The sequence below is a fragment of the Centruroides vittatus genome, unplaced genomic scaffold, assembly GCF_030686945.1.
Source record: "Centruroides vittatus isolate TY-2023 unplaced genomic scaffold, ASM3068694v2 contig_329, whole genome shotgun sequence".
Lineage (NCBI taxonomy): Eukaryota > Metazoa > Arthropoda > Arachnida > Scorpiones > Buthidae > Centruroides > Centruroides vittatus.
This window is the reverse complement of record NW_027122113.1, coordinates 2,879,607-3,015,105: the sequence shown is the minus strand read 5'-3', so window position 1 is coordinate 3,015,105 and position 135,499 is coordinate 2,879,607. Positions and strand designations below refer to the sequence as shown.

Genomic DNA, 135,499 nt, shown 5'->3' with positions numbered 1-135,499 from the left:
ATTAAATGCAAAGAAGCAATTTTCATCAATGTTGTATCCTGAATTTAAATCCAAACTGTAAATCATATACCTACCTTTTTCTTGAACAAATGTTTAAAATATAAAACAGAATCATATTTATCATCGTTTAAAATTTTCCAAAGAGATAGTTCAGTCCTTCAATATTTCAATAATCAAAAAGTTTTGATAAATACTGAAAATTATCAATAGTGCTGTGCCAATATCCAATATTGTAAACAAACTAATGTTTACAATATTGATATTAATTAATTTTCTCGATAAATACGGTCAATGTTACCTATGGTAGCGAACATGGTGGCTCGTCTCTAAAACAGTGGGGACGCACGTACTAACCTCACCTATTCTAATAATTTGGTTGGCAATAATTATGGTAATAGGTTAGGTTAGTACGTGCGTCCCCACTGTTTCAGAGACGAGCCGCCATGTTCGCTACCGTAGGTAACATTAACCATAAATACCAAAACCAATAAAACACTGACTTATCAGCAATGTCTTTCTTATATTGGTATTTGTTACCAACAATAATTATCAATTCTATTTCTTTCAATTTAATATTTTCCCCAACTGTCAGAAAACTGCCCTAGTGTATTAAAAATTTTGGAGGGGGTAACTGTGATTCTCAATTAGTGCTGTGCCAATAATCAATGTATCAAACTGAAACTAATAAATGTTTACAATGATTAGTCACCGGATGTATTTTTAAAGTTTAAATGAGGATTGTTAGTGCCCCATAAAGATATTCAAAAACAAAATTAGTCTTTAATTTTTAGTTTCATTATGATTTTAATGCCCCTCACAACCAGTTTTGAAATTGTTAAATTTTCTCAACTCTTATTGTTACAAAAATCTTTGCTTCAAAATTACAATATAACAAAGTTAAAATTATTATTATTATACACTCATATCAGAAAAACAAGCAAAATCATTAATTTGACCTATACTCAGGAACAAGTGATCAGAAAAGCATGAAACTTAACATCAAACAGAACATTAAAACTTTTTAAGCAATAAAACAATTGAAAGAATACAATGTAAATTACATCAAATGAAAAACAAGAAAAGTACTAAGTACTGTTGCAAATCTTTTATGCAAATAAAATAATAAGTTTGGTTGCCTCTTGCATGCATACATGCTACTCATGCTGGTTATAACACTTATCAGCTGTCAGCAAAATTCAGTCTTGAGCAAGAGCATTTTGAAGCTCCTGCAGTGTTCTTGGTGGAGTCTGACAAGATTTAACATGTTTCCCTAGAGCAGGGGTTGTGTCTGCGGAGCTATTTGCATGCGCCTGTGGCAGTGTTGGAATAGTGAAAAAAATTTAAATCTTAAAAATAAAGAAAATAAAAAGTTACTTTAGTTTTTAAAATCTTGCGAATGTAGTGAGAAATTTGCTAAATTGGCTACACTGACTACTGTCTATTATAATCATGTCTCCAACAGCATCTCTATTGTATTAGTAGTATGATATTATTTATCACTGTGTGCTGTCGTCGTAAATTTGTACTGTTGTCGTCACATGCTATCATTGCATTGTGTGTTTTTTTTTTATATAAGCATTTTACCTCAAAATGAGTAATCCAAGTAAAAAACAACAAACCTATCATTTTAACAAAGATTGGAAAGAAGACTACTTTGTTATTGAAACTAAGGAGAAATGTATTTTTGCTTAATATGCAATAGTGTTCTGTCAGTGGCAAAAAAAAAAAGCACAATGCAAATGTCATTACAAAACCAGTTTTTTAAAGGTTACTATCAATGCAAGAGCAAACAAGGGGTAAAGATATTTATATTATCTTTAAAAATTACTCAATAGAAATTAATATGCTTTTACACAAGTTATCAGAATAATTACTGATGGTGCACCAGCAACGGTGGGCTGCAATTTCCCATTGAATCCTTTCCAAACTTTTATGTATTATCACTGCATCATACGTCAAGAATCATTACGTGTCAAAATATTATCCTTTGAACATGTTATGAATGATGACGTTAAAATAATTAAAAAAATTCGAGCAAATCCTTTATCACACATTGTTTAAAGCCCTTGTAGAAAAGGATGAATCTTCCCATGCTGACCTTATGTTACATACAGATATAAGATGGTTAAGTAATGCAAAGCACTTGGCTGATTTTTTGATCTTTTGGAAGAGATAAAAAAAAGTCAAACATTTGAACAATTAGGTAATAAACAATGGTTGATAGACTCGGCTTTTTTAACTGACATATGTGAAAAATTGAACAGTTTAAACCTGGATCTCCAGGGAAAAAATAAATATTTAACTGAAATAATTCTCTATAAAAGCATTCAGAGCCAAAATACAGTGGATATATAATATGTTGAAAAATTCTCTTGTACACTGATGAAAAAAGTGACCGCTGAAAATAATTTTGACCTAACATTATTTATTACCCATCTTAAAAAACTTTTGGAACAGTTTGAAAGTAGATTCCAGCAATTTACCATTATTGAACCTGTGACTAAATTTTTTGTAAATCCTTTTACTGCACAAGTAGACATTACTGAAACTGCTAAATCTATAGCAGAACTTCTTCAAGAAGAAACATCGGAACACTGAAGGGATTTTATATTTTCAAAATGACATCAAATTAAAATCTCACAGTACAGATGAAAACATTTGGAATTTCGTTGATCATAAAACGTATAAGCTTTTGAAAAAAGGAACCTTCAAAATAAAATCCTGTTTTGATTTCACATATTTGTGCGAATCTTTATTTTCCACCATGAATATTATAAAATCAAAAATCACATCTCAACTTACTAATCTTGAAGATTGTATACAATTCAAATTATCATCTTATACTCCCACTGTAGAAATTAGCAAATGAAATGCAGTGTCAAAGCTTGCACTAATTCAACTTTTATAATAAATATATGTTACCAAATGCATGTTATAATAAAAAACAATATTTAATTTTTTTTTTTGAAATCTGATTTGTGCTCGTCACTGTTTTTTGCAATCTGGAATACACCCGCGACACAAAAAGGTTGGAAAGCCCTGCCCTAGAGCATCCCATACATTCTATGGGATTTAGGTCTGGAAGTTTTGCTGGCCATTCCATGCAACAAATACCTTCACTGTCAAGAAAGGGCCTCACTTGTCAATGATTATGTATATGGACAGTATCATCTACAAAGTAAAACTGCACCCTCAGCAACTCAGAAAAGTCTCAAATGTTATTCCAAAACCTTCCACCACCAATTTCCAGCTAGTCTCTTTCCACAATATTTGCAAGCGTATTGAGTTTGCCACTCCAAATTCTACAGAATGATTCTCATTGATTCAATTGATGTGCTGACACCATCTTAAGCAGGCTTTTCTGTGCACAGGATTCAATGTGTCAATGTATGAACATCAGACAAAAAGACTACTCATCTGAAGCCTTCCATAGACAGTTTGTTATGAAACTTTAGCAATGGTAGCTGATTATCTCTCTTGGAATGTCCACTTCCTGGTTGACATCCAACATATCTTGTTCTTTGAAATCTGGCCCAAAGACTGGATGTGGCAAGTTCAGAGTCCTAGATATGTCTGCAACTGGCCTGCTTTTTCAGCCTTCAAATATTTATTCCTTTCGTAAAATTAACTTTGTGATGTCTTTGTGGATTATCACTGTCAGTATCATACAGTAAAACAAAAATAGCCATTGATGATTAAACCATAACAAATAATTCCATGCTACTGCTGTATTTATGGAACATGCACAATTTGCACAAATTTGTGCTTTTTAACAGAACGTTCAATTACTGTACATCCTGGTTACCTTCATCATCATCTGAAAACATAAAAGTAAATAGAGCAAGAAATAGACATAAATTTTATTTATGGATTAGACAATTATGCTTGTTTCTTGGGCACGAATGCACAATGTATATTCATTGTTGTGGTTATCGTCTTCCTCCTAACATCTTATTTCCCATAGAACTTTTGTTTTACCAAATCACACTTTTTTTTGTAATAGAGGCAATTTTTATCAACTATAAGGGTTGTGTATAGTTATAATGAAGATATTAAAAGTAAAATACAATAATTATAGTTTAAATTTACTTTGTATAAAAAAAATTTGAACACAAAATTTCATAAAAATTATGAGTGAATTGAAAGATTAATGCTGTTTGTAATTAAAATGTATTTCTTTATAATTTCATCAATAAAACAACAACTTTACTGACAATTACACACTTTATTTTAAATTTTAGTATATAAAAAGCACAAGAATTTTTGGCACAATATTTAGAAAATGTTTAAATATTACATATTGATACAAATCAAGTTTTGAAATATTAATGGAGATATACATTTATATAAAATTGATCAAAAACCATTTTAATGATTTCTTTATAAAAGATGCAAGACGACAAACATGAATGAGAATCATAAACCGGTTCAAAACATTAATACAGAATTATTTATTTTTTTTCATAATAAGATCCTCTTATGATCAACAGTTTTACAATTCTTAACAATCCAGACATTAATGAGTTTATTTTATATTTTTTTTTGTGTTTAGATCTGCAATTTCAAAATCCAAACACAAAAATGTTACTAATAATTACTAAATATCTCTAAATACTTTTTCATTTTGTTCGTATATCATAAATTATTAGAAAAAAAATCTACATAAATGTGATTTTATAAGTTTCTGTTTGCTTTTACAACAGGCCCTCATTTTAACAGACCAATTTAACAAAAAAATTTCTATTCTAAAGTCAGTGAATATAAAATACTAAATGTACATTGTAAAAATATCTTGTTCATACTTCTATATCCTACACACTGTAAGTTTGTCATTAATATACAGTAGAGAGTCGTTAATCTGAATCAATTGGGGACTGGGGTTGTTCGGATTAGTGATTTGTTCGGATAACCAACTATCTACGAAAAAATATATTAACCTGTCCGATGTTCAAATTTTTCTCCGTTGCGTGTTGAATTTTCGTCGATTTTAAGCCTAACAAAAATTTTTATAATAATAATTGAGGCTATTGTATCATTAAAAATTATTTCTTTATTTTGTACAAACAAAATAAATATATTGAAGAATATAAAAGCATGAAAATTATACTTTAGAAGTAAATCTAGTATCAAAAATGTTTGATTCAGTATGACACAGTCCGACTGAAAATTGTTCAGATAACCGGCGATTCGGATTACCGAGGTTTGGATTAACAACTCTACTGTATATGTATATATATATATATATAACATCCCCTTCCCCAAATTAGTCTGTTAAATTGAGGACATGTATACATTTTTTTTTGGGTGAATTTTATTCAAAAAATATACTAATTGATAAAATCAATACACCAACAGAACTCTATTGCCAATTCTGTGAATGGCAGATAATAAATTTATCTGTTATTAATGATAATCTTTACATTCATACATTAGTTTCTGGTAACTTTATCATGAACATAAAAATCTATAAATTAAAATGCGTAGATTATTTTAATCTCAGTATCTAAAATAAATCATCTATTATACTCATTAACGTCTGAAGTTTTGAAAATTGAGAAATCAATTATGATTATGCTAGAACTTTTATTACAACACGACGCATATTAAATTTTATATGCATAAGCACCAGTGATTACAGAATAACGTCTGATTCAATAAATTACATTAATACATAGGTAAGATTCAACAAATTTCAAGTTACAGCAACTGACGATGCTGTCTAATGCAATTTTTGTATTATATTAAATAAGATAATTTATAGATATATAATTTTCAATTTAGAAGTGATACTTAAAGGAAAAATTGTATTCTAATACATGATGATAATACAGGGATGATAATTTGTGACTTTAAATTTATTAATTAGATAAAGTGATTATTGCATTTCAATTTAACAACATAATATATTAACATAATACATTTCATTTTAAACAATAAATTACTGAATAATCTTTAGTTACTTATGCTTAAAATGCAATAATCATTTTCATCTTTATGTGTGAAGTGTTTAAGATGTTAGAGAAAAGATTCTCGTAAAATTGCTTACAAAAATTTATACAGAATTTACATCTTACTGGTATAAGCATAGATGTGACAATTTTATTTAGCATAAAATTGCCATAGCTATGCTATGACTATCTTGAAGCGGTCATCATGCCAGCTTATATAGGGTGTCTCAGTTAAACGTTTCAGAACTTCTAAGAGGTGTCGGGTGCATCCCCTTTGACTCGGGATGCACCCTACCCCTCCTATAAACCCTTTACTTTATAGCACAGTGTTTATATTTAAGTTAGTATGATGACTGCTTCAAGATACCTTTTAATTTTGTAAAACATCTAATGAAAACTATTTGTAAAAATTTGCATTGTATGTTATATTATTTTATGTTATGTGACATAATCAATTTTAATGTTTTTAATAAACATATTTATGTAACACTAAATTAAGTTTTCTATATGATATAACAAATGCAAATTCAAACTTATAAGCAAAATTTTATAGTCTCAAATTAAATAATATTCTCTTTATGAAGAATTGATGAAGTAGACTCAGGAATTTTTGGTGTTTAATAAATAATTAAAATATTAATACAGAACATTTTCCATTATTTAAAAATTTGGAGAATTAGTCTAAGAAAAGGTAAGAAAAAAATTAAATTAAAAATCAATATCAATGTAAGCTATTTGACTACATTTCAGGTAATCTCTAAATAGAAACTGAAGAAAACTTTCTAAGCAAATTTAAATTTTGACAAAGTTGTTCTATTTTCTAGTGCATATCTCAGAAGTTTTGTATTTATATAAATTAATAATCTTATTGTAAATTTTTGTTAACAATTAATACTTATCAAGAAACAGGAAATTATCATCAAGTTAACAACAATCAAAGATAAATTGAAATTCATTAAGTTACCATAAAAATTTATAGTATGATATTAATTAAGAATAGAGTTATAAAATATAACAACCGAGATTCATAAATACATTAAATTTAAGTAATATCCAAAAACAAACTGGCAAAACTGAAAAATATTCTTAGAAAGAATGACATAAGTTACTGATGATTTTACTGAAACACTAAACATTTTAGTGCTATAAGTGTTGAACACTTATTTAAAAAAAAAATCATAACTCATCATCGTCATCCAATTAATTAACTTTCATTCAAAATAGAAAAAAATTATTGAAATTTCAATTGACTTCATATTAATTATTGTAGATATCAGTGGTAACAAAATTTTAATGTAAATACGTTAATAAATTTTTGGAGATTCAAAGATCTCTGACATTTTAATATATGCCAAGTTTTAGTCTTTTTATAAATTATTTGCAAACTACATTATTATAAATACACTATTACACATTAACAGTAACAACATTATAGAATAGATATAAAAATTCTTTGGTAATATTTCCAAGTTTTTTTTTTTAACAAATAATAAAATGAGTATTGTTAAAAATGTAACTTTTTACTAGCAAATGTAATACTTTGGAAGTCAATGCAAAATAAATATTAAAAAAAAACCTGTTGCAACATCCTATTAATTTATATTAAATGGCTCCCACAATATATAATATCTTTACTGAGAGAGATTCTTCATTTATAGTATATAGAAGATATCCTGGAAAAGGAGGTATCTTTTAGCAGTGGTTAAACAATTACCATTCATTTACTTCAATACTTGTGATAATTATCACAGTAAACACCTATAAATTGGCTTTAAAAAGTATTCAATAATTAATAATACAATATCTTAATTTACTTTAAATGGACATATAAAATAATCATATAAAATCATTGTATTCAAATAGCGCAAAGTCATTCTTGTATATCTGTTTTAATTTTTCTATTGTTTCTTGAGATATGTTGCGGTAATATGTGGACATCAGATCGGAAGATCGCTGGAAACGATAACTGGCATCCCTCTGGGGAAAAACCATTTCTGTCAGTCCCGCTTGCCACAGGGTGTAATCTGCGTCGTCTTCCAAAGTCCGATATTTACCTATTATATCATACTTGATGCTGCAAGGGAAGCATAGATCAAACATTGGTCTCCAATGTTCATTAAATGCTATTCTGTTGTTTGTCCGATCTAAATCGCCCACATAATTTAGAAACTCTTGGAAAGTTACATCGTGTCCTTTATCTAAGGATGTTTTCTCTGGATTCTGTCGGTATCGTTTAATAATTTTTCGGCCAAATCTGTTCCAAAAATAAGTGCTATAAATTTTTTCAAATTTATTTCTGTAGGCCGACAGTAGGCGTTCATAAGGATGTCTTACAAAAACAAATTTTAAGTATTCATTTAGTCTTTTTAAGATTTCTTCTTTGGAAAACATTTGTAGAGTAAGAAATTCATAAGAATGTGTTTCATTTCCACTTATGGTTAGGAGATTTTTCTTATTACCGTTTTGTAAAGCTAAGAGAATTCTCTTCCAGTTTGTACAGGCAACCTACATAAATAACATATAATACACTTTTACAAGCTTTAAACAATATTTATAAATATGTTTTGCAAATGTAAAATTATTTTTTAAGAAAATTATAAAATACATCAATCATCATAAAATCAACAATGCAAAAGTGCAAAACAAGTTTATTTTTCTGTAAAATCACACTTATTTAAAAGTTCTTAAATAATTCATCACTCATTCATATCATTCAGATATGTATGTTTACAATACTTTTATTTTATTTCTTAGGTAAACTAGCTTGCTCCCTGATCAAACTGAAATAACTGAATTTCATCTGTTTCTATTGTAGTGTTTTGCAACTAATGTATGTATTATGTTATCCTGCCATTGTAATGTAAGTGTAAGTTTTGGTTAATCCACATCATGTCTGAATTGTGTTTGTAAAAAAAAAAAAAAAAATAATTCCGAATTCCGTTTGTCACGTACCATCTGGATGGTAGCGTTACATGACTCGTGATTGGGCAACTGGTGTCACGTGTTCGTCATAAGTGTCCCAGTTGGCAGGAAGTTATAAAGGTAAGCTCGCACCATGTGTGTACACCTTTTTGCTCTGAACGACTGGGGAGAATTAGGATTACCGGAGCAGTAAGGAAGGAGAGGTAAGGGTCAGACATGCAAGGTGAAGGAAACAAAGAACCGACGGTACGGAGTTTGAAATCCACTTGATCCACTTGCATCAACATCAGAACATTAAGAAATTGAGTGACTCAATTGATACTAAGGAAGGACATAACCAGATTAATCTACATACTAGATTATTGTCTTGAGAATCAACGGGTGGACTCCGAACAGGAAAGTCGCACACAGAGCTTCTACAATAATTGTTAGGGCTGTTATTAACTCATGTCTCTCAGTGGATCAGCATCGATCACTCATCCTTGTACATATTTGTAAATAATTTATCATCATCCTGATATTAGCTTGTACTCATGTATTAGATATCCTTAAGATTAAGCGTCAGTAACCTCTGAATTGTCACGTAACAGTAACGGTTAAGTTTAATTCACACGAGTTTGTATGTGTATATGATCATTAGTGTTATAAAGTTTGTTGATAACCATTCAGTAAAGTGTGTTCTAATTGTAAGGTCCCTCGTATACCCTTACCCAACCCTAAGTCTGTATACTTTGGTAGACAGACAGTACACTATTTATATAATGTGTTCCTTAGATTTGTTGAAATGATTCTGTATTTCTTGCCATCCATGGATCTTCCTCAACATTATTCGTTCTAATTTATGATCCTTTATTACAGGAGAATAAACATTTTCTAAGAAATCTCGAGTTTAGAATACAATATACAAATGTGTTTAATATAAACTAGAAAGCTACGTTTTTCATTTTCGAAAACAGGACAAAAGTGAAAATTTTACTAAAACAGCAGGACAGTCAAGACAGGAAAAAATGATAATGTCCTGTTCAAAACAGTACATATGGTCAACCTATAACTGTAACAATCATAGATGATTTCGGGAAAATATGATAGCAATCAAGACAAAAGCCATCAAATTTTCTTATCGATGTTTGCTATTTAGGTTTGGATTCTGACTTAATGAATGGTATCCAGAACATTGTAGAAAAGTAAATCGTAAAACAAATGAACATCCATTTGTCTGTTTTTCATTATCTTATGTTTTATATTAATGTGATTTATTAAATAGAATATCTTTCAGAAAAGAATGTAAATTATTTCCTATGCAGCCCATCTATGGTAGTTATGCAAATCTAAGATTCTGTAGAATTCTATCATCTGATATCAGTAGTTATACATAAAAATAACCCAAAGAAGAAGAAGAAAACCAATCCAAATTGTACTAATAATGAAGGTGAAGAGGTACTTATTTGTTCCATATTCTGTATGCTTGTTCAGAATTGAAATGTATTATCTAGAGTTTATTTTAAAATAATCATTTCAAATACTGACTATGTTCTGTAATATCATTTTTATTTCTTGTGTTAATGTGTTCAATCTCTTCTCAATAAATATTCTGTAAATGTATTTTTGAAATGAAAAAGATCAAATATTCTAATATATGATTGAACAGTATCTAAAAGAAAGTTTGAAAATGTTTTAAACATCTTCAATATTCTAAAAAACTGTAAAGTAAACTGTTAATCATCCATCAGAATGTATTTACAAATATAAAATTGACCCATTAATTAATAGTTATTCCTTTGATGAATTATTTTTAACTCCTGAAAAATCAAACTTCAAAAAAACATTATAGCATTTTCCAATTTTCTTCTGAATACTTTGATTTCTACCTTCAATTTTAATACTCGCTCAAAAGAAAATAAATATAAATAAATATCATAAATAAATTTTAAAATAAAAGTTACCTTTGGTACATAGCAATATATGAGTTTGTGTTCGTCGTCAACAATTAAATGATCCAAGAGAGTAGAAGTTATGTTACTTATGCTGATATTATAACCAAATTCATTACATAATTTATTAATATGATTTTTTCTTCTAATCTGTTCTTGTTCAGTTAATTGCAACTTTTTCTAAATGGAAATAATAATAAATATATATTAAAATGTCATAAAAAACTTAGTAGTTCATTAATTCAAAAGTACTTACTAATCTGTCTGGGATTTTAACTTTGGTTGAATTATTTCCTGAAATATGATAAATTCTATAAATATAATTTTACGTAATTCTAATAAAATTTAAAAATTATAATACAAGGTAAATAATTTTTCACTGTATATTAATATTTTTATGCTGCATTACAAAATATATATTTGGTTCAATAAAATATTTTCTTCATAAGAAAGATGTCTTCACATGATATAAGAAAAGTTACTTCTCAAGATTCTATTTGCACATTTCTGATCAGTGGATAAAATGATTTTCTGTAGAAAGAAAATTATGCATTCAGCCAGACCCACAATGACAGAGGCCAGACAAGAGACAGGGTATGATTGGTCTACTCTGACATATCCAGAGTAGACCATTCATGAAAAATTCCAGAGATTCAAAGTGATGATTTCTCCCCGGTGTTTGGATAATGGTGAGCTTTAAGTGTTTGTGATAAACTGTATTTCCAGAGATTCTTAACACTAAAGTCTGATTTGGGAAATCTTCATTTAGAAAAACGGAACTGATCCTGAATTAAAGATAAAAAATCCAACAACGAGTTGCTTAACTTTCCCAGCAACATTTGGTGGAGCCATCTGTTATCATATTTTATTTTAAAAAATTTTATATTTTTAACTACTTCAACTGCTGTATATCATCAGGATATACCATACTTACTCACGTATAAGACGATCTCGCATATAGGACGAGGTGCGACTTTAAAGATCAAAATAAAGAAAATTAGATTTATTAATATAATTCTCATTTTATTTCATTGAATCACAAATGAAATACCAAATGCACATAAATGCACACATTGTCCCACAAAAATTACTGGAATTTTAAACTTTTAGGAAAAATCTTGTAAAATCGACAACATAATTTGTTTGTAAAAAGCTGGAGAATCAGGAACCTTTTCTGCCAATTCTTAACAGACGAATCCACTCTCCGTCGATTACACTTACGAGTTTCTCCAAATTCTGATTTCCGAATTATCATTGTTTTTAATGGGAATGGATTGAAACTTATATCCGGCTCCTGTGTGATTTTGGAATTTCAATCTGCAATTCAATTCAAAAACTTTGTTTTTCTTATTGTTATTCATCTTTACTCCTGACAATACACAAGAACAATTCAAACGACCCAGATAAAATACCTTTGTTTTTAAACCCAAGAGGATAAGCATCTGGTAAAAAAATGCAAATACACGGTTCAGAATAATTATTCCAAAATGCAAAGAATCTTTTGCTCGTGCTTATAGGATGACCTAGGTTTTTGAAGCAATGAAAAATGACTAAAACCTCATCTTATATGCAAGTAAATACGGTAATTTAGTGATAATAATTATGCATTACTAATAAATTTGACCCTAGAGGAAGATGTTAGGCATCAGCTCGTATTAAATTTAATAATCATAATTTAATTTTAAATATTTTTAACTATTATAAAATGGCAAAAAGCTTAATTTTGAGGTTAGGGATGGTTTTATAAAAAATTGTAAATGCTAGTAACAAGTAAAATTGTAAATTTCTTTGTCTGATGGAGATTATTATTAATAAAATCAAAGACAAAGTCTGCCCAAAGGCAGACTGTCTTCGATTTTATTAAGTAAAATAGTCATAAAGTCCAACTCTACTGGAAATACATACAACTTCCTTTATCTCCTCACCCCTAGACCTTTAATCATCAAAATTTAATAGAATCAAACCCCCTCATAAGCAAACCTCCCTGCAAAATTTCAGAAATTTTCAACAAAAAGGACAGGAGTTATTAAGCTTCAAACAAGGTGAACAAAATCATTTCTCCCCACATACCCATACATACAGAAAAAACACCCATATTTTTTTTGCATTTTTTGATGTTTCAAGGTGTCCTGAGTCCAAAAACATAAAAATCTTGCAGGGCCATTTTTCTGACCGATTGCCATACTTTCCCTCTTATATATAACAGCAGGAAAGTAATTAGAAAAGTAGGATATTTTCTACTTTCCTATTAAAAAGTAGGAAAAGCAAGTGAATCTAGTACAATTATCCTTTGATTATATAATATTTACATTGATATGTGATCCAAAATGCAACATTAAAATGATCTGATTATGCTGAAAAATTACCACCAATATTTACAGTAGACTTCTTCAAAATATGTCCAGTAACAAATACTATCATCTCATTAAAATATAATTTTGTTTTATCATTTAATTAATAAAATGATAAACTTTATTAAGACCAGATATACACAAAAACATTGGCACTGTTTTAATCTTTTTCACATTATTTCATTACCATAATTATTAAAATTAATTTTTAATAGTAAAGATACAAAAGTGAATTAATTTAGAAGCGAATTAAATTATTAGAAAATGGGTTCAAGACAAAAACCAACAAATTAAAGCATTGAACTGATTTAAGTCATAAAACAATGTTTAAATACTTGAAAACATTTGTATTTGAAATACATGAAAAAATAATCAAAGACAATGCTTAAATGAGGGAAATTAATTCATTTATTTGAGTGCATTTTTTATTCAATTCTCCGAAAATGGAAGAAAAATCTAATAATATTTGCTCATATGATTAAGCATTATTGTTTTTAATGAAAATGCTGAAAGTAAATACTGTATAAAGATAACATATCATAAAGATAAAAAATAATTTCTTTTTTATCTTAATAATATTTTAAACATTTTGCTAATAAGACAATTAGATTTGTCATTTCAACAAATGTGACATAAATTACCAATCAAAAATAAAAGGAAAACTATTCAATGATGGATTTTAACTGTCAATGTTGGAGTTTAGCCAAAATATTAGAGATTAAACTAATCGAATCTAGTAGCTGCTGATTTTCATATATTTAAATGATAGTAAACTTATTTAAATATATCAATATCTATACACGCTATCTCTATTTACTGTCAGGATAGCTGAATTTTACAAATTCCTCCAAAATGATAATTAGTTCTCTAGTTGATGATTTTTCCATGTATTACAATTGATAAATCAATTTATGTAATTAATAAATCTTTCCTAGTATTTGAATATATATGTATTTTATAAATAAATATCATAAAATATTAGATACAATTTCAACCAGAAATCTCAAATATCTTGGATGACTTGTAGACTATCCTCATCAAAAATCTCAAGAAACTTAAGTCTAGAGAACCTTTCACAAGATATTCTGTTCCAAAGCTTTTTCTACATCCTTCTAGAATCTAGATAGATGAGACAATTCTATATAAATAATGGTTACCCTCAATTTATGAGAATAACTTACCTTGAAAACATTATACAATACATATACTATGTATGAATGTGTATAACCAGGGATATTTTTAGCCAGAACATGCTGGTATGCTTTACTGGCAGTTGCTCAGAAAAAATAATATAAAAGTTCTATATATGCATACTGGCAGTGATCTCTTTAGAAAACTGTATATAGCTAATATATAGACATGACTGAAAGTTTGAAAACATGGAATGAAATAGTTATTGCTATTATTGTAATATGCATACAGATGTTATTGGTTGAAATATGTCATGGGCATGAAATGACATGTACAGCAATATTTAAACTGGAATAGTGGTATATTTCTTGTAAAATCATTAAGTTTGACGTTGTGTTTGAAAATGGGAATAAATCCACAATTAAGTAGTGAAGTAAGTCTAAGCTGCTATTCTTCATAACCTACAGAAAAATTGCTAAAAAACTTAAAATGTCCTTATCTGCTGTTTACAAAACTGTAAAAGATGATGATAAACTTGAAAATTTTGCATTTCATTGTCAATCAGGAAGACCACAGATCACATCTTTAAGAGAAGACAGAATATACTGAGGATTGTCAAGATGTCATCTACAGCCTTATACTGATAAACTCAATATCAGTTAAAATTAAACTTCCCAAAAGATGACATGGTATCAGTACATGAATGGTAAGATGTTGACTATTTGATTCTGGCTTAAAACTATACCAACCGGCAAGGAAACATTCTCTATCGCCCAAAAATATTTGTGATAGGTTAGCCTTTTGTAATGTGTAAAAAGACTGGGTTGCAAAAAATTAAGAAAAAATGGTATTCAGTGGTGAAACAATGACCCAATTTTATTTCTCCTGTCAACACATCAGAAGACCATCAAATAAGTAATATGATCCAAATTACACTGTCAACTGTTAAGAAGGTTAAAAAAGAAATGCTTTGAGTATAGCAAAGCATTACTTTTTTAACGTTTTTTTTAGCATTCAAATTTTGATCATGGTGGATTATGAATGATGCTTCAAAATGAGACCATAAATGGAATAAAACATCTTTTAATACTAAAAGAGAAACTCCCAAATTTTTGGCAATAACTCTCTGGAGAGTGAAATATTGTTTCAAAGTATTGTATGTACAGTACATGCTCTAAGCATATACAGTACTTTGAAACAATATTTCAAATGGTGTTTAGGATACTAATATATTTTCATCTTTAATTTTTTATATGTTTAAATTATATTTATTAATTTTTGTGAGTAATTCATTATTATAAAGGCCAAGTTTCAATGAATAAAAAAAATCTAGCAAAAAGTTATTCATGGGATCTTTTGATATTTTTGCAATTCTTGTAGAATTAAATTTTGCCTAATGAATACAGTTTACAGAATACAAACTTTTTTGTCCCAAAAGAGTTATATTTATCATGTTCTCAAACAGTTAAGCATTATTATGATAGTTTTATTAAGCTGTTATTGGCTATGAACAAATAATTAATAATTTAATATTAACAGAAATTGTTAATATTTTATAATTAAAGTGATTTATATTACCCCTCTAGAAATGAAGATTTTACTATTTTTTTATAATAAATTATTGTAATTATTTTAAATTATATAGCTGACATATTCTCTGTTGAGAACTTTAAGAAAAATATTTATGTAAATTTAATTGTAATTATTAACAATGAAATAATTATCTTATTTACTAATAATTATATCTAATTACAATTCTCATTAAATAATTAGTCTGTCTTACTAAATAATTTATAGTCTCTATCTGCTTAATATTCTTTCAAATGTAATATGAGTTTTTATGACATGATTTTTGTTTTTAAATAAGTACTGTATTGTACTGTACATTTTTGCATAGTTAATTATCATACTATCATATTGATAATTTTATTTTTCAAGAATATTTAAATTAACATTTTTATCACAATTATTTGAAGTTTATATTTTTTATCATTAAATTTTCAGTAACTTTTACGACTTCAATTTTCTTTCCTTTTTTCTTTTTAAAAATCAATAATATAATTTAAAAAATACAAAAAATAAAATAATTCAATTTCTGAAAGAAAGAAATAGAAAGGAGCAGAAGTAAGTTGTACCAACAGTTCATATAATTAAGTCATCAATAAACACAATTTAAACTTAATGTAAAAACCATTTAAATTTCTTTTTCTTTGCATATGAAAAAAATCCATCTAACAATGTCTTTCTTACTCAAATATAAAAAATTTAGTAAATATTAATATCAGCATTGTCAATAAAAAAAAATTAACATTGTTATTTGAAGGTTTTCTGTAGGAGTTCAGTTCAATGACAAGTTCTCGTGTTAGAGCTACTTGTTATATTTTTATTTTGAAAAATAATTGGGACAAGCAGAATTGGCCCTTCAGACCACTGGTGAACAAATGCTCTCATTCAACTTAGTTTTGAGCGTTACCTTCTGTCTTTAATAATATTGTTATATCCAATTTCAAATATCATTAAAAAAAAAAAAAAATACATCTAATAAATTAAGGTTTTATAGATAAACAAATATAACTACAAATAAACATCAACTCACAAACCCAATTTGTAGTTAAAGCCAAACAATTGCCGAATTATTGGTCTATAATATGGCTACATAATTAATTAAATACTACATAATTGCCTACCTCTAGAAAATTATTTGGTATTTCATTAATTACATAGTCACATTATAGCCAATAATTCAGCAATCATTTGGCTTTAACAAATATAATATTTTTATTTGTATACTAATTTATGTTCTTACTAAATATTTATGTAATAAATTTATAATAAAATACTATGTAATTCTAAAAGTTATTATTGTTTTTGAATTAAAAGTTAGTTATACCTGATTTTATTAAAGGTGGCTCTAGATTTAAATAAAATTTATTTATTTCTATAGTTTATTATTATTATTTTTCAATTATATATTTGTTTTTTCTTTTTATTTGCATCATACAATAAAAATTAAACTTATAATAAAATTAAAGATCAAAATATCTTAAATGTTATTCTAAAGAATAATTAGCAAATTTTATATGAAATATGATTTTTGATCTTATAAATTATAATTATTTCCTATTTTCATACTCAGATATTTTACGTCTCCAAGAATTTCCATAGTTTTCTGGTTTCTAAAACTGTAAAACTATATTGTTTTATAGACGTATCATTTAAGATAATTAATAAATTATTATTTTTTATTATAGAATAAAATAATAATAATTATTATTATTTCAAAAAAATTATTTTATTAAAAAATGTATTATTATTTTTAATTGAGAATTCTAATAAAATTTAATATGCTAGATTAACATTAAATTTTATAAGATATTATTTATTCATATTCAGTACATATTCTATAATTCACCATAATTTTAAACTATGGTATAAATATTTTCTAATGAATCTAAACATGTACAGTACCATAATTTTAAATTATGATGCCATACATGTTTAGATTCATCAGAAAATATTTATGCATCCTTCTCCACTTTAAAGACTAATTTTTGTTTTTTACTCAAAAGAGTATTCACATCTTCTAATGTTTTAGCATTCTAACTTGCTAATATCCCCTTTCCAATCATTAAAAAGCATTTAATTTAAAAAATAAAGTTTATGACTTAATATAAGGAATACAATAATTCATTTTTTGGTTGCAATTTTCAAATTGCACACCTATAAATCCCCACTGCCATCTTTCTGTAGGCCATCCTTTGTTAATCTCAAGAATAGAGTTAGATAGACGAAAATCAAAACACGATACGAAAAGCTTAGGGGGCCAGAAGCTCCAATTAATTTTTAAATTGAAATACAATTAAAAATTGTAGCCTGGCATTGTGACAACATCACAACAAATAATTCCAATTTTTTTTATTTTAAATTTCATTTTCCTTTCAAATATAAATGATTCTACCTGCAAAGAAAGTCACGATGATTTGTATGTTTTTCTTTTTATAACTTTCATTCCTGTAATAGAACAAATTTTTGCAACGTAATGTCTTTTTTGCAAAGGCGGACTATGATGATAGAGTAAAAAATATTTAGATAAAATTTTTTGTTCTAGTTACAATGCCTTTGAGATATACATTCATTACAAATTATTATAAATAAAGCAAAAAACTTATTTTGCAAAGCAAAAAAAAATTGAGATCAATATTAAATACATTAAGATACATACAGAATTTTCATATCTGTATGCAAAACATATTTTTTTAAATATTTGAAAAAAGGTATAATATTACATTAATATTACATTTAATGTGTGTTAACACATTAAATTCTATACTCAATCTAAATCATATTTATACACCTTATCTAGACTTTCCTACCGTAAATAAATAAATATGCATTTTAAACCGCGATAAGAATATTCTAAGTGTATCTCGAGTAGCGTAAATGTATTCGAGATCAACAATATATTGTACAGAGAAAACAAGCTGTATTCAATGAAAGTGACATAAATACTGTATTAAAAACTGCTAGATTTACAATTGATTAATCCTTTATTATTTTAAGAAAAGAATAATCAATTGTTTTCAATACAGCATTTATAGAGCATTGTATGAAGAAAATAAACTGTATTCATTGGAAGTGAATACAGTTTATTAATTTATTATTTTCTTCATATAATACATTGCAAATCTCAAATACATTTACACTACTGAAGATATATATAGGCTATTTACAATATTATAATTCCAGTTTAAATTAAATATTTAATTATTTACAGCAGGAAAATCAAGGTAAGTTGTATAAATATGATTTAGATTGAGTATGGGATTTAATGTATGTTAATGTAATGTTAATATAAGTATTTTCCTTGTCAAAATAAGGTAACAACATGAAGTTTATAATTACTTTTGGCATTTAAAAGGCAAAGGTTTACCTTTATGTTGATAAAAATAAAGAGCAATGACCGATGCCAGTAAAAAGATTACGAGACGAAAACGACCGAATCTTCCGCATGATGTCATTTCTTTATCATATGGCGCTCGTCAAACGAGCCTCTCGCTTCCTACAGACATCACATTTCCGCCATCTTTGTTGACGTGAGATTTAACTGAATGAACACCAGATGTAAATCTCCCCGGGCCATTTCTAACATAAATTTAAACAAATATATAAATAAATTTTAATTATAAAATTTTAATAAATATGCTTGAAATTAAAATTAAAATAACCACTTTTTTATTTTTTTATTTTAATATTTTTTATTTCAAAATTAGGCATTACAATTAATAACATTATAAATACACTATATATATTATATTACTAATATATTATTAATATTATTATATAATATATATAAACAAAACTATAACTTCGGGCGCTTTAACGCATATTTTTACGTCAAGTTGACATCATCTTTTCAATTTTATAATTAACAATTTTAAAAATGACGTCAAATTGACGTTAGAAATATATAGATATTATCCGAACGGATAAGCAAATTTTATATTGAATTTATTAATTTTCTAATAATTATGCAGAGACTTCGAAAGTCTCTTTATTTATTAGACTTTGTCAGATTCATTTTATGACATATTTGAGATGTCAATATAAGTAGATTACCGCTGCTGTCGTCTATCGCCATCTTGTTTAAAGTTCGAACACTTGCAAAATTTTCCACATCAAAACTGCTAGCTACATGTCCAATTATTCCAATTTTACTATATAATTTATTTTAGTCCTAAAACTTCTTGGTTCAGAGGCTTAAAATTTACAGTGGTTTTCAAACTATGAAACGCATCTGCCTAGTGGGGCGCTTAAAGTCATTAATGTTATTATTTTGGAGTAAAACTGTCGCGCGTACTGAAAATCCCTGCATGTAATCTGTAGAAAATTGCTAAAGCGAAAATAAAAACGTTTCATAATCCAAACCACCTTTATCCCGCATGTTACCGCTAAAAACATGTCGTTAACCCATATGCAGTTTAGAAGGATATGGATAGCTAAGGGACAGGAGACCCCGATTAACTATATACGAACTTCCGATGCAAACCGAAAGTCACGTTATTTCAATTCAAAAATTTTTTCTTGAACGAAGTTAATTAGATCAGTATTTTTCAACCGCCGGTCCGAAGAAAAATATTTGATCTTACTGATGCTGGCATAGTTGATTACGGATGACATTTAAATAATAATCTAGAGTTATTGTACGTATAGTAACTCTAGATAAGCATATGTAAACGTAATAAATAAGCGTAATTCGTAGTCGCATTTAATTACTGGTCCATGCAAATAATCCGTGATGAGAGAAAAGTCGAAAAACAGAGAAGACCGGCATGACCCTATTGTTAACAGGAAAAGTATGATGTACAGGGGCAAAATACCACTAAAATTGAGAGAACTGTGACAAAAAATTGCAGCTCTGCATTGTAACGCACTATAAAATTGTAGCCCGGCACTATAAATAATAGCTGGTTCCCCTTAGCAATTAATTACATATGCAATTATAAAATAAATAAAATGAAAAAAATATTTGAGACGGAACCATTTGAAATGTATTAATTAAGTATCAAAAATGACAGAGAAGTAAGGGCTGCTTTGGACTGGCAAGTATCGAATCCTAGTTCTGTTTGGGAACCAAAAAGAACTAGGACGACTACCTTGTTAGAGGACTTGGAGTTTGTGACCGCTTCAATCCCACATTCACTATTGAATGGTATATTGCTCCCACTGCTGGTGAGCTGGTATGGAAAGCCGTCACTTCTAGTAGTATGAGTGACGTCATGGTACAGGGGTACATTCAGGAAGTTCTTCTCTCGTGTTGCCTTTCGTGGCAAGACTGCAAACAGCCATTTTTCAAGGCAATGATCAGAAACGCACAGTTACTTTTCCAGAAATGACTCCACTACACTGGCCTGCTCGGTCCCCAGATTTGTCGTGCATTGAGCATTCGTTAAACCAGATAAGGTACCAACTTGGAATCTAAGAGTGTGAGAGATCTAGAACATAGTTGCAACATTTGTGTCAAATCAGTCGCAGGATAGCGTGTCTCTTTGCTACAGCATACGCCTCATGTCCAACTGTATCGAACGTATTCAGGCAAAAGAAGGTTCTAAGGTAGGGTTACCAAACGTCCTACTTTGGGAGGACATGTCCTACAATTTGACCTCCAGTCCTCCGTCCTCTGTCCTTTAAACAAAAACAGCAAATGTCCTACTTTTGGAAGAATGAACGTGGGAGACTACACTCACCCATCTTTCCTACAAGTGACACATTAGTCAAGTCACAAACGTCTAGAGCCTTGGTAAATCTTAGTTCTAAATAAGGCGTTATGGCGAACAGAACCAATCGCAGGAACTGGAGTTGTCAGTTTCGGGTCGTGGTTACACGTGGGTCTTGTCTTTGTTCAGTCTTAGTTAATAATGGACTACACTATATGCCAATTAAAATATAAATTTAAGCATGAAAGAGAAGCATGAAAAGGATCATAGCAAGGATAGAAGCTGAAAAATATTTAAATGTACTTTGTGTTTAAGTGAATATCAGAAAAAAAAATATTGTCACATTTCGGCAAGGAAGATGACATTTTTATATCTAATAATATTCAGACATATAATTCATTTAGTGATTTTAACGAATAGAAACAGAAATATGAAATGGAAAATACCGTTAAGTACACTATAATGAGTGGTTCAGAAAGGAACATTAAGCCTAATAGTTCTATATATTATAACTGTCATAGATCTGGTTATTTCTAAGTATTCTTTCCAAAATAATATCCAGACAATATGATGGTTGCGTATGTCATGTAAGTAATGTTTTTAGGCTATATACTTATGCAAATTACAAAACGTTCAATTATTACTAATAATAGCATTCTCTCAGTGGAAAAAAATCAAATTTTAAGTCTTCCTATGTGTTATTTTATTCGTAGTTCCATCTGTTAATCTTACAATATTAATTTTTTAGAGAATAATTAATTTTTAAAAAGGTGTCTATTCATAAATCTATTTTCACTTTTATCTAGTAATTTTAAACAAAGCATTTATAATTTATAATTATGAATAGAAAACACCAGTGGCGTGCCGTGACGTTTGATGATAGGGAAGCTGTGTTTCTGTAAGAAGCCGACTTCCAGGGGCAATCAGTTAATTGCGCGTCAGTAATGATCTAGGGTCCATTCGTACGTGCGTGGTGGGATTGTCGAAGATTATATCAATCTCCGTTCTTTCTTTCGTCCATTTGATTGGTCACTCTCCCTCAATCACGCTTCCCGAGTGGTGGTCCCTGGTTACTAAGCGTAACGAGACTCTTACCTGGAGCCGGAGAAAAGTCAAAATAGAAGATGAATTCGATCTTCCATCGATCATAGGACGACTTCCTTCCGCGATTTATGGTTTCTGCCTGGCAGTTTGATATAAACAATGGGTGTCCGACTACAAACGTCTTTTACCTATGTTTTTTTAAACTAATAAATTCTACTCTAAATTAACCGTTTTCTCGCCTCTTTCGTAACGGGTCAGACCTGTCCGGTACATGACATTTCCATAAAAGTTTTAAACAAATACTGGAAATGACAAAAATAAACAATTTGTGTATTTTAGTTGTAAAATACAAATAATACATGCATAATACAAATTGATATGATACAAACAATGACAGAAAAACTTGTTTTTTTAAATTTTTTATAAACTAATTCTATTCGGCGATTTTTCCCGCAAAGTCGTTAATTACTTTATCATGAAAGTCGCTGGTCGCGACTCCATCAACGTATTTAAAAGCTCTTTTTCTATCGAAAGCAACGCTAGCGACGACAATTTTTCCTCCGACCCAGTGTTCCTGGCCAATGTATGAATTTTCTCCGTGGTCGAAAAACTGCGCTCAACAGACCCACTGGTAGATGGTACCGTAAATATTGATGATATTAAATTATATAATTCTTTTAGTACGTCTTTGTTCGGATCGACATTAATTATAATGTGTTTTATGTCTAAGAGTTACTTGTCGATATAGTCCGGACACGAATATAAATATTGCGATTCGCTACGTAATTTAGATAAATCAAAAAATTTCCCATAAAATTTACTTCATTTAAAGAATTAAAACACGCTTGGAAAAATTGTTAATAATTTTAATATTATGAAAAACATCTAAAAGTGATAAAAATTCTAAAGATTTTATGTCTGAAAATCTGTCAATATAATTATAATTTTCTTTTAATTATACTGTAATTAAATATAACTTTGCAAAAAAACGTACATAAAAATAACATTGAATACTCTTTACTTTTTAAATCTTAAACAATTCACTTAGATAGCTCCCTACCAGTGGCTAAGGGATAGAATCGTTGGAAGCGTTACATGTGTGTAGTTTCCACTAGCTACACTGGTTGAGGTTTGTGTTCTGTAAAGCGCACGCGCCAATTTCCTCTGGCTTCTTTACACCATTTAGTTATTCTCGCCGTGAAAGCTGTCTCGGAAGCGCTTCCATTCCGCCACTGACATTTGAATATACAATAGCGATCTTTTCGTTTTTTTTTTTTTTTTGACATATAGTATAGAATTATTTAATATGATACTTAATGCAGTTATAATAAAATATTAATTTTAATTAATTCAAAGTACTTTAAAATACGAAAATTTATATTTTAGAAAATACAAGGGAAGGTCATTGGAAGGTGGATGCGGCGCTTCCACCGCTTCCAATGACGTCACGCCACTGGAAAACACAAGTACCGGTATATTTTAAACCACACGAACTACATTCCATTTTATTTAACCTGTGACAAACAAATGATAAACATTATACTGGCATTTCATTATTAACCAAGACTGAACAAACACAAGACCCACGTGTAACCAAGACCCGAAACTGACAAATCCAGTTCCCGCGACTGGTGCTGTTCGCCGTAGAGGCATAATTTAGAACTAAGATTTACCAGGGCCCTAGACCTATGTACAACGATGATGAAGCATTTTGTCCACTTTGTAACCAAACTCTAAATATTGCTTTGAAGACATCATTAAAGCAACATTTGAAAACAGATCGTCGTAAGAAAAATATTACATCAACTGGAAGCAGTGTTCGAATTGAGAAATGTATTGGCACCACACAATTCCAAATTAGAGGAGAAGGTTTCTGCTACTGAATTAGCATTAGCTTACCACACAGCCGTACATCAAATCTAGATTGCACAAATAAATTGAATTCCAAAATTTTCAATGAGTAGATGGTAGCAACACGAATTTCTTCTGCCGGAACCAAGACAGAAGCTTCGATTAAAGGTGTTTGGCATCCTATTTATTAGAAAAGACATTACAGATGGAAGAGTTACATTATTCTGGAGAGATGTTTTTCAGTATGAGTTTATTTATGGCAAATAAATAAATTCAGGAAACTGCTGAAAAATTGTTTATGGCAAATAAACAATTTCTTGACATTGCAGAAAAACATATCTAATGATTACACTAATAGTTCTTTAGGTGACTTAAAGTATCTGGATAATTACAATAAATGTCTTCAACATGTGTAATAAAAAAAAATTTGTTAGTTACTTGGAACAATTGTTCTTGTATTAATTTCTACTCTCTTCATTTCTTAGAAAAGCTTAACCAGAAATAAATGCTAGACCTGATTTATGCCCATGGGGGATACACCAAACTTATTTCCATTGGACAAAATGACGAAATCAGTAATGTTTTCGATTTATTGAGGTGCATAAAGTGCAGGAATATGGTACTAACATATATTGCTTAACCTAAATAAATAATACCATATATAAAATAAAATGTCAGCTTAAATCTACTATTGAAAAGTCATTTGAATCTCTAAACAAGATATCTTGCTTTATCCTTCCAGTAAAAATGTTTCTGATCACATTTTTAGCTTTAATTGCTTGCTCATATTTCATTTATTATAATTTATACTTATTTTTAAATCATTTTTTATTTAATAGTATTACATTTTCTCTAAGTTGGTTGAACATAGCCATGCTATGTTAAAAGTGCACACTTGGGCAGATAGCAATGAGGACAGAGTGGACAGAACTAGTGGAATTGCATTGGTGAGCACACACTTGGTAGTATTATAGTGGTGGATCAGCAGAATTTAGAACCAGAGTAAAAGTATTCTGAAGAGATGTTTTTCAGTATGAGTTTATTTATAAAGAATTAGTGGTAGTGAGTTACCAATTATTTGAAGAGGATATGTAAATTATATTCTTCATAGTTTTGCATTACAGAAATTTAAAGTTGTATCTGTCCAGATAATGGCAGACAGGAAGTGGGCATAAATGATAATCTACCCTCACAAAATAAAAAAAAAAAGGAATTTCTGTCACTGAATAGGGACCAGCAGGTTTTGACAACTGGGAAGCTGGGTAAGTTACCTTGTTGGTTTGGGAAGGAGGGTGGAAACTGTGCATCCTTCATAATTCAAGATTGACTTTCCCTCTGTGACCTTGTCCTTTCCATCCACCTGCCTGCCTAATATGCACTTACCTTTATTGAAAAATCTTCCTCTTACTATTTATTTACTTTATAACTATTAAATTATTTAGGTCATTTTTTAAAAAGTAGAGAATGTTTTGTAATATATTCATTTAAAAATTAACTCCAAATTTTCTGATATGTTTTCTCTCTCTTATTTGTCTGGATCAATATCTTAACTATTCCAAATAGGATACGCCTCTCTGAATTCAAGTTAATGTGAATAATCCTTAACACTCCATGAAAAATCAAAGATCTTGCATTATGTGGTGCCAAATCGAGTATAGATACCCAGTTTTTGCTAAAACACATTAGAAATAAAATTGAATTCACTCAAGCCATATAAATTTGTACATCCAGTTTATATATAGAAATGCACTATTATTACAATGTTATTCAAACAATGAATTCAAATTTTGATATTCCTGTATTAGCCAAATAAACAATAAAAAAATTAGCAAACAATTTGTTCACTTGTAAACAATGCCAAATTTATAAACTAACTTTTTTTTTTTATAGATTATTAGGGTTACAAATAACATGGCTTAAAGGCTCTAATATTGTTCATATAACAAGATGACTACTAATAATAAATTTTGTTTTAATAATAATAATATTGTTCCAAATACACAGATAAACATGGATTGAGCATACATAATTAATGGATTTATTTCAGGGGCACACAACATCCTGGTCCATAGGTCACATGCACAATGTGATGTGCTAAATATTTGAATACTGTCTGCCACCTATTTTTAATAAAAATGTTTCTACTTTAATACGTGTACCTATGAATATTTGTTCATAAATGAATTCATGTGGTTTTAATTTAAAACCATAGTGTATTTAAGTTTAATAAAATTTCATATTGTTGGACTTTTGCACAAATATTTATTTAATGAATTCATTTTAGTTACAGTATTGTTGACTGTTTAAAAACAGTTTTAACAAAAACAGCCTGAAGTAATACAGAAGATGAGAATGCTCATCTTCTGTATTACTTCAGGCTGCATTAATTTATTTCTTTGTAGAAATTAGAATTGTACGCGTTGCAATAAAATTTTCATCTTTTCATAAACTATATTGAAATAGATAAACTGTAATTAATAGATATTACAATTGCTAGTTTAGCAGTATATTTGCATGGTATATAAATTTAGAGATTATTCTCTAAAGTATAAAGAAAATATATAATTTTGATTCATTGAGTTTAAGAAAGACTTAATATATTAAACCAAACAGTCTGATTACACTGGTCAACAATGAAAATGTTTCGGGCTCAAAATTAGCATATTCTTATGTATTTCCATCTGCTGAATTCAAAAATCACCATAAAAATGATCGATTAGCTCTTCCTTTGGAGATACAGTGAAATGTCATTCTTCGGGGTCTACATTTGTATTTTGGGAGAAATTTATTTTTTGGGAGTTGTCACACCTCTCAACTGACATAACGCAACATTCTCCATGTTGCGTTATGAACATAATAAATATAGCTGTGACATTGTCAAGCCTCTCGTGGACCCAAAAAATGTTGTTCTTTAGAACTCCTAGAATGTAACTGTAATTTTAAAAAGTTTCAAAAGCACTTTCAATGTTCTTAGCATATGTAATTAAAATGTATTGTTTACTCTTAAGCCATTAAAATCACATACTGCCACCTATTGTATTGTCACAGAAACTAGAGCTAATAAAAATTTTTCTTTGTCATATTCGACTTTCTCACCCCAGAATTAGTAAGATTTCACTCATGAAATAAAGGAAACATTCAAAAACATTTTTTTTGTTGACCAGTGTTATTTATTTGTTATTTTAAGCTATAGATAATCCAGATATTTGATTTAATGTATATAAATTTAAGCTATGGTTTGTATCTGATAAACTTAACCTTTCAGCAGTGGGAGAGTCAGGTATGGTTCTACCCCTTAGTAGTGGAGAATATACCCGAAAAATTTTTAAAGTATTTTTTCACGCAATTTTTCTCATTTCTGTTTTAGAAAAAGTATTTGTAAACAGTTATGTCTAGTAAAGAAAAGTCTTTTTTTATTGTTACATAATTCATTTTTTATGTGAATTTTTTTTTGCGGTAGTTTTTGGCTAGATTCTGGTGATACCCCCAAAAGAATTTAACGTATATATACGTCCCTCACCACTGCCACACGATCGCCCTCGACGTATATATACGTCCCTCACTGCTGAGTGGTTAACATAATTAAATTAATTAATTAAAATTATTACACCAAAACGTAAAAATAATTGTAGTTATCACAGTAAATAGTCCTATTTGCTATAAAAAATTTGATAACAAATTCTGTTAGCCAAAATAAATTTCTATTATGTTCATTATAATTAACATCTTATGAGTCAGTCCATATAATATGAAATTCTTGACTGAAATAAATCAAAAACTGAATTATTCACACAAAGACAATTTAAAATAAAAATTACATAAAATTTTTATATAAGAATTATTTATTTTTATATATAATAAATCAACAAAAATAATTTTACAAATAATAACATCAATTCAACTGGAACAAATACTATATCCACTCAAGAGAAATTTAAATTTTTGGAATTTTGCATTTAATAAAATGATCAACATTTTCTTTTGTCTAGCAAATACAATTATTTTTGACATTTTTTAAAGTTGTTACATTAACTATACATCATTTTGTAAAGATGTTTTATGGACCCACTGGTTGCTTTGAAGTACAAAAATCTAGATAACTGATGATATAAATACGAGCATTTTTTTAAAATCTGTACAGAACTCTGCTTTTTTGGATATAAGACTGATAAAAATAAATTTCAGATTACAGATGTGAATAATAAACAGACTTTATACATTAATTATCTATTAGGCTTAAATGATAAAAGCCAGAAGACTTTTCAATAGATCTTTTTCTTTTTTCAAAGTTGCAATATAATTGCTAAATACTCCCAAGGCCCTATCTGATTTACTTCTTTTCTTTACATACATAGCTCGGGGAAGAACCCAATCATTAACAAACTGTTGTTTGTTTGGTTATACCATACAAACTGCTCTTTTTTCACCCGTAACATTTTTTAATAATATATTTCAATTTTCCTAAAAGCATTTTTCTTGGGGAATGATTGTGCTAATGTAATTTCAAATTTTACAACTTGATAATGCTTTTATAATGAATATATTAGAGTATGATATTTCAATTTTCAAAAATATTATATATATATACATATACATATGTATATATATAAAATATACACATATATGTACGTACATATACACACATGCACAAATAAGAGCATATGTGTTTGCGTGTGTATATATATTTATGTATATGTATGTATGTATATATATGTATATACAAGACATACAGATGATTTGAAATAATTACATTCTTGTTAAAAATTCTGGAGACCTGATAGCCATTTACATTAACATAGAAAAACTTTTCATGTGAGATATATTTTATAACAGAATATAATGAATATACTAAAATATATAATAGGAGGCACTTGATGTTATGCACAAACTTCTTGAATGATTGATTTTTTTAAGAACATTTGCAACATATTTTGTCAAAATATCTAGATGTTTCATTAATGCAATTGTTACTTTTTTTAGTCTGCTTGAATTACAAATAAATGTTATATCGTTAAGAAACAAAATATCAAAAATTCTCACAATGTGAATATGTCAAAATAAAAATTCATTTCTGTGATTTTCTTTAGGAAAATTCTCACATTAAGTTCATCACATATGTGTATGGCAGTAGTTGTAAAGATGAAAGCAAAGCCACTTCATTGTGCTTGGCCAGGTCTCCATTTAGTCAGGGGTCGGTCACTTCCTAATGATCTTGTACTATTATTATTTATTCTTTTTTGCAGATGGCATAAAAATATTGTCCATCTAACAAACCTAATATTGGATTTTTTTAAATCAAGCTGAATTAAATGTTCCTCAGGTAAAATTGGATAACTACTAGCTATTGCCCTTTAGAAGTAATCTGTAAAGACTATGAAAACTGTTGTCATGCAAAGTTACTTTGATCTGCTTCACACAAATATTTTCCTGTAAAAAAAATATTAAAAAATAATTATATTTTAAGTGTAACAAACAAACAAATAAATTAAACATAAATCTATTCTTCTTGAATAAACATTGAGAAGCTTTGAAATTATTTTTTAATAATACTTAAATAAAGAAAGATAATGAAACTTTAGTTTGTCAAAAATACAAGAATTAATATATGATATCAAGAATTAAAAGAAAATAAGAGAAATGTGTAGAAAAAGGAAATTTTTATGTTTTTCCAAATAACAACTTAATGCCTTTAAGCACTTGCTGCATATTACGCTTGTAGTCAAGGTTACAGCTGCTTTTTTTCAGCAAACAGAAACCTTTTTGTAAAAATGATCTATTTGCTGGAAATTCTAAAATTATCTTTAGTTAATTTTAAGAGACTAAAAATCTTGTATTTGATCAATGTGAACTTTAAGCTAATGATATCCTAGTTTTCATCCTAAACTAAATTTCTCCTCATCAATTAAAGATTATGAATGCTTACCTTAGAAATCCAAATAAATATTTATAATAATTACAATAATTTTTGAGTTAAATTTTATTCAGAATAATAATTAACAAAATCAAAACTAAAGATGACATTAGAAAGTTTAAAAAATAAAACAAAAAGGTAATGTAAAAATTCATTTTACATTAATTAAACTAATATTTGTATAAAATTTAAAATATTAAATAACTTTCAATCTGAGTGTGCATTAGCAAAGGCAATAATTTAGTATACTTACACACACAAGTATGTGCTTGTGTACTGTCTTCACTAACATGCATTTGAAGAATATCTACTATATATATATAAGATACTGTATTTAAAAGGAAAGTAAGTGGCTACTAAGAAATCTCTCTGAAATACTAAATTCATCTGTGTATTTAACTCACTAGCTACCTCCATAATTCAATTGCAGGTGTTTAAGAACTGTTCCAATTATGTAAATTAAATAAATACAACTGATCGTTTTTATTTTATGACTTTGTCCAGTAATAATAATAAAATAAACTTGTATTTTGTTAAAATTAATAAATTCTAAGAAATTTTCTTTTAAAAAATCCTAAGAACTACAAACTTAGGGTTTTTTAAAAGAAAATTTCTTAGAATTTATTAATTTTAATATTTGAGTAACTGATCCCATTGTTTTATTATTTATTTGTATTTTGTATTAGACTAAAGAGTAAGCTACATTCTAATTATAAGTATTTATTAAAAAAATTGAATCTTAATCCATTTAAATAGGTCAGGGGTTGTAAAACAGTGGGGAGTATAGTTAAACACTTGGTGTCATTTCTCATGAATGTGTAAATATATACTGTCAGTCTGGTGGGTTGTATGGTGAATCAACTTATCAACTTTAACTCATAACTGGAATTTAAAATTAGAATATAATCCACCCCATCACATAAACTGTATTCCCTTTCAAATTATCTTTCAAACACAGATAACTTTTGTTATCTGTCCAAAATTACAGTACATAAATTTTTTTATTTATTTTATTATTATTATTTACATCTATTTGCTATGAATATACTTCATTTCTAGCACTAAGAACAGGACTGGTTTTTGAGATAACTCGGCTAATATCCAGTAACAGATTTCTGAGTATTTAATTCTTATTTAGAAGTCAACATGTTAATATAGCTAACTTAGTACATATCTCAAATCTGCTTATTTTACAATGGACCAGTATATGTTGTAGTGTAATGACAAAAATTTATGTTTTTCAGTTATTGCATGCTCTATGAATATTGAAATTGTCATTATTAGCAATTACAATCAATAATCATAAACTATAACACAATTAATCTTAGTCCTAACAAGCTTCTGATATTCTATTACAATCTTTGCTATTACAGAATGTGATTTAGAAACTAAATGAAGAATTAAATAAAGATGTAGAGTTTGGCTTGCAATTATTATGCTTAAACATATTTAATATCAAAAAAGAAAAAATATTGAAATCATTAACAAAAAAAATCTAAATTTAAAAAAAATTCATTTACCAGCAATCACTTGTTTTTTGACTAGAGATAAACGATAACCAGTTCCTATTAATTCAAATTCAGCTCCAGAGAGTGATGTTCCCTGACAAATAAATTGGGCAGCAAGAATACTTGGTATTGAAGGTCCAGATGAGAGGTCAAACCTGGCCCGCAGAGACCCCAATCCCCCTTCTTCCGAATGATTAGAAAGCTCTGGAATTTTCCAAGAAGCTCGGCTTGTTTCATTATTCCTGAAATTTTAAATTGTACTATTTAAAATTATTCTGTTAACTTTTAAACCAAATTCATAAAAAACAAATAATAATTTACCAGTTTCCTAGAGGTTTTGACTGCATATCTGTCACACCTCCATCTACAGGTACAATAATATGTATATTTGTGATAGAAGCCGGAGAGGCTAAAGCAGCTGGATGATATTTATAATCTATTCTGATATCGGTCGTTAACTGTTCACACTTCCAATATGCAACAAGATGTAAAGGAGTGCTAGTTGCACCAGGTCCTGATTTGATCTAAATAACAATGGTTATATATAAATAATTAAATAGTGTTAATTCAATGAAAAATTTTACTTACATGATATTTTAAAATGTCAATATTAAAATACGATGCTGATGGTGTTTGTTCATATTGTTTCCTGAGTAAAGATGTTAATGCAGGCATGTTAAAATCATATACATAATGATTGAATGAACTCTTTATTGGATCCCTTTAAAGATGTAAAGTTTTTAATACACAATACATACATTGCATATAATTTGTATGAGGTAATTGTAATGTTAAACTTACTGAACTATTAACTGTTTATTTGGAAGAATGTTTTCCAATCTACTAGCTTTGGTTACTTTGAAAGAAAGAATGGCTGGTGATGGGTTATTTGCTAATACTTGCACAATACCTGCTGGAAATGATACTTTCATATCTCCCATCAGTCGTAACTGGCATCTGAAATAAAATAATTACTTGGGTTTATAAATAGTTTAATTAAAAATAATTAATAGTTTATAACTAGTTTAATTAAAAATACATCTTAAATTTTCTTTATCATATTTCATTATAACTTCTATCTTTAGATAACTCAATGTTTATTAAAACAATATTTTGATTTTCTTTCATAATTTATAATACCCATTACAGTGGAGCAATGTTTATACTGTATTTTTGCAGAATGACTAGCATGCCAGTCTATCTGGGAAGACCATAAAATCTTATTTCCGTATGGTAAAAACATGCATGCCAGTTTAAATGAGGTTATACATCCCTCTCTAGAGGGCATATTGAAAAAATGAATGAGTTTTTATTCTAAAACTGTCAGCATTACATCAAAAACTATGATTATGTGTTTAATTTCTTCATTTTGTCTTCTTTCTAATGATGTAAAATACTCGTGGAAATTCCGAAAGTGCTTTTTCATGTGTATTTTATTGTTATTTGATTCAAAAATGCAAAAATAAACAGTAAATTTAAGAAACTCCCTGTAAATTATTTCAGCTTACACCAATTAACATCTCCTTGGTGTGAAATTTGAGAGGAAGGTGTTATTTTTAAGGTCAGGGTACATAATCAGTGTAGTAGCCCACACTGACTGACCTACTACTACTACTACTACTACTACTACTGTCAATAAGTGGTTAATTGTTTTATTGTCTTGTAAAGGAAAACTCTTTGTAATTTTTCTGACTTAAAATCAGAATGTTATTATTTTATTGTTCTCAGAAGAATGTTTCCTTTATCGTTTAACTAACAACTAGTTTTGTTAGATCTGATTAATTTTATATTTTAGTTGCAGTTTAACCAGCATGTTGGTCTCCTGTTTTTATGCAGCAGGACAATCATTCTACAAAAGTTCAGTATATTTCTAAAGAAACTAGATCAAAAGAATTATAACAAAAAATTTTAGTTAAGATATACAACAAGACAACATAATTAATAGATACATTTTGCAAAGATATAAAATTTTTAACTGACCTAGGTATTTTTCTCCACATTTGTACAGTACATTCCTGTCCAAATGTGATGAGAAGTCAATCTTGCTTATTAGTATCTGCATTATGAGTAACTATATAAATTCAGCTGTATTTAAATCATTAATTTAAATTTAATTTAAAATTAATTTTAAATAAAATTTAAAATTTAAAATTAATTTAATCTTACATACACCATTAATTTTATTTCAAGATTTTGACAAGTGCATTGAGTGTATGTTTGAAAATGTTACTGTTTTTATTATTACATTGAACTCTGTTCTAGTTTTTAAGTTATTTTTTTCTGAAATATTTGGCAAAACAATTAGTATTACCAGAAATGCAAAATTGCAAATCCTACATCATGGCAAAGAATTGGGAAAGAATGAAATATTTTATAGAATTTGCTGAATCATTACCAATGCAAAAACAAAAACAAAAAAGAAAATATTGTTTATATGTCTTTCAAATAGAGACCACAAAATTAAAACAGTTTGCAAATAATGTAAAAATAGTATTTGTCAATAAGATTATATCTATCATGTTATAATAAGTAATAAATGTTTAAGTGGGGTTAATAAATTACTGTTTTATAAATAATAAAAAATAATATATATATATATATATATATTTTTTTTTAAATTTAACAATAACAATATAACTTATATTTTTGTACATAATCTTGAAAAGATTATGTACAAAAATAGTAATATATTTAGGCATATATATAGTAAGAAATTGTTATTTTTTTATTTGTAAAATACTGTATATAAAAATAATAAGTTAAAAAAGTTAACATTTTAAGTATTTATAACTGAATAGCATATGAAGCTGAAAGCTGAAACTAAAGTAACAAATATACTGTCAATCTAATGATGCCAATCATACCACGTATCACTAATTGCAATAACTAAGAACAATGTAAAATACAAAGTGCTTGACACGATCACAGTTTAAATATGAAACAATAACAATAATTGTGTAAGTTATCGAAGTTTCTTATATTAAAACAAACTTACTTAGATTCATCTGCTCCTCTAAAATATGCATGAACAACTTCTTGGAAGGCAACTGCAAGAGGAATTGTATCTGATATCCCAATTGTTAACGGGGAAGGCCCTCTTGAAGAACCTACTGGCATTGATGTTGTCTTAAAATCATTTGTTAAACTTCCAATACTCTCCGTTCTTGTCATTGTATTTGGTAAAGGTGACATTCGACCTCTTGTTGGACCCTAAAAAGCAAAAGTATTTTAATAAATTAAGTCTTTACTTCACTTTATTTTTCAACATTAATATATTTCAACATTAATATAGACAAATTACTATTATTAACCTCAAATTTATTAGCTGTAAAGCATGCAGACTATTTTAAATAGATAACATTACTTTCATAATCTATTTTAAATAGATTATGAAAGTAATGTTACACAAGGGTCGATAAAAAATATCCAAGACAGAATTTATTGTAGAAAATAAAGTAATTACTAGTTATCGGAAGTGAGTTATCTCCTTCAAGTATGACCCTTCAAGGCCATGTGCAGTGATTGCAGTTATTATTCCACTTTTCCATGCATGTATGATAGCTATGGAAGATTACAATTAAAGTCTATCAAATTCAGTTATATCTCTGTGATACCTTGATATTGTTTCTTCAAGTTACTTTTAAGCCTGAGAAAGAGGAAGTTACAGGAGCCAAATCTGGTGAACAAGATGGTGAAGATCTATAATGATATACTTAACCAAAAATTCTATGACACTTAGGACTACATGGCACACTGCACTGTCATCATACAGAAGCCAGTTTCTGAAAAACTATTTATGAGGAGTTTCTGATGAACTGCATCTCAAAAGGCACTGTAGAACAGTTCTGTAGACAGACTGCCATCAACAGTCTTATTGATTTGTACCATGATGTATGATCTGTGTGCAGATAATTATCAATTGAAAACAGGAATACCATTCAAATGCCTTGAACTAACTGAATACTATTTGTCTAAATGCTTGTTGTGGTATTTCATACACACATTTGATGCAAACACATTGGTCCTTCAACTCATCCATTTCATGACACAACAGAGGGAAACACATTTTTGCATTGTAGCTCAACTCACTTCACTGACAACTGAATTGTGGCATCAGGAGATATAGTCAAATATCCTTCATTGTTACCACAACATTACTACTAGTAGTTTCAGTATAAAAAATTCTGTCCCAGATATTTTTGATCAGCCCATGTATTAATCATGAATTTATTTATTATGCTTTATACTTGTAAATATTAAATTGTAAAGCAAAATATGAGTTTATTAAACAATTCAAAATATTTTATGAGTCAAGATTTTTGATTACAATTTAATCTCATTCAAAATATAATAATTTTAATAAAATTAAGATATATCCAGATTATTTCAGGCTATATCTTGAACAATTATTAATTATATCCAAAGTAATTTGCACTAAAGTAAATGACTATGCCATCATCTTAAATTTAATTATTAATATTAATACAATTTAAAATTTAATGTAACTTTGTATTTGTAAAGTAATTTTATATAATTTAAGCATGATATTATAACAACTTTACATCAAGCATGCATGGGCATTTAAATTATAACTATATTGGCATTTCTTTTTTGTTTATATTCTATATGTGTGACTTTGCTGATATCTCTGTGTGCAAGGACATTTAAATTTAAAATTGTTCTCATGATATTTGTAATTGATTTACATTCAATTTACATAAACTTGAATGTTCATATTGCTTTTCTTTATTATTATAATTATATCGGGTGTAGTGGGTTATGCTTGGTTGACATTGGTTGCTGTGTACTGTGCCAGACCAGAGTCAAGGCATAGCAACCAAAACAAAACAAAAATTAAATAAATGTGTCAGTATGTGTCTTTATTATTATTATTATTATTATTATTGTTGTTGTATTTGTTTAAGAATCTGAAGTTGAAATAGGTTATTTCCAAAAATGCTGATTGTTGAATGAAGTATGTTCTGGATTCTTTATAACTTCAACTGATTGTATAGTTGTCTTTTACATTCACATATATTATACATTTATACTTAATTAAAAATATAATATTGAATTATTTCTACTGTTTTTGCTATATGCAGCTGAGATTAGCTAAAAGTTATTAGAAATAACAATCAAAACATACGATGGAAATACAATGGCATTGAAAATGTAAATACATTGTAATAGAAACTGTTATACTTGCATTGTTTAAAAATGTCAAACTTAAAACTGAATATTTCACAAGCATAACAAAATTAATTAAAAATTTCAATTGAATGTTCTCAAAAAGAAAAATTAATATCTTTGAAATGAAGAGAAAAATCAAAATGTAAATAAATAATAAGTAATTATTCAATGGTTATACAAATATTTGGTTAATATATATAATTGTTCTCAAAATGTTCTGAAGAAAATAATGATAATATTAAATTTATAAAAAAAATATTGATTTATGTCTGAACTTAATAACTATTTTTAAAAGTCAACAAGCCATATTCATTTCAAAAATTAATAACTGAAATAAAAATTAACCAAAAAGTCATTTTTCAAATTTGTCATTGAATGTTATTCTAAATTTTGACAAAATCTAATATATTAAAATAATGAGTAAATTAAATAATATTAAGCACACAAATATATACATTGATTATGTAAATTTAGACTTTTCCTGTATTATATAAATTTTCATTACTGAAAAATTTACCATACCTATTTTATTAGACAAAAATTATTTACTTGCTAAAATTTGCACCACACAATGAAAAATAATTATATACTATTTAACACACCTAAATTATACATGCCATCTGATTTATTATTTTACCTCTAAAGCTCTTCTAGATGGTGGTCTAGGAAGCAAAGGTGGTCCAATAATACCAGTAGGAGTCGGTGGTCCAATAGAACTGGTTGGTGTACTTCCTCTACTTCCATTTTGAGCTGTTTTAAATGCTTCAGATGTTTCTGTTTGAGTAGCTTCTGCAAAGATTTCGCTTAAAGCTGAAATAGTAATATTTTTAAAACAGTTTATATTATATAAAATAAATATAAATTAAAAAATAATATACATCCTTTATTCAAAACGTATTTATAATTTATATTTTGCTAAAATTTAATGGAAATATGATAGAATATACAAAAATATACTTGGTTATTTGTAGCTCTGTATTAAGTTTACCCAGATTTTAGTAGTTGTATTTCAAAAATATACTATTTTATTACTACAATTATGTTTAATATGTTATTTTTGCTTAAGATTACTGAATAAGTAAAACAAATTTTTTTATACTTCTAAGAAAAGTAAACTGGTGCAAAATATTAGAATGAGCCAAAAGTTGTAAAAGTTGGCATCAGGAAGTCAAATCATTGCATACTGATTTTAGTAATCTCTAAGGTTTGAATAGTCCATTTGTATGATTTACATTTCTGAATAGTGTGTTAATATGGCATGTGGATTTGCAGTATACTAGGAAGGAAACAATGGCTAACACAATTTCAAATCCATCCAAAACTGATCAACTGTGATTCAGTTTCTTATTACAAAAAGTTGCAAAGCAGCTGAAATTCATAGATGAAAATCATTATTGCATGGGCCTTTGAGCAGTCTGGTCATTTGACCAAGGAAACTCAGCATAGACATGGACTTATTATATGACAATGCACTTCTACATTGTATTTATCATCCAAGACAAACTGCAGAAGTATGGCTGGGAAATGTTGACACCCACCTTATTCTCCTGATATGTCATCCTATATGTCACCTTATGACTACCATCTTTGGACCTCTGGAGAAGACATTGTATGTAAAATGAGCAAAACTTATTCTGACATGTCACAATGCTGCACTGCAATTTTTAATTTATTTAATTTAAAATATATGCTTTTGATCTCAAATTATTAGTGTCTTGCCCTCGTATATCATACTTTTGCTGATAACAGTTATGCTGGTCATCTATTTAACTCCACTGTGAAGAAAATTTCTGAGGAGATAATTTCATAATTTTGTGGAAGACATCTTTAATGAGAGTTTGCAAAAACTTATCTGTCACTAGGATAAATGTATGAACATCAAAGATTGAAATTGTTAATTATTACTCTGATCTGAATTACTGTATAGTTAAATTAATATTAATGAAACATAATTCTGTAAGTGATTCTTCAGTGGTAAGAGAGAAGTTTAAAAACTATTGACATTTAACATTTAAATTTATTACACATAATTTCTAATTTTTTCTTACAGTAAATTATATTGTTCTTCATTACAAGCTAGAAATCAGTGTTACTAATATAGATATCAACAGATTTAACAACTGCCATCTGTAATATGATATTTTGTGTTTTTTCAGGCCACAATGAGAAAATTTGATATTTAATATTTCATTATGATATAAATAGAAGAGTCATTATATAACAGTCAGTAGAGTGAAGATAAAAAATATATATCAACAGTCGTATGACCGGCAGTCGTATGGCCTTAAACCAGAGACTATAAGACCACGGGATATTTAATATTTAATATTATTTACTTTATATGTAATAAAAGAGAATAATTAAACTAGTTTTCGATATTTTTTCCTTGTTTTAACTATTCACTATTAAAAAAAAAAACACTATCAGATGAAGTGGTTCGACCGCCGACTGCCAAACCCCTTCTTGAGCCTCATGAGATGGTACGATGGTCGGCAGTCAGAAACCAACTTCACAGATTTCCGCGAGAGGCCACCACTAGGATGTAAAACGTCTTATGAAGCCAGGATAATTTAACCTTGAGTGAAACTACAATAGTTATATGACAACAGGCCGTTGGATGGCTCTGTGCAGCTATAATCAGTACATCGGTCGGCACATCAGATGGCTCTGTATGGCCCTAATTAGTATGTTGGCTGGCATGTCGGATGGCAGTTAACATGTTAAAATTGATTTTCATGCAAATCAAAATTACAAGAATTTACTTTGTATTTAAACTAAAGTGTAAATACTGTCATAATACTATGTGTAAATACTACATGATTATTCAGCATCTGTAATGTTTAATATTATATGTTTATAAATTTTCATTTACAAATTTATATAGATAAAGAAAAATAAACTAAAATCATATCAACATAAAATTAACATAAGATAAATATTTGATTATTAAGAGTAAATGAAAATGTTGTATTGAAGAAATTGTATAAAATTATTTTAGAAAAAAATTAACCTGCATATCTATTTGTTGCTGTTGGAGTATTATCTTCACTTGGTGCTATACTCAAACTACCAGCACTTGTGGGACTCTGAATTCCACTAGGTGCACCTGTAGGAGTTGAGGCACTGGAAGCTGTGGGACTAAAGAGACTGAAAACATCACCTTCAGTTTTGCTATAAAGAAAATAAGATTTCTTAAAGTTGTAATTATAGAATATTATCTTTATGCTTTATCAATAAAAAGATAATTTTTATTCTTATTCATATGACTTGCCTTATTGGATGAGATGCAGATATCGATCTTTTAATTGGACCATCCTCTGGAGTTGAAGTTGCACTACTATAAACTCGGCGATTCTATAAATTCATGAAATAATTTTATATCATAAATAATTCCATTATTAAATTCCAAACTTAATTATTGTATTCTTTAAATAAATAACATACTGGTAGAATAAAACTCAGTGAATAAATCTGAAAAACTGTATTTATATATAAAAGGGATTACAGTCATTAAAATTTTAAGAATAATGGACTAGACTAACAACTAAAAAGTAAAATTATTTATTTATTATAATAATTTGTTATAAAATTATACTGACCATTAACAGTATTACTAAAGGAAACTTGTAATAGACAAAATTATGTTAAGTAAAAAAAAACTTCGATAAAATATTACTGCATTTTATAATTAATATTCAAAAAACTTTTCTATTTAATTATGTAGAAATAATTTAATAAATAATAAATAGAATAATTTACTTTATTAATAAATTTACTGTAGTTACTTTTATTTTAATTCTGATTTTAGAATTTAAATTTTAAAAAATTACGATATTTAAATTTATGCATTATCACTCTAGAACAGTGATTCTCAAATACATTGCAAGAGATAACTAAGTATGGTACAAATACTATAAAAATGAGAAGAAACTAATTTGTATAAAGATTTATTACACCTATGATCAAATAATAGTTACACTACATGCCTAGGGCAGGAGTCTCCAACCTTTTGCCCACAGCCAAATATTATTCAAGATCATAGCTAAAATCTATGCTATGATCTTAGAGATATGGGGGAGAATATTTTCTATTTTTGATTGTATGTATTTTCAAAAAATTTTATTTCAAAAACAAAGTATATAAAATTAAAATATTGAACACCACTGTCCAATAAATATCTAAAAGCGGTTCTAATGTCGGTGTCACAAAATTTATCCCCAATTCTGATGCTATTCTTTCAAAAAAGCAGTTGTAAATTTTGCATTGATTTCTGAATAACAACAGAAGTTGTTATTCCAAAATAAACACTTAATCTTAAACTAATAATGGTAGTGGTAATAGTGGTAGTATCAGAAATATATCACTATATTGCAATAATGATAATTTTAGAAATTTTGTAATTTTTTTTATATCAAATCAAGTATTTCTTTCTGTATTTTCATTTAGATGAAGATGGACAAATGGCACTAAACATTTATCAAAGGCCAGACATGTGAGTATAAAAAAAACTACTAACTCAACTGGAAACTGCTCATTATGAAGATGATTTCTGAGTAAGAAATTCCCAAGGTGTTAACCCAGAAAAAGAATATTCAAAGATATATACTATAATAGTAAAAGGGCAGAAAATATTTTCATTATGATAATTATGACAAAATTTGGATTATAATGTTTTAATTTGTAAAATTTAATTTAAATTGTATTAATATCATGTTCTTTTAAGATGTGTCTTGTTATTTATAGTATATTATTGTCACTTTAATCTTTTAATTAAAACATTTAAATAGAGCCAATACCTTATTTATATATCTGATAAAAAGTAGAAAATTTAAATATTTATACAGTATAATTATATTTTATAATTTTATTTCTAATTTCTAATTTTATTTTATATTTCTTATTTATTTAATAATAATAAATAAGAGTTTTTCTATTTTTCTAATAATGAAACAAAAGTATCATTTCAAAAATATTAATATTACATAGTTAACAAGTTCTTTTTAAAAAAGTTTTTTTCCTTTTGGTATTTGTATTATTTATAATTATTGTAAAATATACATGGTTATATATAATAAAATTAAGTTTTATACTATTTAATATCAAATTTTAACCTTCTGTAATTCCTTTTATCTGCATGATGAACAATACTCCTTTTTAAAAGTTTCCTTACTATAAATAACTTCAATTTTGTATTTTGAATAATTTTAAATATTCTACTGTGAATTCTAAGTTTAAAGTCACATATCTCAGATATATACGTGTGTATGTGATATATTCAGATATTACTGTGTATTATCAGATAGTTAACCAATAAAAAAAAGCTGACAAGCATTAATTTAATTCTAATTTAAAACATTCTAAGAAAATAATTTTTTTTTATCTAAAAAGATTATTTATTTAGTAATAACTAAAAGTTTTATCAACATTTTAAAGCAATACTTTAGCATTTATTAATTAATTGAACTAAAAAAGGATTGGAAAGTATTTGTTTGAAACAGAGAATAAATGTTGGGAAATAAGGTAGATTAATTAATTATTGTAGACATTCCAGTTAATTTGATTACTTATATTGAACTAAAGGTAAATAAAAAATAAAGTTTGTTTGTTTTTCACATTTAAAAATTTTTTATTTGCAATTTTATATTAATAATCTGAAATATAGTTTGCAATGATAAAAATTTATATTTCCAATTATTTTTATAATTAAAATAATCAATGTATTATTTTTACTTTCAACAATACTTATGTTTTATTTCATAATTAAAATATTAGAATCTTATGAATCATGTATTTTAAAATCAACTACTGAAAGAAAAATCAACCTAAATTAAAAGAGAGTTACATAAATATTAAATATTTCAATAGAACAACTACATATAACAGCATCTATTAATAATCAATTCAAATTAAGACAACTCAGTCATATTCTTAACAGACCATTCATTATATTCAATTTTGTATATTTATTACATAAAGATGATCATATGCAAAGTAACTTAATACCTTTAAGCGAAGATATAATGCATCCAATCGTTGCTGCCATGCACAATGAAGCATAAAATGTCAAAAGTTGAATATAAGAACAAAATTATATAATATTATAAGCTTAACAAATACAGAATAAAATTATAGGAAACATAAATATATCTTTTAAAGAAGAATTAATAAAGCAATTATAAACTTCTATTTAATAGCAAACAAAAGCTATTTGAAAATTTATGCTGCTTTAATTCTTAAATTTAAAAAAAGGTATTGTATTTATTTATTTAACATTTCTCAATCTTATAAAACAAACTTTATAAAACTTAATAATGAACTGGATTATTACATTATAACTGAAATTGCTTTTCTAATGCTTTTCAATTAATAATTAAAAATATATATGTTGAAAGATATTTAATAAAAAAATTTCATCATCACATTTATAAATGAAATAATTCATTAAAATATATAAAATTTTTTGTCAATAAAATAAACTAACACTCTTAAAATTATTTTAACTTTTGATGCAAATTATTATATCAATATATAGAAGTTTATGTTTAATTTCAAGAGTAAAGAACATATTTACTCTTGTACAAAAGTACAGAACAGCAAATCATTAATGATTTATATCTATCTACTAAAAACTATTTACAACTTAATGAATTAAAATTTAAAAAAATATCTAATTTTTCAAATTTACTGTACTCATTTCTAGACATTGAAAAGGTCTTTTACCATATATACTTGAAATTAGGATTCCAATGGAGAACAGGTTCTAGCAATTGTTTAAAAAAATATAAGAAATAGACATGTCATTTTATTTTATGAAAAACATATGACATGATAGTATTCAACTTAAATGTTTTAGACTACATTATATTGCAAAACACCAGGATGTGCACAATATTGCACTCTTAGAACCTATAACTGGTGTGATATAAAAACAAAGATGCAGATCACCAAAAACGTTTTCAAATTGCTGGGACTTCTTCTTCAGGTGTGAGACTGAATTACTGATGGAACAGAGTGAACTGTTAAAGGAAATTCGAGAAACAATTAAAAGATGTTACATGAGACACGTGTGTGTTCATCTAGTGTAAGATCATCTAACACGATCTTAAAGGTCGGAGTCCATCAATGTCTGCCATGCTGTCGACAGAACCAACTCATCATTAAAATTAATGCAGTTCTCATTGAGGGACAATTTGTAGATTTGAATAGCCTCAAGCCACTTAAGGTGTTTGTTGTGTGAAGTAGTGTGTACGCGTTTTACCTGGTGGAAGGCCGCCACAATGTCCAGGTCAGCAGTGTACGCGGCGAGGGCGGAAGTACTTCTCTGATGATGTACGTCCGCTATATGTTCCTGGACTCTGACTTCCAAGAAGTGTTTTGTGGATCCCATATAAACGAGGTCCCTCGTTACCATCCTACCATCTTTGACATCCTTCGCAACGGAAAAGACCCCCCCCAAACAGAACATACTCCCTGGAATATATAGTATTCCCATTAGGAACAACAGGTTTGATAGGGACCTCGTTTATATCAACAACCTATGAACACAAAAGAACAATCAAAGAACATCACAAAATTAAAAATGATCTCGAGATCATTTTTAATTTTGTGATGTTCTTTGATTGTGTTCATAGGTTGTTTGTGGAAGTGTTGCTTCATGTCGCCGGCTGATTTTGATGTGAATTTGATGTGAAGTGTTGCTTCACATCGCTGGCTGATTTTTGTGGTTCCTGGTTTGGAATAAAAAGATGTTAATAGGCAAAGAGACTCAAAATTTATTTTTGTATGGTCTAAACTTTCATTAATGAAATTAGTCAAGATAATCCTATGGGCTTCTATGTACAATTATGTAAATTTGACAATGGTGTTTGGAATGTCAGTGGAATCATGCTCAACATTCCAAACACCATTGTCAAACTTCTAGGCCTACAGGAAAGCAACGCTGAATGTTCAATGTACACATTTTTGCATTTAAAACTTTGGCCTCAACCTTGCTATTATTATTTTTAAAATAAAAATGAATTTTTTTTAAAGAACAATTATTATTAGTTCTCTTTTTAATCTGTATTTTAAATCAAATAAATAGCATTCTGAATAATAACAAATATTTAATATTAATTTTTCTTACATTTTATCAAAAAATATTTTTATTCTTATAAATAATATATAGTATAGTCTATAGCATCTATCAATTTTGATATAAAATAAACTTTTACATTTAGTTTAAAAATACAAAATAAATAAAATTCATAAATTAATTCACTTTCAAAAATGAATATCTTAGCAGTTGTTCATGCATTAACAATTTTCTGAAACTAACTTACAGCATGTTGAGAAATGGGTGACAAAGTGAGATTTCCTACAGTAGCTCTCAGTTCATCTACACTTGCACTCATTGGTGCACCATTACTGAGTGGTTTTATTTCTATATGGATTTTTCTCTCCTTTTCTTCATCTTCTAAAAAAATAAATTTAAGATTAATTTATTGATTCCATTTTTCAAAAGAAAGGAATAAAAAACAAAGTTCTTAATAAAATTATATATTTAAATATATAATTTTATTAAGAAGAAAGCACTTTCTGTTCATACAAGTTAAAACTTAAAAATTACAAATAATTACAAAATTTTTGTATTTTTAAATACAAAACAATTCTATTCCATTTATTCATTTAGTTGAAGCTGACATAAATCAAGGACAAAAACATTTCTATTAAATATTATTAAATATTTTTGGTAACTTCAACTTATTATTATTATTATAATGGTGGCTGTTTTGTAAACTTTCATAAATAATAAAATATAACATATTAAATCTAACTATATTATTGTTTATATTGTGATAGTTATGATCTCATTAAAATAATGGTAGTTTCAATAATTAGAAATTTCATCCAGTCAAAAATTTTTTCTCGCTTCCATTTCAAGTTATTGAGAGTCTAGTGTTGTCTAACAGTATAACATTGTCATAAATTTAACATTTAGAGAAAAATTTGATATTATGTTTAATGTTATATTAGCACATCTTTATCTGATATAATGTTATCTGACAGTAGTAAATCTAACATTAATAACTTTATTTACTGTCTCATAGTTGATTCTTTTGTTTGAAAAAATAAATTTTCATTCTTAATATTTAAGAATGTATTGTATCATAAGTTATCTATTCAAGAACACAGAATATTACACCTTGCTTATGATAATCATGAGCAAGGTGTGGTGATAATTCAGTGGTAATAACAGCATGTAATAATTGCTCAGTTTTATCATTAGTCAACATAAAATTTTACAGCTGAAATGAAAACAAAATAATTACTTCTCAGTCTAATACAACAATAAGTTATAAGTTGGCATAAATTTTCATAATAATGCAATAGCAAGTTATCAAATTAAAACAAATAAAAGCTACCATCTTTTTTTCCAAGTCTTACAGATAGTATCATAGTAAATGTTTAGAAACTGTATAGACTAGTTTAAGACAAGGACATGTTACAACTAGAATTTTTTAATTACACAATGTTTTATAAAATCTTCAGATAAAAAAATTAAAATACTTTACAAATTATGCTAAGTAAAATTAGTCAAATCTATCAGAATTTTTCTTTCATCACAGGAAATTTTAACAGACACAGTGGTACAACTAAGGACACAAGGAAGCAATTGCTCCTTGCTACTTCATTTTTTTAAACTTGAAATTTGTTTACGTGCAAATATAAAAGTAAACTAAAGCAATTGCCAAATAAGTATAAATTTAAACCATAAAACTTGTAGTTTTCAAATACAGTAGAACCTCTATTATCCAGACTAATTGGGGATGAAGATAGTTCGGATAAGGAAAAATCCGGAAAATCGAAAAAAAATAATAATTGACAGTGCATATAGTATGAATAATTTTTATTTGTCTAGATTTCATATAGCTTCAATATTAAATTATTTTTTACATATAGCTTCAATATTAAATTATTTTTTACATATAGCTTCAATATTAAATTATTTTTTATTAAGAAATTCAATTAACGATTTTTGTTTAAAGCTAGCTATTCTTTTTGAAGCTGCTAAATCGTGAATACTTTTAAGACATATAAGTTGTCCTGCATTACACTCTTCTTAGCTCTCAAACCACTTCATGGCGACATCTAAGCATTGAAAAGCTTCAGAATATGTAGGACCAATATCTCTTACTTCGCAAATCTCTTTGTCTTCTCGATCTTGTTCATCTGAGGCAGATATTTCTTTAATTATTTCCTCATCATTCAAAATTTGGAATCCAGAATCGTTTGCATCGCAATTTAACCACTCGGTTACATCTTCTTCGTCACATTCAGCACATATTGAAATTTGTGCTATTGCTTCCGCAATGTCTCCTATACCACTTTCTACTGTTACTGGAATTTACTAATGATCGTTTCAAAATTTTGTTCCATGCATTCCATCACGTACGTACATAAACAGTGTCGCAATTCGCCAAGTGCAAATCAGCAAATTTGTACAATTTTTGTTTATTTTGAAATATCCGGATAATAGAGGTCTGGATAATCGAGGTTCTACTGTATTTAATAATGTAATAAAATATTTTTTTAATATTTATATTTTCATAAATATAAATATAAAAATTTTATAAATATTTTAATTTAATGATTTATACTTTCATATTTGCATGAAACTAATGACTCAAACTTCTGTGTGTGATTTAATGTGATTATTATTTATATCAGTGATTCTCAAACTTTTTCAATCCACTGCCCCCTTTGTTCCATAAAGTTATACCCAACGCCCCTAACCCATTTTCTCTTGTGTGAGAAAGGATTGGAAATATTCTTAGAAAAACTTTTCTATGAATCTCACACTTTGTGTCCTTTGTACTTTGTACCGTACATTGTTCTCCACACCTGGAAACCATTAAACACAATGTTTCCTCTTATCCATTTAACAGAGGAAAGGGAATGGCTGTCACTGACCCCAACTTTTGCCTTTGGTCACCATTCAGTACCTTGCCTCCAGCGCCCCCTTAGATTTACTCACTGTCCACAAGGAGTGTTATCGCCCACTTTGAGAAACACTGATTTATATAATAGGTTCAACTGCTATAAACCAATTATACACAATAACATATATAACACATAATTTGTGTATTTTTGCATTGCAGATTTATTTAAATAAAATTTGATACTTCTTAGATGCACCCAATTTCTAAATATCTGGATGTGTTACTGAACAGACAATATTGTGTATTTAATTGTAAAACACAAACAAGACAGGAGGAATGGTTTTCAAAATTATAACACTTACCTTTATAAAATGTACAATGCTTATTTGTATTTTGATTGCATTAAAATTTTCAATAACTGATAAATAATTTAATTAAACTTCTAAAGTAAATACAGGCCTTCATGTTATTAACCAATGTTGCACATGCTCTATTTTATTTTCTGTACCTAAAATCATTATTTTTTGATATAAAATATTTTTTGCCTGTTCCAATATAAGAGAGGAATAAACCAATAAAGTTGTTTATATATAAATTCTTTATAAACTTAACAGTTAAGATCAATTGTAAATATGGCAATCTTTAATAAAATTAAATTATAGCAAAAATTGTATGACTTACCAGATTCTCCATCAGAACTTGAATAAAAGCTATCTTTGTCATTTAAACTAGTTAAGAAATCAGTTTAAATTAGTCATTGATAGAATTAGACAATTTAACATTGATGAAAATCAATGTTAATTTATTCACAATTTCTAAATATATATTTATTGAAAAAACCGACATTAAAGTGATATGTGATAATTAAAGTAAATGAAATATGCACTGAGATCTATATTTAATAACTAAATAACATAAATTATTATATGTTATTATTATACTAGAAATCCATTCTAGTATACATCGTAGATAGCTAATATATCTGAGCTATGACTGGAAGATACAAGAAAAGTGAATGAGTAATCAGTCCCCATGCTGAAGCAAACTTTACTTCCTAGAGATCGCCCTCCAGATATCCATTGGAAAAGAAATTAGATGGACTTCATAACTAAACAAACTGCAATACATGTAGAAACTTTACTGCCAATGAGATTTAATTTTGGCTCATCTGATCTACAGCCCAGCACTGTACTGCTATACATTCACAGGCTTATCATCATCACACTAAAATATAACAACACAAATTTTTTTAAACTTTATCAAACAATTTACACTGCTTCAGATAAAAGGATATTTTCTTGAACTCCACCTGGTGGAACAATTGTAAAACCCTCAGCATCTACACGAGGCGTTTTCTAAAAAACATAATAGTTAAAATTAGTATATCCCATCATATCTATGTTAAAATAATCAGTAAAATAATTGTATGATATTTATAATTAAATTTCTCTATCTTATTATTTTTAGTATTTTATATGATAAAAATATTTCAGAAATTTTGACATTTTTATATATTATACAGAAGAATCTTCTTATTGTAACTGTGGATACTGTTGTTATAAGTTTTCTCATGTTATCAGAGAATTAAATCTTGGTTATAATTGTTATTAACCTCAGATAAACATTTTTAGTCACAAAGCAAAAAGGAAATTGGAATATCATATACAGGTATACCTCGACTTACGTCAGTAATTGGTTCCAGGAGAGGTGACATAAGTCGAATTTACTTGTGTAGTTACGACGTAAGTCGTAGTTTCGACTTACGTCGTAACTAAATGCCAATAATGGAGGAAACGCCAATAATGAGCACTTAAAGACTGCTAAATAAGACGACAACACAGAAACACAGATGTTTTCATGGTTTGTTCCCTAGGATTTATGATGATTGTATTAACATTTACTGTAAATGTACATATTTTAATATGATTTTATGTGCTTTCAACGCTTTTCTAGTGATATTACGACTTCAATGTTTATGGCGGACGGATTTAAAGTCGAATAAACTGACTTAAACTTGATTTTTATTTTTCCATATACTTTTTTGACACACGACGTAAAATCGGGAACGACGTAACTCGAGAGAGACGTAAGTCGAGGTATACCTGGTATATGTAATTTCTAAAACTTTCAAAAACTAAAAATTTTCAAATTTTCTATTCTGCTTATGTGATCTATTTCCAATGCTGTTACTAGGATATCTCATGCCCACAAGCAGGTCCTATTTTTATGCCCTTTATAAATTAGTGCAAATATTTATACCATCAAAACTTCTTTGGATTGAGTTTGGATGGTATGAATGTCTAAGAACATTGTACATTGTTATATACTAGTCTATACAAGTTCGTTCCTCACCAGACCAAAAAAAAAAAATCACAACCATTGTACATATTTTATAGTGCAATACTGTAAATCCATATAAATACTTAATTTAAGAATTAATACTTGCACCATTGGAGCTTGCAATTTTATTTTTTCAACGTAATGCTTTATTCCATTTTTGTCATTTCATAATTCAGACAGGGCACTTAATTAAGAATGTCTTTTGTCACCCTCTTGACAGTGGCATCTACATGCAGTGCACACCCTGCACATTCACTTGCAACAGCCCTGCCTATATTACATTTATATTTGACATTTTGCTAACTATATACTACTATTCTTCTCTTAATCCAAAATACTTTTATATAAAGCTTTATATTTATTAAACTTACATAAATCATTTAGTGATGAAAAATAGACTAAATTTATTTTTAAAAATTAATCAATTATATAAAAAAGTGTTTGATATATAAATTATGCAAAATATTGGGTTGAGTCATAAATAAGTTGTTATTGGTAGGTATAAATGACTGTCAATTACTTGCAAGATGATGTGTCCCTTCAATTGAGTTTTATTAGTGACTATTAGTGCAGTCTTGCATGACAATGCAAGACTGCACACAGCAAAGATTATACAAGAAAAAATCTTTAATTTTGGCTGATCTGTTTTGCCTCATCCACCATAATCACTGGATCTGACACCAACAGATTTTCATCTTTACCGGGCACTGCAGAATGCTTTACAAGGGCAACACTTCCAAAATGACAACAGGTTCAGGAGTTCGTCCAGTTTTTTTTATTCAAAACTACCAAAATTTTACACAAGAGCAAGAAATCATCAATAATGACTGTGAATATGTATTAATGTAATACATATGTACAACAGATTTTAATCTAAAATCTATTGTTGTACATTTTATTGGCAAATAAATTTGTTTAGAAAACCAAATTTATTTATGACTCAACCAATATATGAAACAAATAACTACTCATCACACCAAATTAATGATGACAACGTACCCAGAACAAATTACAGTGTGATACAAAAAACATAGAAAAAAAACAAACGTTTTCAAACCCCTTCTTAGATTCTTAACCATTCTTAGATGGATATTCGATTATGGAATGACATTTAAATAAAAGTTTGATTATAAGTTCGAAAAAATTTACAAAAAACTTTGTTGCGCATGCACAACAAGTCAACCTGCCTGGACACAACAAGCAGCTAGAGTGACTTGTGAATCAACTCCTGCCAAGCCAACGACAAAATCATCTCCTTTTTAAAATTTATGCACACAGCTGTGATGCTGGATTTAAAAATGTGCATATCCTCTAACTATTTGAGGTGTTCAGTGGAAGGTGCAGTGGTTTTTTTGTAAATTTTTTTGAACTTATAATCAAACTCTTATTTAAACACCATTTCATAATCGAATATCCATCTAGGAATGATTAAGAACCTGATGCAGAGCCTAAAAGGGGTTTGAAAATGTTCATTTTTTTCGATGTTTTTTGTATTGTACCATAATTTGGTTTCGAGTGTGTCATTATCAATATATGAAACATTTATAAAAATAAGCATTTTTGTTGCTTATACCAAATTATTTATAAATAACATTTATATTATAAAATATTTTATATATATTAATTTTAATTCAACTTACTGGTTCTGCTTTTTCCATTTCACTTCTATTAAAAAAAAAAAAAGTTATGTTAAATATAACGATATAATTAATTCAAACAAATTATCATGTTAATATTTTATACAATTATAAAAGTGATTCTCAATAAGCAAGAATCTTATTCAGTAATAATGTTATTTGATTTTAGCTTTAATATTTTTGAATAAATTGTTCAATGTTCTTATCTTACTATTAATCACATCTTGTTTATGTATGCATAAATTTATTTCATTGTATTTTACAGAAATATTTACAAAGGTTAAAAAATCTCTCTCAAATTATGAATAAAATAATTCTTAGTAGAGCATTGTGCAACAAAACAATTTAAAATAATGTACTTCAAGAGAAAGTAGTTATATTTAAAAAAAACATTAATGAGATATTTTTAAAAACACTTCTAAAATATTCACACATCATTAGGTTTTATGTCAGAGGCAATAAACTAAATTAACAGTATTCAAGTGAAAAGTTACCAATAATGACACCATAACTGATTTTAGCCAGTTGCACATCATTATTTAGATCACGTGTTCTTAATAATTAAGTCGTTTTATTAATTTACTATTTCTAAAGTACATTAATAAAACATAAAGTTAAATGTGTCATAATTTTGATGGTGGATTGGTCTGTAGGCAGTGGCATTACAGATTCCTTTGTTAAAATAAACTTTTATGTTCATTTGAAAAAAAAATTAGTAGGCTTTTGCAAATTTTTCTATAAAATATGATTAAACAAGTTTGTAGGAGAGTATATAAATAAAAAAAAAAGATAAATTTCCTGAAAAAAGTTGAAAGAAGATTAAATTCAATGACCCTGCAAATCCAAATTGTGCCTACAAAAGACCTACACAAACACAACTGTGTCAGAAACAAACAAACTTATAAACATACAAAGATTCTCATTTTATTTATTTGTATGTACGTATGTATGTACATTCATACATACATACATGTATGACTCTACAAATTTAAATTAATAATTTTAATAAGTTAACAAATCATCTCCTTCAATTATAAATAAAACTATGAAAGTTTTTATTTATAAGTGTGAATAAAAAGATTTTATATAACCTATATCATTTATGTTATACAGTCATGAGATAAATAATCAAATATATTTTGTTGGAAAATATCCAATTATCTCTCTTATCTTCATTAATTAACTAACATTTGAATATCATTATACAGCCACTGTAGAGGTTACAATTATACTAACATATCTGAAATATTATAATAGAAGGTTTCACATATTACTTCAGAAAAGTACTGTGTTCAATTACATGACATTTTAGCAAAAAAATGCAGACAATACTTGGATGTTTATTTTTGAATCTAATCATAAGCATATCTAATTCATCATTAATATATTGCTTGAATCTTAAGTTCAGCTGATTTCCAATAATATAATTTTTTTAAAATTCATAAAAGTAATTGAAGAAACACAAAAAGTCTTCATTTTTCAACTATGTCACACCTCAAGAATAAAACAGTCATATGGTGAACTCAACCTTTTGTTGTAGTCTCTTCTCCATTTTAATATGTAAAACATAAAATAATATAAACATATGAAGTGTGACATGAGCAAAACATGAAGACTTTTTATGTTTTTTTCAATTACTTTTGGGAATTTTTAAAATATAATTGTTATCCTTACTATTTTATCAATATTAATAAAATTATTTTATTTTACAGACAATCAGATAAAAGGTCCAAGAAGCTTTGGGGAATTAAGTAATACAATAAATACTCTGATAAAAATAAAAATTACAAATACCCGAATCTGTATCACACAATTTGTTTTGATCTAAAACATTTCAATAAATTTGTCTTTTTAACATCTCAATTTTTTCCTGTTTTTAGTTCTTTCTGAACTGTGCACACTTAGTTTGTTAGTTTGATTAGTTAGTTTGAACAAAATTAATTTGATTTACAATTTTATTATAAAAACTTAACAGAAAATATCCTATTCATAGTATTCAGCTTTTGGAATTAATTTGACTGCAAGAGAAGAAATTCAAAAAGGAAGCTGAATCAAAGAGAATCTGTTGTGTCTATTGAAAGATCAAGAAATCAACCATAATGCATTACATTTGTTTGTGTCTGTAATGAAGTTAATACTATTTTTATACTGGACCATAAAAATTGTTTGTTACAGAGGGCATATACATACTGTATAAATACATATATCACTGGCAAGAACAACTTTGTTCTATCACCACTGTTATAAGTTTTAAAATACCGAATTTAAAAGAGATAATAGGAGAATACATATAGAACAAATTTTCCTTGTTCTTGCTTAGCAGCATCAATAGTAGAGATGAGTCATAATAAAACAATACAGTATTAAATTCTTGAAATATGCTAAAATGGTCACAGAATCAAGTAGTTCTCAGCCAGCAAGCTATATGAACACATATATAACATAAACTGCACAAAATGATATAACATAATAAAAGTGACCATAATCAATAAAAAAGGCAATAAAACATTGAGTTCTTTATAAAAATATTTTTTACAGGTGAGTTTATAATGTTTAAAATAATAGAAAATGTTTTTATAGGACTGATTAAGTTGACTGACACAGTGGAACCTTGCTTAATGAGCATAACTCGTTCCAGAACCTTACTCGTAATGCGAAACATTCGTTAAGCAAAATAATTTTTCCCATAAAAATTAATGTAAAATACGATAATGCATTCTATGCCAAAAAAATATTCAAATACCGTATTTACTCGCATATAAGATGAGGTTTTCATTCAGTTTTCACTGCTTCAAAAACCTAGGTTGTCTTATACACATGAGCAAAGGATCCTTTGCGTTTTTGCAATAATTTTTGTGAACTGTGTATAGTTTATTCTGCCATTATAGCAGGGTACTATTGAGATCAAGGTGAATGTCACTTTTAGAGAGATGATCCAAAAATAGCTGGTCACTTAGCAATGATTATAAATGTAGTTATTTCATATTTGTTAAATTGGTATTTTTAATGAATATTTGTACATTCTGAATCATTAAAAATAAACTTTTTCCTGTCATGTGCATTATAATCTTTTGGTTTTGCTACATGGGTATCGGGTGCAAGGAAAAGCATTCTTCAAAAGCTGATAGCAGTCATTCAGGAAATACTGCATTTTAAATTCACTTGACAGATCAGAGGACAATGCTTTGTGAAGTAAGAGTGAAAAAGAGGAGAATTGTGACGAAGCTTCAGAGAGCGAGTCCAAGTAGACAAAAGGCAATAGTGTCAAGAAAACATGGTTGTTTGCCTTAATACACGCATGTAATAATAATTTATTTGTGATTAAATGAAATAAAATTAGAACTGTATTAATAAATCTAATTTTCTTTATTTTGATTTTTAAAGTCACACCTCTTCTTATACGTGAGTAAATACAGTATTTTATGTATAACATTTATTCAAAGAAAATTATACAATATACATTGTTAAGGAGTGTGAATCATCATCATCTTTTCTTCTAGCATGGAATGAACCAATCTGGAATGCGAATTTGATTTGAAGAAAACAAAACAAAAACAAACAAAAAAAAAACAAGAAAAAATCAGAGATAATAGCATGATGGAGCATGTGGACTTCCCCACTCCTCATCACTCGTTAAGCAAGTCATTTTCAAAAACTGTGATTTGCTCGTTATGTGAGGTTCCATTGTATTTAGGTTTTTTTAAAAAATCTACAAGTAAAGAAAATTATATACATTTCAGTTAATAAAAAAAATTAATAAATATTCTTACATGTCATTTGAAGTATCTGTTGATTCAGATTTACTTAAATTTTTCTTTTTCTTCTTTTCTTTTTTCTTCTCTCTTTTGCTTTTCAGAAACCCTATCATCATTACCATAAAATGTAATTAAAAATTAAATTTAAAAAAAATTACTTCTACTACTACTACTAATGAATATATTGTAGAATAAAATGGATTCCATGTTGTTACTAGCAATAATTTTATTTTTTAAATGTAAAAAACTTTTTTCATGATAAATGAATATATACTAATCTGTTTCCAATATTCTTGCTTAAAACAATTCCTGTTATATATTTCTTATAATCCATTCAATAAGGAAATATTGAAATGTAAAATTTCTATTCAATTTGTTGTTAATATTCTCAGTAATCTAATTACTGAGCTTTACTCTCCCTGTCTACATTAAAACTAGCAAAAGTTTTAATTACGGTATTTCACGGACTATAAGACGCCCCTGAATTTTGGAGGCAATTTTTTGAAGAAAAAAGTGCGTCTTATAGTCCGTAAAATATGGTAATACTTTTTAAAAAATGCAATTTCAAAAAAAAAATATATATATATATATATATATATATATATATATTAGAATTATTTAAAAATTGAAGCTTTAATTTGAGAGCAAATTGTGGATTTATTTTATATCAATACTCAAACCATAACTAGGAAGAAATCCCTCTCTGAAATTCAAAGTTTGTTAGTTTTTGCATATTTGAACATTTCAATATAGATTTGAGATACAAGAATACTATAAACAAATTTTAGTAGTTTATAAAAAACTTACATATGTTCATTTGAAATAAAAATAAGATCTATTTCTAATATTAAATCTTCACCAGTTCAATAATGATTAGTGATTGCCAAGATAGCCCTAACCTTTATAGAAATTCTTCAATCTCTCAATACTATTTCAGGAGGTAAACTATTTAATTTCATACTATAATTAAGACATAAAGTCAACTTTCATAAATTCAAAGCTATTGAGACAATGTTTATAAATAGGCCCTATTTTAACTATAATTATTGATATTTTGAAGTGAACAATAAACAAACTTACAAGTCCCCTATTTTTATTTTATTAAATTCAGATTGTTTAATATAGTCACTCAACAATCAATTCTAGACACAAAGTTTTAACATTTTCTCCAAACTGAATATCTTCTTTGTTTGATTATAAAAATACTTAAATTGTAAAAAAAAGTAAAACAGAATTTAAATAATCCATAGATAATCATTATGTAAGGTGTTTTCATAATGAAAAAGATTTTAAGACTTTTCTGTATTCAGTAGGATATGAAATATCAGTAACACACAAGAAATACCAAGGTCTTAACATGTGCTTTAACAGTTTTATCTTTTTACACTGCAATTATACAACTCTTACAAAAAAATAAAACAAATTCTCTAATGAGAATTGAAACTATACTGTGTAATAAGAAAATGCATATATAACAACATAATAAAAGATAACATATATATATGTTATGAGACAGATGAATACCACCTGTAAATACTGAAATCCTCAAATATAGAAAATATTCAATATCTCAAATTTTGAATAGAATAACAGTTAAGAAATTTGAATACTCCAAATACTTAATTAAGTATTTGGAGTATTCAAATATTTGAAATCTAGTAGATATTCAAATTTGTGAAAAGTGTCATTTGCTGATTTTTAATATCATCATCAATCTTTATTTGATATAACAGGTGTTATTACAAAGGGGGTTAAAGAACATTGTTATTTTCAGTTTGATACATGAACAAAGAAATTATATAATTTATACAAAGTTAGCATGGCAAAATTATCACCAAATAAAATTTGGTAACAAAAATCAGATGGCAGTGTAGCAACTCGAACATTCAAAAGAATATGGCAAGAATCAAGAAGGTGTTTTCTCATATCCATCTCTGTTGTTCCACAAAAAGAACATTCAGAGTCACATAAAACATTAATAATTTTACCATTTAGGTTTATCAAAATCCTATTTAGTCTAAATTGTGCAGCAAATGACTTTATTTTATAACACAAATCAAACAATAAATAAGGTGCTGGACTCCACATAAATTGTGTGTATTTGCTGTTATAAGTTTATCAAATTAAGTATTGTTGAGGGTCTGGAAATGGATTAATTCAATTTCCATTATTTCTAGAGGAAAAATTGCTTCAAACAGCAATTTTTGCTATGATTCAGAGTTCAAACAGCTTCCTGAATAAATTGAATTCAAAGTATTAGGCAACACTATATTTGCAATTGCCAAGTTGCTTGCTAAAGCTGAATCCGATGCCATTTCACTCTCTCTGTTCCTAAATCTATTCTATGAAGGGTCTCATGAATTTTATAAAACATGTACCAGTATATATATATAATATATATACATTTTTTAAAAGAAGCTGTGAACTGATTACTTTTGGCTTTGACTGTTATTTAATTTTCACAGAAGTTAACATTAGAAATTCATTAATGTAACTACTATGCCGCTAACAGATATAATTTACAAAAAACATGTAAATTAACATGTTTTTAATAATGCCAATTTAAATCATCATTTAAATCATTTAAAAAATATATTGTATATATAATTAAAAACTTTCTAAAATCTGTGCTGAATAAACATATCTATAAAGATGAAATTAAGAAAAAGACCTTTTAAAACATTAAAATCAACTAAATTCAATAAGAATATTTCTTCTAATATTAAAATATATAAGTTAACTATTGATAGTAGAATTAAGAATTAAGTTTTACATTTCACAATATATAATAATTCAAACTATCAAATTTCTACAACACTATACTAAAAATAACTAATTACTGAATTCATATAAAGAAATGCTAAATTTTCTCTAAATGAAATAGAACCCATAAATTTTTTAAAATATAAGCAGCTATTAACAACAGGTTTCCATAATATTCCAAAATATGAATAATATTTAAAACTGAAAAGTAATAATAAGTTCTATTTTTAATAACTAAAATATTTGAAATTATGAATAAAAAACAATTTTTTAATTAGAAAATATTTTTTACCTTAAAAATTAACATTGAGAAAACAATTATACTAAAATGTAAATAATTTGTCTCTGATTCAGAACTTTTCAAGTTATTTATTATATTATGATTTAAATAGATTTGTTTAAATCATTTGATTTATTTTGTTTATTGTCGTTTCCAGCTTAAGAATACTGATTGTTAACAACAGATTGTAGTTTACAAGTTATATTAATACATAAATGTTTTTATTTTTTAGATTCATAAATTATAAAACAAGCTTTCTTAAAAATGTGATTAAAAAAAACTTCTGTTTATTATCAAAAAGATGAAAAATTACATCTTTCATGAAAATACCACTAAGCAGATACAGCATTCTCCCATTTGTTGCTTAGGCAACAAGATGAGAAGCTCAGTGATGATATCAACACTTGTGTGTATGCTTGCAAATGAAGTAAAGATTCTGCAATAATCAGTTATTTTTATTCATATACATAAGCTGTTTTTTTTCAAGCTCTGATAGTCCATAAAAAAAAAGACAAGTGTAAATAACAAAATGAATTTATTACCAAATGTTAGGTACAAACATGGTTACTTTTCGACGTAATCACCATGAGGATTGAGGCATTTGTCATATCTGTGGACAAGCTTTTCTATCCCCTTGTCATAGAATGTTACTGCCAGTGAATTGAGTGAAACAATGTTGTTTTGAAGATCGTCATTAATCTCAAACCTCTGCCCTGCTAGCCACGTTTTCAGTTCAGGAAAGAGGGAAAGTCTGAAATTCACCCCCTTTAAACACCCAGCATACAGCCCCGATTTAGCACCAAGCGACTTCCACCTCTTTCATGAACAGAAAAAGTGGCTAGGAGGGCAGAAGTTTGAGACTAATGACAATCTTCAAAACAACATTAGGGTCCATCTCAAGTCATTGGCAGCAACATTCTAAGACAAGGGGATGGAAAAGCTCATCTACAGATATGACAAATGCCTCAATCTTCATGGTGATTATGTCGAAAAGTAACCATACTTGTATCTAACATTTGGTAATAAATTCATTTTGTTATTTACACTTGTCTTTGTTTTATGGACCATCAAAGCTTGAAAAAAACCTGCCTTCATATGACATTATTTGTTATATATCAGGGATGGCAAACCTTTTTGAACCTGTGTGCAATATAGTAAGCATACTTAGCTTTAAAGATGTTTATGCATGCCAAAGTTATAGACTTCAAATAATATTTAAAGAAATTAAATGAATATGCTTTCATTAGAATAAAAGTAAAAAAGCTGATTGAAGAAAAGATGATCGGGTGATAAACCGAAAGGTTGATTGAAAAAGACAGGTGATAAATCAAAATTGTAAGATTTGTTATGTGACAGATAATTTCTCCTTACTTGACACTTTGGGCACATGTGCCATAGGTTCGCCACCTGTTATATATGAATAAAAAACTGAATTTCTGATCATATTCTTAAAGTTACCATGGTATACATCAGCGTTTCTCAAAGTGGGTGATAACGCCCCCTTGTGGGCGGTGAGTAAATCTAGGGGGGTGCTGGAGGCAGGGTACTGAATGGTGACCAAAGGCAAAAGTTGAGGTCACTGACAGCTGTTCCCTTTCCTCTGTTAAACTGATAAGAGGAAATATTGCGTTTAATGGTTTCCAGATGTTGAGAACAATGTATGGTAAGGGCACAAAGTGTGAAATTCATAGAAAAGTTTTCCTAAGAATATTTCCAATCCTTTCTCACACAAGAGAAAATGGCTTAGGGGCGATGGGTATAACTTTATGGAACTAAGGGGGTGGTGAATTGAAAAAGTTTGAGAATCATTGGTATACATCAATACTATACTACAAACTTTTTAAAAAATTACATTTCTAACATAATTTAAAATAATTGACCTTAAATAAAAGGAATATTTTTATATATAAATTTGTTAAATTTTAGCATTTAAAATTTTTAATCTGTTTAAATATATAATTCTGCTGCAATGATCAAACTGTTAAATTATGATCGTCTACAAGAAATTATTTAATGAAGCAAAAATATAAAACTGATTTGGAAAATACAAAACTGAAATAAAATTATACGAGAAAAATGAAATATAAGAATGAACTAAATGAAAACATAACAGTAGAAATAAGTAGATTCATATGCTAATATATTTGCAAATAGTATATGGGTGGATAAAAATATATAATCTGCTATAGAACTTACAATAATATTAAAAGAAAAACTGCATCTTTCTTGAAAATACCACCAAGCAGATTCTGCCATCTGTTGCTTAGTCAACAAGGATGAGCTGTGATATCATCAACACGTGTTTATGCTTGTGAATGAAGTAAAGGTTGTACAATAATCATAAAATTATTTTTTTACATATATAACAACATTAGTTATTAATTGAATCTTAACTTTTTTTTAAAATGAGATTTTATTTCAAAAAATTTTATGATTTGGCATTTCATTTACACAAAAAGTATAAGACATCTTTGTATTTTGGGCCATACTACTTAAATATATCACTTCAAGTAAGCTTTGCTGGTAACAAATAATTAATTTAAACTTCTTTTGTAGTGTGAAAAATGTTCAAGACAGCATTATGATGTAGCATTAATACAATTATTATACATGCAGAAGAGCATAAAAATAGAGGAGTGGGATAGCACCTGCTTCATGACATTTTTCCTTTTTTGCAAATTGTTACTTATCAAAACTTAATAAGTTTAATCTAAATTAATTAATTAAATATTATGATTATTAATTTTAATAAGAGATGGCACCTAATGCCTAACTCTAGTGCTAAATTTATTTCTGATCTATAATCATATATCCAAAATTTAGCCCGATCATTTACGGCAGTTGTTTGTGTATTTATTTAATAAAATGTATTACAGTAAGACGCCGCTTAACACGGGGGATGTGTTCCTAGATGACAGAGCGCTAAATGAAACAGCGTTAAACAGGGTCATCTTAACATGTAAATAAGGGGGATATGTGAAACAGAACAGAGAATAAGAAAATTTATCAGTTTTTTTTTGTTTTATTTCGTAACATTTATTGTTAAATACTTTTTTATTACATTAATTATAGACTTATTTGTTGCTAATATCGAAATTTATTCATAAAACATTCATGAAAATAAAAAAAAAGTTTGAGTAAAGAAGTTATGTTTGTGATGAGGAAGGTTCTTCCTCATTTGATATTTTTTGTTTCTTTGTAAGAAGTCATCTAACATTTGCCTTTTCCTGTTTCATTCAGCTAGTAGTTGTCGATAGCAAGACATTGCATCCATGACACTTCGTCTTGCCTTTCAACTTCTATCAAAATTGAAATCATTTTGTATAAACTGATCCATAATTTCCGTTATAGCGGCTAAACTTTTTTTAGAAAATCCGTTGAAAGTTCCTTTTGTTCCTCATCTTCAGAAACGCTAATTTCGTCATCTTCATACACCTGTTGTTCTACTAATTCTTTTAGATCGTCGTTAGAGAAACTTTCTCCAGTTGTAACTTGCAATAATTCTTCAATATCCTGTGCATTTATATTATCCAACCCTGTTTCATTAGCTAGCTTGACAATTTTGTCGACATTAACAATGGATTCTCTTGTGTCAACATCCTTGCTTAGCTCCAGCCATACTTTCTTCCATACTCCTTTCAAAACATTTCTCGGTCACCTCATTCCAGAAAAGATTGATGTTGTCTACAGCATCCATGATATTATAGTTTTTACAAAAATCTCTAATGAATCGTTTATCTGCTCCATCTGTTTTATCAATCAGTTGTCGAAATGTCCGCCGTAGATAATAAGCTTTAAAATTTGATATTATGTCTTGATCCCAACACTGCGTGAGATCTTGGGTAATTCCAATACTACCGCGTAATACCGAAACAGCGTTAAGCGGGGTCTTACTGTATATTAAAATTTTTCCCTTCGTAAAAATCTTAAAATTAGATCCAACTCACAGTGATACAGAATTGTATTAGTACACTTTATTTAATTCTTCAGAACTGCTCTTTTTTATTACAATTTAATAACAAAACTATTTTCTCGGCAGCATATTTTTATATAGTCACATTTTAAAATTGTTCAAAGATGGATCAAAGTAATCCAAAATGTTTGTGATTAAAGATGTGACTGATACTGATCTGATCTATTGGCATTTGTTTGTTTTACAAACAATTATTCCAATATTTTTTAAAGACATCTTTCATATTGTTTTGCTATGGCAGATATTTGAACATGACAATGGACATATAGTGCTGTAAAACTAACCCATGGTAAAGTATCTCATGCAGTTTACCACTGATGGTCACATGATGTACAGTTGTTGCTTTTGGTGAGTGCTAACTTGGTAGGAACATTGCTTTGCAGGAGATTGGACATGAATTTTTTTATACAGTAGAATAAACAAAAGCACCTTCAGCTTAAACTATAATTGGTTAAAACTTATCATTACTGAAATTTGTGGCTTACATTATCCATCTAATTTCTATCATCTTTAATATTCCATGTCATTACTCTTGTGAAATAAGATGATTATTCTTACACATATTCTTAAAATATATAGCATATAGTAATATGTATCAGTATTTTATTCTTAGATTTGTATATATGACTGAGAAAGTTATTACATTTAGATAATTTTTATTTTATTCTGATTCTTGAAATGCTTTGTATCTACCAAATGCAAATTGTTTCTTTCTAGAAAACAAAATAAAATTTTGCAAAAGTGACAATATTAATAAACATTCATTTGTTTTATAAACTAATATCAAATTTTACTATAATTAATAAAACTTTTTGTTGAAAAGTATAGATCAAAATACCACAAAGGAATATGCTTACCACATAAATGTTATTTTAAGCACTTCAGTTGTGATAGATTTTGGCCAATCACAAAGAGCTGACAAATGCTTTTTCTTATTCTGCTTTATAAAAATTTTCACAGACCAGATGTGTTTTTAGTGATACAAACAACATTGTCTATCCATCATGCCACAAGTAGTGTTGTCAGATCTGGCATTATTTCAAGTCAGTGATTTTCAATCTGGAAATTTTTCTATACAATTATAAATTTATTCAAGGTGTGTTTGAATTTTTTTCCAGAAGGAGTCCATAAATTAATTTCTAAATTTTTATTTCTTTTTATCTGAATTTAAATAGTTAATGAATATAGTGAATATTCTCTAAATTAATGTGCTTTTAGGCTTTCATTATCAACTGAAACAATATTCATATTGGATCATATCACCTATTTGTGAATATATAATTTTGCTCTAAACAAAACAATTTTTTATTAATTTTCATATATTTTTATAAAATCTTCTGCATAATTGTTCAATAACAACATGAAGAAATAGAATATATTTTTTAAAATTCTATGATAAAACCTGACGATAATCTATACTATCAGGTTCAATCATAGAAAGTCGAAATTTAGCTGAAAACATTAGATATAAAAAAATTATTTGCTGGAAAAACGTACGTATGCACTAATAATAATCAATAACAATAATAAATCCAGTGTAACTGTATTTTATTTCTTAGAAACAGAAAAACTGATTATGCAAACTAATTTTTAAATACTTTTATAACAAAAAAAATGTTTCCAGTCTCTCATAAAACCAAGCGAGGAAAAATTCCTAACACAAAGATTACTTGAAAGAGCAATCTATACTAACTTTTTCATGAATTAGAATAAATGATATAAAAGACAAAAGCACAGGCCTAAAATATCTATTGTGCACCCCACAAGAAATTACTTCAGAAGTCTGATTTCCTGAAAGGAAGATAGCAAACCTCTAAAGCAAAGCTGAGATATGTCAACAGGTTCAAAAAGAAAAACCCAGATGAACAAGTCTACACATTTGCAAATGAAATGCTGGGAAGTCTCCAAAGCAGAACCAGAAAAAATGATAAAAAAAGATGAGGAGGAAAGTTTCAACCAGCACAAATATTTACAAAAGTGACCAAAACTGGTTGCAATGCTGACCAAACAGTAAAAGTAATTTGTGCTACAAAGTCAACATTTGCAAAGAAAGCAGCTAACCAAAATTGCCTTACTCTGCTTTAGTCCAGAAGATATCCTTCACTGCTTTTATTCTCACTATGCTAATTTTTTTGTTACCCTAAAAGAGATCAATATTTTTCATCTTTCAAGTTTATTATATATTTTACTTTGATAAAAATACATAATCACATACAGAAATGATATAACTATTATTTTGAAATCTGTCAATTTTCAAAAGTTCTTTAATTATAGTCAAATAATTTAAATTTTTTGGAATTTTTACATAATAACGTTTGATTGCTATTATTGTAAGTATAACAACATTTTTCAATTTAAAATGATAGGTTGAAAATTTCAAAAATCTACATTTTGTTAATGAATTTATTTCCCGTGATGCTAGTAAATGGCAAATTATAAAGTTTAATATAAATATTTATATTAAAATACAAAACAGTAATAATCATAATTAAAATATAGATATGAAATATTTGAGTCATTTTCATAAATACTGCATTTTTTATTTATTGTATTAATTTCTTTAATCAGAGACAAATTAAATTTACTAATTCTTAAATTTATTTACTGCAGTAATAAGTAAACAAAAGAAACTTGAATAAATCAGAGAAAGTATAGTCATAGTAGCAGTAAGTAATAGGGATAATCTGGCACCTGAACTCCATGAATTCCAATATGCATGCCAGTCTGTGGTCCCAACATATGGAGAGAAGCAGAGGAATGAAACATCAGAAAAAAATTAGATGATAGCAATGAGAAGAAAGTTTCATATATAATTTTTTCATTTCGTCCATCAGCATCTTACAGAAAAGTAAAGAACTAATCACAGGTAAAAGTTTATATATTAATATAAATATTTTTATATATTTTCTAGTGTATAACTCCATTTTTCCATTCTATTAAGAAGAAAAATAATTATAAATTTATTAGTATATTTAAGTATAACAATATTTAAAACAAATCAAACATAAATTTGAATCTCTTTTTACAAATTCAAATTACTTAATACTAAAATTTGAGGAAAAATCAATTTTTAGTTCATATGTTTTGTTTGAATGATTGCTTACTTATAATAGGCTAACAATTTTCTCAAATATAATTTTTAATAATTAAACTTTGTATAGAAATTTTATATTTTTAATAATTTAAATAAGATAGTTATAAAAATATTGCCATTTTTAAACAATATTCTAGTGTTTTAGGTATTACATTGGAATTACCAGTATAACATGGTCTGATCTTTATATATCTTTAATCATTAAAAATGAAATCTTAGCTCAATAATTTACAAACTATTCATTTCAATATTTTAAAGACTTAAGAAAGGAAAAAAATTGTTATAATAATACCCAAAAATTCATATAATTTTTTAAAATTCATTTATAAACATTGGCAAATTATAATAGATAATTCAACTGTATAAATTATACTCAAAACTTGGACATTTTATAAAAATTATAGTAATAAATTCTGAACTTAAATATTTGTTTTAAAATTTTAAAACCATATAAATTTTTTAGTAAATGAAGATCAATAATTAACTATAAGACAGGATTTATGTTAACTATTATTACCTAAAAAATTATTATTTTAACATTTTGCATTTACCTAAAGTAAGAATTTCATATTTAAATAGAAATCTTCAACATATATTAATTAACTAAAGTATTTGATACACCAGCTTAGTTTAAGTTTGCACTCAACTGATTACTTACCTTAAATCTGAATATAAAAGTAAATGTTTTTAAAAAATCTTTCATATTACTATACTTAATTAAAGGAAAAATAAAAACTAAATAAATTCATTTAAAAATGTCAAAACGTATGCATATGTTGAAGCAAAAACAAAATTGTTATTTTCTGATTCATGTGATTTATTATTTACATTTGTAATTAAAAATAATAATTTATACTTAAATATTTTGCAAATTCAAATGAAAAATCTTTAAAATTTAGAAAAATTTAAATTTGCTTCCTCTGAAAATATTGATTATATAATATTCGAATTTATTTTTATATGTAAATTCAGAATATATGATTGTTAAATGCATTTAGCAAATATCAGCCAAATTATAACTTTTTTATAGAACATTGTTTTTTAAAACTTAAATTATATCTGTGTTTAGATCTTTATAATTTGAATAAATTATTTCTCATTAAAGCTAGATTTGTCTACAAATATATTAAGAAAGATTTAAAAATTCCAAAATACTAAAAATATGAAAAATACTTTTGTATTTTATATATTCTTAAATTATTTCCTTCATAAAATAAAAAAAAAAATTACTACTTGTTAATTTTTTTTTGTTTTTTAGTAGATCCTTGCTTTATAATTAGTTCAATATATAATCAAACTTCACTATGTGCTCTATAAAAAATTTAAGGTTCATTGTATAACAAATATGCATTTCAAGATAGACTTACAATCAACCATACAAACATGGCTGATCATTTATTGTTTTAAACTATGCTTTGATAAGAAAAATGCTAAGAATTATTTTTAACAGTTTTGTTTAAATATTAAAATGTGATTAGTATTTTATTTTATATTCTATATCAGTGGTAGGCAAGCCACAGATTAAGATCCTTATAGGACTTGCAAAGAAATTTTGCTAATCATGATAAAAATTTCAAAAATAATTAAATATAATATAAAACCAGAAAAAAAAAGTCCAACTAAGAATCAAGCTATGCTACTATTGGGTAATTATAATTAAAAAACAAAATACTGAAAAAATAATTGAAATCTGTATTATAAACAAGTTTAATAACACTGAATATAAGTTTGCAATGAAAACCATATTTTTATCCATTAAAATTAAAATAATAATTATAAAAACCTCCTTTATAAACTTTATTTAATATATATAAAAACTTATAAGGGGCTATAAAAAAGCATTTATAAATAATTATAATTTCACAAATAAAAAATATTTACTATTTCATTAGCAAAAACAAATTATCAAATAGTCTAACTAAAAAATTTATTTATTTTTATAAATTATGAAATAGAGTAATACCCATTAAATATACATATATTTCATATATATAATTAAATTAGAGAAGAAATAAATGCACAGAAATTTGTTATACACTAGAAAAAATACAAAAAATAAGATATATTAGGAATCAAATTTGAATATATTTTGTTTTCATCTTACCTATATAGAAGTGGTTTATATAAACTTTAAGTAACAAAAATGTATTAATTGTAAATCAATATTTTCTTAATTAATATTAAAATAATTGAGAAAATTCTCTCTATTTAAAACAAAAAAATCTCGTAAAATTCATAAAAGTAAGATATTAATTTAAAAATGTAAAATTTTAAGAAAAGTTTTACAAGTAAGATACTCATCTAAAATCTACTTATAAACAATACATTAATTATTATTTTAAAGAAAATGTTATAATTTCAGAAAAGAAAATTATATTAAAAAAATAAATTTAAGATTTACAATATTCTAATTATTATAAAATTAGATTATTAAATTTTATACTATGGAACATGCAAAAATGGCTTCAAGCAAACCATCACCGCCGAAGACAAAATTTTTTGTGAAATAAGGTCTATATATTTAGAGACAAGTTAAAATTCAATAAAAATGTAGATAGATATAAACAAAACAATATCTTGTTTTTATTTTATAGGTGCATTTCTAAAACAAATACGTTTTTTAATAAGTATTAATTTAAATATTTATTCAAATGATTGTATATTCATAAAGTTAGATTGAAATAGTATAAAAAAGTTAAATGTGGATAAGAAAAGACCGAACACGCACACATACATGCAACTGCCACAGATCATACTTTAAAACAATTAGCAACAATGACGATATTTGCTGATGACAATACAAAAGCAATTATAAAATATTCTATAATTAATCACAAAAGGTGGGTTATTACATTTAGATGCTCGAAATGTGGTCCTATGAAGTGAATCACTGTTAGAGGGATTTGAAGTGCTACTTGTAGTGTCATTAGCAGGATGAATGGCATTTGCGAGTGAAGGATTTGAGGTAACAGATGCACCACTTGAATCTCCATTTCCTGAAAAATGATATCTCATGCACATGCTCTGTATGTAAACAACATATACACAAAGCTATTAAATAGATGATGTTAGTTAGGTGCCAAATATTATGTATTAAATAAAATATCTTTTTTCATCTTTTGTGCACAGCATTTTAAATTCAAAAAATTTTTCAATTAAGTAAAGTGTAATTATTTCAATAAATGTCTGGAAATTCTTTTTTGGAGGTATCTACAATAACTGTTAGAAAGAATAAAATAAAAAAAATAACACACTTAAACCAGAACTGTATAATCAACTAACTGACACCTAAATGTGAATTCCAGCACATAATAATTTCTTCATTTATTATGTGCTGGAATTCGCATTTAGGTGTCAGTTAGTTGATTAATTTAAGAATAAAATACCAGTATGTTCCCTCAGTGACTTCCAAGTAAAGAAAATAATGCAAAAAATCTAAGCAAATCATTATTTTTTCATTTTCATATTTTTAGAACAAATTTTCTATTCTACAAGATATTAATTCTAGTTTATAAATTTTTCTCCATTTATAAAATCATCATCTTGGCTTTTCAATATATTTTCAAATGTACTTAGTTTTTAATTTATTAGTTATTTTATAAACGATCAAATCCTGAAATATTATCTTTTAATTTTCATTCAATTTCATCTATCATATTTTGCTACAATTAGTTTGGCTATGAACTACAAATATTTCTTTTAATGGTAAATTTCTAAATTATTCATATTAATTGACTGTTATAATTGATAAAGACATTTAAAAAAAATCTTGTTTCAGACTAAATATTTGAACTCAAAATAATATTACTTACTATCCTGTTTTATATTCAATTAATAATATTCAGATATATAAAATAATTTTCATAATATCCTTTTAAATATCTAAATTCTTTTGACTTATGAGCAAGCCAATTCAGTTTAGTCTATAAAGTTTTTAAATTAATGTTAAATTTTATAGTAATGTACAGTACTTATTTAACTAATAGACAGACAAAGGAAAATAAATGTTTGTTTGGTTTTAACATTTACTTATGTTACAATACATCTATTTAATGTTTGTGGAATTATCAAATGATTCTTTAGGCTAATTTATGCTAATTAATTAGCATAAATGTAACCCAATAAAAAATTTGACAGATTGTCTGGTAATTTTAATATATCTGGTTTTTATATTGCTATCTATATACTAGGTGAACTCATCTCTGACTAAAAGTGCAATGACTGTTTCAAAGAATGTTAGAGCATTAGGGAAGCCTTAAAGTGTCTTGTCATGCTACATAAGCAACAAATTCTTACTTTGTTCTAAAACTTCCTTAACTTATGTAATAAATGTTGTGCAAGGTATAATATGTTAAAGTATTATACCTTGCAAGATTTTTTCAACATTGTCATGATCTTTTATTACTTCTATTAATGTGCAAATTTTCATTCAAAGCAGTCAAGTCATTACTCTGCAACTTTGTGTTCCGGCAATTTGTAAATCTGAGTCGCTGCCAAGGAAGCTTGCTTATTTTGCTCACTGCATTTCACTTAATGTTTGTATATAAAACTTATGAAAAGCAACAAGGACCAAACAAAACCTTAAACACAGACTATATTTTTACATTTATGCATGGAACTGAATTTAAGATATAAAAATGTTTAAAAAAAACAAAAAAAAAAAAAAAACAAGTCTAAATGAAAATTTAAAGAAAAATAATGCAATCTGTTTAATTTTCCATCAATTACAAAATTTGTTATAGACGTGCAAAAATCTACTATCAAATTATTTTTGATAAGACACATTTAATATATTAATTAGATTTTAAAATATCTACTTTTTGAATAAACTGATCATGGCAGTTATTTTAGAAAATCAATGTAAATCTAAACAGTTTGCATTTTCTTACAGACAAATGATTTTCTGTGCACAAAATAAATGAAAAATGATATTGAATCTGAAATAATTTCTTAACAAAATTTTAATATATACAAACATAATTCAAAATCTTGATGAATGATGAATAAACTTGGAAATTAAAATATAAATGATAACTTAAAAATATTAAAAACAAATTTTCATAAATAAATTTAAAACTGATTATTCAAAAATTACATAGAAATGTTTTACTATTTAATGTAATCAATAGTTTATAATCATTAATATTTCTTATTTAATTACTAATATTTGATACAAATTCTATATAGGTGTTTCATTACAATAATTTTTTTCAATAATTCATGACATTCAAAACAATTAAAAGTCTTACATTATTGATAGTAAATAAATATATTTGTGAACAAGTGAATGTCAAAAACTTTTATATGATATTAATGATCTAATGACTTGCATTGCATTTAATTTTAGAAATATTTTTAATTGAAAATTTTAGAATGTGCAAATTTTGCATCAAAACTGAAGTATATTTTCAAAATACGAATGTATTGTTTTATTATTACATACATCAAATATGTAGCATAAATTTGTCTAAGTAGCTTAAAATAAATATATTTTGTTTTCCTAACTTTATTCTTTACAAAAACATTGTTAAAGATTAAAATATAAGTTTAAGTACACTCATTGACAAAAAGTTATGCACTAAGAATGAGGGGTAAGAATCAAATAGAACATTCTTAGCACAAACATAATGATGATGGTAATAAATGATTACAATATCATAGCAAAAGGACAATTTGGTATACAAGTATATACGTTTTAAAGAAATCATTGGCATCTTGTCAAACTGCATTGTCCGATCACAAGCTGATAGGATCAAGCATGGAGGCATACAAGCACCGTAAGATATCCTTCAATAAGATTTTCCCACAAAGATTTTAAGTGCTCCAAATCCACATTTGTAGATAGATTTTGGGGTTTGCATCACATATGATCTCACAAATGCTGAATGGGCAACAAATTTGGAGATTCATAGGCCAAGAAAGTGTGGCAATGTGATGGAGAAATTCCTGGGCCTGTGTGTAGCTGAGCATTATCTTGATGAAAAGTAGCTATTTGCAGTCTTGCCACGAAAGACAACACAAGAGAGCAAAACTTCCTGAATGCACTGCTGTACCATCAATGTCACCACTAGGAGTAACTTACTATCATACAATATTGCTTTTCAGAACAGTATGCCAGCAGTAGAAGCAATCTGCTACTCAACAGTAAAAGACAAGATTGAAGTGCTAACAACTGGTCCTTCACACACTAATATAGTGGTCATCCATTCCCAAACAGAACCAGAATTCAACACTAAAGACAATACACTGTCAGTCTGTAAAAGTCTATGCTTCTGAGATAGCATCACTATGAAAAAAGCCAATGCTATTGTAGTGTCAATGGCAAGATGGACCAAGTGATCGCAGTGCAATTTGCTCTGCTAGTTAGTTCCCAGTTGTGCAGGAAGAGTCAAAGTTTCATATCAAGCCTTCTGTTTCTGTAAAAATCTGTTTCTGGATAGTAGACAAAGATACTATTGCAGCTGTTTGTACTTGTTTCAAGATCATACAATCAATTCTCCTGATGGTCTGTCTGGGGCATGCAGAGCCTGCCTTTTCTGTATGTGTGTCCTGCTGTATTCACTGTCCCAAATACCTCCTCATAATCAGGTCAAAATGGCCCAGATGCCAAGAAATTTGTAAAACAGCCATCCTGCTTCCCTCAGCCCAATGATAAACCCCCCCTCAAACTTAGTCAGCTGTGTATGTCTTTCATTGCATCATACAGGCATGTTTGGTGCTGAAAGAACTTTGAACAACAGCACATTGAAAATTTTGAACACGGCATCTGCAAGTCTTTTTATATGATACTGAGTAACAATTTTAAGGCACTCTGATAGTATTTCTTGGCATACAATTGAACCACAAATGAAATCATTTACATAGCTGTATGAGATATGCTTTATGTAGGGTTTTGCAGTAACTGAACAATTCTGAATGCATAACTTTTTCCCAATAAATATACATTGTTGTTATTGCCTTGTTGTCCTTATTTCAATTAATATTATATTTGTCAATGTGGACTTAAATTATTAGTAGGACAGTTAAACTGATGTAAGCAATAATGCAATAATAATAAGCAATAAGCAATAATATTGTAATATGTGAGAATGTCGTATTTATGTCGTATTAATTAATTTTTGTATTTATGTTTTTTAAAAATTCACTGTTAGTCTATTCTTTCATTTTTGTAGTTGTATGTAACAGCCATTGTCACCCTGCTGATGAGGGGCGTAATAGCCCGAAACACAGAGTTGTAAACCAAAGTATGTGTACAGGAGGCTAAATAAAGAGAGACTGTTTTTCGGTGTGAAGTAGTACCCAACTTCCTGCGTTATTGCTTACATCAGTTTAACTGTCCTACTAATAATTTAAGTCCATGTTGACAAATATAATATTAAATATACATTGTGTTGCACTTTAATTTTTACATTTGCATATTCAGTTTTTACTACAGAAGACTTTATTTTACAGATTTTTGAAGAATTTGAAATAAATAACCAATTAAAAGATAAATTATTTAAATTATGAAAATATTTAAAAGATAAAATTTATTATTTTTGAAAAGGTTATAAAAAAAATATTTAATTTTTTAATCATCATTTTATCAACTTTACAAATCACTAAATTTAATTTCAAGTCTGTAATTATTGGTTACATTAAACAGTATTCTATTTCTATTAATGCAAGATAAAATATAATTCAAAATAAAGTGTGATTATTTAAATTAAATAGGGTGGGTAAAAATAATAAATATAATTACAATCTAAATAGTTTAACTTAATAATAATAAATGACATGGTTTACTAAGCAACACAAATAATCTAGAAATCCAGAATAAAACTATTTTGCATCTGTTTCAATGAATATATCATTTCTTCTAAAAAAAAAAAAAAACACCAGAATACTAAGCAAGAAAATATTTTCATGCAAAGCATAAAATTAAAAATTTATAAATTTTGAAAATATAAATTTAAATTTTATATGACTTGAATTACATTGAATGGTTTGTTGTACTAATATGAAATTTTTAAGTACAGTCAAACCTGTTTTTATGCGCTCTTTTTATGTGCGATTTTTATTTGTGCGATTTTTTTAATGCGAATTTTTAATTTGTGCGGTATAGTTGGCGACTAGTCTCGTGCGATTCGTCATGTCTTACGTTGACTTATTATAGCTAAATATACTTATTATAGCATAAATGCACTTATTATAGTAATATTATTGCATGAATATGCGAAAAATGAAATAATTTACTTTTTAAGTCAACAAAACACCACCTGGACAAAAATATGTAAAACAGACGATAGACCAGACGATGCAGTCAAGTGCTGACGTCTGTTGTCAATAAATTCAATTTCGTACGGTTTTGAGTTATTTTCTATGTGAGACTTTTTTTATGCGGTCCCTGTTGACCGCATAAAAAAATTATTTTTTTAATTGTGTTGCGAAAACTATTATTTACAGCCATTCGTGAAATTTCGTGAGATTTTTTTTAATGCGTTTTTTTTAATGCGGTCCCTATCCCCCGCATAAAAACAGGTTTGACTGTATATAAAAATTTCTGTACTTTGCACCATGAATTTATCTTTTCAATTATTTTTATACAGAAAATAAATTACAAAATTTTAAAATTTAAAACATGCTTGCAAATTCTAACAATAATGATCACTTTAATTAATCAAATTATTCCCATTAATCAGATGTTAGTTTTGTTGAGAAATACATTGGTTAAACAGAAATTATTGATTTGAAATTTGTTGCTAAATAAGACAATCAGCAGCCATTAAAATAATGAAAATTTATTAGTTTTTTTTTTATTAAATACTTTAAAAACACAAGAGAAACTCTGCTTGAAGTGAGGCTCAAGTCTACAATTCTTCAAACTTGAAAGAGATATATGTTAACTGAGCTCAACTTTAGTTTAGACAAAAAAGTTTTGAATTGTTATATACTTTCAAAGAAACCAAGTTTTATCATGACCACAGCCCTTTTTATCCAGATGAGAATAAATTACTTAAATTGAAGTAATACAAAGTAATTATTATTCTGTTCATTTGTTACAATGTACAAACATTTTTAGTGTACCAGTAGTCTTTGTGCATCTTCAGTTGAACTCATATTTTTTTAGAAAATTCCTGAAGATGGGTTGGCCAACCAAAAAGTATTTGTATATTTATTTATTTGGCTTAAACTGCTTAATAAAAGTGACAGCTATCCTTGTTTGCATTTGTATTAGTATTTGTGTGCATACGTGTGTATGTATACAGAGTGTAGCATAACTAACTGGTAATATAAGTATCAAAATACTTATAATACTACAAAATAACATAACTAACAAAATAAAATTTTTTCATTCAAGGCTTTATTTATTTCTGAGAAAAATAACTTTGAAAGTTTATGAAGTATGTGTGCACTTGATCAAGATTCAACTCAATGGATTTCATGTAGAAATCTCTACTAATGTTCAATTTAACTAAATCAAGTCAAGTTACTAAAATTCAAGTTAAGTCATTGGATGAGACTCCTTTATTGATGAAGTAGTTCAAAAGAACCATGGTCTGAGAGAGTTCATTTTGCTCTCTGAAAAACTCTTCTATTGGTATGTCAGCAATTAGGGTCAGTCTTTGTAATAAATAGATTTGAAGAAGCATTACTGCTACATGTCCTCAATGCAAGAATTGTGTCCCTATACTCTCACTTACTGTATGTAGTCATATCAGCACTAGGATAAAAACTAAGAGTTTGATTCAATAAACATAAGAGAAGAGTAATGAAAAATAAAGTGTTTACAAATACCAAATAGCAAAACAATGTTTTCAAAACACTTGACAGTAAAAATAGCATACAGCAATATCCATTGTGTTGAGTCTTGATCAAGTGCACATGCACTGTACTTGATAAACTTTCAAAACCATTTTTCCTGGAAACAAAGCCTCATATGAAAAAATTTTATTCTTTGTTTGCAATCCAATATTTCATGTAGAATCACCACCTTCTTGCTTGTACCATAAGTTACATAACACTTCAAAAAAAAAAAAAACAAATATATATATAACATAATTATTTATATAACATATTGTTTTATTGTCAGAACGAAGTGACGACTAATACTTGACTTCATGCATTCCTTGTCAACAAAATAACTCTAGAATGAGTTGTCTGATCTTGATGAAATTTTCTGGTAGACCCATCATCACTCAAGGATGAACTGATTAAAATTTCAACTCTCAAAAATGATCCATTTTTGTAGAACTGGAAATAGGGGCCAAAATGAAGATTGTGTTTTTCTTCAGTCTGGATCATTTTTGAGAGTTGAAATTTTAATCAGTTCATCTTTGAGTGATGATGAGTCGTCCTAGGAAATTTCATCAAGATCGGAAACTCATTCTAGAGTTATGATGTTGACAAGGAATGCCAAGTGTTAGTTGCTTCCTGCACGCATGTGTGGCAGCGTCATCTAGTGGTCTTAAATTATGACAAGCATTAAAATGGTAATTTTGAAAGGTAAATGTTATCGCTAACTAGATACACAACAAATATAAAGAATCTTTATAGAATAATAAGTTTAAAAAAGTTTTCTTCTTAAAACGTGGAGCAGCAGTGATCAATATTGATGGCTTTATGATCCATTCTCTCCTTTGTCTTCCTATCGTTAGTACGAAATTTCGATCTCTAAATGGAAAAGCTGCACAGCGATTCCAGATTGAGATGAAGTCGCTCAAATTCATCATCATCGATGAAATGTCAATGATTGGTTTACCAAGAATGCTTTACATAATTGAGAGAAGATTGGGGGAGATAAACCCCAAGAAAGATGAGCCATTTGATAGATATCTCCCTTTGTCTATGTGTTTGGTGATTTTCATCAGCTTCCTCCTGTTAAAGATACTCCTCTCTTCTCAAGTGTTTTTTTACAATGTAATGTCCCAACAAGGTAGAGACCTTGTTGGGACATTACATTACATTTGCATTTGATTCTTTTGATAAGTTCATTGAACTTAGTAATTCTCATAGACAAAATAGCACAGATAGTTCCTTCACAGATGTCTTACAACATCTAGCTTTGGGTGATTTCTCTGATACAGATCTGAACACTTTGACGACAAGAAATTGAGCCTATTTATCCAGAGATGAACTTGATCAGTTCCAAACGGCTATATCCAACAAACGAGCAAGTTAGACAAAGCAACAAAGACTACTTACAGTCAACTGAGTACCCGTTGTTTATATAGCATCTGAAAACACTCCAGATATTGCCCCGCCTTTGTCCAAAGATGACTCAGCTCTTGGTCTCTCCAAGTATTTGAATCTCTCAGTTAATGCCAGAATCATGCCGAGAGTCAACTTATGAGTGCAAGGAGGTCTCGTCAATGGTTCGCTAGGAACTATACGCTACATTATATATGCTCCTAATGCTTGCCCTCCAGCTCTTCCTCTGTTTATTTTAGTGGAATTCATCTATGGTAATCTGTTTCCAATAATCCCCATAACACGCTCTTTGAATGATGGCAGTATATTGCGATCTTGTAGACAGTTCCCCTTACCTCAGCGTACTCGATGACTATACATAAGTCACAGGGATTAATTCTTCCAAAAATCAAAATAGATATAGGGAAAAAAAAAGACATCTATCGGTCTTACCTATGTTACATTGAGTCGAGTGAAAAAAATAACTGACTCAGTATTTTTAAAGAGTCACAATAAAGATTGCTACGAGTCAATCTGTAAGTCCAAGGCCCATAGTGATAGACAGAATTTCGTGAGACGTTGGCATAGCAATTAATTAATAGCTTATTCTGACCTTATATTTATACCTTTAAATGATCCAATAAAAATCAAATATATTGTTCAGAACAAATGATTCTTTACTTCTTTTTTCCCTCATAATCTAGAAAATAAAGGTGCGAGCAGCTTCATTCCGACTACACGCTGATACAGCATTACTTAACTAGTTTTATATATATATATATTTGTTTTATTTATTTTGAAGTGTTCACACCACACAGCTTATTGTACGGTGTAAACTCATTTTTTCAGGAGGGGAGACGACTTATCAGTCATCTAAAAAATGTGAAACAGAAAAAGTATGTTGATTTATCCAGTGGTGACGAGTTAAACGATGTCGAGTAAACTGAGTTTTTTAACATTAATAACATTATTGCCTATGTAAGTCGGCTGGGACCACAGAAAACTGACTAATTAACCTACGGTGTCGAGTTATCCGGGTGTCAACTTATGCGGAGTCAACTGTATATATACTGTATTTTACAGACTATAAGATGCACCTTAATTTTTAAGCAATTTTAAAAAAAAAATACCTATAAGACGCACCTGAATTTTGGAGGCAATTTTTCGAAGAAAAAATGCGTCTTGTAGTCCGTAAAATACGGTATATTTGTATTATTTTCTTTTGAAGTGTCATATTCATTTCTCTAGTAAAAAAATTATGAACAATCCACAAAAATACAGTATATTACATTGACTATAGGAAAATCATGAAGTAACTAATGTACTAATTTGATCTAATGTAAAGAGGATAACTCTTAGTAGAGAGTTTATAATTTTTTTTAAATTAAGAAATATATAGAAAAAACAACAAACACTTCATAAAAAAAAAGTACATTCAAAACACATCAAATTTCAGAACTCCTGTGAATTATCTAAATTTGCACCTTAACATTCACTTTGTGTGAAATTTGAGAGGAAGGTGTTATGTTTAAGGTCAGGGTAGATGGTCAGTGCAGCTCACACTGACTAACTACTACTACTGATGTCAATAAGCCATTAATTGTTTTATTGTCTTGTACACAAAAACTCTTCCTGATTTTAAGTCAGTCAAATTACAATGTTATTATTTTATTGTACTAGAAGAATGTTTTCTTTATCCTTTTAATTAACAACTTGTTTTGTTAGATCCAATTAATTTTAGTTTTTAGTTGCAGTTTAACTGGCGTGCTAGTCTCCTCTGGTTATATGCAGCATGTTGGTCCACAAAAATACAGTAATATGTGATTTGTGTATTATTGATATATATTAAGTTAATATTAAATCTAAAACAACAAGCAACAAAAATTACATTTATCATATTTGAAAAATATATTTGCTTACTATTTCATTTAAATAAATTTTTAAAATTGATTTAATGAAGCAATGCATTTTTAACAGTTGGTAAGGTTGGAGAAACAATGTTAAAGGTGCATTGCTTCACTAGATTAAAAAACAATGTTGAACTAGACACTGTAGTCTTAGTTATGACCAGCTGTATGTTATGAAAAATTCAAAAACCGACTAATTATAGATGTAACTGTTTAAAGGCTAATATTTAATCAAAACTTATAACAGCAATTTTCAATGTCCAATAGTGGTAAAGTATTGGTACATAAACATTGAAAAATGTGAATAGAATTACTGATAAATAATTTTAAGCGATGAATAAAATTATTATTCTGGTCATCACTCAAATTTCTTAATGAACATTCTTAATGAAATTTTTCATCAAGAAAAATTAATATTTATGAATCATTTCAAATCAACAAAAATATAGAAATAAATTAAAATCATATGAGATTTATGTTTAAAATAATAATAATAATAATATTTGATATAAATTTTTATACTGATCTCACTGGTAAAGTTTATATCAGCTAGATTAAAAATGCTTTTTACAAAATTTTTTAGAATTAACATTCCTTAAAATCAATTCAATGTAATTAATAAAACTATTCTGATTTCTCTATTAAGAACATCTTTTTGCCTGCATATTCTATATTTTCATAATATCAAACAAATTTCTTAATTTTTTTAGTGAACTAAAAAATAAAATTACTTTACTTTGAATTTTATTTTATCAATAAAAAATTCTATATTTTTTTTCTTGATATAAAGAAAATAGAATGAAATTAAAATAAACTAACATATGTCTTTGATAATCACTCTGATAATAGAAAATAATGAACGATTTGCATTTTTCTTAATCTGAACATTAACAATTAAGAAATTACCCTTATATTTCATTTTAGCTTTCTTAAAGTCACCAAACTTTAACTTTATAATCATATGAATTTGTCATTATATTCTTGCAGAAAAAGAAACAAAACAGAAAATTAATTTGAATGAGTATCATATCTATTTGTGCACATCAAACAAAAGAAAACAAAGAATTCTTTAATATGAGAAGTAAACACAAATATGCAAATACTCTACAGCAGCGGTTCTCAACCTTCTTAGCTCCACAACTCCCAAATAGTAAATATAAATAAAATTAATATTTCGCAATCCCCCCACCCAAAGGAATAATAACAGTAAGCCTTACTATTACTAATTGAACTTTGACTGTAATTATAAATGTAAATTTTTAAAAATATATAATCACACTGCACTAATTTTATACATTAAGAAAATACCGACAGTATAAAAAATGTAATACAACTATTCCTATTATTTTATGTCGTCGTGTTTATAGCGACGGGTATGAACATGCATGTATGACACGTACATACATGAGCAATTTACAAGTTCCAACTTGATGTGTATGTGCTCTTTGTAATTTGATCTCCTATAATACTCATTGTGAGAGCATGTTTGAACATGCATATGGATACATTTGAACAAGTTGTGATGTCACTAGTATAAAAGAGGCGCTAGCGATTGCACCACTCCAGTTAAGTTTTGAATGCAAAGCGTGCATCTGGTGCTTTTATTTTAGCGTGCAGTCAACCATAAAACTGAATTATTTTTTTAAAATTTCTAATGCGAAATGAATAAATCTGTGAAAAAAACAAAGTGAGCCATCTACATCCAGTAAATCGGTTAGTAAAAAGACAAGATTGTACAATGACAGTTATTTAAATTACGGTTTCACCTCATTGGATGGAAAGCCACAGTGTGTTGTTTGCTCTAAAGTTCTCTCTGATGAAAGCATGAAACCATCAAAATTACTTCGACACTTGGAAACTAAACATCCAGCTCATAAAAACAAACCCTTGGAATTTTTCAAAAGAAAATTACATACCTTGAGAAATCAACAAACCTCTATTTGTAAGTTAAGCCATACTGATAAAAGTGTACTTAAAGCATCTTATCTCGTAGCATTAAGAGTAGCTAAGATGTTCAAACCCCATACAATCGCTGAAAACCTCATATTACCTGCTACAATTGAAATGGTCAGTGTTTTAATAGGTGTGGAAGAAGCAAAAAAAATTGAAAAACATTCCGCTTTCTAACGACACAATATCAAGGTGAATCGATGACATGGCTGCCGATGTTCACAATCAGATAATTCAGCAAGTGAGTTTGAGTGAATTTTTTAGTATTCAATTTGATTAATCAACAGATGTAGCAAACGTGTCTCAGTTCTTATGTTTTGTGAGGTATGAATGCAATAGGGACACATCAATCAAAGAAAATGTGTTGTTTTGCAAAACAGTACTGGGTCATGCAACAGGACAATGTTTTTTTTTTGATGTTTTTTATGAAGCTACAAGAAACTATACTAACATAGATTGGATGAAATGTATTGCAGTATGTAGTGATGGTGCAAAGGTGATAACAGGAAAGAACAGTGGATTAATGAAAATATTAAGAGATCATCTTATACCAAGGGTGGACTGGATGCATTGCTTCCTTCACAGACATGCTCTTGTCACAAAAAATATGCCAGAAAATCTCAATCAAATTCTTTACGAAGCTGTAAAATGGGTTAATTTTATTAAAAGCTGACCATTACAGAACAGGCTGTTTGCTAAACTATGCGATGAAATGGGTAAAAATAAAAAACCTCTTCTTTTCCATACAGAAGTTAGATGGTTATTGTGAAGGAAAGTGTTAACTGGGTATTGGAATTGCGAAATGAATTAATAATATTTTTCCAGGATAAACAAATGCCACTCTCATTGCTTTTACAGAATAATGAGTGTATGTTGTTGTTGGCTTACTTAGCTGATGTATTTTTGCATTTAAACGACTTGAATGTGAATTTACAAGGACATGATAAAAACATTTTATTAATGACAGACAAAGTTCATGCGTTCATTAAGAAGCTTGATATCTGGATTATTATCCTTCAAAGCAAAAATTTGGATATGTTCCCACTCACTTCGGATTATATTGAGAAAAATTTGAATGAACAAGACACTATTATTCACCACAGTTTGGATTGCATGAAGATGCATTTGCATGAACTAAAAACTCAGTTGACGGAGTATTTCCCAGAAGATAAAAATGATTTCTCGAAGACATGGGTACTGAATCCGTTTAGTGAAAATGTTGCCATTGCTAGGTTACCAGTTGAGATTCATGATCAGCTCATCAAAATGTTTGCCGACAAAATGCTACAACTGCAATTTACATCTGAAGATATGGCAATTTACATTTTGGCTTGCTCATTGACATGAATATGGAAATTCAGTCACAGAAGCATTGAAAATGTTAATCCCTTTCGCCATGTCTTATCTCCGCGAAAAAGATTTTTCGTCTATGGTTGTGCTAAAAACTAAATACAGGAATCGTCTTTTATCACTCGAAAACAATTTGCTCTTGTGTGTTTCTAATGTAGATCCATGTTTGGAGAAAATTTTAAATGTAAAACAAATGCAACCATCATATTAATTTTTTTTCTTTACATGTGTACTTATTGTAAGTAAAATGTTTATGCATTTATAATAAATGATTTTTTCTCATAAAATGATTTCATTATTTTGCAACCCCCCTTTAATATCACCGCGACCCCAGGTTGAGAAACGTTGCTCTATATCATTGTCAGTATTTATATTTGACTAATAACATCACATGAAAGAACTGTATCAGACTATAAATTTGCAATATTAAATGTATATTAAATGGAGATATTAAATGTTCAAAATTATTACAGTACTTTATTTTGTAAATATTCATATTATTCTATATTATCCAAAAATATTTCAGTTTTTATACAATTTTCTAATTAAATAACTATACTATAAAAAAATAAAGTGTTTAATTTCCAAATTTCAAATATTCTGTTACATTTGCCAATTTAATTTTACTATTAAAACTTGTTGATATTAATTCTGCAACATTATGTTCTAAGATATAAATTGCTTTAATAACAGCTTTGATATAGCAACTTTCACATAAAATGAAAGATTCAAAATTTATCATCAAACTAATCACAGCACTTTCAAATTAATTTCATCTCATTTATTTGATAATAAATAATACAGTTATTATAGTAAAATTATGTCCAATTGGATCCATCATCACATATTGTAATTCAAATTTATAGAATTAATTTAGAAAACTGATCAGTTTTTAAATAAATAAAAAAAAATCATTATTTTTGTGTGTCTATTAATTTGTTGAAATTTGATTGAAAAAACAAGTTTATCAATCTGCTAATCAGTTTATTTTTCATAATCTATACACTAGAGCAAAGGTTTTGAACTTGATGATATGGCCAATGATAATCCCTAAAAGTTTAAATGATTTATCTGGGTGGTTGAAATATTACAAAGATTGTTTGGGAATTGATTGACTGCTTTATTTTTATTACATTTTTAAACAAAATGTAATAATAATGGATATATATTTACATTTTAGTAAAGTAAAACATACAATTTTGAATTATATTAAATACTAATTAATACTTTTTTAAACACTTTATCAAAAAAAATTACAGCGAAGTGTCAAAATTAGACATTAAAAAATGAATATTAACCCTGAATGGCACCTTCATTATTCTTCTTTTGGCCTGTGTTTTTTTAGCCTTGCATTGTTGATGTACTAACATTCATTCAGAATTTTTTTTAGTTATATAGTGATTCTGTAAATTAAACTTGAAATTTTTAAGTATTCATACATTTCATGTAAAAGACTGACTTGAACTTACAATACCTAAACTTGAATTTCAGTGTATTTGGAATTTACAGTACTTAAAATGTAAATTTATACATATATTTGAAAATCCTGATGGGATGTGGCCCCAATTACAGTGGCGTAGCGAACATAACTGGCACCCAGGGCATAACTGGTGCCTGACACTTTATTGGCACCCCTCTCCCCCTCCAGAAACACATATAGTTTGTCTTGGAGATCATTTGGGCACCCCTTTGCGAGTGGCACCTGGTGCATGATATACCCCCTTGCACCCCCCTCGCTATGCCACTGCCCAATTAGGCCCAGATTTTTGGCATTTTACTGTATTTATAATTTATTTTGTATCAATATAAAAAAGAGGTGACAAATTAAATCTAATTTTTCAAAAGGATCAAAAGCAAAATAAGTTTGGAGTCCTGCACTAAAATCTATTTATTAAATATAGCCACATGTTCTCATAATTATATCTTCTGTAAATAAAATGATATATAATTGCATTAACCATTACCGCTGCTCAAACATTATTATTATATTGAGGTAAAAATTCAAATCATCATGTTCATTTATTTATTTATATATTCAGATTTCCTTATTTTTAGATTTATTCATAAAATTTTTTTTACTTAATCTGTAAAAATAAAATGCTCTCATCTTATTTATATATTAACTATTGATTTTAGCTGTTATATTAACAAATGTAACTGATTATTCAAAATTTCAATGAAAATAGTATTTTATCTCTTATAGTTTAATATAAAATAAAAAGAAAAAAAGATTTAATAAAACTTTTTCACTAAAAATGTTAAACAGTTTTAATTAACAAATATTTTATTAATATAATGTGTATTAGATATGAAATTATAAATATAAATAAATTCTATTTTAAAAGGTAAATTTTGTTTTCTTTAACATATATTTGACTAGTTATTAATAAAATGAACAGTAATCATCATATTATTATTATGAAAATATTTTTGTTAGAATAATTGGTTACATAAAGATTATCTTAACAAATATATTCTCATAACATTTTGAAGACTTAGTAAAAAAATTAAGTATTTTATCCTAAGATTATGATATAAGCAAGAAACAGTGCCTTCTATAAGTATTTTTATGAATAGAAATAATATTAAAAAGCATTAAAAAAAGATATGCAAAACCCATAAAATTAAATTTTTGCATCTGCTTTTATTTATTCTGGGGACTGATGAATCCATTTTCAACACTTGGTGTCAAACATACCAAGAGATGATGAAAAAAACAAGTCCAGGAGGGAGATGGTACGGCGGGATGGTTTGCTTTTATGACGAAGAGACATTTTTTTACCTTCTTTTTTATTTGACCTTTCTTCATTATGAGAATCCAAAATTTCTGGAGACTGGATTTGACCTAATGAGGACAAATCTGCCTCCTCAAAATATAAGGGGCCTATAACAAAAGATTTTTCTTATTTAATTACTAAATCGCTTCTAAAAATATAATTAAAAAATAATACAAACCTGGTTTGTCAGGACCTGTTCCTCTAGTAAGTACAAACTGTTCTAATAGCTTATCAAGGTCCATATCATTACATTGTTGTCTAAACTCAACATGTACCTGGGGGAAAAAATGTTTACATATTTATATTAAACAAAATATGTAGTGTAAGTACAGAATTAAATCTACGAATTTTTCACAAATACTGACAAAACTTTGATTAAAATAAATGCAAAAATTATAATTTAGCTGTCAATGTACTATTAAATTCTTTCATATAAATGTACTATCATTCAACACAGGCATAAATTTAAAAAAAATTCAATTTTGTTACATGACATTGCAAATATTACAGTCTATAACACCAAACTTGAGATTGGCAAATTTTGTAACAAAATTCTATAAGTCAGCATTAAAAAAGTTCCACTTGTTTAAAAATAATGAATAAATTTATACTTTCATAGAGATCATTCAATCTGAAAAATATTACTCAGTAGCACATAAACAAACTGATGTGCATACATAAAACTACCTTAATAAAATAGTAATTATAAAAAGAATAACCTAAATTTTATATATACTTTAATTTTTTAAAAAATTAGGTGCAAAAAGATTAAGTTATCTTCATTTATATAAATTAATAACTTGGATAAAATTTTAAAAATTCTAGAAATAAGTTTCTCACAGTTAATATTTTAATCTGTCTACTCATCATATGATTCTTATTACTGCAGTTGATTTTGTGAAAGTTGTTTTAAGGAAGTGGATTTGGTAGCCTTCACTTCTCATTTGCGTTAAACTTTTTCTTGAGTGTTGGAAAAACCCAGAAATTGCAAAATATAAGGTATGGACTGTCTGAAGGATGAGCTGAGGATTGGTCACCAATTTTTTCCAAAGCCTGTATTGCTATTCAATCCAAATGTTGTCTGGTCTACCCTAATGAAACCATTCTTGATTAATAGTTCTGGTCTTGTACATTGCTGACAAAGCTTAAGCATAATAGTCTGAGTTTACAATTTTATTCTCAGAAATTCAATGTTGTAATAATATCCAACATGTCAAAAACAAAAATCAACATCAATTCCTTTGAAGAACTACAAACCCAGACATACTGGGACAGTGAAATGGTATGTTGCCATATGCTTCACTGAAGTTTTGATTTGAGATCAAAATATTTGATCCAAGACTCATCAGTAGTAACTATTCAATTCAAAAAGTTGTAATCTGTTTCCAATTTTCTGAAGAAAATTTTCACAAAATTCAACATAGCAATGCAGCACTGCTTTTGCTCTTTAGTAAAAACATGTTAAATTTAAGATGGAGTGCCACATGTACAGATGCACCTTTTCAATTTCACTAGCTGACTATACTGACAGCTTATGAATCAATAAATAGCTTGCTCTCTTTCAATAACATTGGCTTTTCATTGTTTTCTCCATTTACAAATGTTGATAGATTCCCACTTGCTCACTTCTTGGCTCATCCTGTACATTGCATTTGCAGTTCTTGAAATTTTTCCACCATACAGCCAACCTTCCCAATCCTTCTCTAATGTATGTTTCTTGAATCATCTAAACTTTTTCCCAATCACTTTTGCTTAACTTCCCACAAAATTCAATCCTCATTCTGTCTGATAATTAACAGTTTTTTGTTCTCATCTGCAATTCTCATCCACACTACACACATACAAACAACAACTGCACACTGTCTTCATTCCAACTAACAAAGAACATGTGCAGCAATCTTCTCCCACCAGAAACATGTCCCTCAATTTTGTTGCCAGTCCACATATTTCTGAAACAGCTCTAAAATCTAAACTAACTGTTAACAATAAAGCAATAAAATAAAAATTTTTTATTTAAAACTATCGAGATTCAAAAAGTAAGTAAAAAAGTTAAGTTTGTAAATTTATAAAATATGCAAAATTTATTTAATTTAAACTCATTTAGAATTTAGAAAATATTAAATTATTTCTGGAAAGAGGTTCTATTAAAGAACATTATATATTATTAAGAAAAATTATAGTTTCATACTTGTCCAATAAGTGCATGACCACTTTCTAAAACTTGAGCATAACTGGCAAGAAAAGTTTTCATTTGCTTCAGATGAGATTCTTCTAAAAGCTGAAAATGCTGTTATAACAATAGTAGTACAGTAAGTAATAAAAATTTGAATATATATCTATTATATAATTATTCTTTGCTAAAAGTAAAACGATATATTTATATATTGAACAAATATAAATCTAAGAAGCAATTATTTATTGTGACATTGTCACAATGCCAGGCTGCAATTTTTAATTTGTTTAATTTAAAATACAGTAGAGACTCGTAAATTGGCACCCTGGTAATCAGAATCGCCGGTAATCGGCACGATTTTCAGTCGGACTGTGTCGTGCTGAATCGAACGTTTTTGATACTAAATTTACTTCTAAAGTATAATTTTCATGTTTTTATATTCTTCAATATATTTATTTTGTTTGTACAAAATGCAGAAATAATTTTTAACGATACGATAGCCTCAATTATTATTATAAAAATTTTCGTTAGGCTTAAAATCGACGAAAATTCAACACGAAGCGACACGCAATGGAGAAAAATTCAACAGGAAGCGATACGCAACGGGAAAAAATTTGAACATCGGACAGGTTAATGTATTTTTTTGTACATAAACCGTAATCGGAACAAATCCCTAATCTGAACAACCCCAGTCCCCAATTGATTCCGATTTTCGGTTCACTACTGTACATGCTCTCCACTTCAAATTAGTATTGTAGTGTTTTGCCCCTGTATATCATACTTTTCCATTAGCAACAGAGTTATGCCAGTCATCTAACTCCTTTCAGGGAAATTTTTTTTGAAATACATTGGAACCTCGGTATACGTCTGCTTTAGAATACGTCCAATTGGAATACGTCCTGTTTGGACAAAACAAATTTTGCTCGGTATACGACTTAATTCAATTATACGCGCCATCTATGAACAAGTAGCACTATCGGTGTACTAGACCAGACTAGATGTTCGCGGTCCCACGGTTTATAACTTTGTTAAATTTCTTCTGATTTTAATTTGTAAGTAAAATTTTATTATTTTTATTAATCATGAATTGCAAAAAGGCAAATGAAAAGCAACAGAAAACTAAAAAAATGACTAGAATCACAATGGAACTGAAAAAAAGAGATTGTTGAGAAATATGAAGGTGGCATGGGTGTTCAAGATTTTACTGTTGCATACCATATCCGAGAACGACGATATCGACAACTGTGAAAAATAAAGACATTATTAAATCTGCTAACATTGCGAAAGGGATTTAATCAATTTCTAAACAGATTATTAGTATTAAGGAGAGTTTGATTTGATTTGATTTTGATTTAATGATTTAAATAATATAATATAATATACTGTAATAACTTTAAAAATCTATAATAAAATTCATTTTTTTATTAATGTGCTCAAACAGTGTTTAAATTATTTTACAACCCCATTAATATATCATATCAAGAGGGTTTTTTTTTACATGAGAACGGATTAATCATTTTTACATTACTTCTTATGGGAAAGGTTGGTTTGGTATACGTCCTATTCGGTATAAGTTCAAACCTCAAGAACGGATTAAGGTCGTATACCGAGGTTCCACTGTAATATGACTTCTGGTTTGCATCAGAAGTTCATATATAGTTAATAATATGGAAAGCTGGTCTTGAATTTAATTTTTCTAATATCATTCACAAGATTAAGGAAAGATGGATGGATGACAGTGGGCATTTATAGGTCTACACTTTTTTCAAATTGCAGCCCAACAAGACATTAATTTTATAATTCATATTAAAGTTGCGTTATTATTATTATCTTTATCATAATATGTCATTCATACTATAGAATGTTTTCATTTACATTACTCTATGTATTTTTTAAAATTTCATTTTTGAAAAACATATAATAGGAAAGTATTGTGATCAACCAGATTTAATAACAGCAATGAGATTAATAATGCAAATACATTCATTACAGTTATCACTAAAATATTTGAAAATGTTTTTATAGTGGTTAAATTTAAAACATCTTTTATGAACAATTTAATCAAATCACTGCTAGAAATATTTCTTAACTACTCATTAAAAAAATATTTATCAGTTTTGTCATTGTTTCACTTGGTGGTTTCTGAAAATGGAAACTGGACATATCATGAAGACTCAATAATAAAATATCCCATTTGTGGATTAACATTTTAAACATTTTCTTTAGCTACTTCTTAGCCACCTCTATCAAAGCTACTTTAGTGTTTTTAATGTTGTTCCAGTAACTACATGAATGTGCAATATACTTCTTACATTTAAAGAATTGTCTGGTTCAATTCTTAAAAGAAAATTGTCAAAATTAAAAATACTATTTCAACAAATATAATCAGATTTGAATATTAACATTTATTCATCCATAATCTATATTTTAAGCAAAAACACTATAGCTTTTGAATGATTGTTTTTTATCATAATTTTTAATAATTTTTAAGTTAAAAATAGATATTTTGGATTTATTATATGTTACAAATTTTAAAAAATAACAGCAATGTAAAAATACTCATTTGTATGATTTACAAAGTATCTTTGATTTAAATACAGTACTTATACCAAGTAATTATACTGTAATCAGTAATTTGATAAAATAGTGTATTAAAAAAAATTAATTTTAGTTATTTACGATATTTTAATAAACATATATGAAATAAATTCAGATTAAAACCAGTTTGATACCTCACATGATATTGTCATTTTATTCTGAAAATCATCACGAATAGTACCATACTTCTCTATATAGTTCCTATATTCTTCACCTGAAAAGTTTAAATAGATCTAATAAAACTTTTATAAAAAATATTTAATTTCAAGTTTATATTTTGTATTTAATTTAATTTCATAAACTCAATTGACTAACAACACATTTTTACTAAAATAAGATTATAGGGTAAGTCAGCACATCATTTTGCTGAAAATTTTTGACATTTTTATACATTATAATTTGGAACTAAAAAAATAAAATATTCATACATGAATACTTATTTTAATTATTATTATTATTTTTTATTTAAAAAGAATAGGTTAAATTTTGTAACTATATATCAAATTTCAATAAATTTTGTAAAATATATTTCATTTACTTTTCAAAAAATGACTTTCTGGACTTTAATTTTAGATATCAGTTTATTTACAATTTGCTATTAATCAATTTTCATTTGTTGTTGATAATATAAAATAGAATATTAGCATTAATGATAGCATTTTAAAAATATAATTCTGTTATAACAGATTTTAACAAATTTGCAAATTATTTGTTTTCTCTAAACAGATCAGGAAAAATAAGTTTCTAAATAAGGAGAAAAAGCAGTTTGATTAGATTAGATTAATGTAGAAATTAATTCTTATAATGTAGCTATGTAATTATAGTCTAAATTTACAAATTAATAATGTTTAAATTTTTCTAAGTTTGAAATTATGTAAGATGACATTAATTAAGTTACACACACACACACACACATATATATATATATATATTAAATAAATTAAATTTCATTCATAGTAACAAAAAACTAGATCTAAAAAAAACTTACATGCTTTCTTGCATTTTGTTTCTGCCTAAAATTGGATAAAAGAAAGAATATATTTCATATATGTACTTAATTAAATATTTTAAAATATTACAACAATGGATACACTATATATATTATATATTACAAAATAATGTTTAGATATTAAAAATTTAGATTGTTAATAAAAAGTTTGTCTGAAAAATAGTATATGAAAATGAATACTAAACAATTTTATTTAAAAAATCTAGAATGCTAATTAATAAAAATAAACACTGCTATTTTGAGGTTACTAAAAAACATACTTAACATGAAACTTTCCAGCTTAACATAGGATCATCCTCAGCATGAAATACATAAATGGAATAGAATATATTATTTATTTCAATTATGGAAAGTTAAAATGTTAAACCATCACATGTGAATAACTTTTACTACTATTTTTTGGGATTGTATGCTTTAAGTTTGATCATTTTGCTTTATTTAAAAAATGAGTTTATATTTATTCAAATATTATGATTTATGACAGTTTAATGACAAATGTAAATTGTAAAAAGATTCTATTTCATTTACAATTTCTATATTAAGCTGAAAATTTTCCATGTTAAATATATTTTTTTAGTAACTTGAAAATAACAGTTTTTGAATTAATTAATATATTATGCCACCACGTTTTGTTAATTTCTGAATAACAAAATACTCTTTATCATTAATCAGGGATCACTCTGTATAAGGACAAAATTGCCACTTAGCAATATTTTTTATTATAGTGGCAATAAAAATATAATACTGGTGATAAAATCCTAGTACTCTTGTTTTGACACTCAGCTTGAAATTGAATCACAAATCACACTTCAGGAAAAACAGCAAAATGTCAAGCTTCCATACAATGGGAGTCCCATGCACCATATATCTAGCAATTTCATGACATCACATGGCAAGTTCAGGAAGAAAAGTAGGAAGTGATGTCAAGAACTGAAGGCAGTTTTGTACAATGCTGCTCAGCATTTCCAGATTGGGACTTTTTATTGACCAACAGAAATTTTGGAAAATTTTTTGGGATGACTTTTTTCACTTTGATATTTTTCAGTAGACTAAACCAAAAATTTTGACATGACAGAACTGTGAAATACTGTTTAAACATTGTGATCAAATGTGTTATTCGGAATTATTCATTAAAAAATGATTCCTATTGTTAACAAGGAGATAGCCAGACTTCTGGGTCTCCGATTTGAATGAAACTTGGTGAGCACACAGCCCTAAACACAAACAGCTTGTAGTCCAAATACTAGGACCCATTTCTCAAGTGTTCCCAAAAATTGGGCCTCTGAAAATTTAGTGTTTAGCTTATAAGTTTTTGGAAGTTTTAAGTCCGAATAATGGTGATAGCCGAGCGAATAAAATGCTACACACTGGAGCTAGATGATGTAGAGAATTATACACTCAAAAATGAAATGTGGAGGAGTCTCCTCAGCAAGTTACATCAAAATGTACATACAAATTTTTAGCCAAAATATGTAGTAGCTGAGTAGCAGAAGTAGTGTCAATAAAAGCTTAATATTGTAAAACACAATATCAAATACTGATATATAAAATATGCAATACACAATTTTTTATACTTGTCTGTGTCAAACATGTGAACGCATACTAAAACATGGCTAAGTCTTAGCATATAAATTCAGACTATTTGTTTTTCTATAACCAGGAATTTTAAAAAACTTCTTCATCTCAAATTCCTAACTCTAGAAGCTCTACAGCACTCCAAATCCATTACCTGCTGCAGTTAACTTCAGAATTATCATTGTTCAAATTCATATTAACCATTAGAAAACAATACTCTGACATCTCTGCACACAAAGCTAGAACTAATTTAAAATCGTAGGCACAAAAAACCTTCCACACTCTATTTCTAGCAGACAAATTAATGAGCACAAACGTTTTCGGCCGTTTTAAAAGGCCTTCTTCAGGTGCACTGAGGACTGACAGTTGTTATTTGTAACACAATTATCAAATTTGTTAATTTTTAAAAATATTCATGTAACTTACTTTTTCTACTTCTTTTAAAGAAGCATTCTCTCTCTTTAATTTTTCAAATTCTAAGCATCTTGAATTATACATTTCTTTTGCCTATGTAAATAATGCAAAGCATGTTACATTAATTGACATTTCTGCATTCTTCAACTTTAAGTCTTGTTATTACATAATTTTCTCATTTTTGTTTTGTATTGATCAAGTAATTATATTATTACTTTAAAATAATTTAAAATTTAAATACTATATAAAATTAACAAAGAAAGTTTACAACAATTCTATTAAAAACACATCAAAACAAATCATTTCACTTATATTGTTTTTCGTTTGTAAAAATACTCTTAATATATATTACTACATAAATATTAAAATAAACTTGATACTCTAGTAATAAAACAAACTGTTAAAGATTCCATATTAGATATGCATCATTTCGTGTACAGAATAAATAATAAGTTCATAAATTTCATTAATTATGTAATAATACTAATTTACAAAAATAATAAAAAGTAAATTTATTTTATGAATGCAGTTGATTCTTGAAAGAGATAGAAAAAAATTTTAAAGTTAATTTCATTTAAATTACAGAAATTACCATTATTTTAATGATATTATTTGCATTGTGACATTTCGATAAGTTAGATGCTTGTATAATAAATAATAAAACAATACATTATATTTTTATTATTATATATATATATATATATATAGAATACTTTCATTAATAGTATGAATATATTATTTATATATAATTTGTATAATTATATATATATATATATACAAAATAATATATTCATACTATTAATGAAAGAATTCTGTTAGGTTAGTTTCGATGTGTCATTGCTTCCTGTTAAACAATGTACTCAATCATTGCAAAATATCTTGTCTCAAATGCCATGTAACTTCTATAAATCCTCTTTAAAAATTTAAAAAGGAGTGCTGTCTATAAAACTGTCAAGTCATATTTAAAAATAAAGTTTTATTTTAATCTGAAATGATCTTAAATTTTTTGTATATTTGTGTTGTGGTTCTAAGAGGCATTATGTCAAGCATAATGCCTCTTCGTATATTTCTTTAAGGGTACATAATTAAATGTTTGCCTTCATATAGTTTTCATGTAGTCCATTGAATATACAATAGAAAGCATACACATCAGACATGAAAATTGTTTTAACTTATGGAGACTAAAAATTCATTAACTTTATGGAAGTTATAAAAAGAAAAAAATAAATTCAACTTAACAATCAATTTCAGTTAATGAAGTTTGATTTATTGAAAGTCAATTATACTATTATAAAAAAAAAACTTATCCATCATTTATGTAATTAAACTTATTAAAAACATTAAAAGTAAAAATTATAAATTACTCAAGTTTTCTAAAATGATGCTTAAAGTGTACTTTTGTATTAAAATAAACCTGTACATAAAAGGAAATATAATTGTTTGTTGCTTACCATATATTCTTTCTAATGGCTTACCTTATGAAGAGAGAGTGTTGTTTGTTGTATATATTGCACTACTTCTAAAGTAGAAGATTCCTCCTCCTTTACCTATATGATGACATCGAATACATTTTCAGAAAACAAAATATAAGAATCAAATTATATGCTTTTATTTTTTAATGTTATGTTCACCTGTTTATGCCTTTTATGTTGTTCTTCACAATATTTATTGACTTCTTTTACAAGATCTTGGAACCTTTGAACCATTTGTGCATGCAATGTTGATAATTTTTCAGAAGAAGCCTTAAGAAGTTGCCAAAATGGGGCAAATGTCCTAAAAAATAAAATACTTCAATTTAAAAAATATCTCATAACGGGCTATAGATATTTTATCTGCATGTATTGTCTACTCAATCATTTAGAAAACATATAATATATTAATCATCATAATGTGATTGAAATTCCCACATATACTAGAAAAGTGGTAGGCATACTGATCTAGTCATTTTTCCAAAATATACAGTAATTCTTGAGAAAAAAATATTTTTACATCTCACATCTGTGCAGGTTCAAACTTACTAGGTGAGTTAATATTGATCATTTACACAATCTATAAAGGTATTTAAGTAGAGCAATGCAAAAAATATACAGGAAGAGAAAATAGAAAAAAAAAAAAGTCATAACAAGCATTAAAATTGCACCTTCTGCATATTGAAATGTAGAATCGATGAATTAGACAACTCAGTCATTGTTGTTCTTATTAGTATTTACATTAATCATGACATTTAAATAAGGTAAAGCTTTCTTCAGCTTCTTTTTTTATGGAAACAAAAACTTTTGCATTATAAAGTGGCTATGGTAATTCCCAACCTTAGTGTTTTAACTTGGTATTGGTTTTAAAAACAATATTTTGAAGTTCAAACAAACAAATTAAAAAAGATTTTTTTTTTGGTCTGTTAATGAATAGGGCTCAATTCCCTATTGTCCCTGTAATTTGCCCAATAGTGTCAACTCTTTCTTGATAACTGGGAAAGAGTTGCTGCAAAAGTTTTTCCTCAAATCTTAAGTCAAAAACAAAAAACATCAAGACTTGGAAATTGCTCAGAATCTGCATGAACCTGCTGTTGTCTTCAGCATGTTCTGAAATCCATTATTATTGGTGACAAAATCTGAGTCTAAGAATACAAGATTTAAACTAAATGGCAACCTGCAAATAAAGAAAATCTTTCTCCAATAGTCTTATCAGTCTCTAATATTATTCAACTTCTGTTTCAAAATTTCTCGTTAATTAAACTGATGTATGCTCCATTTGTTAATATTTTAACTATAACTAGTTTAAATCTTAATTGCATCATACAATATATGTAAAGTTGGAATTTTTTTCTACACACTTTTGATTTATTTTGTTTTTAGTATTTTAACTTTTTAACTAACTATTTAAACACAGTTCAGAAAAATTGTGTTTTAATGATCTGAACTGCTAGAGCAACACACTTCATTATTAATCAAATTTATTATTTCTTTCCTGTTATCTCCTACTTTTCATATTATAAACATATCATATGTATATCTTCTGATCTTAAATTTAAACTTCTTCCTTATTCTTTATTATACAGGTGAAGGGCAACAAGCCTAATGTCTGTACCTCAATTTTAAAAAAAATAATCCATTGTGCATCCCAAAGAGATTAGAACTTTAGAAATCTAAACAAAAAGCGACAGTAGAGTTATGAAGGAAAGCTGAAGGCAATCACCAGGACTCAAAAAAAGAACCCAGAAAAACAAGTCTGCCTGAGCAAAGATATGCATACTCACAAATGAGATGCAGAGAAGATCCACAAAAGCAGCAAAAAGCTAAGGAGCATAGTTTCAGTTGGCACAGGTATTTATGAAAGTGACCAAAACCAGTCACAACACTCTCAAAAGACAAGAAATCTTTCACAAGACGACTTTTGGCAGTCATTCAGTATGTTGTGAACTTTGCAAGTTTGTTTGACAATGTTTGCAAAGCAGCTAGGCCACCAAACTATGATGGCATAGGCTTTTTTGGTCAAATCACTGTAGTAAAAATCTAAAAGAGGACACAAGGTTGTAGACCTTAGGTTTTGCCAAGAGTATCTCTATATAATCAAAAGATACACCTGGCTTTATCTAGCACCATTTCAAGGTGTAAGATACATAACAAGCTAGATTTTATACCTTGTTTGGTCAAGTAATAAAGGTGCAGCTTTCTTGTTCTATCAAGGTACTTGATAGAACAAGAATCTTTTACATTGATAGAAAGTTCCATCCTTTTACCACAGAAAGGAGATCAGAGAAATCTCTTAGAGCTCTCCTGCAAATAAAGAGAACAGTAACAATTTTGTCAGGATTGATGCTCAAGCTAATATGCCAGCACCTGCTCTGCATACTAGTCACCTACTTGAAACAGGTCTTGCCCAGGTCTCTTTGAAAGTCTGACAAAATATTGGAAAATTTCCCCACATAAAGCAGAACAATATCATCTGCATAAACCTGGGCATACAACCAGAACCATTAATGTCCCTCAGATCATCCACAACAAGACATCACAACAACAGTGAAAGAATACTTACTACCTTAAGGGCAGCCTCACACAATGATTACACCAGGGAAGTACCAAAAAGGGAAATCACCACACTATAATGATGTAGAATAAAGTCAATTCAGTAAAAAGAACAGGATTAATGCCACACTCAAGTGTAACACAATAGATTCAAAAGAGATCTGATCAAAAACATCCTCAATGTCAAGAAATACAGCTAATGGAATCTTCTTGACAACCAAGTCCTTCTCAATCTGGAAAACCAAATTGTGCAAAGCAACCTTACATGACTCATCAAGTTGATAGGCAAACTAAGAAAATGTAAAGAAACCTACTAACAAGTGTCTTTCAGATGCCTATCCAATGAGCTTCTCCAATGTGTTTAACATAAGAGATTAGGCTAATAGGTCTAAAAGCTTTGGCTTCAAAATACAATTTCTTGCCAGGCTTAGGAATAAAAACTACCACCTATTGCTATACAAGCATGGTAAATGTGACAGAGAATGGGAGCCTAAATATAGCTCCATATTGAAAGTGGACCAAAATGATACTATCAGGTCCAGCTGACTTAAACAGATCAAATAATTTAAAAGTCCATTTGATCTTAGCAGTGGAAACCAATGATCTAGCCTGTCTTCAGAATTCCCTGTTGGATCTAGACAAAGGTTTAAAAAATTTCAAAGATTTACTTAAATCATTAATTCTGGAGCCTGGGAAATGAGCCTTAAGTAAATAGAAGATAGTTTTCCAAGCAAAGACTAGATTTACTACTGGGAAGAACTAAAGAACCCAGTTCAGAGCAGGATTCCTTAGCTAAAATATTCTTTAGTCTGAAAATGCTAGAAATGGTCAAGCAAAAGTCCTCTAAGAAGATCTTTTTGCACTTCTAAGAGTTTTTTTTTATACTGGGTGAGAATTTCATGATAAATCTTCCACTTATCAGTACACACTCTTTTCAAACTGCAGTTAAATAATAATCAAACATCGACAAAAAAAAAACCTTTAAAATGCAGCTTTTTGTTAACTAATTGAATGTTTTCGGCCATTTGAATGACCTTCTTTGGGAATAAAAATCAAAATCACTTGATTTTGGCTGAAAATATTAGATTAGTTAACAAAAAGCTGCATTTTAAAGGTTTTTGTTGATGTTTGATTATTACCAGTATGCTTAATGTGGTTAAATAACTTCAGAATTGAAGACCTTGAAGAGCTCAACTCACTATTCCACCAAGAAACTAAATGATAGGTAGGTAGGACTCCCCTCTCGATAGAACAACTAATGGTATAGGTATAAAATTAAATAAAAGCAATGGAATCGGTTATTAATAACTTTTAAAAAATTAAAAAGTTTAAAAAATACTTAAAGTTCTCTCTTTACACCAGCGAGTTAAAATTACTCAGTTTTTCCAGACTTCAAAGAAACTAACGTGACACAAGTGGAAAGAATTGAAGCAACAATCACCTTTTTATTAAACTTTTTCACCCTAATGGTATAGGACTCAAAAATGTGTTGTTGCACAAAATCAACAGTAAATTCAAATGTCCAACAGAACGTTAAATCCAGAAGAAAAAGCAATCCAATCTGGAAGACCTCTTTAAAAATTACTTAATCCTCTTTGGTTGCAAAAAGCTGCCCTTTTTAGAATAGAAGCCAAGTTAAGGATAAATGTCATGTGTCTGACCAGATAGAGAAGGTTCATCAGACACATACCAATTCATCATTCTATTGTCTAAAACAGAGGAAGCTAGAGTGAGTTCCAGAATTGTTGTAGGTCTAGAAGAGACTTAAGTGAGTTTGTCATCTTGATTTAACATTTCTAGGTCTGTACCTACCAAAAGTTCAGGATACGATTACCTTTGATATTGTAATCTTTACATTCCTAAACAGTGTAGTCTGCAAGGACTTGAGGAAGATGAAGTGTGGGTAGAAAACTTTACCACAGATCTGATCTCCTAGGAGGAGGAAGCTCAGCAGAATCATAAGGAAGATAGGCAGAGGAGACTAAATCTCCTTCTTAACACCAATCAAGTCTCTTGTCCAGAGATCTGAGTTGAAAAATACTTGAGTCCATTTACTAACAAAAATGCAAGTATATGGATCCTTGTCAGATGAATGATAAGAGTGCCATCCAAGTTAGACAAGACCCTGAATTGGTCCCTGATGATTCAGGGTTCATGTATCAAAACTATATCAATGTCACGCTGCATGGTGGCTCAAAACTGCAGAAGCTGTCCTGCAGTATTGAAGACTGCTTTAGATAAGCCTTAATTAATATAATGATTTATCCTTAGTGAGACCATCAAATGTTTTGTTGGAGTTCACAAGAGTCAGCAACAGTGAGCTTGCCGCTAAGCATTGTTTTTCAGATTCAAAAACTATGAATGGGTTGTAAAGTAGGGGAACTATATGGTCAAAATCTAGAGCCCCAATGCAGATGCAAGCCTGAGTATAGAGGAGTGTCACCTAGTGCTCCAAGAGAATCATTTGCAGCATCTATTACACTGCTTGGATACTTTTCAGCCCTGGACACAATGTATCCACCTTGGCATTGATGAGTCACAGAAGCACTGCAGCAGAGATCACCAAGCCCCCCAACACAATAAGGTGGAGGCACAACAGGAGCTTTCTTTCTTAATTAGGAACTAGTTTCTGAAAAAGAATATCTCATTATACCTTGACCTATTTCTCCTGCAAAGAAACTTTCTCAACTACAAAATTAAATCTATTCTATCAACACATTCCCAACCTTCAAATTAAATTTTTATTTACTATTACACATTTTAGGTCCTTATAACTAATCAGTCATTGCATGTCCATATGTATCTCAAAAACTGGGTTTGTATAAATATATCACTCAATAAAACCAACACCAGCACATAACAAGAAAAAAGGAAAAATTTACAAACATTTTTGTCTATGTGAAATAGACATTCTCAGGTTATACAATATCGAACAAACAGATAACCAAAAATAGAATGTTTTTTAAAAGTTTGAACTGATTGCGTGATTCAAATACATTCCGTTAAAAGTATGTAATTACAAAGATTATCCTACAATTTATGCTACATAATAAATTTAAAAAGAAAATCATGTAATTCTCTTACCCTTGAGTACAGCAATTACTTGCATGTTTGGCCAATTTTGCAAGGAGTTTTGAATGAGTTTCTTCAATTACTGATCTAAAAAAATTAATGAAATTTAAAAACCATAGATTTATGGTATTTTACATTCTTAATTGTGTTTAGATATGTTCTGTTTAGAACAAAAATTAAAAAAAAAAAAAAAAAATTATACTCTAGGATTTAATTTTATTTACCAAAGTATTACTATACAGTAACTATAAATTTTTCTGTGATTTTGAAAATTATATATACAGAAATAAATAAGAAATAGTTATCTTTGCAATGAAATAGTTAAAAATTGCAACTTTACACAGAAGTAAAGCTAAATAATTCAGACTGAAACTACTTAAAAAATTTTTCACTGAGAATTCTGAAAGAAGACAAATGTATGAAGTAAATATTTTGTAGTGTGATTGGTCTATGACGATGGTGTTTGAGTTTCATGTATGCAATGTCCCATGTAAAAAATTTTGGCAGGTCTTGTGGATTGTGTATATAAAATGTTTAGCTAGACCCTGGTGCAAAAATATAAACTTTTTATACCAGAAATTGCAAATGTTGTCTGCACAAAGTGTTTTCCAATTGTGTGTTCTTTGTCTGAATGTTTGATATCATTGTGTTTATTTCAACGCAAGGAACAATTAGTGTCTTGTGCATGTTTTCTTCTTCAATTCAGCTTGCTTCATTTTTGTCTGTTTCTAGATTAGATCAAAGTGCAGACCACTAGTCCATGAGTTGTTTTTCTGTTGGTGTACCATTGTAATGTGATTGTGTAGATATATTTAGCTGTAGAACTTTTCATTGTTTGTAAATAGCTTATTTTGTTGTTTTCATAATGTACAAATTTTTATATTGTTTTGGATTTTGTGATATGGCTGAGTTTTTGTTTGAGAGTGTCAATATATTCCTGTACATGTAAATTACGTTGTTCATGAATGAGTGCATTTTGATTTTCCTGAATATTCTTTTAACCTGTTTCATTTAGTTTGGTGTTTTAGTGTATGGCTATGGTGTTATCTTGCCTAATTATGGTCCAATGACATTTATTTGTGATTCTAGTTTTCTTTGCTTGGTAAGCTTATAATTTGTAATTACTTTGACTGTGTCCATTTTTGATGGTATTTTACATCACGGTATGTAACTACAGTGATCAAATCAGAATAAACTAATGTATCTATATCTGAAAGTGTGAATAATGTATCTAGACAGTTTGAATATTTGAGGTCTCTGTCTGGAATCTAAATTTTTACATTTCTTTAGTCTCTATTATTATTCAAGAAACTCATAATAATAATAATAATAATATTAATAATAATTATTATTATTATTAAACAAAAATAAAAGTCCAAAAGTTATCAATTTCTATAATTAAAAGAAATTGACACTTTTTAAATTTATATCCAAATATCTGCTTTTTATATTTACTGTTCAAAACCTGTACATTCTAAATACTTATTTCATTTTGAATAGATTTTGGATATATCTATATTGATTAAATAGTCAAAATATTTAACACATCATACAATACTAATTAAAATGTTTATTATGCAATTGTTCCCGTATCATAATTTTTTATATAATAATATTTATTTTACATCCGGAGAAATTTGCAGCTTTTGACGGATTTTTCTGGAAAATTTAAAATTTTAAGACCTGAAAACACTGGCTACACTATAAACTTTACACCTGGCAGTGTAATTGTTTTGTACAAAACAGAAATGAGATCAGTGTTACCAAATCCATAACAAGCTTTTCCCTCTATACCAATTATATTTTACGCCAGATTAAGCCAATGTTTCCCAAAATCTTCAAAATTTTCCATTTTCCAATATTATAGTCTTATTCTCTACTACAACTTTATGGGACCATGAATATATATGAAGTTGAATGTTACCTGAATAAACATTGTGCATGATTGTATTTGGGCTTAAATTATATGACTTTAATTCAGCATAATTAAGAAAAAGCAGCCATTAATTTGTATGTTGTAAATACATGCAGATTCTAACTTTTCATAAAAATTTTTAAGTTGTAATCATTATACTATATTAAAATTTATTGTATTTTTTGAGAACTTTTATACAGTAGAGCGTCAATAAGTGGAACCAATTGGGGACTGGGGTCCTTCCAGTTAATGATTTGTTCCAGTTTCCGACTTTGTACGAAAAAATACATTAACCTGTCCGCTGTTCAAATTTTTCTCCGTTGCGTATCGCTTCCTGTTGAATTTTTCTCCGTTGCGTGTCGCTTCGTGTTGAATTTTTGTCGATTTTAAGCCTAACGAAAATTTTTATAATAATCATCGAGGCTGTCGTATCGTTAAAAATTATTTCTGCATTTTGTACAAACAAAATAAATATATTAAAGAATATAAAAAACATGAAAATTATACTTTAGAAGTAAATTTGGTATCAAAACATTCGATTCAGCACGACACAGTCCGACTGAAAATCGTTCCACTTTCCGGCCATTCCACTTATCGACGCTCTACTGTATTTTATTATCATTATGATAACAATAAATATTATTGTTTATCTATGTTAGTAATTTAGTTTATACATGAATTTGTAAACAAATAATTATTATAAAGAAATAGTAATAACATTTTTATTATCTATATTTAAAATTAAAATTTAACTTAAGTTTGATGATTACATCTTTTTCATTGTACGTACACACACACACACACACACACACACACACACACACACACACACACACAGACAGACAGAGTGGCCAATTTTTGGGGATACTATAGATTACTCCCTATGGAATTTCGGGACTTTGAATATATATCTGAACTGAGGGGACCGAGACGAGTTCAACGATACCCTACTTTTGGACCAGAGACGAAAAATAAAAAAGTTATCATACTTTTTTCAGTGATCACGCGATGATAGAGAGTCGCGTCGCTCTCCGCTAAGTCGGCTTTGCTATCGCAATCGGGAGTCCCGTCGCTTGCTGTTAAAATTGCCTTTAGAAGACGTTTCCCTCTTTTTTTTTACTTTGTTCAAGAACTACCTTGAATCGATCACTAGTTTAGCACATGGTGGCGTGTGGTGGCGCCCATACGAGAGGTCAGTCGGGCCGCCATGTTCGCTGCCATAAGTAACATTAACCAAAATGGCGATCGCGCGATGATCGGAAGTCGCGTCGCTCTCTCTGCTCTCGTATCGCGTGTTTAACGCTCCGGGAGATGACTGTAGTCCGACGTCATGGTTTGCAGACTTTACTGCAAGATGGCAGTACTAGCAACTATAGTGCCGTCTTCATGAGCATTAAAAAAGTATGATAAGTGAAAAAGTATAATAACTTTTTTATTTTTCGTCTCTGGTCCAAAAATAGGGTACCGTTGAACTCGTCTCGGTCCCCTGAGTTCCAATATATAATCAAAGTCCTGAAATTCCATAGGGGGTAATCTATAGTACACCCCAATTTTTTATGAAATCTACTCAGTACATTGTTGGGTCATCTGCTTGCAATACTGCTGTATTCTCCTTGACATGGATGAGATGTTGTTAAGTGGCTGGAGGAATCTGTCACCATATCTGATAAACTACATTCTCCAGTTTACTAAGAATGGATGGTTCTGGATCCAGCTGCCAGATGCACCTTTTTACCTCATCCCACAAATGCTCATTTGGATTGAGATCCAGTGATTATGGAGGCCAACTAAGCAAGATGAAGTCTCTCTCATGTTCTTCAAACCATCTTTGGACAATTTGAACTTTATGGCATGTATCATTGTTCTGCTAGATGTATCCAGTTCCAGTGGGGTAGACCAACAGTGGGCAAATTGCAGCCTTCATCACACAAAATATTAATAAATATATCAATTTCCAAACTTAATAAAGTATGCAGAAAAAATTTTACTGTTATTTTCTACAACTTAGTAAAATGTAAAACAAGAAATCGGCTAACAGATGTGCATTAAAACTAGCAGTAACTAATATTCAACCAAATATTTCAGATATATTATGTTCACATCAATGACAGAAGTCAAATTAAGTATTCTTATGTTAATTTATAATGAATAATTATGATTTACCCGATTTTGTTTTTTTTTTCTCATGTGCAGCCCACATCAATTCAAAAGTTTTAAATGTAGCCCTTACATAGAAAAAGGTTTCCCATCCCTGGATAGACTATTAACATTTCCAGATGTACTGTACTTGGTCAGCAGCAATATTTAATACTTTTGGGTATTAAGACATTGTTCCACACAAAGCAAAGGGCCCAAACAATGTCAGGATCCCCAAACATTCTCCAAACCATAACATTGCCTCTACCAGCTTGAAATGTTGTGGTAATGCATGTAGGGTCCATGCTTTCATGTTTTCTCCATACTTGCACTCTGCCATCTGCATGGTGCAGTTGAAAATGTGATTCATCAAATCACATTACCCTTTTCCAGTCATTACTTCCCTTTTCCAGTCAATCTTCATGATCCTGTGAGAATCGGAGTTGTTTGATCTTGTTAGCTTCCATACCTAATACGATGTAATGTATGGCAAACAGTTTATTCAGAGACTATTGGAAATGTTCCCTGACTAAGATCAGCTGTAATCTGACACATTGTTGCTCTTCTGTTGGACTGTACAAGTCCGGCTACTCTCCTTTCATCTTGAGCATCTAGCAGCTGATATGCCTTACATTGAGAAGCACATTTTTGTTTGGTAGTTCACTCTTTGTACACATGAATATTAGTTACTCTTGAACACTTCACGAGCAAAGCAGTTTTGCTGATACATGCTCCACTGCTTCTAGTATCCACAATCATTCCACGTTCAAAATCTGTTAAATCACATCTTTTACCCATATCTTCACATGCATTCCTTACAACTGTCTGTACAATCATCCAGCAATCCCATTTTATACCAAACTCATCCTCTGGTGATAATAAAGTGCCATTATAGCTAATTTGCATAAACTTTGTAAGTGGTCATAATAAATTGGCCACTCAGTATATGTATCATATAATATACACAATATAAATTTTTTTTATAATCAGTACTCACACATTCATGAAAAAGAAAAATAATTATATTTATACTCAATTATTAAATGAGAAAACAATCTAGAATCTAATTCAAATAAAATTTGAATTAAGACTATTTGAACTTATCATGTAAAATCAAAGAATGCATGTATATTGGTTAATGCTTAGTAATGTAGATATTTGAATATATGACTTATAACAAAAATTATATTCATTAATGAAAATTCAATATAAATTTAAGGTATTAAATTTATAATTATTTGTGAAAAATTGTAATCAATTAAAACAACAAATCATCATTACATTTCAAAAAATGTGATTACATAATATATAATATGATGATTTTAAAAATTACATGTACAGTACAATTTAAAATAAAAAAAAATACATTTTTAAATTACCTTTCTCTAAAAAAATCAGCTAACTCTTTACTGGCTCCATAACCATATTTCATATTATGATATAGTACATCAAATCCATTGTTGCCTTCTCCCTAAAAAATTAGAATTCAATTTAATTCTTAAACTTAAAAATAAATAAATAAATAAAGTGTCATTCTAAATCTTAAATCACACAGATAATATTCATTTTAAAATATAAAATGCAATCATAAAATGTTTAATAAAAAACACTTAAAAATAAATTCAGTATCATTGCAATACCGAATTAATAACAACTGCTTCAGATATGGATGTCATTAAAAAACAAGAAACAACAAATTGAAAGTAATATCGATTAATTATGCTTCTTTTCTTCTAAGCAAGGTAAATATGTTTTCATCAGACTACCTTTTATGTTTAAATAAATAAATATCCAATTATTTTTGAGTGTCTTTGGAAATAAAAACAAAATGAACTGAAGAAACATCAAATAGGTTTCTTTAATAATCTATTTTAGGTTCATGATAATTAAAATGTGTCAGCAGTAATAATTTTTATTTCAATATAGCTAAATGCATTTTATTATTTCTATGCTAATATAGAATTTTAATATGAATTTCTAGGTAAAACTTCCATTTATTTTACATCTGTTTATTTTAACAATTAACAAAATTTTTTGAGAAAATAAATATTTAGTATTTTATTAAGATTATAAACATTTATGGATTAATATTTGATCTCATTTCTACAATGTTATTTGTATTTTCTTTTTTATCTGGAATGCATTTTTGGAAATTAGTACTAGATTATTGACTGCCAGATTGATGATGGTTAACCTACATTAATATTAATAGAGCAGATTTACTAACAACATAAAAATAAATATTTACACTTAGCAAAGATATTTTGCAAAAAATACATAATTGAAATTTGAAATCAATTGCTTAATCTGATTGCTTCGGTAAGTCAGACCAATGCTTTTGATATTAGAATAATTTGTCTTTTAAAAATTTTATCATATCAATATACTCTTACCACTTATGTTTATGTCAATCAACCCTTAAATTGGTACATATTGAGTGCTATACTAGAAGAAAAATTATTCCTCTGGACTATATTACAAAAATGGAATAAAAACTAATTAATGAAAAATTTGTTTTTTTTTTTTTTTTTTTATTGTTTTCTGTGTGTGAGTTTTATATAACTGACACAGCACTAGAATCAATTTTTATACTGCACTCTATGAGTTGTATGTAATGCATGATAAACTTATTGAATTTACCACTTTACGTGTAATTTAAAAGGTAAAAATAAATAAATAAAAAAAAAGTAAAAATTTATCCACTTTTTTAGAAATAAATTGTCAATATTAATTTTAACAATAAAAACATCAACAAATAAAACTTTCACAAACCAACTACAGGATTTTGCTCAAGGGTACCCCATCACGTAACATGCATGTTATAGAATGTCAATCTGCACACCATGGTAGAGAGAGAGATGAGTTATATATGCTTCATGAAACCCCAAGCTCAAAACTAGCATGAGTTAAATACAACTCACGTAGTACTTAATGTGTTAAAAGTCAGTATAACTATTTGCACAATGACAATTTGCAAAATTTTTATAAAAACAAGAATTTTGTAATGAATAAATGCAGATAAAAATATCTTTAAATTCACGTTTAAAATCTTTAATTTCTGTATGATAAAATTGTAATGTTATCAACTACAAGTAGTTATTTAGTACAAAAATACATGTAGGCTGTTTTTTTCCAACCTCCGACAGTCCATAAAAAGAAGACAAGTGTAAATAACAAAATGAATTTATTACCAAAAGTTAAGTACAAACATGGTTACTTTTCCACATAATCACTGTGAAGATTGAGGCATTTGTCATATCTGTGGACGAGCTTTTCCATCCCCTTATCATAGAATGTTGCTGCCAGTGAATTGAGATAGCCTTAACAATGTTGTTTCGAAGATTGTCATTAGTCTCAAACCTCTGCCCTGCTAGCCATGTTTTCAGTTCAGGAAAGAGGTGGAAGTCTTCACACATTAAAAAGTTCCAAGTTGGGTGGAAGTCTGAAAGGTGGAAGTCTTCACCACCTTTAAACACCCAGCATATAGCCCCAATTTAGCACAAAGCGACTTCCACCTCTTTCCTGAACAGAAAAAGTGGCTAGCAGGGCAGAGGTTCAAGACTAATGACAATCTTCGAAACAACATTAGTGCCCATCTCAAGTCATTGGCGGCAACATTCTACAACAAGGGGATGGAAAAGCTCATCCACAGATATGACAGATGCCTCAATCTTCACAGTGACTATGTCGAAAAGTAACCATGTTTGTACCTAACTTTTGGTAATAAATTCATTTTGTTATTTACACTTGTCTTTGTTTATGGACCATCAGAGGTTAAAAAAAAAACAGCCTATGTATATAAAAAATTATAAATATTCATATTATTAACAGAAAAAATTTGGAAACTTAGTTTATCAATTTTTTTTGTCAAATGTTAATAAACCAGCAAAGCATTAATGATGATAATCTAAGATCTAGTATTCACATCATCTTCAAAATTAAATTCTTGTTCTTAAAATAAATGAAACTCACAATGAGAACTGGTTCTCAAAAACATTTCATTTATAATTACAAATTTAAAATATAACTGTTTCTATTGTAAACAGATAATAGAAACTTGCTTATTCAAATTCTTCAAACAAACATTTTGAGTATTCTTTCATCTTGAAAGTTTTCTTTATCAAACTTATTTTAATTAAAACTAAAGAAAAATCTGTTTATTTAAAAAAATAAAAATTAGCATTAACAAAAGATTCCATTTTGCTAATTTTTATTAATTACTACAGAAATCTTATTTAAATTCTAAGTAAATGGTTACTAAGTAATATTCATCATCATCATTTATTGTCTATTGGAAATTTCTTCCCTATTACAAGGGGGTTACATTTACATTGTTTACTTGTTTTTTACTTTACAATACTTTTGATTTTAATTTACACCTATTTTTCCGCGAATACATTCCAAACATTTTTAATTTGAATCTTACAATTTTATTGTTCTATTTCATTAATAATAACATGTTTTAATACTTCATTAGTGTTAGTTTGTTTTGTTTTTATAAATGTCGATTATTTTACAAAAATAGTTATAAATTTTATATAAGTCTTTTTTACCCATTTTGTTGAAGTTTTTTAACAATTCTATTAGCGAATTGCATTTATAAGTTCGAGTTATGTCATAGTGTTCACGAATATCATTTAATTTTGGACATTTTAATATTAAATGATAAGGTGTTGAATCATCGGAGTTACATAAGAAACATTTTGTTGATAAGCTTATGTAAGTGTTGTTAACATACAGCGAATTTTTATTTAAACGAAGTTGTGCTATAAAGCGTTTTACATTCAAGTTTACCGAATACAACATATATGATTGAACTGATGGTATTTTAAATATATCTAAGTACCACGGATGATATTTACTGCTATGTAATGAGAACTGATCTTTGTTTATGGATTGTGCCATAGCTGAGTTTAAAAGTAGTGAGTAGCCTGTTTTCCAATCTTGAATGTTATCTTGAAATAGTAGTTCTGATACTCCAAAAGAGTTGAAGATAGTTTTTAATTTGTTATGCCATAGCTGTTTATTTTTTTGAAGTTTACTTTGCTTGATGTTTTCATGATATAGAGCAATCAAATTGTTGTCACTATTGAATTTGAGTCTGTAATAAAATTTAATGATTCGTTTTAATATGAACGGGAAAGACCATATACGATTGGTTTCATGACGTAGTGCATATCCGGGTATTGTCCGTTCTAACTGAAATAATCTGCGTAGATAGTAAATATGGAATCGTTCTAATTTGTAGAGATAATCCAAGCTCCAAATGGGACTGGCGTAAAATATCATTGGATTAATAATCGAATTGTAAAGTTTCATGTGTATTCTTAAGTCAGAAGTTTTCAATCTGCTGCATAAAAACAAAAGATTATCGATTGCTTGATTGACTTTATTGTTAAGTTTAGAAATGTGCGATTTAAATGTTAAGTTCCAGTCAAAATTAATTCCTAGGTAATTTATCTCATTGACAGTTTGTAGCAGGATATTTTCATGATAAATTTTTGTTTCGTTAACAGATATTTTACTGTTGTTCCGAAAAATAATTATTTTAGTTTTACTTGGATTAACTGCTAAATATTTAGACTTAAAATGCGAATTTAATTGATTGATTTTCCTTTGGAGAGAAATTTTTGTCGGTGCTACCACAACCAAGTCATCAGCAAAGAGAATATAATGAAATGCTTTATTGCCTATGAGTATACCATCGTTTACTTCAGAAAAAAGATGATCTATATCTTTCAAATAAAAGTTAAATAAATGTGGAGATAATGGATCTCCTTGAAGAATACCACGTGAATGCGTTAATGGTGGAAGAATGTTTTTACCGTGCTTGATCTTTATTTTATAATTTTGAAATAATATTGATATTGTTCCTGTAAATTGAGAACTAGCACCACTCTCCTTAAGTTTTTGTTGTAAAAAAGGTACATATACTGAATCGAATGCCTTTTTAATATCTATAAAAGCAGCATACACTTTTCTATGTTTTTTTACGAGATATATTTGAATAATCATTAGCAAAGTAAATATCGCAAATTCGGTGCCTTTATTTTTTGTATAAGCAAACTGAAATTCTGCTTCTAACTCGTTGATTTTGATCCAATTTTGAAATTTTTTTGCAAGTATCGATGTAAAACATTTTCTAAGTGTAGATAACAAAGCTATAGGTCTATAGTTTTCTGGAGCCATCTGGTCTCCCTTTTTATAGATCATCGTCATGATTATGGAATTCCAAGATTCAGGATAGGACAATGTGCTGTACATAGCATTGAATATTTTCAATAATTTTATTTTAGATTCCGTTGGTAGCATTTTTAAGAATTTGGTTGGTATGTTATCATCCCCTGGGGTAGTATTGTTTTTTGTTTTTTGAATTACTTCGTCGAGTTCATTCATAGTCAAGTCAGCGTTTAAATAATCATCATAATAATTAATATTTCTTTCCATTGGAACTTTTAAATTTTTTATAATGAAGCTTTGATAAAATTTCTTCCAAGTTTCGAATCTTATACAAATGTTAATATCTCCTAGATTAGCTTTTGGTCGAAATTTTCGGATAGTATTCCAAAATATTTTGCTATTATTACTATTATTTATTAAATTTGATTCAATTCTACAAAAGTAGTTTTTCTTTTTCGTCTTAATTAAGTTATTGTAGATTCGTTTGGAGTTTTTGTAATTAATCAAATTTTCTTTATTAGGATTTTGCCTGTAAATTTTTAAATCTTGTTGCTTTCGCCGTTTTTCTTTGTAACAATCGGAATCATACCAGATTTTTTTATTTTTATTTTGCGCGTATTTGTTATCCTTGTTTGATATTATATAATCATTCATGATATTCATCATTATTTTGTATACCTCTTCACAGTTATTATTAGTTACTTCTAGCATATTTTTAAACCGATTTCCAATTTCGGACTCATAACTAGCCAATTTGTACTTTATCTTGAAGTTGTTGTTATATATATAATCCGAATTCTCAAAAGGAAATAAACGGAATTTTGCTATTGTAGGAAAATGATCTGAAATATCAAAATTCGTAGTCTGAAATTCTACACAACAATCTAAGAATAATTCAGAGCAAATTGTGAAATCTATGGTCGAAGCACCCGTATTAGTCAAGCAAGTATGTTCAGCTGGAATATCCTGTTGAATTCTGCCGTTAAGAAGAAACAATCTGTGTTCTGTTAGCAACTCGATAAAGTTTTTACCCAATCTGTTGGTTTGTTTATCTTTCGAAAGACGTTTATTAGATATATTGAAATTGGCACCTTTATATTTTGAATCTATTAACTCACCAATCCTTGCATTAAAATCTCCCACTACCAAAATGAGCGGAGAAATATGACTCCAACTTTCTAATGTTTTAAACATATTTTTTAAAGTACTTAGATCATCAGGCGGAATATAAGCAATTAATAATGTTATTAAATTATTCGTTTTATTTACCAAAGTAGGCTTCTGTAATGAGATAAGAAGTAGCATATAATTGTTGAATTTTTTTATGTCAATTATTTTACCAAGGTTCTTTTTTATAAGGATACATATACCTCCACTTGGACGGCCTGGACCTGTAGGTTTTTGTGCTTGAATCGATTCCACTATAAAGTTATTAAAAAATTTTGTTTTATAATACAAATTCGAAGTAATCCAAGTTTCAGTAATTGCTAAAATATCCGGATCGTATTTAACACAAAAATTATTTATTAGTGACGTTTTATTTTTTATTCCTTGGCCATTCCAGTTAGCAATGGAAACCATTTGATTATTCTTTATGACTTTGTTATGTTGCGTATATTTTTGCTTAACATGATATCAACTGTCTGTATTTATTTGATTACTATAAGGACGAAAATTATTTACATAAACCAATTTGCTCAATTTTAGGCTATATGTTATTTTTTCTTGGTTTATCGTTAATATATCATTACGGAGTTTAACTTGGTCTTTTTGTTTTCGTAATTCATGAAGTATTGGGAGTAAATTTTTCTTTCTTATCCTTGAGTTTTTAGTCAAATCTGGGGATATTTGCATATCTTCCCATTCTTCTAATGCGTTTTTTTGTTGTTTCTTTTGAATAAAGGTATAGAAAAATTTATCACGAAGTTGCTTATTGCTGAATGTTATTCTTACTGTTGTATTAGGTTTCTTAGTTATTAAGTTTGTTTCTGTTATCTCAGTTTGGGCTATATCGTGAATGTTTAGTACATTAGTCATAAAGTTATATACCTCTAACGTAGATATGGATTTCGAGCTTGGATATTTGTATACAATTATTTTTTTATAATTATAATCATTAATTAAAGAGTCTATTTTAAATTGCGTTAGTTCATTTTCACTTTTTTGATTTTCTAGTTGTTGTTTTAAATTTTTAATTTCTTCCTCCATATATATCTGTCTTTCCTTAGTCTCACGTATATCTTGACGTATTCGTTCTACGTCTTCTTTTATATAGACCATTTGTTCTAACAGTTTATCATTTGAAGCATTTATTAAATCTGATATTTTAGTCCATAGAAGTGCAGTTGTGGTGTCAAGTTGACTTGCTGGATTAGTAAGAAGGCTTGAATTAATATTAGGTGACTCACCTGTTGAGCCTAATGAATTCTGCTGACCAGGTTCCATATTTTGATTCGAGAATTCTTTTGTTCCTTCTTGTGAATCACTTTTCGGTTGTGTTCCGTAATCCGTAATGAGTTTGGAGCTTGAAGTGCTTGGTTGAGCTTGTTTGTTCTCTGTCCTCGTTCTGGTCAGTGGAGGTCTTCCACGCTTGACTGGAGATCTTTGCATATTATTATTTTTTTGTATTATTGCTTTTTCCTTTACCTTCACTTAGTTAGTGTTAGTTTAAACTTGTTTAATAATAAGTTAATCAAATAAACAGTAATTCACCACTTCGCTGCACAAATGAAAGGTTCACAGAAAAAGTCACTCGCAGCCGTTACTAAGTAATATTTATCATCTTTCTTTACCACTCAGGAAAATTGCAATTTCTACTCAGAACTTTTGCTACACAGACGCTACACAGACAATATAAAATTTGTTTTAAAAAATTTTTCAAATATAACAATATTTTTGCATTCACTGTTAAAAATTATCTTTTTATTTTTCAGAATGTTCAATATTCCTAATCAAACAGTATAAAACAATTCAGCTGTCTCTCAACATATAGGCAACAATATATACAATTTTTTGTAATAGAATACTGGTATATCAGTAATAGAGAACTTTTTAAGAACAATCTTATTGTTAAAATAAAACAACAAGAAAGACATAGTTAACACTAATCTTTAAAACCTTCAATATTGAAATACTTAATTATATCAATTCCTAATGACGATAATTAAAAAAAACAACTTAAACCTGCTAAGATGCTCAGCAGGTGCTTTCCTTCTTATGGACATTAGTTTGGCTTCTTTCCAAGTCTTTCCCATTCATTTATTATAGTTTCCTCAAAAATGTTAATATTTTCAATGCAACTTCTGAAAGACTTCTTAGCAAGATTAAAGTTGTGCAAATCAAGGCACTAAAAACATTTAAATAATTAAAATTTAAAAAAAAAAAGTTGACTAAAAAATGAGAAATCAGACAAATATGAAATTCCAGCATATGTGAAGAATAATAACAAAAAGAGAGTAGGAAAAACATTCTCAGAAAAGATAAAATACAAATATGATCTCATAATGGGAAATATGAGAAAATAACACAAAACTATAAAGAGAAATTATCTGTAGGGCTCAATAAAAAAAAATAGAGGATATTTATATTAAAAAAATATAAATGACAGAAAAAAAAAGAAAAATACTGAATTCTTGAATATAAGTTACTATGCAGATTAACAAAAACATTTCTGTTCTAGGTAAACTTTAAAAATTCATAATTTATACTGAAAAATTAATTTATATTCTTTATACAGTAGAGTGTTGTTTATCCAAATAAATTGGGGACTGGGGTTGTTCGGATAACCGATTATGTATGAAAAAATATATTAACCTATCCCAAATTTTTCTTCATTGCGTGTCACTTCGCATTGGATTTTTGTCAATTTTAAGCCTAACGAAAATTTTTATAATAATAATTGTTTACATCACTCAATTATGCAAGATTCATTTTCATTTATAAAAATGACTAATCTCAAAATCAGAGATGGGCAAATATCATTCTCAAATTCAAATATTAATCAGATATTGAATATCTTGAATACTCAAAATACCCTGAATACTTATATAAGGTAATTAAATTTATTAATTTATTAAAATATTGAAATAAATTAGTGAAGTAAAACAAAGTAAAAATACTTGTAAAAACAATTTACTAAGTCTTAAGAAATAAAACTTCAAACTTTTAATTTTGGTTATTAAAGTAGTTTTTTAGGCACTTTTATCTCTACTACAATAGAATGACAAATAATTTCTTATTGTCACCTAGTGCAGATTTTTATTTAAGAAAAACAAGAATTTGAAACATTACAATCTAGTCTGCTTCTTTTATTGTCGCAAATTAAACCAGAGATGTTGAAAAGGCTCTGTCTGTATGCAATGGTGGATACAAGAGCATACTATTAGCACCAAAAAAAAAAAAAAAACTTAAAAACTTATTTAATCAAACCTCAAAACATTGATTTAAAAAAATTTATGATGGCAAATGTGGTTTATCAGCCCATCTGGAATACAAACATCTTGTACAGGTTAATAAGAGGTTCTTATAATTATTCAAATGTTTTTAATTTTTGAGTTAGCCTCACTTTGGGTTCTTATGGATCCACTATTGTATGTATGGTGTGATATTGGAATTATTCATAGTATTCAAATTTATTTTTTATTAATGTAATATTTGAGATCTCAAATCTTGAATACTTTCTATTATTCGAGTATTTGCAGATAATACTCACTAATCTCTACTCAAACATATTTTTACTTTAATACTAATAAGTGTATAATTTTTAAAATAACCAATATTAAATGAGTATCAAGCCCTATTTCTAATATCTAATATAGATGACTCTTGATAAATTGGAACTTTGTTAATTCATATCTTTCTTAGGTCAAATTTTATTTCTGCCTCAATAACTTATGTGATGGTTATTGTCACCAGAGCTCAACTTTCAAGTAGATACAGACCACTGTGCATTTGAAGTAACAGATATAATTAATGAGTTTTTGAATTGTGTTCATAACATCACATTTGTGTAATATGTGTTACAAATATTCTGAAACAGTAAATAAATTCAACTGTCAAGTGTCTCTTAGCATAGTTATTTCATTAATGTAAAATCTCACTATCTTGATATTCACTCAGCTAATTTTTCAGACCCATCAATATTTTTGGTCTACTTCCAAGACCTGCAGATCTTGGAAGTAGACCAAAAATATCAAGATAGTGAGTTTTTATATTATTGTATAGCTCAGTTTCTGAAGTACAGAAATTTTAATAATTTCATTATGAATTCTCTACACCATAATTTCTGATGTTCCTGTTAATGCACCAGCTCTGATCATTGCTTGCTTAACTGAATATTTATATCAGTTTGAAGCAGCTTCTTCATCAGAAAACAATATTATCACAGTTTTAATATTTCTACCCTCACTACAAACAACTTTGAATTGCTTCGACAATGCTGCCATCCTATCTTCACAAAATATGTCTAAATGTCTAACCTATCTACAATACACAATGGAATGAGTTGTTCACTACATCATTCATTCTTTCAGGAGTTCAGGTTATCACACACAGTAACTTCCATAAATGCAATGCATTTTCTCTCTCTGAGTGAAACAGTTTTGAGAGATGTTTTGATAACTAGAAATCTAGAATTCCAGTGAAATCATTTCATGCCTGATATTGTATACTTTGTTGCATTTTCACAGAATCACACTAAGCCACATTTAGATGAATAAAATCAAACATTTAATAATGTATACTTGAAGAAACAAAGAGGGATATGTCAACTTCTCCAATGCCACCATAGAAATCTTAAAAATTTAGAGGCATTTAACTCCTAAAGTAATGATGTTATTCTTAAATGTAAGTAAGTTAGCCAGTCAAATTTTATAAAGTGTTCCAATTTTTAAATGTCAAAAAAGCTTTTTAGAAACTACATTATGTATGAAACAGATATGCTTGATTACTTTGAAAACACTTCATTGAACAGGAAGTAGTGGATTGATCATTCATGACAAATTTACTTTAGACTTCTTTCACTAACAGTATAAACATTTTTTGTAATGTACAAACCTAAGAAACTAAATATAATGTCTTATATTTATGTCAAATTGTATTGTTTGTATGATTTCATTAAAATGATGGAAATTTCCATAACTCAATTATTTCTCTCTTATACTGAGTTAATAAGAGTTAATTGTATTAATATAATATTAATAGAGTTGAAATTAGTTACAGGGTACCAATTAAAAGATTAATCATCTGTTACTTGTTTATGCTAAGTAGTAGTATGCTAAGTACAGTACAATCTCAGCAATCTGACCGTGTCAGATTAAGATCACACATTATTAGAAGGTAAATTCAATGGCACATAAATTTGATAGCATGAAGTCAATTTTTAACAATGCAACAAAACACAAGCTGGACTTCTGATCAAAATGTCCAAATATACTGCCATTGCTTTTAATCAATATTGCCAAGTTGGTGGATTCCCATTAAATTTAGTGGAAAATTGAAGCAATCATGGATAATATTGAGTGATTAATTTTTATATTTATATAGTATTTTGTTATAAGATACTGCATTTTTTGAGCAACATATGATGATGAGCCTAACAATCTTTAATATGCTCAAATTGAATTTTCAAGCTCAAGTTCAATATTATGCCACAGGAAGGTGTTCAAATTTAGTAAGAACTGGAGTTTGAACTAATGAAAAGCTTAAATGACTTGGAAACAGTACCAGTAATATCCAGAGTTGACTAGTATCTAAATGTTAAAGTAAAATCCAAAATGAAAACTGGAAGAGATAACTTGTAATAAAATGAAAACTATATACACTTACAAAAGGGGATTATGGAACAAACGTTATTCATACCTTCCCATTCACACAACCCATTTACTTATAAAATTGTAGCATTCAGAGCTCTAGTCAGAAGACCATATACACACACTGTTCAGATATCACAAACAGCATGGAAGAGCTCAAATATATTGAAGAAATAGCCAGAACACATGGGTATGATAAAAAGTTAATACAAAACCTGACACAAAAAACAGAATACAAATATATAAAGCATCCCCAATCAGAAGTCATGAATGAACAATCACACCTGCCAACAACTAGGTGAATAATTATAGATTTTGATCTTAGACTCAAATCAATTTATAAACAAATTGCTAAATATTTAAATGCCAGCTTACGTTTCAATAGAAATGCCACAATCTACAAATTGCTACACAACAGTAAAGATGAGGTAGACAACAACACATCAGGTGTATATTCAATCCCAGTAACAGATGAAAGATTTAATTTCCAACTTACATCAGATCAACAATTAGATCTTTAAAATGCAGAATCAATAACCACAAATACAACATAGATAACAATAAACCAACAATCATTATTTTATCTGAATATGCAACAGAGCCTGGGGTGTCTGTGAATCTAAGTAAAACAAAAATAATAAAAAGAATCTATGATGAATATCATATAAGAATGCTTGAAACATTGGAAATATTCAAGGCCATGTTGAAAAATAATTGTATTAACAATAAAGATTCAGAATCCCTATCTAATGGTTGGCAATCGTTCTTTGATAATCCCACAATTTAATTATACATAAAAATATGTAGGCAGATGAAATTCCTGTTGTTCACTTTATTCGTATTTTTATTCTTTAATTTACTTTTTAATTAATTCAATTTTTGCTGGATTTTTGACTTTTGAGTAAGTTGATTGAATATAGTAAAGTTTGGATTAATTCAGAATTAATCCAAACTTTTTAAAAAACATTTGATTTTGAGAGTCGTTTGTTCAATATTCTTGATGCCTGAGGATGTCTATTACACATAGACGAAAACGTCCATAAAAATTTTTTGTTTTCAAGTTATGAACTGGTGATGGTTTATTTAGTGAGTGGTATAGTTACAATTACCCAGTTTTTAAGATATATTGATTGAATGTAATTTATCCAGCATTCTGCTGTTGTCTATTATTTTAAAATTTTATTAAGTTTATTTTTTTATTATATATATTTTATACACTCAGTTTTTCATTAATATATACTTGTTCAAATACATTTTTATGTATACAAGATTACAAAATTTTTAAAATGTTTTATAAATAACATTGTTGAATGTCTGAAACATTCCAATTTGGATGAAAACAAAACACCTTGGTATTTCCAGCAAACAAGTAAAATTTAATAAAATAAAAACGTTTTCGACTATTTTTAATAGTCCTCTTCAGTTAGACTCTTTAACAAACGTACTACACCTTTTAAGTATCCAGTAGGAAGTTTTATTAGAATAAAAACGTTTTCGGCCGCATTAATCAGCCTTCGTCAGTTAACGAATATCAAAAACGAACAAAATTCGAAATTACAAAAAAACGGCGTTCGAAATTTACAAACAACCGCGCTTGCGCATTGACGGGTTTAAGCCCCGTTTTCCGTATCAAAAACGTGTATCAAAAACGACGGGAATACACCGTTAATACGGCACTGCTTAAGGAATTCGAACTTCGTTCTTGCTCTAGAAAGTTTAATAACCAATCTCCTATAAAGTTTGGCCGGTGAAGCCATAATTCGAAAACTTCCTACTGGATACTTATACTCCTACTGGATACTTCGATTCTAATAAAACTTCCTACTGGATACTTAAAAGGTGTAGTACGTTTGTTTTGCAGTCCAGTAAACGTTTCTCTTTTATTCGAATTATGGCTTCACCGGCCAAACTTTATAGGAGATTGGTTATTAAACTTTCTAGAGCAAGAACGAAGTTCGAATTCCTTAAGCAGTGCCGTATTAACGGTGTATTCCCGTCGTTTTTGATACACGTTTTTGATACGGAAAACGGGGCTTAAACCCGTCAATGCGCAAGCGCGGTTGTTTGTAAATTTCGAACGCCGTTTTTTTGTAATTTCGAATTTTGTTCGTTTTTGATATTCGTTAACTGACGAAGGCTGATTAATGCGGCCAAAAATGTTTTTATTCTAATAAAACTTCCTACTGGATACTTAAAAGGTGTAGTACGTTTATTTTGCAGTCCAGTAAACGTTTCTCTTTTAGACTCTTTAAATTGAAAATGAAACATAAAATAGAATGCTTCTTTAAAAAGAAGAATTAGAACAAAAATAGAATGCCAGCAATAACATCATTTAAATTTAAAATAATAAAATAAAAATAACATGAAATAAAAGTAACATAAAAATAGTACAAATTAAACAGTAAAATAAAACAAAGTATTAATATAATTAATTGTTGTAGTAAAAAGATTTCCATGCACTAGAAAGACTATCAGCATCTCTATGGTTGATGCAACCTTTGGTATTATGGGCCTTGTAAATCTCTAGTTTTTCAATGTATTTAATAAGATGTTTGTTAGTGGCAGTCTTAATTATGGAAGCTTTATCCCAATAAATATTGACATCTTGTTCTTTTGCGAAGGCTGCCAGGACAGTACTGTCCAAGTGTTTAGTAATTGAATATTTATGCTCCTGCAACCTTTGTTTTAAAGACCTCATGGTAGCACCAACATAAACTAACTCTGAATTAAAACGGCAGTCAGTTAATGGGATTGAATATACTCCTGATGTGTTGTTTCGATTTAGTTTCAACTTATCGTTCCGTAGAATTCTGTAAATCGTAGGATTACGTCGATAGATCATTTTAACATTGTTCTTGCGAGCTATTTTCTTAAAGATGGAATGTAGGAAAGGAATATAGTTGAGAACTACCTTTCGGTCTTGGTTGGTGGTAGTAGGATGTTTATTTGTTGGATTACAAAATTATGCTCTAATTGACAAATTTTGTAATCCAACAAATAAACATCCTACTACCACCAACCAAGACCGAAAGGTAGTTCTCAACTATATTCCTTTCCTACATTCCATCTTTAAGAAAATAGCTCGCAAGAACAATGTTAAAATGATCTATCGACGTAATCCTACGATTTACAGAATTCTACGGAACGATAAGTTGAAACTAAATCGAAACAACACATCAGGAGTATATTCAATCCCATTAACTGACTGCCGTTTTAATTCAGAGTTAGTTTATGTTGGTGCTACCATGAGGTCTTTAAAACAAAGGTTGCAGGAGCATAAATATTCAATTACTAAACACTTGGACAGTACTGTCCTGGCAGCCTTCGCAAAAGAACAAGATGTCAATATTTATTGGGATAAAGCTTCCATAATTAAGACTGCCACTAACAAACATCTTATTAAATACATTGAAAAACTAGAGATTTACAAGGCCCATAATACCAAAGGTTGCATCAACCATAGAGATGCTGATAGTCTTTCTAGTGCATGGAAATCTTTTTACTACAACAATTAATTATATTAATACTTTGTTTTATTTTACTGTTTAATTTGTACTATTTTTATGTTACTTTTATTTCATGTTATTTTTATTTTATTATTTTAAATTTAAATGATGTTATTGCTGGCATTCTATTTTTGTTCTAATTCTTCTTTTTAAAGAAGCATTCTATTTTATGTTTCATTTTCAATTTAAAGAGTCTAACTGAAGAGGACTATTAAAAATAGTCGAAAACGTTTTTATTTTATTAAATTTTACTTGTTTGCTGGAAATACCAAGGTGTTTTGTTTTCATTCTTTATATTCCAGTAAGTGTTTTATTTTATTATTCCAATTTGGAATTTAAGAATTTTGTAGTTTGAAACTTGTGACAAGTTAATAAAATAAACTGAAAACATTTCATCTATAAATCTTTTTTTCTAGAAAAGTGTATATGGTTTTCACTTTATTATAATACTTGAACTAGTGAATGGCTGAATTACTAAGATTATATTGTAATTCATAATTATTTATATCTATTGTGATCACAGATTAAAAATTTTATTTTTACATAAATGTTTTCAGCTCTAAACAAGGTCATTTTTGTTGTTATGTTGTATATCAAATATTCTGGGATATTAATTTTTCTAACAGAAAATGGTAGGGATAAAAAAATAGTATTTGTTATTGTGCAGATTAATTTTAAAAATAGTCCTCTACAAAAATAAATTAATTAACAATCTAACAGTGATGAAGTATCATTGTTAAAATCCATTAGTTCTGTTGATAATTTTATTTTTCTTTATGAAAGTAGTTAAACAACAGTGATACTACGCTGGAGTAAAGTAAAAACAAACATACCACTGAGCCTGTTACCCATGTGTGGGTGTGTGCGCGTCTTCTAATAAACAGATCTTCTAATAAACAGACTGAATGACAATATCCACATGATAGAGTTCTGACTGGTGTTCCAATTGAATTTAATTTGAATTGCATTCATTCAGGAGTTATTAGTTACCTGAAGAAGAACCTGAGAGTTTGAAAATGTTCGTAATGGTCTGTTTATTAGAAGACGCACACTGGTAACAGGCTCAATGGTATGTTTGAAAGTAGTTAATGAAGACTATCAATAAGTGCTTCAAATTGTTTTTGATTGCCTTAATGTAGCAGTACCATGTCTTGGTCTTATTTACAGAATTAACAAGTTAAAAATTTTTTCTATTGTTTTCAACATTAAAGTCTATTTAATTTTTTGTTTTATAATTATACAGCAAATACTGTGAACTACTATTAGATTAAAAAGGTACAGAATCAGAATGTTTATTTTTATTTATTCAAATTTATTGATTTTTATAATACAATGGTAAAGCAAAAATAGCATATTTTAAAAATAAATTTTATTTCTATCTAAAAATGTTTAGTAAATTAGTTTTTTAGAGGTTTCATAAAAAATCATGTAAGTGTAAAAGACACAATGACAATAAACAACAAAATTTTTGAATTCAAAAATTCCAAAAAACTTGCAACTTATCATAAAATGAATATACTTTTAATTATAATTTTATACTACAAATATCAAATATTTTATGTTACAAAATATATTTTTAAGGAATAACATCCAAATTAAAAAAAAAAAAAAAAATAGAACATACTGGAAATTGCAGTCAGCAGTCAATTAAAATAAAATTTAAAATTACAAAATAAATTTTTTTTTAAATTCTCAAATTGCTTATTAAACAAGCCATATAATTAAATTAATAAACTAGTGATATCATCATTCAACCTTAAATTAATAAACAAATTAAACTGTAAATAAATTAATAAAATCAATAACAACTGAATTAAATTTTAATAGTGATAAAATAAATGAAATATAATTAATAAGATTTTTGATATCACCTATATTAACTTAATAAAATCAAATTACACAAAAATAAAAGTCATTAAAAATTCTGAAATACTACTTTGCAACTTAGTCAACTTCTGATCTTCAATACCATTTTAAAGACTTAAAATTGTTTAGTGTGCGGCTGCAAGCCATATCGTATTGTATATATTAATATAAGTTTAGTATAGTAATCCTTTGTTCTCCTTCCTTATAGAACTTTCTTTCCTAACTCTTTTCCCTTGCGTGAGATGACCAGTTCCAGGAACTAATGGAAACAAAGGGGAGAGTAAGACCCTGAGGCAAAAGAGATGAGAGGCTCATCATTCTTTTCAGGGACCTAGAAGCAGACAGACATGAATTTGAGTACTCCAAGTCAATGTTAGTGATGATCAAAGATCGTCAAGAGTTTGAAGGAAGAATCCTGTCTGATTGTGGTGACGACGAGACAGTACGGATTTAAGAACTGCGAAGAGAGAGTAAGAGAAGAAGTCAATATATGAAAACTGAACATATCGATCCTTATGAAAGGTCTCACATGGCATCTCACCCAACGAATATACAGAACCAATCCCAGGTATTCTTATCTTTGCTAAAACTTACTTTTTACTTCATAACAAACCTATCCTTTTTCTATCTTTAGTTGTAATTTAGTTCATAAGATTAGTTTTAAGAATCATATCCATGTGCATTGTCACAATTAATATATGTTGGTTAAGAGTTGATATAGTGGTGATCATACTGTAACATTTGGTGCATTTCTGTACGGCAATGCAACGTTGGAATCCTTATTAAGAACTTGTATATGTACATGAAATAAACTATTTGGGAAATTATCCTATTTTCTTTGTCTGGTAACATTTTTCCTTTGTTTGATTACAAATCTCTCATACTAAACAGCACAAGAGTTTAACTGAAAAAATAATAGATAAATAGATGACATAAAACTTCAATGTGGAACAAACTTATTCTTCAGCTACTTTTTTAATGCTTTATCAACTTTACCAAGAGTTTGAATTTAACAGTTTGAAGAACAAATTGAACACATTCTGGAAATGACTCCTTTAAAAAGAATAGATTTTAGTATTATATCAGACTTCCTACATTTAAGAAAAAATATCAATTGCTGTTTGCACTTTAAATATATTGTTTATATTCTAAACATATTCTAAAGTGAATAAAAATTTTTTATGTATTTTCCATTTTAAACTAACATTATAAGAAAACTAAGCCTATCATATAGTTATATAAACAAAGTTTACAAAAAGCACTTTGTCCTTTAATTTACAGTAAATACATCTAAAGTGTCTTTAGTCAGGAAGAGTGATTCAAAATAAATTATTATTATTGTTTGTGTGACATTTTATTGATATGTATAACTTCCTTAGGATATTATAATTTCATTGAGCTTTAAGTACTATATGTTGCAATCATTTTAAATATTTTAAAAAACAACACTTGTTTATATATTATTATGATATTCAAAAATAATAATCTTGTGGTGTTATCAAAATATAAGAAAAATGTTTAAAATATAACTTAAAAAATTTAATTGCAAATGTGAGGTTTGCCGATAGGAGTGTAAGAAAGCAAAGGCGGTCGAGCGGTCAGACGGTCTTGTGGGGAGGGACTGACTCACTGAGACTGGTTGGCCATCAAAAAACCGTTTAATAAACATAGAAGTTTTCTTACAATTTACTCTTGATCGCAAAGGTAAAACAACACAAAACGCGCGACTGACTGTCCCCAAAAGAGTTTGTCTAAAGTTCGTGTTCAGGTGCCTGGTAGTTCAACGTGGATGACGAGAAGGCGATAGGCTCCGGGGCAAAGGGCACGTACTTCTGCTGTTTCACTCGAGGCAAACCGATGATCTAGAGATGGCTAGACAACCACATATCCATGATGCTTCCTCTGGATTCGAAAGGGATCCTTTCCTTCTGATGTCTCGGGAACACACACCACCAAGGGAGGAAACTCGTGCATCCAAGAACTCTTTAATGTCCTTGAAAACGGCAGTTTTATAATGTTTCTCCCCCAAGTCACCTCTCCATTGGTCTCTCATTGTCACCTGGTGCCAATTCGAAACCCGATGGAGGGTGCAGGAGAGGTCATCGTCGCGACAGAACTTGATTCCTTCCGCGGCACGTGTTTCTCGAATTCGCCTCTTTCATTGTTTAAATACAGAAAAAAAAAAACTTCCATTAAACAATGGAAATCTCCAATTTCGTCCCTTTTGTGTGAGGACCCCCGTTCAAGTCCTCACATAAACATTTTTGATTAGTTCAATCATATAATAAAATCAATGTATACAGAATAAGAACAGCTATTTCTAAATGGATAATAACTCTATAAATATTTTAAAAAATTATTGAAACAAACATTTAATAGTGATAATATTGAAAGGGAAAATAATATATAAATCATTAAAATTATAATAATGAAAACAATTATAAAAATTTAAAGTATCAACAAAGCAATCCAGATATAATTACATAAGAACTGAGTAAACTTCACCATTTTGCATTTGTATTGTCATCTATCCTCTAATTTATAGTTGTTAAGCTCAGAGCAATTAAAACTCAAATTTTTAAAAACTTTAATATCACTTTATTCAAAATATAAAGGTGGAGGGAGGGATTGAAATTTTTAAAGAAAATAAGAAAATAAAGTTAACAAATGCAAGGAATAAAATATTTACTTTAAAGTATGGCAAAAAGTATGGGCATTTAGCTTACCCATAAAAAGAAGGAAAAGAAACTATAGGAAAGAAAAGATTGCCGTGAACAATTAAGCATTTAAGTAACTTTAAACTCTTAATTTCTCATAGCAAACACTTTGAACTTTCCAAAAAAGTTAATTTAATATATCAATTTAAAAACTTAAATAAGTAGTTCACGCTTAGCTGTAAATTACAGTAAGCAGGAAGAAATCATTTTGAATATAGCTGGATATCTACCATAATTTCACACAGATAATCTATGTTTAAAAGTCAATTTAAAAACAGTTATTTGCTAATTTTAACTTGTAATTATGAATGCATCAATAGCTTTTCTGTTGTCTAAAGTTACCAAGAGCATTACTAAAAACACGAAAAGCTCATTTGTATGCTGCAGCCATATTCATCTGCCGTTGTGATTTTTTCAAAACTACCATAGACCACACATGTATGTGTCATGGCTTTAATTCTCTGTTGTTCATTTTGTATGCATCAATCCATACTTTAGTTGATGTAATTAGACAATCTTAGCTGAACTTGTTTCTTGAATACTGAAGTTTTCAGTAATTCTCCCTCTCCATATAATGATTCTCACAGAACTACTGTATTTAGAACTCAACTATCAATTTTATCATATGTTAGTTCTTTACAGCAAATAAAAGCAGAGTGGTTTTGAAGCCATGTTTTTGGATACTATAAATATGTATGCACACATACATGCAACTTTCTTAATAAAATGAATCAATGAAGTTAATGGCAATAACTTCATTTACCATTTATTCTGCATTTAGTAAAGCAATCATTTCCACCAAGAGCCATGCTAGCCTCATAGCTACACCAGACTTGTCTTGATCCTACATAGTTCTTCAATCATCAAATATATTACAACTATCATCAACATTAAAATCTTTCTATTTGAATTTTTTAGGTTATTTTAACCTTTACTACTATTATTTTATTAATATTATTTGATAAATAAAATAGAAAAAGAGTAAAATGATATAAATATTTTGAATATTTGGCAACAATTTGTATTTTAAACAATTAAGCAGTTTAAAATTAACTATATTAATTATTAAATAAATAAGAATATGTCCAGTGGACAATACAGAACAACCCCAACAGCAGATTCTTAAATAAATAAATAACACAACAAAAATGCAAAGGTCTGAAAAAATAAGACATACACGAAAAATAAAAAAAAACTTATAACAGCTCTTGCTTGACTTTCCTGGCACTTGAACAGAAGGTTAAGGAAACCAGGAAAAAAAAAATCCAATAATTTTCAATTATACAATACAAAATTTAAATAATAAATGTTTAAAAGAATTATTTCTTTTGAATTATGAGAAATTTCTGTATTTAAAAGAAAATTTAAATTAAAAAAACACTAAAACACATAAGCACAAGTCAAAATTATTAAGTTATTTAAAAATTGTTTTATTAATTATTATAAAAAAGTTAAAAGCTTAATTTTGAAAATAGAAATGAGTTTTTAAACTACAACTCTAAAAACGAACCTGTTACAGAGTTTTTAAACATATTATAAATACCAATAATGAGTAAAAATTTTCACTAAGTCCAACACTTCTTGAGATATGACACACAACCTCTTCTATCTCCTACCCCCACACTTTAACCACCAAAATCATTTCCACCAAGAGCATGCTAGACACATTGCTGTACCAGATTTGTCTTGACCCTAAGCAGTTCTCAACCATATTACAGATATTGACATTAAAATTTTTCTATTTACACATCTACAATTTCCAAAGTTTTGGTTTATCCATACCAAAATATAATGCAAAATAGATGATGACACACACACACACATAGACAATTTTTTAAAGGTTACTTTACATTTTTGGGCTCAAATAGTCTTAAAATGTTGAAAAATGCAAAAACAGATTATGGTATTTGATCAAATTTTACTTTCCCTATTTATATTCTACAACAGCCAGGAAAGTAAAATGAATATAAAATCAATCAATACATTAAAAAACAATACACTAATACAATAAAGGATTAAAAGTAAAAATATGTATGTAAATATACAATACACATTGAAAGACAAAATACAATTAAAAAAATCAGCAAGAATACATTAAATCTTTAAATGCTTTTTTAAATTAAAAAGATCTTAATAAAGAAACCTTCAAGGTCACTCATTGAGAACATTGCAAGGTAAAAATGGAGCATTAAGATATCTTTCTATTCATAAATTGTCATTTATGAATAGAAAGACATGATTTGTTATATATATTACAACCAGAGACATGATGACCAATTTCATCAGAAGATAAAAGATCATTAAAAAAACCTTAAAATTTGATCAAAATAAGCTATACAATTGTGTAAATCCCAGTCTAGTCTGGACCACATTCTGTTTCAAATATTCCATTTTTCTTATTTTACTTATTTTATAAGTACCGTACATCTACAAAGAACTGCTAACAGAAGTAAAATAAAAGAAATGGGGCAAAACGAATTACTTGAGACAATGTTTACTCTATGTGTCATGTTTTCAATGGCCACTTTACAAGTTTGAGATACCTGGTGATGTGGGTTATGTAAACATTTTATTTGTTCTAACATTTTCTCAGGATATACAGTGGCATGATTTATATGAACAAAGCTTTGATAATAGTAATTTGCTAAAATATGTTAAAATAAAATATAAAATGAAATATGTTAAATTTTTTTTTTTGTAATTTTATTTTATTAATGAGTTACATCATATACAATCATACATCCAACAACAGTCATCTCTAAACAGAGGCCATTTTTTCACAAAACTGTTTAAACAAAACTCCAAACAACAGCTATTTTTTGTTCCCATCAGTGGTTCAGTGGTCCAGTGGTCATTGTCAAGAGTTTGACTGTACAGTAGAGTGTCGATAACTGGAACCAATTGGGGACTGGGGTCGTTCCAAGTAGTGATTTTTTCCAATTTCCGATTATGTACGAAAAAATATATTAACCTGTCCGATGTTCAAATTTTTCTCCGTTGCGTATCGCTTCGTGTTGAATTTTCGTCGATTTTAAGCCTAACGAAAATTTTTATAATAATAATCGAGGCTATCGTATCGTTAAAAATTATTTCTTTATTTTGTACAAACAAAATAAATATATTGAAGAATATAAAAACATGAAAATTAGAACATGAAAATTATACTTTAGAAGTAAATTTAGTATCAAAAACGTTCGATTCAGCACGACACAGTCCGACTGAAAATCGTTCCAGTTTCCGGCCATTTCAATTACCGACGTTCCAATTTTCGACGCTCTACTGTAGTTAGTTACTTTCATTTACATTATCATTCTCTGCTTCATGCATTAAAGTCAGTCAAATAAATTTAAATGAAGAAGCCATTGATAAAAAGCAATTATCCTGTTCTTTATCAATAAATTTTTAATTAAAAGAGTTAGATTACTAGTTTTAATGTATATATTTTCAGTAATGTACTTTAGTTATTTTGATTTTATTAATTTATTATAGTTTAGAATTATTTATATTAATATAAAACATTTGTTTTTAACTTGTTCTTTAAAATTTTGTTTTAATATACTGTTAAACAGAAGCTTGTAATAAATCCTTTTTTTCTAATTTAAATCACTATCAAAATCATAGATTTTTTATAGGCTGTTTTTTAATTTAAATAAATTAAAAACAGCTCAAGATCTAGAAATTTTGGATAAATATATAATAAGTATAAATGATAATATATAGTAGAATTCATTTAATGTATGGCCCTTTTCACACCACCACATTTTTGTAATTCTAATAACAAATCCAACAGAATTACGGAACAGTTTTAAAAGAACATTAGTTTCAATGGGTGTGTGCACAAGTACTCACTTCCACTGAAGAAAATGGTCCAGCACAATAATTCCACAGAATCCTGTTTGTTTAGATAATAATGATAAGATTTTTTTTCTTATCATTATCATCAATATCTCAGTTATATAATAATAATATAATGTTATTATATAAATATAATATTATCAGTATATGTTCAACATAGACACAACCATCATAAGCCTAACTACATAGTAAATGTCAAAAATAAAATGTTATATTGTTGCTTTTGACAGATTGTTTTTGTTTAATGACTGAATGAGAAATACATAAATTAAAACATAGAATATTTAAAATGCAAGAAAATTCAAGTTTTGCTTTTGAATTATCTGAATTATTTTTTTTTAACTTTTTGATTCACAGTTAATTAAATCTGCAAATGCAGAACCAGTGGTATGCAGAACTGATGTATATATTCAAAAGATCAAAAATTATTTTACAGTGAAGATAAATGAAATATTCAATTTATAAAGTAGCATTTAGGAATTATTCTGAACAGAAATGCAATGCAAATTTTTATTATGAACATAACAAATGAGTAAAATTTTTTTATACTAAACATTTAAGATAATGAAAATCATAAACTTGTATTATTTAAGCCAAATAAAATGATTCAGAAATTGTAAATTATTAAACTTTTTACTGGGATTTCTCATTTCCGAATTTTTTGCTTATACTTACTTCTATCTCAAACCGGACAGTGCTAATATCCTTTTCTATCTTTTTTCACTAACGTTTTCGAACCTCTGGTTCTTCTTCAGGTGAACCGACAAGTTAAGAATGAAGAAGAAGAAGAAGAACCAGAGGTTCGAAAACGTTAGTGAAAAAAGATAGAGAAGGATATTAGCACTGTCCGGTTTGAGATAGAAGTAAGTTTAATTTACAGTGTGTCTAGAAGTTTTTTGCTTATCTTGATATTTCAAGAAAAAGATGACAGTGTGCAGTGATCTGGGGATATAATTAATTATATTTGGAATATATTATATAAATTATCCTGAAAAAATGATATAATTATTTTTCACTTTTTAAAAGTAATTTAATATGTTCTGCAACCTCCATGATAGGCAAAAAAATAATATTCTTGTGTAAAATACTATATGTATTAAAAAATTTCCTCTGAATTACATAGAATTTTCACAGATAAAAAAAATTCCTTGAAGTTCATTGAAAACTAATTACAACAACAACAACAAAAAAAAACCCCTTTAAATTATATAGAAAATTTAAAGAAAAAAGGAAATTACTTTCAAATTGCAAAGAGTAATATAACAAAAAATTATCAATGTAAATTTTTACAATAAGATTTTAAAAAACAAAGATGGTGATTACTCCAATCATTTGTTCTTTCCAATTAATCATTCCTTGTTCTTATTTTACTAACAATAAGATCCTATTGCTGAAAATACCCTTTCTGATCCTATTCATGTGGACAGTCATCTTTAATGCATTCAAGAATAGAAAGATGTTCTGGATTTTTTCACCCATAACTTCAAAGATTTCTAGTTTATTTTAAAGATGCTTTGCTGTATGTCTTTTGCTGTCTAGTGTTCTTGATTTTTCTACCTCAGCTGCTTTAATAAAAGCATCAAGTTTTTCAGCTAGAGTCATTGAAAATGAGTGACAGATGAGTTAATTATATTTTCTATTAGCAAAATTTCTCCAACTTAACACAAAATAAGGAAAAACTAAATTTTTAAGGAATTTGCATGATTTCCTGGGAAATTTAAATGGTTAAAAAATAACAGAATCCCGAACGCTACTTATTACCCATTCAATTTATATTAACTTTGAAGATAAACTTAAAATATCCAAAATATCTCAAGTTATGACCAATACAATTTGAAAAGTGATTCTATTTATATTATAAATCTTGAGTTGACTTTACAATGTATTAATTTTCAACAGTTTAAAATATGCCAATTGAACTGTATATATAAAAAAATATATTTGTACTAACATATTTAATATAATAATTAAATTTTTTGTAAAAGAAAAACTTTTAAGGAAACTTTTCATTGTGTTCATACAAATTGTAAATATATATTTAAAAAATAAGTAAAAATTCTGTAAGTTTGCCAAAATATTTTCATTATTGAAGAAAATGCTTTTTAATGAAAACACATTTTCAAAAAACATATCTGGCTATTTAAGCTACAAAATACTTAAATTTTTCTTTGATTTTTGCTGATTATAAGATAATTATGTGAAAAGTTTCAGAAATTATAGAGAAGCCCTAAAAATTTATCATCAGCATATATCAGCACAAATGCATTTATCTTACATTAATCCCTATCATGGATAAAAAATTAAATAATTATATTTAAAAATAATTTAATTTCAAAACAAGTTGTTATGAAATATATAAAACAGTTTTTAAAATTTTTGTTTATAGAATCAATAAAATATTTTTAATATTTGCAGAAGTCAATTAACATATAATGTGCATATACAGTAAATATGTATGTGTGTATTTACATTTACATATAAATTTTTATGAAACATATTTGTCAATTACTTATAAAATTACACAACCAAGCTTTGTCAAATTCTTCCAAAGTTATTTATAAGCAATTAATTTATTTCGAATCTTGGTCTAGAAATAAACAGAAATGCCATCTCACAAAAACATAAACAAATTAATTTATAGACTACATTTAGCTCAGAATAAATCCTACAATGTTCGATTACTTTGTTTCGTGTTAACTAAGTTTTAAACAACAATTCTTAATAACATCAATTCGTAAACTTGCATTTTAAATATATTAAAATACATCATATTATATTTCTGCATAAAATAGATACACAAATTAAATTTCTGGGTCAATTATACATAAAAACGATAAAAAAAGAAAGTCATTTGTCATCAAAATTCATTGGAATTTTTAATTAATACACAAATTTAATGCTATCTAATCTCTTATTTCTCTTATCAATCAGTTCAAATTTTATTCACCTACATAAAACAATAAATCTGATTCAAGTTACATTCAGTAACTTGAATCAGAACTTGAATATAAACCGAACTAACTCAATTTATCATTGAAAATTGAACATTACATATACAGTACATTAACACATGTAATGTTCAATATTTAGCTGTAATTAAAACTCCATTAATTCCAATGGTTAAAGTATAACATCCTGATCTAAACAAATTCATGTTTTTATATACTCAATCTCTCATATTTTATACATAAACAGATACAGATTACATCTTATAATTTTTTAATTAATTTTTATTCATATAAACTGTGATTTATGTTTTTTATTGTTCCATTTTTTATTTATTTATTTTTTTTCCTAAATAACCAAATCAGATCTATTAAGGAAAGGGAAGTTAATTAGGGTTAGGATGTTTGCATTTCTCTCACGAGTAAATATTGTATTTTAAAGAAGATTTCTTCTTTACTTACCCAAAAATAATCACGAAAATCAACTGGCATATCCGCACATTAGACACAAAACAAAACAACTCGATAAATGGGTGGACAGATAGAGTTAAACGTCGTTACTCGCCCCTGTCGACTTTTTTAATCTCCACCGCAGATCTATCGTCTGTTTTGTTAGGTATTAAAACTACAATTTTCGAATTTCTTTCATTTTTATTATTTACTTATTTTCTTAATAAAGAAATATAAAATTATAATTATTTTATTTTATTTTAAATTTATTATTATTATTATTTTAAATTCTTGTAGTTTTATTAACAATGTAATTAATTTAATCATCTAAAATTACAATAAATTATGATCAAGGTTTCTCGAATTTTTAATTAAATAATATTTTTATATAATTTTTTCGGTGTTTTTAATCTATAAAATTTGTATTTTGTTTGTTATAAATTTACTGAAAACATTTTAAATTCGAGCAAAATATTTATGTCTACTACTTTGTGAAGATCGGATAGAAAAAATTTACTACTGCCATCTATTGAATAAAGTTACAATTTTATTTGCATTCATAAATACATAATTAATTTTTTTCCTCAATAAAATTAAAATGCTAAAAATTATATCTCTGCACAAAATCTCTTTATTGTCAAAGAGCGAACGTAATGGTGGCAACAAGTTTGTAGTAGCGAAACTAAAAAAAGTCTTGGCATACATCGATAAATACAGCAAAAAATCTATGATAGTCTCATTTCGTTTTTATTTGCAAGTTTATAACATTCTATTCAATTTTTATATGTATTTACTTCATATTCGCTGTTCAAAAATTATCCAAATTATAGTGTAACTATATTTTGCTACAGTAATATATTTTGAATTCATACGGTACATATTTCGCTGCCGTTTTTTTTCAGAAATAAATCCAAAAATATCTATTGCATTTTGATTTATAAATATCAAACAAAACAATGCAATAAATCTCATTTATACTTGTCATTCATACAATCCATATTAATGAAATATACTAGAAAACGTCAAACGCGAGAGTCTAAAATTTTAATAAAACAAATAAAAATTTTTATGGGATTTTTATTTTACTATAAAAGAACTAAAATACAGAATAATATAAATTAATTATAGTTGTTTATAAAGCATTTCAATTAACATAAAATCTTTCACAAAAATATGTAATTTTGATCTTGATATGAAAAATTTATAGTTTTATTTTTGAAAACTTATTAGAATGGTGTTCAAAATACGTTCTGACAGACTAAAGATAGATAAATAAAAAGTTATAAGAGGCCGTTCATTAATTTAACAGTACAGTTTTTGAGCCACTTTTGACCCTTTTCCTCGCTATTGTATATAATAATGTACTTTTGCCAAACTCCTGGCCTAATTACTCACACAACAGTTCATGGAGCCCCCGACGTTAAAGAAATGACTAAAAAGTTTTTCAAATATTTTCTGATAGTTTATTCACATGACTAGTAAGTAGGCGTCATAAGAACAAATTCGTATGTCACTAATATCAATACCATTTTAAAAAGTCAGCGTAAACTAGAAGTTGCAAACTGCCGATCCGCGTTAAGGCTTCATATTCGACCTTCGGCCTTAATGATTTCTAAAAATCAATGTTTCTAACGTCTTGCGGGGATTAGGATTAAAACAGAAAAAATTCAAACACTTAACTGTTTACATAAGTCATAAAGGCCTGGCAACAAAAGAGCCTTTGTTAGCCTTTCTTTTAATTGCAGTGTGTCTTGGTTTATCGAATAATATTGAATACGGGCCGCGTCTGATGTGCATCTATTTGACTGGTCCTTTGCTGTGTTTGAGTTTGAGATCCCTGGAGTAAATAATTTATGTGAAGATGAAAAGATCAGATATGTCTCAATCGCCATCGTATCCAATGATGTATCTTACTTGTTACTTGGTCCTAACCTCCTATTATACTGTATACATAATTAAGAACGGCTGCTAACAACTAAGTCTATCGTTAAATTTATCTTAACAAAATATATGAGTATTGACTGGGTCTAAGCATTGAATAGAGTCTAAATTAACCTTAAATTGAGGCCAACTTTTATAAAGCATTCTAGTATTGGTACTATAATCATTTTATAAATGATTGCATCATTTTTTCCTTTTCGAGAAGTTTTGATTTCCTGAGGTTCTGAGGGCAATAGTTTTTTATTCCATTTTAATTCAAGATTGTGGACTTCATTTTGTTTAATTTTGTAATTTTTATGCATTATATTCAGTGGCGTAGCGTAGTGGGGGCGGCAGGGGCGGCACTTTTAGGGACGGCAAAATTTCACAATAAATAATATATCTTGTAAAAATTTGAACCATTTCATTTCATATTTTTGTCGCACCTACGATTCGGACCGATTGAAATGAGCACGGAATTTTTCATTACTTATACCTAAATAAGGGGGCGGCGAAATTTTCCTCCGCCCGGGCGGCTGACCCCCACGCTACGCCACTGATTATATTTGAATAGTATAATATTTTTATTTGAAATTTACATTAAGTTAACGCTGTATATTCAAGACGATGCAGGATAGTTGTCTTACAATAAGGATGAAAAAACACTTTATTATTCAGAATCAAAAAAGAAATATTTCCGCAAACAAAAGTTCTATTCTTTTTTTGAAAAGCATGAAAACCCGTTTCATTTTACGAATTAGCCCGAAAGAAGATCCACTCGAAAATCAAACCCAAACCATTTATAGCAGAAATACAATGCATATTTGCGCTTTTATAAAATAACTAGTCTTGTCTAATAATTAATTTCTTTCGCTTGAAAGATAGAAGAATAAAATTGAAATCTATACGAGCCGTCAGCTCGTGCAAATTTCCTCGAAATTTTGGTTTGATGGAAAAAGGCAACGCAACATTAGAGGGATCTGCGATGAGTGTGAGTCTCCCAGGAGGACTTTCTATGAGAGACTGGCTTGTTTGTTTGTTTGTTAATTTACGGCAACGCAACACTTGGGCGATACCTTCCGGGAAGTCTTTTTAAGGATATCTGGCCTCTAGGTGTTACAGACGTGGAGAAAACCCGGAAAATTCCACGTGGCCAGCCCGTCCTGACGAGGCGCGAACCCACGAGTGAACTCCCAGTGTTCAGAGAACGAGAACCTCTTGGTCATTGATGGGCCTATGAGAGACTGGTCCTTATTTATGTATTACACAGTAAAAAAAAAAAAAAAACACGGAGAACTTTACACTGGCCATGTGAAGAGGCAGGACTCGCGACCAACCTTCAATGTTCAGTGGTTTCATCCACTTGGTCACTGGTGGGCTATTTTATCAGAAAGTGAGACATGTTTTCCTGACACCACA

At 28.0% G+C, this 135,499-nt stretch overlaps 2 protein-coding genes across 6 annotated transcripts; both read right to left on the bottom strand.

The window, feature by feature from the left end:
* Nucleotides 1-7,116: 7,116 nt before the first annotated feature.
* LOC136973783 (carbohydrate sulfotransferase 11-like) lies at nt 7,117-19,394 on the bottom strand. Its single transcript, XM_067268543.1, has 4 exons — nt 19,214-19,394; nt 11,058-11,095; nt 10,814-10,981; nt 7,117-8,453 (listed from the first exon to the last, which is right to left on the bottom strand). Exons 1-4 carry the CDS (start codon nt 19,299-19,301, stop codon nt 7,785-7,787), a joined length of 963 nt encoding a protein of 320 aa, XP_067124644.1. The 5' UTR covers nt 19,302-19,394; the 3' UTR covers nt 7,117-7,784.
* Nucleotides 19,395-28,216: 8,822 nt separating this feature from the next.
* On the bottom strand, nt 28,217-132,315 carry LOC136973780 (F-BAR domain only protein 2). Of its 5 annotated transcripts, none has more exons than XM_067268538.1 (27): nt 132,173-132,315; nt 105,212-105,303; nt 99,794-99,868; nt 94,319-94,460; nt 94,163-94,234; nt 92,700-92,780; nt 90,678-90,702; nt 89,824-89,903; nt 87,107-87,205; nt 85,097-85,193; nt 84,840-85,025; nt 68,618-68,761; nt 55,671-55,761; nt 51,904-51,928; nt 49,196-49,278; nt 48,605-48,651; nt 45,323-45,456; nt 43,005-43,037; nt 40,273-40,355; nt 40,012-40,172; nt 37,639-37,811; nt 34,807-35,021; nt 32,613-32,768; nt 32,400-32,532; nt 32,133-32,335; nt 31,824-32,053; nt 28,217-29,819 (listed from the first exon to the last, which is right to left on the bottom strand). In XM_067268538.1, exons 1-27 carry the CDS (start codon nt 132,200-132,202, stop codon nt 29,779-29,781), a joined length of 2,931 nt encoding a protein of 976 aa, XP_067124639.1. In that variant the 5' UTR covers nt 132,203-132,315; the 3' UTR covers nt 28,217-29,778. The 5 variants fall into 5 exon arrangements, with proteins under 5 accessions (XP_067124639.1, XP_067124640.1, XP_067124642.1 ...); XM_067268539.1 differs by having other exon boundaries at nt 48,605-48,641; nt 49,213-49,278; XM_067268541.1 differs by lacking the exon at nt 68,618-68,761 and adding an exon at nt 65,363-65,395 and having other exon boundaries at nt 84,924-85,025.
* Between the last annotated feature and the right edge of the window lie 3,184 nt (nt 132,316-135,499).

What these genes read in the sequence shown, in the direction of transcription:
- LOC136973780 (XM_067268538.1), bottom strand. Translation starts at nt 132,202, where the DNA reads ATGCCAGTTGATTTTCGTGATTATTTTTGG. An exon ending in AGTAATTGCTGTACTCAAGG is followed by an intron (nt 94,461 to 99,793) that starts GTAAGAGAATTA and finishes TTTATTTTTTAG; the next exon opens with GACATTTGCCCCATTTTGGC. An exon ending in AATAAACAGTTAATAGTTCA is followed by an intron (nt 32,533 to 32,612) that starts GTAAGTTTAACA and finishes ACATCTTTAAAG; the next exon opens with GGATCCAATAAAGAGTTCAT.
- LOC136973783 (XM_067268543.1), bottom strand. Translation starts at nt 19,301, where the DNA reads ATGACATCATGCGGAAGATTCGGTCGTTTTCGTCTCGTAATCTTTTTA. An exon ending in TTATTTTTATCAACATAAAG is followed by an intron (nt 11,096 to 19,213) that starts GTAAACCTTTGC and finishes ATCATATTTCAG; the next exon opens with GAAATAATTCAACCAAAGTT. An exon ending in TTAAAATCCCAGACAGATTA is followed by an intron (nt 10,982 to 11,057) that starts GTAAGTACTTTT and finishes ATTTCCATTTAG; the next exon opens with AAAAAGTTGCAATTAACTGA.